The sequence below is a fragment of the Pagrus pagrus genome, assembly GCF_965226575.1.
Source record: "Pagrus pagrus genome assembly, chromosome: 19".
Classification (NCBI taxonomy): domain Eukaryota; kingdom Metazoa; phylum Chordata; class Actinopteri; order Spariformes; family Sparidae; genus Pagrus; species Pagrus pagrus.
In genome coordinates, this window is record NC_140203.1 from 15093420 (window position 1) to 15197268 (window position 103849).

The 103849-nt window shown below is 41.5% G+C and overlaps 3 protein-coding genes across 3 annotated transcripts; 2 read left to right on the forward strand and 1 right to left on the reverse strand.

Annotated features, from left to right (window-relative positions):
- The first annotated feature begins 15559 nt into the window (after positions 1-15559).
- cercam (cerebral endothelial cell adhesion molecule) lies at positions 15560-28051 on the forward strand. The gene is made up of 12 exons (XM_084383496.1): positions 15560-15877; positions 17638-17748; positions 18523-18640; positions 18857-18991; positions 19634-19838; positions 19954-20073; positions 20197-20273; positions 20501-20607; positions 21230-21362; positions 21726-21853; positions 23129-23332; positions 25636-28051. The coding sequence occupies exons 1-12, from the start codon at positions 15675-15677 to the stop codon at positions 25868-25870; spliced, it is 1776 nt and encodes a 591-aa protein (XP_084239622.1). The 5' UTR covers positions 15560-15674; the 3' UTR covers positions 25871-28051.
- Positions 28052-30490: 2439 nt separating this feature from the next.
- sardh (sarcosine dehydrogenase) lies at positions 30491-79205 on the forward strand. The gene is made up of 22 exons (XM_084383320.1): positions 30491-30674; positions 31755-31944; positions 33045-33181; positions 34253-34431; positions 35205-35384; positions 37070-37193; positions 37829-37929; positions 40244-40348; positions 45247-45376; positions 46979-47065; positions 51564-51654; positions 51845-51986; positions 57759-57842; positions 58020-58133; positions 58598-58736; positions 60765-60878; positions 62431-62578; positions 66914-67007; positions 70049-70211; positions 70338-70506; positions 71784-71919; positions 75226-79205. Exons 2-22 carry the CDS (start codon positions 31760-31762, stop codon positions 75352-75354), a joined length of 2751 nt encoding a protein of 916 aa, XP_084239446.1. The 5' UTR covers positions 30491-30674; positions 31755-31759; the 3' UTR covers positions 75355-79205.
- On the reverse strand, positions 79202-99895 carry dbh (dopamine beta-hydroxylase (dopamine beta-monooxygenase); the record flags this gene model as incomplete). The annotated part of the gene is made up of 12 exons (XM_084383321.1): positions 79202-80758; positions 82129-82288; positions 82667-82794; positions 82949-83008; positions 84215-84253; positions 86481-86624; positions 86770-86936; positions 88206-88308; positions 92535-92711; positions 93158-93415; positions 95067-95213; positions 99530-99895. The coding sequence occupies 12 exons, from the start codon at positions 99893-99895 to the stop codon at positions 80645-80647; spliced, it is 1863 nt and encodes a 620-aa protein (XP_084239447.1). The 3' UTR covers positions 79202-80644.
- Positions 99896-103849: the final 3954 nt, after the last annotated feature.

Consider the following 103849-nt stretch of genomic DNA (forward strand, 5'->3'; position numbering starts at 1 on the left):
TCCCCCCCTAACAATCAGGTTTGTAGGGAGATACTGGATAGTACTGGAGATCCTGCAGGGCTAGGACTATTTCCTGGGCCTGTACACTGACTGACTGACTGACTGCTGCAACAGGAGTGATGCTGATGGTGGTGAAGGAGTGGACCTGGCCTCACCATCACATCACACACACACGTGTCATAAAGACTCTGAACCGTCCAGCGTCATAAAGTGAACACCAGCCAATAAAAGATAAACTGCTAGGCGATGATTTTCACATAATAACACTCATTTAGTGCTTTTTATTTGTATCTGTCAGGCTGACAGAATTATTTTGTTACATAGCGAAAAGGAGCTAAACTAACGTGCACCCATTAAAGTGAATAAAGGCTGTATTTACTCCTGATATTTCGATTATGTAGACTAAATTTAAACAGTTGCTTAGTTAATTAGACCTTTTTGTGCACGTTCTCGTGCAATCTAAGTGTGTTTCCTGCTAAATAAATTCCACCTGCGTGTTTTTCTTTTGTGTTACAATGCTAGAAAGCAACTACTGCACCCACAGTTCCCTGCAGTGACTCCAGTGCTCGGTCCCACTGCATGTTTAGCTGCACGTGAACGCATCACTGTAGTTAGAAGCCTAATTTTGCATTAAAAAAAAACTTCTTCACGTTCAAATAACTCTAAACGCGCGGTATTTTCAGCCCCTAGCTAATTCTTTTAGCCACAATCAAAAGGTTTGAACACTCAGCTCCACAGCCTGCTGGTTGTTTATAAAAATGAGCTGCTCGTGGGGACACACGTCCCTGTTGTGAAGCTGTTTTTGTTGGCAAAACATGCACGTGTGCAGGAAATATTAGATTATTTCGTATGCGAGTTGTAATTTACTGGCTACCAATGTTCTGTAAAATAATAGAGAGGGACAGAAGGCCAGCAGAGTCCATTTGTGCAAAGAGGAAGCATTAAGAAAGGTTAGGCTTTAATGTCCAACAACAACACACACGTTGGCTTTGTGTGTGTGTGTGTGTGTGTAGTGTTGTTTTGAATTAAACGTTGAGTCGACAACTGACATTTAAAAAAAAGCTATTAGAAATTTTAGAATCAATGAATTGTGTATTTTTTGCATTTAACCGATTAAAACTTCAATCGTTTTGATTGTTTTTAATCAAAACAAATGATCGTAAACGGTAAATAACTTATTTATTTTTTTAAAAGAAACATCGTTTCATAATTGTTTAGAAGTAAAATCGTTGATTTTAAAAGAAGAGAAAGAATTAAAAATAACAATAATGGGATTAAAACACGTAATGGAGCAGAGAGTGTCCCACGTGATTTATCAGTGACGCTGTTTGGCTCCAGAGACCTGGCAGCGTCAGGCCTCCTCTGCTCTCTGCTCTCTGCTCTCACACCTTGACATTTAACACGCCGCCTTTGATTTTGCCTCAAAAGCACTAAACGCCTTTTTTTTTTTTTAAAACGCGTTTTAAGTAAGGAACATCCTGCAGGACGCTCTTTAGGCTCTGCCTTTACAGCCTCTAATTACGCTCTTCATACATGAATAAATTATCAGGAATAATTGAACTGTTTTGCAGCCAAATGCAGCTTTTAACGAAATCTTCCTTTTATTCATCTAATCCAACTCGTCCATTCTCCTCCTCCATGTGTCCGAGACAGGTCCAGTCCCCCCCCCCCATCTCATCTCATCCACAACGTGCCTGTGTGCTGCATGCAGGCCTCCCTCTGTCAGCACTCAACTTACTGCTTTCTACTATTTGCCAAACACAGTCGATACATCGATGCCTCCGCTCGATATTTGCCATTTAAAACAAACAGCCTTGATTAGATCTTCGACAAAGTGTAAATACCAATCGGGCCAACCGCGACGCACGACCCGAAAAACACGTCAACGCGAGGCAGGAGACGGTGTCCTTCCACTCTGATTGGCCCGGGGCCGCGTCCTTTTCCCTCCACAACATGCAGAGCGTGGCTCGAGTCTTACCTGAACTGAGACAGTTACACAAACAAAAACCGGTCTAAAGGCCTTTCTGTCGCCTCCTTTGTGGCTTTGGAGGCCTACACTCTCGGTGTGGCGCCGGGCCAAGCACAGCGGTGATGAATGTGAGTCCGCAGCAACAGATGTCCATACACAATTCTTGGGGTTGAATTTGTGTTTACTCAAGAATTGCGTTTGGACAATCAGTCGCTAAAGACTCTGTGTATCCTCTGCCAGGGTTTTTTCAAAAAAAAAAGAAGAAGAAGAAGGAGAAATTAAGCATTTGATTATTTCATTCACAAGTGAGCACGAGCAGTTTTTGTATAGGCCCCATGGCTGCACCTGCTACGGCTGCCTAAATGCCCTTTGACAGCGTGAGCTGCGTCTCACACCCAAAACTCTTCTCTTTACCCCCTGTTCCCCCCTACAAGACTGGGAGTTGCAGCACTGTGCGTTATTTTTGACATTCTCATTGCTCAGCAGAGCCTCTGATTCGCCTTTTCCTTTGAAAGAAAAAAAAAAAGCATCTTTCCCACTGTGCAATTCCAACTGAGCTGTTGCAGCAGAAACTAGACCTCGAGGTATTTATTTACGATGAAAAATATTATATCTCGTTGTAGCCTGTGGTGCAACTTTCCTCTGAACTAGAACATCCCAAAATGCTTGAGCACACTCCCTTGAGTCTGGACTGATCACCATCTCACAGCCCAATCCTTTTCTTTCTTTCTTTTTTTTTTTTTTTTTTTGGATAATGCTAAGGAGGCATTGTTGCAGCCACTTTGTGACTTTTTCTACTGTTGCTCGCCTATTTCCCACTTCCTCCCCCGTGCCTTTACGCTGGTTGCTAGTTGTAAAGTTAACCCCCAAGTCTGTCCACGTCTCTGGGCCCTTAAGATGGCTGATGGCCGTTGCATCTTTAAGTAAAATGTCATCTCCTTTGGTTCACCGGAGAGTCTCACTTTCAAGAAAGTGTCTCAAAAATTAAAAGCAAAATATTTTTTTAAAAAGGAAAGAAAAGAAAAGAAAAGAAAAGAGAAGCTCAGCTAGACTTTCTTCTTTTCATTTTAAGGTCCGAGGTGAGAGCGCCAGCAAAACGTTTCGCCATTTCTGCACCTGTGTACTGTCATCGATTTAGGGAAAGACTGTTCAGTTCTGGTGCCTCAGGATGCACAAAGGCTTTCCACGGATGTTAAAGCTAAAAAAAAAAAAAAAAAAAGGAGAGAGAGAGGAAAAAAGAAAAAAAAAGATCCTATTTGAGGAGAGAGGCTCGGAGCGTTTAGTTTAATAGCTGGCGATGAAGCCGGAATATTAAAAAAATAAGGAAACCCCTTTAGTTCCCGTTGGTGCGTCCTTGGTTCAGTTCCCACGACGTGCGTTCTCTCGGATCTCTGTCCAAAAATGCCCCCCAGCGAGCAGCGGTGGATGGTGACAAAAAAAAAAAAAAAAAAAAGGAGGCTGAGGAGCAGAAGAGGAGAGGAGGCTTCGGTACACTCCGGGCAGACGCTCCTGCCTGCTTTGCCTGCCTGCCTCCCTTCCGTCCATCCTTCCTTCACGGGTCTCTCGGACTGACTGACTGGCTGACTGGATGCATGTCTCTCTGCCCTCCTGGCTTTTTCTTTACGCCGCTCCTCCAACAATAAGCGCTGCGGCCGCGACGCGAGGCGGAGAGAGGAGTGGAGAAGGTCCTCGCTTGGTACTGAATTTGAATAACACCACGGGGTGATAAATGTCCATTGTACTGCTTAAGTAATGAATCTCCGCTGTCCTCTATCACACACACACACACATGCACACACACACACACACAATCACACACACACTCACACACACGCCAGCAGCTGCGATGAGGGACCAGCAGCCCCTCTTAAAGACACAACAGCCCTATTTTCTCCCCAAAAAGAGATTACAATCCCGACACTGTTTACTCTCTGACCGCACTGCATGACGTTTAGTGTTTGTCTTGTGCCCCCTCTCTTGTGTGAGCAAACTAGTGCAACGCTGTAACCAGGCACTTGGGCATAAAGCGGTGCCTTCAGCGCCATGTGCGGCCATTCTGCTGCAGAAAAAGAGGGCAGCCTACTGTAGGCCTGTGTGGCAAGTGTTGTCCGGTGGGACGGAAAATGAGTGGATTATATGACGCTCGTGTGACGGAGCACAGAGGCCGCTTGTGTTACATCTTAAATGAGACACGTCTTTATTTATGCTGCACATTTGATTAAAAGAAAATGCGATTAAAGCATTCAAATAGCGCAAAAACGGCGTGCGCATGCCTATTACGCTTTAAACTCCAAATGTCTTTCACTTGTGCGGCTGCTCTTTTATTTATTACACATAGCTGAGGTGAAATCATGAAACCATGAACACTGTGACTGGGTTTATGTATTTTTCCAAGCATTAAAACAACAGAAACTAGAGCGTTTTTGGAGCGTTTTCTCTGTGCACGCCCAAATAATTGCGCTCCAGGCGCACCGGGAATGCGTAAAAGCTGGTTTGTGTCCATGTCATATTATGTGGGTGTCATTCAAGAGGTAAGGGTCTCTCTCTCTCTCTCTCTCTCTCTCTCTCTGTGGTAACTGGAATCTGAATCCCATCCTCATGCCGTGCATATCAGCACTTTTGGATGCTGCGTTTGCGCTGCAGCTTTTTGATGCTTACAAACGCCACCTCCTCTCTCTCTCTCTCTCTCTCTCTCACACTAATAAATCATCCTGTCTGATCCCGCCCCGGGCGCAGGGGGTCCTCCTCTTTAAAGCTCAATCCGTTTTTTCCCTTTTCATCCTCCTGAAGAAGCCGAGTTAACCTCTGCTGATCCACAGGGCCAGAGCCCCTCTCAGCCCCGGCCCGCCTCTCATTCATTCAGCCAGTCACTCATTCATTGCTCTTTTTTCTCTCTCTTTTTTTTGGAGCGGTGAAAAGCAAACCCCTCCATCTCCACTCCTCTCTCTCTCTCTCTCACACACACACACCCTCTCTCTTTCTCTTGTTGCCTTTTCACGCACTGGCTCTCCCAGAGGCGGGAAACCCGGTAAGAAGTCAAGAGGGTCCACTTTCACTCTCACCTTGACTCATCAGGGTTCACTCTGTACCACAGGGCACAGACCAGTCGAGCATTTACTGTTGGGATTCTGCAACAGAGGTTGGTTGCTTTGATCAAAAATTGCTGCCCAAGTGTGGCAAAAACTTTCAGACAGCTGGACACAGAGGTCTTGATACAAGAAATAGAAGTTTGCAAAAGCTAACATTAATTTTAGATGTACTTTAAAGCCATATGTTTGCGTTTATGTCTACAGTTCAATAATATCAGACCAAAAACAATTTGAAAAAAGTTACACGGTGTGTCTTTAAATGTGCAGATTAATTGTCTGACAGCAAGATTTCAAAAATATTACCTAGATTATCTTTTTGAGGTCATACGCACTGAAACAAGTTTGATCCCTTAGAGTGTTCTCACGGTTTTTCTCTTGAAGAATCAGTCCACACAAAAATCAAAAATGCATCTACTCACCTCCCCATGCCGATGGGAGGTTTCGTATCCCACAAAACTGTTCTGGAGCTTGCTGGAAAATGTCCTGACCTCACATAAAAAAAAATATCCAGTGATATTCACCCTTACAAATGTTGAAACACCATCATAAACAGTGGTCTCTCTCTCGGTAGCTGTCTCACCTAGCTGTTGCGCATTCTTGTCATGAAAAAGTCAGCTCACGTACATGTAATCCAAATGTAATGTCGATATGATACATACAAAATGTACAAATTTAACATTTGCAGAAATGTACGATGCCAACATTTTTTTCTGGCAACTGGGCTGGAGAAAACACAAAGCTGAATGTAGAAAATTGTCCAATTATGCAGTTTAAAGACTCTAACAAGGCCAAAAAGCAACACAAAAACATTTTTAAACACTATCAACGATCATCATTTGTTGAATTAAGGCCTTTTAGCTCACAAGCTTTCATCTCGGCTGTTAGTCTTGGTGGTGTATAGTAGGGGTGTGTGTGTGTGTACACAGAAACAGTAGGGGACCGCTGCACTCTACGCAGGGGCCACTGTGCTTCCCTCCATTCACAAATCAATGTTTAACCCGCTGGCTAAAAGGCCTGGCAGGGGAGAGGGAGGCCCAGTCGATGGGGTGGGCTATGAAACCATCCCGTCGAGAGATGGAGAGGAGAGAGAGGACAAAGGGAACAGGGGAATCCTTAAAATAAACCTCCTCTGGTGAAGGCATCTCCTCCCTGCTGCTGGGGGCACGGCTATAGAGAGCGGAGAGTAGAGCAGGGAGGTTAGAGAGAGAGGCAAAGCTGTTGGCAGGAAATGTCAGTGAAATTTATAGTGGGAGGCATATTTAGGCAAAGACAGGACACAGAGTCAAATGGACAAAGAGGTGGATTTGGGAGGAGAGTTTTTGAACAGGCTCAGTGGACAAACACAAGTCCTCCATCCATATATCCACGTACATGTACCTGCGGGAGCACTATTGTATTTTGTTAAAAGGTCATTATGGGAGCAGCATTACACTAATTTCATCCAGTAATCATGATAAAAGAGGGACTGTGCCGGCAGATAGTAATATTTAGAAGAATGCATTTAAGAGATAGGCAAGAAATATGATGCACTAAAGGAGACAGGTAGCAAAGCCAAGAAGCCCATTACAGATAAGCACTGATGTCTTAAAGGGGGATTCTGGTACTTTTAAACCTGGACTCTGTGTTTACATCGTTTGGTTTTGGAATCGGTTCAGCAGATCGCCTCAGCTGACAGTTGTGACACGGCTGCAGTGTAATCCTTTGGGGCAAGTGCGACTGTCAAAGCTACGTCCACTGAAAGCGCTCCTTGTTGCCACTCACTGGCTGAGGTTGCTGTTCCAAGTGCTCGACAGTATTATAGGATTCCAGCAGAGATAGAGCTTTTTGTCAAAGAGCAGCACAATTCTCGGTGAAGGAGAAGTCTCATTCTGAGAAGTGAGAGTTGGAGAGAGGGGTTTGGAGCTGACCTGGACTAGAGGAGCTGCCAGCAAGAAATTCGAAAGACATCGCAGAATATTGAGGCGATTTTGAGAAACTAGATGAGACAACAACTGAAACAACTTAACTCACAAGATTTCAGAGCGAGACTTTTTCGATTAGTATTGCTCTTATTAGTTGGTAGCTGTTAGTAAGTGTTTAATAAATGATTTAATAACCCCAGTAGCTGCCAAAAACATAGTTAACTGTTAATACATTCATTTAAAAAAAGTTAGCTTTGTAAAGGTGTAACAATGATATAATGGGTAAGTCAGTTAAACTCAATAAATATGTTTGTAATGCTGTTGCAAACAATTATTAGAAACTTGTTGATGCAATCTAACAATACAATTTACTGTTATTATTGATGCTTATATAGTCTTAGTAATGATAATAAGTATATTATAAGGAGCTATAAGGGCCTTATTACCTATTAACTAAAGCTTAAGCTACATTGCAGTCACTGCAGGGGTGTCACAGCTGCCAGCTGAAGCGATCTGACCACTTCCAAAACTATTAGTAAGTATTTATTATTTATAGGTAAGGTGACCAGATCCCACAAAACAAATGCGGGACAAATAGTAAGTAGTGTGGGACAATGTGGGGCATGTCACCAATGCTGAGAGGTGGTTAATAATGTAGATTTCTATTCTGTCCCTTTGCCTTTTGGCTCATAAATGACAAGTGCTATCTTGCTACCTGTATCATCGGGAGGGATGCACTGCTGTTACCAGTCCTACTTTACATCATAGCATTACAGCTAGATTTTAGGAAAACATGTGAAAGCATCTGTCCTGCAATGGTTTGACTTTTGAAAACTACAGCCAGTCGAAATGTGGGGCATTGTTTCAATATGTGGGCCACAGGAGAGGGGATACAAATGCTGTTCAGCATGACATATGTGGGACACATGGTCACCCTAGTTACAAAATATTATTTAAAAAAAACCCACACACACCAGAAAACCCTGCCATGACACATCAGAGAGACAGTTTTAGCTTATACTATAATGTCAGTCTCATATGAACGTAATTGTGCTTATGTGTGAGTTGGACCAAACCTCACATCAGGAGACTGCTCCACGTTGTGGGTCAAGAATTTGACCTCTTGGCACAATGGAAACACACTGCAAACATCAAAAACATACATTTGTGTGAATGCAGAGAGCAAGTGTTGAGAAAAGTTGACTCATCACAGATCAGCGGTGTACTTTGTGACACTGATTAGAAGGCTGGATTGTAAAATAGGTCTTGAAAAACGTCCGAGGTTAAAAGATTAAAAGAAAATACTAAATGCACAACAGAGAGAGTCCTGCTACTCTCTCCACTCAGTCCAACACACACTCCTGGCTTCTCCTCTGCCGCCACACACACACACACACACACACACACTCCTTCCCCCCAAGCATGCCGCTGCCTAAACATCCCCCAGAATTCTTTGACAGTGGCTGCGCTGTTGCTTGGCAACGAGGCGACGGACAGCGTCATCCAGGGAGCAACAGCGAAGATGAGAAGCAGAGAAGTCTACACTAATCTCGCCATTACTTTGTAGAGATCACAGGGGCTGGAGGGTTTCACAAATATCCTGTCATTTGCTATTGTGTGCAAGTGTTTGCAAGATTTAAAGATGCAAAAGTAAACCCACCAACATTTGAAGCACAAAGTTGGAGATTTCTGTGAGCGTTTTAAAAGTTAAAGTAGCTGAACTGAGATCTCTAAAATGACTCTTAACTGTAGCAGCTTAAAGATACATGATGAGCTAAAGACAACATCTCTTTATTCATAACCTCTTCACTTTAAGGCATCATCTACTGTAAAATCAATTCCCTGGGCAGGTATTCTATTTGACAATATTAAAATTGAATACATTTTTATAAAAAAAAATGTTTTGTTGATGATCCGTTTCATATTCATGAGAGCAGATAATGCAATCACACCTGTATCACTAACCTCATAATCACATTATTTCAGGCACTGCTCGAGCATTTAGTCTGAGCGTCAGCTTCTTTGTGCTGACTAAGTGGTGTTGTGTAAAGACTGGACCTGACGGTCATTTTTTTTACTGAAGCAATTCTGTCTAAGTGCTTGAGTCAAACAGCAGTATTGGCCACCTGGGGTAAAAAAAAAAAAAAAATGCCCAGCCCACTGGTCCGGCAGTCAATTTATCTGTACTGCTGCCGGCTCCTCTTCACACTGACCAGTAACATGCGTCTTTAATGTCGAGGATTTGTGAATTAAACATTGTTTATTACAAAAATACACATGCACACTGACTTGTCGCTGACTTAAGTGTGCAAAAACATTGTCACAGGAACAGCTCTTGTAATGTTAAATTACTTGAGGATACATCACTGAGATAGAAAAAGAAGATTCAGTTAAAAAAACAATTCAAGGCTATTTTTCCCTTCCTTTTAATTAAAGGTGCACTATGTAGTTTTGGGGGATAAATTTTAATCAGAAGAGAAAAATCTTTCGCGGACCTTATTACACTCTTACACTTAGTACACACAGTTATGGAAATACAAATAATTACTTCTGAGCTTGTATTATTACCTTATTAATATTGTAAAAGCTACCCTTCTCAGTTTGAATTTCTTCTCCAATCATGAATATTAATAATGCTTTAAAACAATAATAATAACTCATTGTTACACTGATGTTTATATTGCATTATAAACATTAGTATAATGGATCGCTTGTTAATACCTGTTTAAAAAATGTATTTAACAGTGTTTTGAGTGCGGTTCTTGCATTTACTTAATCTTTTCTTTCCACTTTTCCCAAACAAAAAATGACCACTGATAATGATTTATAACCAGATTGAAATGCACTAATCTTCCAATACCACAGGAATATTGTTACTGTATTAAAAGCACCCAATGGCTCCTTACATTGCATAATAGTACACATTATAATGCATTATAATAGTGATTATAATGGGTTTATAGTGTATTACAACAGTAAGTATTTGAAGATAATTTACTTGTATCAGATATTCTGTCAATTAAATTTGTAAACAGTGATTTTGTTGTTCTGTTCCGTACATGCGACATCTATTGCATGTCTGTCCGTCCTGGGAGAGGGCTCCTTCCTCTGTGGCACTTCCTGAGGTTTCATCCATCTTTTTTTTCCCCTGTTAAAAGGTTTTGTTTTTCAATATGGCAAGCTTTTCCTCATTCGAATTGAGGGTCTGTGGACAGAGGATGTAGTTCACTGATTGTAAAGCCCACTGAGGCAATGTGATTGTGATTTTTGGACATATGAATACAATTGATTTGATTTGATTTGAATACACTGTGATCCTGGCAGTGACTGACCAGCAGGTATGAAGTATTTATACTCCACCTTATAAGTTGTTACAAAATGCTTTATAATGTTGAATAATTACGATTGCTTATCTTGCAAATTATGATGTGTTATAAGTATGTTTATAATGCGGTATAGACAGGTGTCATAAGGAGCTATAATTAATGTTACAAAGCATTATTAATATTCATGAATGCTCATATCTATGTTTAAACAGTGCTATAGGCTCATTACAGTTCATTATAAAATATGCTGTTAAGGCATTATAATGCATCTTAGACATGGGCTTCATTCACAGTGTTGCCACTTTTTTGATTCATAAAAAACTTCAGAAGAATGTACAGAACGTACAAATGATTGTGTAATCATTCGATTTAATAAAACAACTGACCACAACTGGAGTTTAGTGCTGAAAAGATTAACCGACAGAAAAATGAATTGATAATAATGCTGATACTCGATTTACCCAGAAAGAAAATGCGAATCGTTCTCTGGCTCCAGAGTCTCAAATGTGAAGACCTGCTGCTTTTCTCTGTTTTATATCATTGCAAATTGAATACTCTAAGTTTTGGATAAGTTCATTGTTCAAAAACAATAAATTGTCCCATCAGAGTCACCATAGATTTTCACATTTGGGTCAAAAAAACACACGACTCTGTAGATTGTGAAAACATCCACACTCCTGAGATACACTGGATGACATGGGAGAAGGCGAGCAGTCAGAGCAGGGCTGCTGTGGCTGCTGAGTAAGAGGGTATGTGCCACGGCTCAGACCCTGAGTGACAGGTATTGACCCGCCCAGCCAAAAGACGTCTCTGTGGGAACGCTATTGATTATTGCCACAGCAATAAAGGTCCCGGAAGCTTGTGAGAATGTCACGACTCTGTGCTGCCGGTCCCAACACACAAACACACAAAGACAGAAACACTTTGAGTCTGACACATCCTAACCTGCAGCTACTCCTTCTCTTCTGAATAGGTGAAGAAAAGATGAAAGAGAGATTGGCTGAGGTGTGCATTTGTGTGAGTGTGGCTGTGAGTGAGTAGCCCATAGTAGCTCTGCTGCCACTCCAGTATACTGGCAACACAACTGCCAGAATAAATATTGGCAATGAACATTTTTGCAAACCACAGATATGTTAAACTTCACATTTCTTTATGTTTCGACTGTACGTTCCTTTTGGTTACATTTTCGATTTCATGCTGTGACAACACTGTGCTTATGGTCTGGTTAGGTTTAGGCACAAAACTCACTTGGTTAGGGTTAGGAAAATATAAGTTTAGCCTTCCCAGGTTGTCCCCACAAACACCACAAACAAAATATCTCAGGTTTTGACATTTCAAAGCCTGCACAAATAAAACTAACACTATCTGCAGGAGTACAAGCCTACAGGCTCTACATGTTTGTCCACTTTTTCTTTTTTTTAGCTCCTGCAATCTGCTCAAAACAATGAAGATTTTCTTTTTGTCTTTCCTTCCTTCACACACCCCCACACGCACAAACGCCATCTCCACCCTTGACCTCGCAGTGAAAAGTTAGCGCACCCAAGGTTGAACTCTCCCAGATCTGCCTCAGCCACAAACGCTGGGAAAGTGCCCCTGACATACGAATATGTGTGCATGAAAGTGTGTGTTTATGTGTGTGAGTGTGGCAACACTTGGGGTGTCATGAATAGGAGAGATCTGACCCTCGACCCCCTGACCTGTCCACACAAACGGCCCCTTTAACCCAACTCGGCTATTGTCAGCCATGACTGCCTTCGTTTATTCAGAGAGCCCACCGAAAGAGTCAAAATTCATTATATACCACTTTGCTTATTATTTTCCACCCACATTTACGCCTCGTTCTCCTTCTCCTGCTCCCATCGCTCCTCTTTTTGCTGTTCTCACAGTCGCTGTCCTTGATTTTTCACTTGAGCACTGAGCAGATTGAGCATGAGCACTAACATATTTGCATCTTCAAATTCACGATGGGTTTAGCCTTACTCAGTTCTCAGCTAATAACGCAAAAAATGAGTCAATGCCTCATCGTAAGTGCCACAACATCTGTCAGAAAAATATTTTTCCCAAGCTGCTCTAATATTTATTATACATCTATTCTCAGAAAAGCATGTCACTTCTGCGATGTGTAAGATTTCCTTGAAGATTTAAAGTAGCAATATGTAAGAATTTTAGTTTAAAACATTCAAAAATGTACCAACATTATCAACATAATGCGAAGAAATAAGAGTTTCGACATTACAGTATATCAAAGACATCTATGTACTGTATTTTGTTGCAGGGATATCTATTACAGTTAGCATGCTAACCATGTGGATGTGCATATTTATGTACGTTATGAGGTTATGATGACTGCTGCACGTGATTGAACATGATAGCTCTGACATTGTTCCTATAATCTAGAATGTGATATTGTGTCTATTCAATTCAATTTAGATCATTGGTTCAGGTTATGTCATTTATTACGTGGAGGAAAGTTGCATGTTATAAAATTCATTTTGACAGTCTTTCCCTATAAACTAAGACGCTGATGAAAACATGCTGAACTCAACCATTAGCTGGATCTTCTTTTGAAAACAGTCTTGACAACAGCCGTCAAAGGACTCTCTCAAACTGGGCCCCAGGGACCCCAAATGGGTCACTGACGAGGTTCAAGGTGGTCCCTGGCAGCAAAACCTGGTCTGACCACTTGTGTTGAGCCGACGTTTTGAGGAACACAATGGGAAGTGGAGACTGGAGATGCCAGTAAATACCAGTTATGACCTCATTAGGAGGAGAGCTTTAAATAAAGGGAACCTAGGACTGAGAGTAATGGCAGCTGCTATCGCTGGTTGGCACAATCCTTTGCTTTGTAACTGCTGGATTTGTTCCATCAGTGAGAGAGCGAACACACATTTAATCCTCTGGCCTCATCTATTCACAGCTTTGAAACTCACCCCACTTCTAAACTCTGACCCCAGTGTGCCTGTCTGCTCCTATATCCTCTACTCAGGTATGGATTGTCTCTAGCAACCAGCACATTAAAGAAGCATCTTTGACTCTTTTATGTACTGGGGACGTAATGTTTGTTTTCTTTCTTAATAATGGACTCTGTGAGAAAAGTTTTGCAGCCAAGACCACTTAAACAGAGTACAAGACAATAGCAAGATTTTGAGGGGATTAAACCAACTCAAGACCAGGACCAGACCAGTATGTATAATGTATGCATTAGATGTCTTGATAAAATGATCAAAAGGCACTACAGAGGTTATTTGTATGTGTGGGGATGTTCATTTTTTTTTCTAGCAGCAAACAAATACAAACACTAAGGAGCTGAAATCAACTTGACCATCTCTACTAAGCACTCTTTTCCCATGTTTTACCATCCAACTAACAGAGTACAATATTCATGCAAGCATCAGGTTTTCTTGTCAGACCTGAATTTGTATTTATATATACACATCGAGCCTCTTTTCCTCTTGAACTGCACAGAATTGGAGCTTTTAAATGCTTGTCTGAGAGGGTTTGGAGTCCCCCACCAGTTTCTCAAAACAAGGGCCTCTTGGCATAGGGCCCTCCTAACAGCTAGAAACAGCCCTGCAACGAGTACATAACAGTACATGCATTAAACCATTATTCAATACAGTGTTGTCCACACAGTTATAGTCTTGACTGGTTGTGGGGTCCTCTTTTCCTGAGACCGAGACAGAGTAAAGAGATCGAGACCATTCTCGTGCATTACAACACGACCGTGAAAGTATCAAAACCCATCACTTCCAAACAGACCACTCAAGTGCTGTTATAAATAAATAAATGAATAAAGCCAGGGTGCAAATGGAAATTGACAAATTACAAGTTGCATTTCAAATTATAAAAAGTCCTTTTGGCCAAATACCAGAAACATTCGGATTCCAGTGAATATTAGACTGGACATCAGTCCCATTGATCACTCCTCCACTGATCGAGCCTCCTGTGTTTACTACTCTAAACTCATTACTTAACCCTCTTTATGGGAGTCTATTGTAGCCATGAGGCCCTCCTGCCACAGTGGCACTGCATTCCACCAGACTCTCTGTGTTTCAAATGTGCAAACACCCACCACCACCTTCACAAACGCAGTTAGATTACCATAAGCTTAAATAAGTTCATATCCGTTTTCAAATGGCCTCTTGTCTCTCACTCACTTGAACCGTTTATTATAACCTCTTTGGATCAAATTTCAAGAGCTCCTCTTAGCAGCATATTCACAAAGACTAACAAAAACTCTGAGCTGCGTCTTTGAGAGCTTTCGACACAGCAGGTCATACACAGTGAAAGCAACAATACCATAGTGTAACAATACTTGAAGCGTTACCAGCAAAATGTACTTAAAGCATCTCATGTCGTAATAATGAGAATGTCCTCTTTCATTGTGTTATATTCGAACACTTTTGCAGCCAATTTTTTACCTGTATGCACTGTTGTGTACTTAATCTACGATAACGCATCATATTTTCTAAGCTGATCATATTTTTTCTACATTGTCGCAAAGACACTCGTGACTATTGTTGCATAATGAATGCAGCTGAGTACAAAAGCACATTAAATTCCTCTAAATGCGGCAGATTAGAAGTCTAGAGTTGCATTGAAATTGTACTTGAGTACTTGTAATTAGTTGGGCAAAGCACCCACAGAACAAAGGCCTCAGACAGACACTTGAGTGATGATGAGCTCTCTCTTGGATCAAAACCTCCCTCTGCTGGTGAATCTGTGGAACTGCTGCCAGAATAAACACCAGAAACCACCTGGGCTGATGGTACATGTGTTCACTTCATGGACTGACATCAGCTTTAACCACTATCTCATTTCCAGATGTTGTTTCCCAACATGAATGTGGATGAAACCAACTACAGTACTTCCATCTGTTGACTCGCAACTGATGGAAGTGGGCACACAGTTACAACAAACAAAAGTTGTGACTGTGATGAACACATTTCTTGATGTTTCACACGTTTAGCCTGCAGTAACTTGTGATAATCTGATGTTTGGAGGTTTTTTTCCGTCTGGATGTTAAATGATAAACGTCATAGTTTCCAGTCTGTGTCACTGCTGAGGAACTACTTCTGGCCAAATCACGCCTCCTTCATCTTTCTGGATAACGTTGTCAGATTTTTTCCCCCCTCTTCTCTCTCTCTCATGCCACAGAGCCTAAAGCGGAAGTTGTAATTGAACCTTCTCCCGTGACTCGGTTTGGACTTGTTGGCACAGCCAGCTTGTACAAAATGTAAGAAAAAAAAGAAAAAAAAAGAGGTGGGAGGCTGAAACATTTGGGAAAGCCCTTTTTTCTTCCTGGACTGCTGACGCGTCCGGCTGCTTCGCCTACGTGCCGCTGCGCCGAAGCACCGCGGACCGACCCCAGACCCTCACTGCCTCCACCATGTTGCTCCACTTTCTACTTTTAGGGGCCTTTCTTTCTCAAGTTGAGTGTTACTTTTCCGAGGAGAAGTACCCGGAGGAGTCGAAAATGCAGCCTCCGACGGTGGTTATCGCCATCATAGCCAGGAACACCGCTCACTCCCTGCCCTACTACCTCGGAGCTCTGGAGAGACTCGACTACCCCAAAGATCGCATCTCTGTGTGGTGGGTTTGCCTGCATGGACACTGTGGACTGCATGCACTGCCGGCCTCGGCTTTTTTATCCGACTATAGCAGCCGTTCAAAAGGTCAATGGCATTTAAATGAGTCTGTGAAAGCAGCAGCGTCCTACCCCCCCTCCCCTATCCCCTCTGTGCCTTTCACAGCACAGGCTGCCTTTCACTCAGGCACATTCAGCTCCTGCTGAGGGCTGCATGGCATTTTACCTGCTGTAGACTCAAAACTAACTCATGTGCTTCATTAGTGACGATTCTGATAAAAAGTATGTCTGATACTCGTGATTAAAACCCACAAACTCATCTGTCCTCTAGGGGTTTTCTCAGTATCTGTCTGTGTGTCAGTAAGTAACTCTGATCTCATCTATCTGCTCAGTTCAGAGTTTGGTTTGATGGAGCTGCACCTCAGCAAAGTACTCAGATCTTGTACTTCAGTAAAAGTGCAAAAGTAAAAGTAGTCATCATGCAGAATGGTGTATTTCAGAATAAAGAATATTAATGTAATTGGATTACAATTATTGATGCATTAAAGTGCTCATCACTTTATTGTTGAAGCTGGCAAAGGTGGGACGAAGTTGTTCAATGAAGTTATATCTTTGTCTTTAACATGACATCATCATTTATTTGTTGATTACATTTTGTATTGTTAAACTTAATCTGCAGTGTAACAGGTAACTAAAGCCGTCAAGTAAATGAAGCGGAGTAAAAGTACTACATTTACATCTGAATTGCTGTGGAGTACAAGTATAAGTTTGGAGAAAATTAACTACTCAAGTAGAGTACTAGTATCTCAAAACTGTATATATGTACAGTACTTGAGTCGATGTACGTACTTACTTTCCATCTCTGGACCTGAGTGATGATATTAATATAAAGTATGTGTGATTGAAACCCACAAACTGATCTGTCCTCTAGGGGTTTTCTCAGTATCTGCTTTATGTGTCAGTAAGTAACTCCGATCTCATCTATGTGCTCAGTTCAGAGTTTGATTTGATGGACCTGTACCTCAGCAAAGGTGGAAGAAGTACTCAGATCTTGTACTTAAAAGAGTGCAAAAGTATCAGCATCAAAATCCTCTTAAAGTACCAGAAGTAAAGGTAGTCATCATGCAGAATGGTGTATTTCAGAATAAAGAATATTATGTCATTATCGATGCATTAATTTGTTCATCACTTTAGTGTTGAAGCTGGCAAAGGTGGGGAGGATTAATGAAGTTTTATCTTTATCTATAACATTACACCATCATTTATTTGTTGATTATATTTTAAACTCAATCTGCAACGTATCAGGTAACTGAAGTCTATTTATTGTTATGTTATAAATGATATTGAAAAAATCTTTGACAACTCTGTAATGAATCAGTGTATATGTTACTTGCTTTCACTAAAAGTAAGAAATAAGTATTATGAAAGAGCCGCTGTGACATCCTCATTGAAAAAGTTCCACTCTGAAATGGTCCCACTGACTAGTTCCCTCTTGGTGATGCTCTTCAAAGTGCTCGTCCCTTTTTTAGAAAGCTTTTCAGAAATCATCCCATGAGGGAAAAGACATCCAAAGCATGTTTCAGAGGAATGCCATACGCAATTATAGCATAAAAGTGGCACTTAATCACAGAGTGAAGCTAGTAATTATTTTATACGTCTTAAAGATATGTTGGAATTCATTTTCGTTCCGTTGAAGCAGCATTCGAAACATGTCAGATCTTCTCTTTGCATTCATTTTACTCTCTGATTCCTCTGTGCTCCTCAGGGCGGCCACGGATCACAACTCGGACAACACCACAGCCGTACTGAAAGAGTGGCTCACTTACATGCAGAAATATTACCATTATGTGGAGTGGAGACCGATGGAGCAGCCCACGTAAGTCGAGATCATTTTTAAACATACTGAATTTTATTTACAGTCGTGTTCTGTTCCTGTAGGTCTAAGCAGATCAGGACATGTCAGTAGGTGCATTAGTATGAAGAAAAAGAAAGAAGTAAGCCGACTTTCTCTCTTTTATTTTATCAGGATCAGAGATTCCTTCCGAGTGTCATTCTGTTGGTGATAAGTTGAATTTATCAACTGGGGGTAACCAAATAAATCAGCAAACGGTCCGAAACTGCACCTTAAGCAACTGATCTTGCTCGCTCGCTCTCACCCTTTTCATCCGACGCACCGTGAAACTTTATTAGCACACCTTTACAGCACACCTATTAGTCACAGCGAAGCCACTGTATGGCTTCAGATAACACTCACTTTCACTTTGCATAATGAGGAATGATGCAGCACGCCTCTGCTTGTCGGTACGCGTCCGTAAATCTGTGTGGACATCTGAAGAGGCCGTTAGTGGAAATTACTTGGCGCATGTTAATTATACAGTCTGACTGAACTCTGCTAATCTGCTTACCGTCACTGAACTTTATAGGCTGTATTTCAAGCTGTCATATATAGACCATATATAGAATTTATTTGGGAGATACGTCCAAATAGATTTACTCCACTTCCTCAAATTTTCATTGTGTTTTGGTGTTTTTTCTTTGTTCTTTTGACAGCTCATAAAACTTTTTTATTGCCTCATTTATTTAAGAAAGGCTCAGTACAATTCAGCACAACAATAAACTGTAATGTGTCCATTGTTGCTCTCTGTTTTAGGTCCTATGTGGGAGAGTTGGGACCCAAGCACTGGCCCAACAGCCGATACGAGTATGTCATGAAGCTGAAGCAGGCAGCGCTCAACTTCGCCAGGAAACGCTGGGCCGATTACATCCTGGTACATAATAAAAGAATCTGTCTAGTGACAGCCGTGTAAGATTCATATCAGGCCCCCTTCTGTTGATTTATCTGATGAGATTTGTTCCCTCTATGCTGCTGTTGTCCCATCCAAGAAAAAGTTCTGGCACTCATTGTTCCAGAGAATTGACACCACACTCGCTCTCCTTTTTTCCCCCTCTCTCTTTCCTTTGTTCACTCTGTGCGTCTGTTTCAGTTCGCCGACACAGACAATATCCTCACCAACCCAGACACCCTCAACCTGCTGATAGCGGAGAACAAGTCGGTCATCGCTCCCATGCTAGACTCTCAGGGAGCGTACTCCAACTACTGGTGTGGGATCACTCCGCAGGTGAGTGTGAACTTTATGGTGATCAAGCATCTACTTGGAGGGAAGCACATGAGAGAAGCTGCAGATACCCTCCACACACGTATTACAGCGTACAAAAACATCCTCTAATGTGTGTCTGACATTGTTTTTGCAAGTCTCCATATTGTAGAAAGTGAGATCTCCTGTCTTTTTTTTAAATTATAAAGCAGGTCTATATAAATACTCTGAATGTGCCTTTAAATCGGCTGTCAGGACTTCTGTACAACTATACAGTCACCGCCCTCAGCATGGCCGTGGTTGTATAAACACCAGCATGGCCGATGTGGAAACAAGTTGGGCAGTGCCTGCTCAGACCTGTGAGAGCTGACCAATCAGAGCACAGGTCTTAAAGAGACGGGCACGAAAAAGGAGCATTCAGACCGAGGGTGAATAGAGGTGCTGCTGCAAAGGACAGGAAGAGAAAAATTATGTTTTTTTAACTTTATAGCATGTGAATACTTTTTAGAGGACACCCCAAGTTTGAGCCTGACAATGAGCATCATATGGGGCCTTGAACATGTCACCACGTCTTTAACCCTTATTAAAAATTCCAGAATATATGAATATGCAAAGTTTTTTTTGTTCACCTCACACTTGTGTACGCTCAATCCATCTGTCTCTCAGGGATATTACCGTCGAACAGCAGAGTACTTTCCCACGCGTCACCGTCACAGAACGGGCTGCTACCCTGTGCCCATGGTCCACTCCACCATGCTGCTGGATTTACGGAAGGCAGGCATGAAGAAACTGGCCTTCTTCCCGCCTCACGAGGACTACTCGTGGCCCTACGACGACATCATCGTGTTCGCCTTCTCCTGTCGGGCTGCGGGTCAGTTAGCGCTTGTTTGTGGTTATATTTTTGTAATCGGGAGAAAAGACAAATCAACTCAAATGTTTCGACCATTCATTTATTTATTGACTGATTCTTCTTTGATGCTGATCAGAGATACAGATGTACCTGTGCAACAAGGAGCGCTACGGCTACCTGAACGTCCCGGCCAAACCTCACCACACCTTGGAAGATGATCGCCTAAACTTTGTCCATGTCCTTCTCGAGTCCATGAGTAAGAACGTACTCTTTTCTTTATTTCTTTATATTTGAGTGAGAATGACAAACAAAGTGATACAAAGGTAGACAAATAAGAATGTTTGTCTCCTCTAACTTGTGTTTCCTCTTTGTCAAACAGTTGACGGACCTCCAATGAGCCCCTCACGCTACGTCCATATGTTCCAAAAACAGAGAGACCTCATGGGCTTTGATGAGGTAGACCTCGTTGTTTATCTGGAAGAGATTCATCCAGCTATCATTTATTCTTTATTTACCCTGATTCTTGAATGGTATTAATCAAAATCCTGGTGTTGTGCCTGTCTGTGTCTAGCCTGTGTTGACGTGTGTTATTAATTACACAATAAATAAAACAATAAAACCATGTCTATATACAACTCAGGAATGGCATGCAGTTAGGTAACCATTTGCCTCCTTCTCTTCAGATCTATCTGATCAATCTGCGGCGCCGTCCTGACCGCAGAGACCGGATGCTGTTCTCTCTCAATGAGCTGGAGATTGATGTCAAGGTGGTGGACGCTGTGGATGGAAAGTGAGTACATTCTCAGGGAAGGACTCAGTTTAGCGAGAGCACTCAGGTAGTTTTGATGGAAAGTGTGTTTTGAGTGAGAAAAATCAATACCGAAGTAGCAGAAACAAAAATGTAGATTGGAGATTGGTTGTTGTGAAAGAAAAGACATTTCTCTGCAGATATATACTAAACCTTCAGCAGGTACTGGGTCCCAATAGTATCCTGATATTTTCAGCAAGTTCTGAATGATGTTTTTTGTTCACACTCGCTCTCTCTACCTCTTTCCCGTCTCCTGTTTCTGCCTCTGTTTACCTTTATTGTGATCTGTCTCGAGAGACGCCACGAGTTGTTAATTCATGTCATGGTTCATTTCTAATCACGTTTTGAGAAACATATAAATGAAGGCTTGAGACTAAATAGATCTACTTTAGTATTTGTATGCTCTGCAACCTGGGAGTAGTAGTGTTGATGGAGGTAGTGTACATAATGGAGCATGTTTCTGTCTGGTGTAATCTCAGAGACAAAGATCTGTGTGATGATATCACAGAGAATCTTTTATGAAACAGTGTGCGTTGAGGATGACTGTGGAAATATGAAAATATAATAATATGATGCATGTCTGTGTGTGTTTGTATGTCTGCAGTGCACTGAACAGCAGTGACATTAAGGTCCTGGGTGTCGACCTGCTTCCAGGCTACTATGACCCCTTCTCTGGACGCACCCTGACCAAAGGAGAGGTGGGCTGCTTCCTCAGCCACTTCTTCGTCTGGAAGGAGGTGAGAAGACACACACACACACACACACACACACACACACTATACATGAAAGTCTTTACTGGCTTGACGAAAACCAAACCGTATTGCCCTCTTGGATGCCCGCTTTGGTTTTCCACCTCTGCCCCTCAAACATCCTGAGTCTGCCGCTGGGTTTTTAGCAGTTTGGTCCCAAAAAGGAAACAGCTATTAAAACACAAGCCTACAAGGGATAACATGTACTTAAAACACTCTCGGTTGATTTTATGACTTTTTAAGCTTCTCATCTTCTTCCTCCATCAGTTTTTCAAAACAAAAACTTAAGTGTTTCTTTTTCTGTATGCCTCAACCATCTCTGAACTAAATGTTTGTCCCTCTTGCCCTCAGATTGTGGACCTGCAGATGGACATGGCTCTGGTCTTTGAGGACGACGTTCGTTTCCAGGCCAACTTCAAACGACGCGTCCTCAGACTGATGGAGGAGGTGAAGCAGGCGGAGCTGGACTGGGACCTCATGTAAGATGGCCACTATTTAATCACATGGATCTTGTTTTAACAGGAGTTAGGTTGAAGGCTTGTAGAAAGTGAGACTGCCATGCCTTTTTTGATTTATGGATTGAGGAAGAGGAGCAAGATGATGGAAGATCAGTGGAGGTGACCGCGAGCCTTGAACAAGACAATGGCGGAGAAGCGCCTTCCGACCTGACACGTGCCTTTAATCACAGTGTGGTGTTGGACGGAGCTGAATCCTGCTGTTCCAAACTCCACATTTAGTGTGTGTGTGTTACCGCGCGCGTGTCTGAGTAAACAATGGCTTGGAGGCCAAGTTAACACCGCTACCAAACGATCTGTTTCCCAGAGTGTGTGTGTGTGTGTGTGGTTGCGTGTAGGTGTGTGTACGTGTGGGTTAGTAAAGGAAATAGAGGGAAAGAGAGGAGGAAAGAGAGCTCAAGCTAAGAGCGTAGCAAGAAGGTGTCCTGTCGACACTAGAAAGACACAGTGATCGCTTTTCCATCACTCAGAGGCCGGTGTACCAATCCACCCCTCTCTGATCTTTGTTCCTGATAGAAATACGTCTTGTTGTACGCTCACATGGTGACAAAACTAACACTATCGATACACAAAGTTGGAAATCAGCATCAATCTGTTGATGCAAAAACATGAGCAGAGCTGATGTGGAAACATGGTGGGTGATGCCAAGGGCTGGGGCTAGCTGGTTAGCATGCTAACTTCAGTAGATATCTTTGCAACACAATACACAGATGTCATATCATCAAAACAGTTATTTCTTCACATTTTGGTGATGAATTTAGGCAATTTTTGAATGTTTGATCTAAAATTCTCGCACTTTGCACCTTTGAACCATGGAACCTTTAAGGGTGAGTGTTAGGCAGGGAGTGTAAGTCAGGTTGAGCCAATACAGGATGCTCACAAGTATGTTGTGTGTTTGTTTATTAGGAAATGTGATCACTCATTTGCTTGTGAGCATTTCTGTGGTTTTCACAACACACAGACACATCTTCAGACACATGATGAAAGCTTTTTGAAGTAAGGAAGACTTGAACAGGCTTTTTTTGCGTGCATTGTGGTTCCCATAACTCTTTGAGAATGTTTAAACACACATGCAGGACAAATGGTGCAAAAAGACCAGAACAAAGACAATGCTTCAACAATGATTTCCAACCCATTTGGCAACAGGATCAGCCACACTGCAACAGATTTCAGCATCCAGATGTTCTGGATATATTGCCTCTTTTCTTCCTCACTGCTGTTTTCGTTCTGTTGCTGCAGATACCTCGGCAGAAAGCAGGTAAATCCAGGAAACGAGGAGCCGGTGGAGAACGTTCGCAACTTGGTAAAGGCCGACTACTCGTATTGGACGCTGTCGTACGCCATCTCGCAGCAGGGAGCCCAGAAACTGCTCAACGCCGAGCCACTGTCAAAGATGCTGCCAGTCGATGAATTCCTCCCCATCATGTATGACAAACATCCCAAGTACGTATGACACCAGCTCCGCATCCACCAGCAGAACAACTCATAATTCGCTTGTGCTCAAGAAGATGAATATTACGATGAAATCATGTTTGTATCAGTCATATTCACATAGTGAGAACTTTCAAAACTCTACAACCTCCATCTGCCAGACCTATAAAGCTAAAGCGGACCTCATAATTGCTAAAAACATTCTTCCCTATAGACGCCTGAACTTGTATACTTGCTATATATTTAGCTACGTTTTTTTTGGCGTTGGTAGATTAAAGAACTATAGTGAGGTCTGTGGTTTACTTCTACATGTTTCTTTTAATTAAGTCAGCTTTTGGACATAACTTCTATTCTTGTCACTTCAGTATATATCGCTTGTTGGGTTAAATTTGAACACCACATTTCAAAGTAGGGCTCTAATCTCTCTGAACATTTTTTCATTTTATGATGTACAGATTTTACGACACCATCTCTTCTGGGATTGATCGTCCGGAATTTGGGCAATGTGAATTTCCACTTTTTTTTTAGGTGCAGCGTGGTTGCCAGATAGACTCGAGCAGCCAGAGGGGTTTCAGATGTGTGTCTGGTCTACTTGTGCTGAACTTTTCTGAATGTAACAGCCCTTTTAAAGTTTTTAGTCACGCTATTGGTATGGCTAAAGGGATGGGACAGTCGGCTGCTGTCACAGTCCGTCCACAACTTTTGTTGAGAATGACATATCTTAGCAACTATTGGATGAAATATTTTACTGGCATTAATTTTGTCCAGAAGATGACTCCCAATGACTTTGTTTACCCCTTGCTTTTCGTCATGTGCTACCATAAAGTTTCTGTTCTTTTTGGTGAAATGTCTCTGCAACCACATGGCAGCCGTTTCCTCTGACATCACACTCAAGGTGGGATGCTCAAACATTGTACTGTTGTGTTCAAGGTTGCAACTCCTGTGAACACAGGAAATCTGACAAATTGTTGTAATTTCACCGCTTCCTGATTGATCATCAACTGACAAAACCATGCGTAGAAATCAGCAGTGTAACATTATCACAGCCTTTGAGCTTCCCACCCTGTCTGTGTGATGTCAGAGGAAAATGGCTGCCGTGTGAATGTGGTCTTTTGGATGGATTGCCATGAAGTTTGGTACCGACATTCATGTTCCCCTCAGGTTGAATTTGAGTTTTGTGATCCCTTAACTTTTCATTTGGTGCCATCATCAGGTCAACATTTTGACTTGTCCAACTTTTCCATCATAATATCCCCTTTTGAGAAAACTAATGACCCATCAGCCTCGGTTGTACTTCATATTAAGTGCCAATTAGCAAATGTTAGCATGCTAACATGCTAAACTCAAACAGTAAACATTGTAAAAATTATACCTGCAAAACTTCGGCATGCTGGCATTGTCACTGTTGCATGCTAGCATGCCAACTTTAGCATTTCTCTCAATGGACCGCTGTGCCTGAGTACAGCCTGACATAAGCGCTAGCATGGACTGCTAGCAGACTGTTGGGTTAGGGTTGGGTTTTCTTTTATTCATGTTGGCTTCACAGGTGGTCCAGCCACGGTTGTCTCAAAACACCAACAACATCGAGGTCCTCCCACCAGTCCAAAAATACTCTTCCTGCTCTTCCCACACTCACTCCTCCTCCATCCCATAACTGCCTTAACTCAGTCAAGATGGTTGTTAAGTCATTTGTGGTTGTTGTTTGTGGTTTATTATAGAAACGGTGTGACACGCATCAGTTGTGTGCCATCTTAAGTTTTGTAAGATATGAACATCACCTTAACCCTACCATCCTGACTACTACTGATTAGCCCCAACCAAACCAATCCCACTGTTATTATCTAGACGAGTAACTGAGACACATATGAGGCTCTGACTGTGAGAGATGAAATGCACCTTGGGCTAAAGGGCCTGCAAACCAGAAGGCTTGGCAGTGTCTGTGTGCTCCGTCATGTGTGGAAAACTGGCTCATGGCCAGCCCACTTTCTCTGTTCTCTCTCTTTCTCTCTCACCTCTGTGATTCTAATTCGATATGCTTGACTAGTCCGCGAAGAATGCACAATGACCGCACACCACACATTGGTCCTGCTGTCGCTCTTCATGCTAAGAGTAGCTGATCTGTGTTTGAAAATCAGCCTCTGTCTCCATCTCTTGTCAAATCAGTGAATTCCAAGTAAAGGAAAAATTGCTCAAAGTGCACTAAATCTCTTCTGCTATGAACAGTTGTATTTTTTTTATTGTGACATACTCAATATTTGATTGAGTCCTAAATCAATCAAATCTATATAATCTCTATCACTCTTCTCTCTCTGCAGCGAGGACTACAAGTCCCATTTCCCCAACAGGAACTTACAAGCCTTCAGTACACGCCCCCTCCTGGTCCAGCCGTGTCACTACGCCGGTGATGCCCAGTGGGTGAGCGACACTGAGACGTCGACTCTGTGGGACGATGACTCCGTACGCACGGATTGGAGGGGTTCCCACAAGACCCTTAAAGGCGCAGCGCCGCCGCCCGACATGCTGTCAGGCTCCTACAAGGATGAACTTTAGTGCGGAGCTGACGTAGCTGTGAGGGAACCTGCGGGTCAAAAGGCCACGAGGTCAGAAACAGACGCCGAGAAGAGAACTTGTTCTCAGACTTTATTTCAGTCCACTCTGTGTCAGCGCTGCGTCGTTTAAACCGGACTTTGGTTTCTTCAAAGCATGTTAGCAAGTGTACGGCACAAGAGGACTTTTTTTGGGGGGGGGTTAATTAACTGTAAAGACTTGTAAAACAAAGGATGTTATAATACTTGTACAGATGTCTTAAGCAATTCAAATGCTTGAATTTGCACAACAGATTATTCTTGAGTACAATCCATACCTATTTTCTTTTTCCATTTTTAGAGTGTAATCTGTTTGTATGGCTGCTGTCAAGAGCATTTTTGTTTGAATGTATGCTTGCGATGCGGTGTGTGCTCGTGCTAACAGGAAACCAGAGAGGTGGTTTTATTCCTTCACCTGTTGAGTTCTGACTCCAGTACCTGCACTGTTCACAACCCCAGGCAAGTCTGGACAAAGGCCTTATTGTTATTAATACTATTATTTCTTTTTTTCCTGTGTTGTTATATCTGTCCATCCATTTCTCGGGTATTTCACACAAACTTAGAGTGACCCTTATTAATGTTTCCCTTGGCTTCAAAGCTGATGTACCTCATGGTTTCTACTGACGGATGGTTTCATGGGTACCAAATTGTATCAAGAAGTATTTTGTCAGTGGAACAAACACATTGAATGTTTGCATTTGAATAATTTAAGCTTCTTGAAAATGTTTCTTTTTAAATATTAGGTCATTAAGAGATTAGCGGAAATAACATTGACGCATTGGACTACCTTTTACTCTTTGGCTGTGGAATTTAAGGTCCAATTTGTATAATATTTGTTAAGCGCTCCCAATTCTCATATCACCAGGTCATGTTCCCACTCTGGCGCGTTTGTTTTATGTTTTCAGACGTACTGAACTTTGTTCGTATCCACTTAGAAATTACAGACACAGACACATTCCTCTTATGCTTCTTAAAGAGCAGTGAATATTATCAAAACTCACCAGGGTTCCAAAAACAGTGCCTTGAAAGTTTTGGAAATTAGACAGGGGCAATTGAAAAGGCTTGAATTTATGTATTTTGATCAAAAATAGAAATTAAAGTAGTTTTGATATTTTCTATTGGCTAAACACAAGTAAATAGGCAAAGTACACTGTCTGCATGTGTGTCTCCCTGCAGTTTCGCTGCAAGGGTCCCTGACACAGCAGGCTAATGGAACAAACAATGTCGGGCTGTCGGTGAGCGTCTGATTGGCTGTTGAGCTAAGCAAATCAGTGCATGAGAAGTCGAAAAAGAAAGGGAATCGGGCCTGGAAAGTTTTTGAAATTGATGTTTAAGAATGTGTGGGAATCCTGCCTTAAAAGAAGTTTCATATCATTTCAATTTCATCATCAGTACTTGAAAACAAAATATGTACATGTTGTTTCAGACTGTTTGAACTGACAGTAAATATGCTTTTATGTGTTATTGTATACAGTGACAACTTCAGACATGAAAGTTTTCAGTGTGCTCAAATATTTGTATAAAATCAGTGCGGCATGTCAAGATGTGAGCTTGAATTATTAGTCAAGATCATTCGTCAGTGCTGCTACTTTTTTTGGAGGGGGACCAGTGACTTCCCTGTGCCACATCTTATGCTAGAGATGACCCCACTCGTGTAGCAGAAGTCTGTAAAAGCCATATGAAAACACAGCCTTGAACAGCCTTTTTGTAGCATCACTGGGATCCTTAAGTCCTTAACCTTGTCTGCGCGGCGTTGCAATGCAAGTGACTGATGTAATTCTGACGTGGATTTAAATTACGATGATCAAGTTACACTAAACCTGTCTTACAGTCGTCTGTCTTCATAAACATTCATGATAGCCGCTCATTTTCTATCTGCTATCGCGGGTGTTGCTTCTCCTTCATATGTCTTAATTTATTTGTGGAGTCTTTTTGATGTGGTTGATGGATGAGAATCACAAGCAGCAATCAAAGTGCAATGGTGGCTTTTTTGCCCAAATCCCCTCTCTCTCTCTCTCTCTCTCTCTCTCTGCGTGCCTTCGAGCAATACATTTGTATTCAGATGTTATCAAACAGGATGTCAGGACAACTGTATAGCAATCTTTTCAAATGTTAATAAAAAAAGTTTTTCCTTTTTTTTCAGTGACTGAATGTGGTGCATTTTTTTATTAGTTATGAACCTAAATGTATGTGGACAGAGAAGTAACTCAGTATATCATGGTTTGAAACATGTACTACCAGATGTTGTACTAAAATCCAACACAAGAGGGTACAATACAGTTTTATATGAAAGAGCTGGGTGAACCAGATACACGACAGTGTCTGTATTTGTGACCATAGAATTCAATATATTTTGCTTTCTCTAAGAATGGATGCTTTTGCATTTTATGAATTAATCAACTTCCACAATAATGATAATCAGTATAATCCTCATTTTTTGTTTTAAACGCAACATAGTAGTCAATAAGGTGATATTCTTAAAAATAAGGGGTCTAAAAACGTTTAAATGTTATTGTTATATGTCGTAAAAGATAACTGTGTTACTACTTAACAGATTTTAAATACATTAAATAATTGTGCCTGGCTGTTCTACAGTATTATCATCACCACGGTGTAACGAGCCAAACCGGATCCTGTGTATACTCTCTGATGATGGTGTAAGAACAGACTTCTAATGCATCAATGATACCTTTGTTACAACATAACTTAAAAACTTTCAAGTAATTTGATAACTATTTCCTTTTCTCTTTCTACACGCATACACACACACACACACCTTGGCACACGTGGCACAGACACAAGGCTGCATGTACTGTAAACACACGTTTACCCTATAGCATACCTCAGCTGTCTGCACCTGTACTGACCTGTCCAGTTTACATGACCTTATTTCTCTCTGGAACAGCACGTCACAGATAATTAATGAAAAGTGAAGTTAAGTCACAACATACAACTCGTGTGCATATAGATTTACTGTTTGCACACACACTTGCACATGCATGTAAATGTGTGTGTGTACATGTATATGCCACGCTGCGCTTAATTACCATTCAAAAACTGTTATACAACCCTATGGAAAGGGTTATAAGACGACGACACAGTCCAAAGTATGGTGCCGGCCATTTCCTCGGTTTCAGACACACACACACACACATACACACACCGGCAGTACATAAGATAGAGACTTTCTGCAACCCTCTGGATCTCGCTGAAGGCTGTATGAGCTGGAGAGAACCTCCTATAACAGGAGGGAACCCAAACTCAGTGCCTGATTGGCTGCTAGCTTGGAGGTGGGGATTCCTGAGGTCAACTTGGCAGGCAGAGAAGCTGCATTAGGCCCAGTGCTACACAGCATAAGGTTTCATAATGTCAAGTTACTTAGACAGCAGTGTTCTGGGATCTCAACCTTCATTCCTCTACTGCAAGATCACCAGAACTATGTATCCAAAGCCTCGCACATACATGAGCACCCCTCATACATGATGTCATATGTTAATAATCTGACGTGTTACTTCTGCTTGGTTTGGTCTCTGGACCTTGAGGACTCGCAACAACAGCTGCTACCCTGACAACCCCCAAACACTTACCCACACACACACACACACACACACACACACACACACACGCACACATCAAACGCAATCTAAATAGAACAAACAACACATCAACTGATTCAATGTTTCTTCTTTGACGATGTGCTGCAATGTGTGTGTTTTCATAAAGGACTGACATCTTCGCTCTCATGTAACGTTAATTTTCCTCAAATGTGGAAAAAAGACAGATGAAAGAAACCCAGAGAGAGCCAAGAAGCTACAGTTTCTCGATAGATACACATACATTTCTGTGCACTGTTTGGTTGGTAAATCCATGCAAGCAAATCACATTTTCAATTAAATTATCCGAGGCATAAAAAGAAAAATATTAACCAGCACCACATCCTGCACCCTGCTGAGTCTTGGACTTTTGTTAACACCTTAAAGGACGATACTTCTGCAAGTTTTAACTCAATGTATTTTACCTCACGAGAAAGAAAAGTAACTTTAATCAGAAGAGAAAGATCTTCATCAACTGAAAGAACAAACTGACCTGCTGAAAGGACGACACAACGTCACACTGTTGTACTTTGTTTACATTCGACGGACTTACCTTAAAGGGGCACTATGGAGTTTTGGAGAAGAAATTCAAACTCATCATTGAAATATTTACGATATTAATGAGGTAATAACACAAACAATGCAAATATTTTTTCCATAACTGAATAAACAAGCTGTTCTCAGAGGAAAATAAGGTCCCAGAACACTATTTGAAGCTATAAAGGCGGCAGGGTCCGCCACATATAAACAAAGTAAAACTACATAGTGCACCTTTAATGCCTGACATGTTTGAGTTATTTTCTCGTCATTGGGTCACTAGTCTCTATTCATTCATGTACAGTTTGACTAATCAGATTCGAGATCAGTTATGAATTTGCCTAGTCCTTATGTGACTGGCCTAAATTTCTGTGTTCAGCAGCCTACTAATGTGCAGCATGCTGCTGGGCCGGATAAGGAGGGGAGGGGTCAAGACAGGAACTACGACTGCAGTCCCGGCTGCCTCTCACATTACCTGACAGCTACTGAGCTGCAGCAGCGGGGGCTACACTTTTGAAATCGCTGTCACACGCTTGAATTCACATCTGTTCGGCCATTTTTCGCGACTCCAGTGCAAGAAGTCTGATCTGTTTCGGATTTCTTTACTACCGGGACAGGCTGTACCAGGCGGAACCGAGTGTAAGTGTGCATGTGGGAAGTTGAGAGTGTGATGGAAGTTGCAGGGTTGGTGTTTTCGCTGCTTGCTGGCTGTGGGGTCACATGCAGCGGTAATGCCACGTTCACTGCCTGCAGCTACGCGGGCTGTTTTGTTGTTTTGCCTGTTCAGACTAGGCTGTACTTAGTGCAGGCTCTTCAATGTGCATGTTAGTGTTTATCTCTCGAAGCCCCTTCTACCAGTCAGGCTATTCTCACGCATAAGATGACCTGAAGTCAATGCAAACTGAGGAAGAGATGAGCTCTAAACCTGTTTCTTTGCATTCTTTATTTGCACATGAGCAAACAGGTTTGTAGGTAATTGCTGTCTGCCTCATGTCTTCTGCTAGTGCACACTTCACACACCACTGTAGTTGTGTAGTTGTGTCTGAATGTGATGGCCATCTGTCTGGGAAAGCCAGCAGTGATCGATCTTACAGTATGCCAAGAAACAATCCTGTCATTCATTGACCATATTAAAGTCACAGCTGGATCTTGTGTGGGTGATCATGCAGCACTGTGAACCTTGATCTCCACAGAGGAATTTTGTTTTCAGTTTTGTTCAGGTCGCAGCCAGCTGCAGATTTGCAAACCTTTGGTTAGAGGATAGAAAGCAGGTGTGTGCTGACTTGAACTGGGGTTTAATAACATCTCGAGCCACCTGACCTACCTGACTTGACTTTTTGTGAACCTTGTTGTTTGGTTTAATGGTACACAAACAAATTGCATTCACAATATTATCATGAAAATCTTACAAAAGCTCTAAAATGAAAACTAAAGTTGCATTTAAACCTACTGGAATCACTTTAACCTTACACTTGTTAGGCAACAAATATTATATTGCATCACGGATAGGATACATCTCTTTAGTTCTATGAATCATTAGGTTCTCCTACACAAACAAAGGATAAATAAATGGTGGTGACCTTATCTCCCTGTAGTTCTTTAGTTCTGAATCTGTAGTTATTAATACAATTTAACTTGTTTTTGTGCCCAGTCCTACACTGGATTTGACTGTTTCATCACTATTAATAAGCATGAAATACCTTCTCTGACTGTACACAGGGGCCATGGCCTTCCTAGGGTGCGCAGTTCGGCGGGTGGTGTCGGCGGTGCGGCCTCCTCTCTCTCCCCTATGCCGGACGACTGCTCGGTCCTACAGCTCGGAGCATACCAGCGAGAAAAGTGTTCCCTACGAGAAGACACTCAAACAGCAAGATGGAGCCTCCTCTGGACCCACGAAACCTTTACCCAGGTTAGCTTGTATCATAAAGATGATTTAGGCTAAAGGATACGTGCATAGCTGGGTAAGCTGAGGGTTTGTTTGCTTTTCTTTTTTAATTTTAGACAGGAAAAATGCTTTAAAGCAGCAGGTCGACATTTTGGGAAAGTAGTTGATGTATTTTCCAGCTAAGAATTTGATTAGAAGGTCGATACCACTCTCATATCTGTCCGTTAAATACGAAGCTGAATCCTTTAGCCAGTTAGCTCAGCTTAGTATAGAGACTTGAGGAGCAGAGAAATGGCTACCCTGTGTGCATCTCTCCATGGATTGAGCACTGTGATACTTAACAGTATTTACACCATTGTAGCATTATTATACGTCTTATACATCATTTGTGTTAATGCAAGTCACTCACGCTATTTTGACCACATGCTAAATCGCCCAATTAGCGGTAAAATAGCGAGCAACAGCAGGCACCCAAGGTGTTCTTGTACAGCTGTTAAGCTTCTGACCAGAGTCAGCACTCACCGGAGACTCCAGTTCTTTCTGTTATCCTCCACTATCTGTTCTTTTTCCCATCTCTTCTCTGCAAGGTCATGATGTGAAGTACATTTCGCCTCCATTCGGCAGTCAAATAAGGGAATTATAATACATTACAGTTGATTTCGGCAGCTCCACGCTTGCTGCTGCAGTGGCTCAGAAGCAAATGTGAAGATAAATCAACTTTAGATCCTAAAAGTAGAGCAATAAACTGCACAGCAAGCCATATTCTTTGTCCAATATTTGCAGAAAAAATGTACCAAAAGCCCCGAGCAGACAGCTGTCACTCAACACGTCCACACCCTTAATTATGCATAGCTTCTAGCCTTAATATAAGTTAACAGTTGAGTTTATAGAAATGAATCCTCCCTACAGTTGTATATAGAGACTAGGCTGTAAACATGTTTAATTCAGCTGTAAAGTTGAGCAATTTAACACAGGGTCTTATAGGGATTGACTTGTTTTCAAACAAATCTAATCATCGCAAGAAAAGTAAGTATCAGTAAACATGCTTCAGATAAGGCATCGTCTTATCCCTCTTTGAAAGTCATGTCCTGAGCTCACCTGTCGTTCTCTGCCACCTGCCTCAGGTCAGCGGATGCCGTGGTGATCGGAGGAGGCAGTCTGGGCTGTCAGACCATCTACCACTTGGCTAAAATGGGGATGACCAACGTGGTTCTGCTGGAGAGAGACAGACTAACTGCTGGCACCACCTGGCACACTGCAGGTAACAAACAGTAAGAAGATGACGTGTAGGAAATTAGGAGACTCCAAATATTCTCTATCTGTTTTTAGATGATTGTTTTTATTCAATATAATAATCACATAACTCAGGGTTAGTTGGTTAGTTGACAAAAAAGCCAAATCCGTGTTATAACATACAGTACTTCTACCAACTGCACTAATACCACACCTACTCCTATGGCGTTCACAGTCTGATGACTAAACAGATCCTTCATTCATCAAATAAATGAGAAATGTCCCACACTTCAATGCACATAGCAGAGTTACAAGCACAACAGTAATGTGGTAACAGGTATTGTCTTTGGCAACTTAGCCAGGTGGCTCCCGCTGTGATTATGTGATGTGATTTCGAGCCAAAATTTTAACTCGCAATGAATTTGTCGCCTTCCATTATTTTGTTGTTGTGGTTACTGTCTTTTGCAACTTATATGGCAAAAAATTTATGAGGAAAGGTCACTGCGACGGTCAGCACTGTCGGGTGAACTCCTTGAGAACAGCATCCCTCTTAGCAAGTGAGAGCCAGACAGGGTTCGCTATTCACTGATGGTGATTATGTGATGTAACACATTGCTCTTTTTCACCTTCCATGATGCATGGATGCAGGATCTCAATCACGACACATTATAACAGCATACCTATGATTATAAACAGTTGGCAGATACATGTTTAGATTTACAGGTGGAAGCACGATAAAAAAACCACAAAGATCTCAACGTTATGATGTGTACCGTCACGCCTCTTTTGGCTCCGCAATCATGCTGTATGAAATGACCCACTGGACCGGCTTTATGCCGGTGCTGCTTGGTTCAGTGTGAAAATACAAAGGCGGTGTAGAGGCGAGTCTTTGTTGTGGCGTTACTGCGGAATCTCTGTCTGAAAAGGACTTCAGTCATTTCTTATCTGCCTATAGTGTGTTCTTGCAAACATGTTCATTAAGTCTTGATAAGGTCGCCATACATTTCTCACACTTCCTTGCTTGTTGCTCACACACTCTACGTGCATTCAAGTCTAAGTCTGTTTAGTACATCCGTCATTGTGTGTGTCTGTTCACTAGGCCTGCTGTGGCAGCTCCGTCCCAGTGATGTTGAGGTGGAGCTCTTGGCCCACACCAGGAATGTGATCAGCAAAGACCTGGAGGAGGAGACGGGTCTCCACACAGGCTGGATCCAAAATGGAGGTCTCTTCATTGCCTCCAACAAGCAGAGGCTGGACGAGTACAAGCGCCTCATGTCGGTAAGAATGGAGATTGTTACGAGAATATTGTTGCTTTGATAGATAAAGAATTAAAGGCCTATCATGGGACACCATACACCTCTAGTGCAGGGATGGATTTTGGTGCAACTTAAGTACTTTTGAAGGTGTTTTTTTTTGTTGTTGTTTTTCATGTGATGAAATACCAACATTTGAAACACTTCTCCACCCTCCATGAAGTGTCACTCTTGGAGCAGATAATTAAATTCTCATAGAAATAATTTTTTTTATTATTTCATTTATTTTCTTTACTTTTTTTCGTGTGTTGTTGATGAAATCAGACAGATTCAGCGCCTTAATGCTTGATGCAGAAGGAGATATGGAACATTTGCTAATGCTAGGCTACATGCAACTAAATCAGCAAAGAAGAAAATAACTTTTTGCAAAATTCATACACGTCTGTGCTTCAAGGGGAAGTTGATATTTGGGTTTGTATTTGGGTGCTGTTTGCTCAACAAGACGGTGGCACGTGACCGAGGAAAAGGTTTGAAGTTTATCTCCATTATTTGTGTTGGAAGTTCAAGGTTCACTTGGAACTTGACTAAACCAATACATGGTGTAAAACTGGTCGAGCCCCTAAAAGAAGTAAACATTTTTAGATAAGCAATCCTCAGTTAAAACCCAATCATGCACATGCAGGGAGTCTTGTTTAAAGATGTCTCATTTAATGCAGAATAAATGTGATTCAACTGATCATGTTTAAATGAAATGCAGGACCATAACCAATAAAACATGCCATCTCTCCTTATATCCAGCTGGGTAAAGTTTATGGAATCGAGTCCCATGTACTGTCACCTGCGGAAACCAAGGACCTGTATCCTCTGATGAACGTTGATGACCTGTATGGAACCCTGTACGTGCCAAAAGATGGCACCATGGACCCAGCAGGCACCTGCACCACCCTGACCAGAGCTGCATCCGCCAGGGGCGCCACGGTAACGTGAGCTGGTGTGCTGACTGATGGTTTTCCTGCTTGACCCGCAGTATAAACAATGTTTTTACACTATTTGTGGATATATATTGCATATAAAAGTGTATGTAGATATTTATAGGTGCAGTCTGTAGCTTATTTTGAGTTATCGTTTGTATTTTTAGAACAGCAGATGGGTTATGTGTGCTGTAAGGGAAATTCTCCTTGTTGAGGTCGAGAGCTGCTAATTCTCCGAAGAATTTTAGGCTCAGTGTGATGAATCAGATCTCTTTAATACATGCAGCATGGAGAGAAGACCCGCAGCGTTCTCTGCAGTCTTCCAAATGTTTCTGACTTAAATACAACAGAATAGGGGTTACATACTTTTACGACGTCATTAATCACGTCTTTCCAACACAATGACCCCCTGATGTTTGTTTTGATCATGCCTTTCCCAGGGCAGTGACCATTTGATGTCTTATTGGACAGTAAATGTGATCCTATCTACCCTCCTGTAAACACCTCAGGCGAAGAGAATTGCCCCTCATTTGACTTTCTGACCTGTTCTTATACTGACAAACCCCCACATGTGCCAAAAGCTACAATACAACACATTCTAACTAGAAGCTTTTACAATCATTTGCATGGGATTCAAGATTCAGTTTGGTTTTGCATACTTTTCTGTGTGCATTACATCATGAACATTATCCAGATATATTAAATCCCACTCACCTGAATGTTGCAAATATCTTTAAAAGAAATACTTTAGGGTGTAAAGGTGCACTATGTAGTTTTGAGGAAAAAAAATTGAATCAGAACAAACTGTCTTTAAAGGACAACACACATTTAAACAGTTTTACATTTTTAAAACAGTTACTGCTATTATTACCTACTTATTTTATCTATATCTATATATATATATATATATATATACATATATAAACAATTTGGAGCTTGAATTTCTTTACAAAAACTACATAGTGCCACTCAAGCTATTTACTCAAGCTATTTAGTGATTCTGGCGAGCTGCAGCTTTTTGGTGTGACACGACACTGTACTGTGTAAAAATAGCACCCTTATCTGAGCTAGAGAGAGTGTAGATAGCCACGTCATTACCTGTTGTACAGCTGGAAATGAATTGCTGCTTCAAAAGAATGAAGTCCTGAGTGGCAGTGAGTAAATGTAACACACAACACCATACTTTTTTAAACTGTCTGATCTCTAGCCTGTATAAGACCTGCATATTAATGATGGTCAGTGCATTTTAACAAAAGCAGTGTCAAAAACTGAGAAATCCACGAAAACTGTTGTAAAAATAAGAACAAATTACAAATAGTTTATCTGCAACAAATGACGATGATGTCACAACTCCTACATTACCTTACTTAGCCTTACAATGCTTAAGCAACTTGTAACCATGTGATCATTGTGTGGCAGACTGTTTGCATTGTGCTGTTTGTTTTTCTTTGATTGATGTTACATGTAGAGATGTGAAGAACCTCAGCTAAGCTTAGCACCTCCTGAAAACAGGCCACAGCAGGCCATGCTTGTGAAAATAATATTTTCTCACAGCTCCACATTGGTCAAATATTATTCCATTGGTTTACAGTACAACTCCTCTATTCATCACATACAGGGGTGTAATGGAGCAGAGCATGTATCGTCTCTGTGTTGCATGTGAGTAACCCCATACTGTCCTCTTTAAATCAGGTGATTGAGAACTGCCCTGTCACTGGTATCCAAGTGCGGGCAGATGATTTTGGCATAAAGAGGGTGAAGGCGGTGGAGACCCCTCATGGGACTATCGAGACGCCTTGTGTGGTGAACTGTGCAGGTGAGATTCAGAAAACTTATCATCCTAAAGTCCTAAAAAGTACAGGTTAAACACATCTCTGTTTCACTTGACATGTAACGTGTTCTGACACGTTGTTTTAGTGTAATTGTAAGATATTAGCAGCATCTCCCTGCTTAGGCAAATATGCAGTGTAATGCTCAGTGGTAATGACTCAGAGACTAACAGGACAAAAGAAAAAGTTAATGTTTACTTTTAGTCATGGCTAGGGAGAAGTCAAAACCTTGCAGGCAGAGAAGAACAGGCTTATTTAGAGAGGGTTAGGCTGGTTGGCAGAGGTCCAGAGGTAGCAAAAAACTGCAACACCTAAGCTGATGTACAGTAAACATTCTGGCAGAGAATGAATGAAAGTGGGCCGGTGTGTGTATACTACAGACCTAAGGAAGTGGGAACAGTCGTGCAGGTAGACGGGGAAGATCAGGTAATGGGGGAATGGCGGGAAGTAGAGATACTGCAGGTTAGGAGGGATTGGCAAGATGTGAAATGACAGACATGTAAGTACAGTACATGGGGAAAGTAGGACTGTCACCAAACTTGCATAGAGGTTTGATACCCTATGTGAAATTTGGTACAATTTTCAGGTGTTTCTGCATTTTCTCTCTATGTGTTACATGCAGGCGTGTGGGCCACCAAGCTGGGGGAAATGGCTGGAGTCAAGGTTCCTCTTATCGCGATGCATCACGCCTATGTGGTGACAGAGAGGATTGAAGGCATACAGGTAGGGCCTCCATCTGTCATATCTGACCTCCATCTGTCATATCTCTGTTCATAAGCGCATAGAAAAAAAACAACTAAATAAACAAACTCTCTTTGTTTTCATGACTGAATAAACCAAAAAAACAAACTGACCTTAAAGGACAACAAAGTTTCATACTGTTTTACTTTGTTTATATGTGGCGGACCCTGCCACCTTTCTAGCTTCAAACCGTGTTCTGGGACCTTATTTTTTTCTCTGATGACAGCTTGTTTATTCAGTTATGGAAAAAAATAAAAATATTTGTGTTATTATCTCATTAATATTATAAATACCAAAACTACATAGTGCCCCTTTAAAGTATGTAACTTGGATTATACTGCTCATTTTTACTTTATTTTTAATTCACCATGGAGACAGAACATTTCTTCATCTGTCTGTATTCAGTCTGTATGACCAACAGGGGGCACTGTGACATTATAGATTTCCACCTGTGATGGCCGAGGCTGTTGTCAGTGAGTGTTAGAGAGAAATGTGTGTGTGCTTGTTTGTGTAGGAGAGAAAAGGAGATTGTTTTGTTTGCAGGCCTTAATGCTCATAATGTGTGTGTTTGGGGGGCATTATGGGCAGGCCTCTGTATACAGATGTAACACATGTGCTTGTGTACATGTTCCACTGTAGCGCCGTGGTTGTGGACATTGTGTGTGTGTGTGTGTGTGTGTGTGTGTGTGTTGGATTTAGTTAGTGTACACATGCCTAAATGCGCTCATCCTCCAGAGGCCGGTGGTTTTGGGCGGACTGTCAGAGCTTCCCCGTGCTATGTAGTTTAAGAGCAGCTTAACCAACATTACTGCGACATCACGTCCAAAGACATCAGCCCACACACAAAATGACACACTCGGATGCCGTCAGGAAATCTGTTCCCATGGGGCGTGCGACTTGTCAGATCAAACATCTCATGCTGACCACATGCCTGTGTGTGAATAGATGTGATTTTCTCCTCAGAGGCTGTGGTGGGTTTAAATGTATCTGTGCATGGAGGTACAGAGTGTGTTGAAATCCAGTGCCGCGTATTGATCACATGGAGTGTACTGTACTCAGCACAGGAGGGAGAGAGGGAGAGAGCGCTTTGGTTTTTGTTAAATGTAGTGCGCCGGTTTCCAAATGTCAGCTTGTTCACTGGTATTTTGGGTTTTGTACCCAGAGAGCCAATTGACTTTCGAATGCAAAAGCGCTCGCGATAGAATGAATTCAAATGACACAACATACTTCAAGTGTAGCTATTCGTTAGACACTTCTACAAGAATGTTTACTTGGACTCGAGGGGATGAATGCTTCTCTCTGCTGTGTCTTGAATGGAGATTTCATGGTATGGTATGGTATTCACCAGCTGCCATATCATACATAAAGAACTGCTATGGTTTGTTAAGGTATGTCATGGTATCTGCCATTGATGCTGGAAAGACATTTATGGTTGTTATGTACTGTATTGTATATCCTGTACTGTACATGTGCCACTGTGTAAAGGGCTGAAAAGCTTTGAATACCATGTGAGATTCAGGGTGGATTAAAGGGAAAATCAGCTTTTTTAATACGAGGTAAATCCCTGTTTTTCAGCAAACTTCCCACATCCTTATAATGGTCTTCTTATGCATAAATTAAAGGGGCACTATGTAGTTTTGGAGAAGAAATTCAAACTCACAAGAAACATTTTTTTTTCTCCATAACTGAATAAACAAGCTGTTCTCAGAGGAAAATAAGGTCCCCAGAATACTGTTTGAAGCTAGAAAGGTGTCAGGGTCTGCCAAATATAAACAATGTAAAACAGAATGAAATTGCGTTGTCATTAAAGGTCAGTTTGTTTATTCAGTCATGAAAACGAAGAGAGTTGGTTTAGTTTGTTTAGGCTTTAAAAAAACAGTCAATGAGGATCTTTCTCTTCTGATCAAAAATGTCTTTCCAAAAACTACAAAGTGCACCTTTAATAGTAAAATTAGTTAATTGATAGACATAAAATCAACAAAGAATTGTAATAACTTTTGCTTTAAAAACATTAATTTCTTAATTTTACATTATCATGTAAAAAATACCAAACATTTGCTTCAAATCTTAAGTCTTCAAATGTATTAACATTTGATACTTGCCCTTCTTTGTGTCTTGTCTTTGCGAGTCTATTAATGTATATTGTGCATTTGCTGGTGTGACGCTTGAAAAACTCAATTCAATTAAAATAAAGAAAACAGTTAATCCTCCTCTTGTATGAAGATCACTCTACCCATCATGTCGTTGCTGAAGCACAATGTGCTTGGACTAATTCATGTTTTTTCACTCTTTGCAGAACATGCCAAACGTCAGGGACCACGATGCATCAGTGTACCTGCGCCTCCAAGGTGACGCCCTGTCCGTCGGTGGTTATGAGCACAACCCCATCTTCTGGGATGAGGTAAGCTTGAATACGATGTCAATCGTTAATCGTCTCATTCTCTGTCGATAGCTTTTGAGACTTTGAAACCTAAAGTATTGACTGTCTGTGTGCCTAAGTGAGGGGCACGGTGCACCGTCTGTCTTGTCTGACATAAAATCAAATACTTCACTTAGGAAGTCGAATAAAGTTTAATTCTGTTTATATACTTCTCATTCCCTCCGTCAGTTTGACCTCATCTCTTATTGAGTCTGTTTTACTCTCCCTAGTCATTCATTACTTGATGCTGTATTAGCTTGGAGGTCAAACTGTTTTCATAACAGGACTCATAAAAGTGTGTGTGTGTGTGTGTGTGTGTGCATTCCCCCTCTGTCTTATAGAAGGAGGATAGCATAATGTTAGCTTAGCATGAAGACTGGAGGCAGGAGAAACACTTTCCTTGGCTCTGTCCAAAGGTTAGGGATATCACGTGGAATAAAGCTGACTGTATATATCTTTTTATCTCTGAAACTTGTACATAAAGAGAAATTTAAAATTCAAGATGAATTTAATTGTCATTATACAACACAAGATCATATAATAGACCTCCAGTTGTTCTTCCCTAAGGTACACACAAAAAACAAAACAAAACCTGTACAAACTAATGAATAAATAATAAAGTCACAAATATAAATTATTAATGGTGGAGTGTTGAGGACAAGTTAAGAAGCCTCACAGCCTGAGAGAAGACGTTGCTTCGTAGGCTGGTGGTAAAATGACAAGTTGTGGTTTTAGGGGAAGTTGTGTGCTTGACGTGAGAGTGGTATCAGTCCTCTCATCCAGCTCCCGGCAAGAAGGCACGAGTGTGTAAGTGTACTCCCCAAAATGTCAAACTTTACTTTAAATATCAGAATTAAAATTATGCAGAAAAAGTACAAGTTTGTAATGTGTAGGGCTTTACTTTCTACATTCGAAGCTTCTGTTGATGGTTTTCGAATGTCTTTCGTCGCCATCACCCTGAAAACAAGCAGTCCTTGAACAAACTCCTCAGTGTTATTCATTGGATAAAACAATTTAACCTTTTTTTTTTTATTATATTAACTTGATGAATCTAACTGAACCAGACTGCAGATTTCCTCAACACTTCCTCTTTAACTGCTGATGAAGTTAACCTTGATAGTGTTTGAACCAGAATATATTTTTTTGTTATTGTGGCTGTATACATGTAATTTATTGTGCTGCTAGATGGCTGCAAGGCCACCCAACTAATACAGGTGCGTGTCTCCCTTTGTGTTCGGCACATGGGAGAGCAAACAGTTATTGACTGTGGTGAGAATGTTGTTTTTGAAAGGCTAAACACCAACGAATGTGGCTTGAAGCAGAATATTTCAACAGCTGAAAGCATGTTGTGAATTTCGGAAACAATTAAATGTAGACATATCTTTATTTCAATAGGTTTCGACACTTGGGCTTAAGCATTCAAATGTTGATTTAGAATTTCAGTGTCAACGTTATGAATAAAGCTTTGGAGCGTTGAACTATTCAGTATAGCCCTGGCAAAAGTGCAAATAACATTTCAAGTCACGCATACTTGTAAAAGGTGGTGTATTGAGGTGAAGTTTATTGAATAGGAACATGTTTCTCTGTACTGTAGGTACAGTAGAGATTGCTATTAAATTCAGTACCTTTTCAGCTCTGACTGAATTGTATCCGCTTGCACTAAAGGCAGTATTTATTAGTATTGAAAACTTATATCGAACAACTCAAGTAATGGAAATTCTTTCATTGTTTCGCCCAAGGATGAGATTAAATTCTGGCACATTTGAAAGAGTTTGTCGTATCTATAAAAAGATTTTTTCGAAAACCTTACCTAGCCTAGTATGTTTCTAAAAAAAAGTATTGTGCCGTCATCCCTGGTGAAACTCAAGTGTTTTATTGCCTGCACACCAGATATTTCATTTCTAATAGGCAGGTTGATGAGAATAATACAGGCACCGAGGGAGATAAACCCATAGATTTTAACGACTCCGTACCTTTTTTCTTTTAGCGCCACCCACAAACCTTTTATTTGCATTGCCACGACTGGTGAAATCTCTCTTTATTGGAACATTAAAACCCGAGCATTTCTGCAAAAGTCTGAAATTACAAAAGGCTGTGAAGTCAAGTTGTTCAAACGGCTCTTTGGCAACTCTAAAAGTGATCGTACAGGCAGTTCTTTCATGCACACGCTGACTCCAAAGGGGTGCTTGACTTTGGAGATTGATCTTTGTAAAAGCCTGGGAATCGACAGGTGGTCTTGGTCTTAATTGATGTGCACTTTTCTCTCAAAGATGGGTTTTTGTTGCAGTTTGTTAACCGGGCTCAAAGGGTGTGCTCTTCCACAAGTAACGTCACTATCTGTTCAGACTGTTCATGTTAAAGGATGAGCCTCGTCAAAAATACCTCTGAGTCGTAAAACTTAAATGAAATTACCAAGCGGAAGATGGGTCCCAGTTTTTAATCAAAGGCATCGACCCAAGATGTAAATTATAGATCTATATTTAGTAAGTTTTTATTAACAGGTTTCTGCAGGACACTGATAGTATCTTCTTGCCTGTCAGACTTCTTGACTTCCTGTCTTTCCATCTGGCGACAGACTCCTCGCTGGTTTTACATTTTAGAGGATTTCTTTGTGCAGAAGCGGCTCCTTTTGTTCCCGCTCTGCAGCCGAGCGTTGCTTTGATGTCTTGAGGCGGATGGAGGAAGAAAGAGGAGATACAGAAAGGAGAATTAGCGGGTAGACGGAGAGAATAGTGGATGCCTACTGAGTGAAGATGAGCAGGATCGATGGCTTGCAAGGGATTGGGAGAGTGTGGAGTGTAGGACAAAGAACGCCGCTCCTTAGATACTCCAGTTTGAGTGTCAGTGCGCCGTAATAATGCGGAAACTCTTTGTTCACATGAAAGCAGCTACCGTCAGCTCGCACATCCCCATAACGTTTAAGTCTTAATCTAAACTGAAAGTGTCAACGCTGACGCTAATTGTAAAGCGGCAGGAAGTCCTTTCTCCTCTCAGTACTTCTGTTTAACTTCCAACTCAAAGAATCACTTACAGTATATTGAATCTATGTGACGTTCTAGGCGGTCAGTCGATGCTGTTATCCAACGTGATATGTCTGCGATGACTCACAATGACTGCTTTTCTGAGAAGCGGCAATTGCATTTCACCATTCTACAAACATGACGGATGAAAACGCTGCGCTGAGCATAAGCTAGTGTGCAGGACTTTTTCATTCGAGCACCCTGAGTCAGACTGATTAGTGTAGGGGGGGAGATTTTTAAGGCGAGGCGGTCCTCGCTGCTTGGCATGAGTTGTAGGAGCTAAAGGCTGCATTTTTTGGCCCGACTGACGAGGAGGGAGTTACAGAAGTCCAGATGGGAGCAAATTAAAGCTTGGACAAGGAACTGAGAGGGAAGGGTCTGATTCAACAGATGTTGATTGGTGAGAAAGAGTCGATTCAACAGATGCTACAGGATGGTGTCTTCCTCACATGTGGTGACTTGGACTGAAGTCTCAAGTGCTTGTTAACAGTGATGAGGAAGGAAAAGGAAAAGGAACACATCCGTCTAGATGTCGTTTGCTTTGAGGTTGAACAATCCGCTGCAGTCGTGGAGGTTTGTTTGGTGGGAAATGCAAAGAAAACAGCCAGAGATGAGTATGTCACATGACCATGTGGCAGTGTGAAAGGGCTCGCTTAGTGATGAACTGACATGGGACTGTTTGCTGAAAAGTTGCCATATTATCTTTGGGGAAAAATTTAGGATGGTGCATTCTCCAACCTAAGTAAAAGATCTTGAAAGTTTGAAAGGTCAAAGATCGCACCAACAGAAGCCCCTCTCTCCCACGAAAAAGCCTAGCAGCTAGTTTGGCACTGATTTAGCACAGCTGCTCTGTTGTTGTTGGTGGTGCTGGATCAGGCGTGTGTGAGCTGACCAATCAGAGCAGATATTCGGGAGGGCCGGGCCTCTAAGAGACGGGAGCTAAAACAGGATGTTTCAGACAGAGGGGGAATACAGTGCTGCTCCACTGGACAGTATGAGAAACTGATGTGTTTTTTGAGCATTAAGCATGTAAAACTATTATAGTAGTAACCCAAAATAAAATTTGGATCCTGAAACTGAGTATTTCTACATTAAAGGTGATGATGTGTCAATGTTATGTTGATAACTTGTTTCCCCTGCCCCCAATACTGGCAACCCAATACTATAAGACACAATCTTCCAGACAAGCACTGTATAATCTTAATTTAGTAGGGATCTTTAGTCCATAATATGTCACTATTTAGCATTTTCTCTTTTTTTCTTTTCAGTCTTCCTCTGTGGAAGATGTTCCCCTTGTAACAGCACCTGTTTAAGAAGATCAGTGCGTCCTTGCAGCATGATAAATAATTTACTTTAAACATAAAATCTGTGTGAAAACGTGTTTAGGAATCATCGTTTTAAAGGTTTACACATCTTTAGAAAAGAATGCTCAGATTTTTAAAGGGGTAATATGTAAGAATTTAGTTGAACAGTGTTAAAAAATTTACTAAAATAATCAACAGAATGCAAAGAAATAATAGTTTTGACAAATAAAGTCTATTTATGTGTTACAGAGAGGTTAGCTTGCTAACCAGCTAGCTCCAGCCCATCCCGGTCCCAAGCTACTGTGCTAGTGTGTAAACACCAACGCACATTTGGTCCCCAAGCTCCCAGTCTGGACTGCTAGCTGCACGGCTAATTGAGCTAACTAGCTAACGGCAGCTATAATTAGAGACATTTAGCGGGAACTCTGGTGATACAGTATGCTGCTCCTTATTTGTTTTGAGTATGAATTCGACAGGTGGGCAACTCTTACATATTGCCCCAACATGGCAAGCTATTTTTTGTTTTTCATGTGTTTGTGTTTGTTTTATTTCTCAGGTGTCTGATAAGTTTGCCTTCAGCCTGTTTGACCTGGACTGGGATATATTCATGCAACATATCGAGGGTGCAATCAACAGAGTTCCTGGTCTGGAGCAGACTGGCATCAAGTCCACTGTCTGTGGACCAGGTACTTACACACACACACACACACACACACACACATACAAAAACAGCATTTCCACTGAAGCATCAATTTTTTGCGAAAATCCTTCAAATCCTTCTTGCAAATCTCTTTATGCATTACAGCAGGGAACAAGCAACTTTCATGACACTTGTTAAATTGGACACATTCTAATTTAAAAGTGAAATGTATCCGTCTGTGAAATATCTCATGCTCCGCTCCCATGCTGCATTCGCTCATGAATATCTAAACTAGCTAGCGGTATGTCATGTTTGTAGAGGAGATAGTTTGATTAGCTCAAGCCTGGCTTCCTGTCCAGGCAATATCACGTCGAGGTGGTTGAGTGAGCCGGTCTGTAACTGTGCAGCCTGAACAGATACAGAGTCGAATTGAATTTTTCATCATCATAGTGCGATGCAGCTGTTTGCAGGGTCGTAATATATATATATGAAAGGAATGACAGCTGAATGCATGCATTTACACAAATAAACATGCAAATGGATGAATGACCAAAGGGAGACACAAAACAGCAATTAAGAAGAACGTTTCAGAGAAAGTCTAATTGGACACATTGATGGAGATGTAAAGATAGAAAAAATGATGAATGGCAGCATAAGTGAAGATGTAAAGGAGAGAGAGAACAAAATGGAAGAAATGGAAAACATCTTCTCATGATAGGAGGGAAAAATAAGTGAAGGCCAGAGGGCAAGAAAAGACGGAGCTCAGAAGGGCGATAAAGCTCAGATAAAACGAAGGAGATAAAAAATGGGGATTTTATCAGAGTCCTGTTGTTGCTGCAGTTCATCTCCTTGCCCATGACCTTTACTTTAATGCTAGCTTTTGTTTCGTTTCAAGTGTTGTGTTTACATGAGAAGCACAGCACGTTGAGCACTTCTCACAGCGAGTCCTCAACCGTTTCCTTGGGGGGAGAGCAGAAATCGCACACTGTGATCTGAGTGTTTGCATGAGTACTTACGCCCTTGAGAGGATAGAAAACATACAGTAGAATAGTTTTTTTAATAATGCACTTCATCAAACGGTTGGTTTATGATTAAGGTTGCATTTAAGTAGATAAGATTAAAGGTTAAACTTGTTTTCTTGTTTCAAAATTCAGCATGTGGAAGGGAACGAGGCTGAACATCTTCATGTGCGTCGTGATACGTGAGCGTGTATGTGTGTAAGAGTGAATTCATATGTTTGTATTTTTAAATTACTCTGAGACAAAATCTATATCAGATGTGGCCAGACCAGGTCCCAGACCAGTTTCTGTTTCTGTATACTCAGAAACAACACTGATATCAACCCTACAGTTTAAGACATTGAATAATCCTTTTGATTTATTTGTTGCATTAATTATCCAGGTCTCCTTATGAGAGATCCCAAAGGGAGAACGAGCCAAAATGACAGCAGATATCCACAAATAGCCAAGCTCACAATCATCAATAGCACAGTAAGATGAGACTTAAGACATGGATGAACCACTGTTGATGTCATTAGATGGAGTATTATTGGGGGAAACATGTCCTTACCTTACCTCTTTGGTAAGTCGGTGTATCTTACATTTGTTGCCACTTATATTTACACAGTCGTCTCTCTGTCTGCTCTCAGAGTCCTTCACAGCAGACCATAAGCCGCTGATGGGAGAAGCCCCAGAGGTCAGAGGTTTCTTCCTGGGCTGTGGCTTCAACAGCGCTGGTAAGTGAAGCAGGGACGGAAAAGAAAATCAAAGACAGGATTGTAGAAGACTGTCAAAAGAAACCAAAGAAAAGGAAGTGAGAGGACTGAGGGGTGCACAAGGTTGAGAGAGAGTAAGACTGTGAACATCATAATCCTTAACTAAAACAAACGATACGCATCGCTCACGGTGGTTTGCTTTCAAATACTTCATGGTGTAGAGCTTTCCCTTGGGAGAGCCATGAAGTGATGGAGCGGGAAAGGTCAAAGAAATCTTCAAAGAGAGCGTATGGCACAATAAACAGGGAGAAAACAAGCGAGGGGGGGGCGGTTGGTAATGGCCAAAGAGTGTTTTTGACCCAGTCATCGCCGATCTCTGTGGACCCTCTCAAGGCACAAATGAATAATGGAGTGCTATTCATATCAAGTCTGTGCTGGAGAACACATGTGCGCACAGACCCACGAACAAACAACAACCCAAGTCACTCCATTACTTTCTTACTAACTCCATTAGCTTACCTTTGACATTAGACAGGGGAGAATGTGAGTATCTCAGCAATCTAAGAAGCAGAGAGAGAGGGGGCGTAAAGGGTAAAGTAATCAGCATCAGACCGACAGTTAAGAGAGAAGCCTTTTTTTTCTGCATAAGAGCAGAAGACTGCAGGGCGGAGCTTAAAAGTTGCTCTGATAAGAGCTGAGGAGGTGCGGAGAGGTGGAGCACTAATGAGCAAGAACAGTGTTATCACCGCTCACGTAACGCACTTTCCCTCCGCCGTCTTCTGCTTCTCAGCCGTAGTTTTTGTAAGTTGGATGACAGTTTCTTGCTAATAACTGATTAGTCGTCACTGTTCTTGCTCTCTTACTACCCAACGACTTATCCATGAGTCATTCTGTCCATCGGTCTGATTGTAGGTCAGTTAGTATCTTCTTATCCATTGTCAGGTTAACAAGGGCTCATACACTTCTGTTCCTGAGCGCTGGATTTCCTTTATATCTCATGCATAGACATGGTGCCTCATATCTAATCTATTAGACCTGGATTGCTTATGGTTGTATTATGTGCTGGAAATATTAGGTGATTAAGCATTCAGTCTTTTAAGAGAAAAATAATCTGATAAACAGATTATTAAAGGCAATTTGTTTTCAGAACACAAACATTTTCTTTTTGTTCTTTTATGCAAATAAAAATGCAGCAGCTATCTGAACAGAGCTGGATAAAATATTACAGTCCTGTCGTCCTCTAGTCTAGTTCCAAAGTGTCATGCTGGGTCCAAGCTCATTGAAATGGGCCTAGCATCACCGATGTATCGCACCTGGTTACCATGGCTTGATAATCAGGGATTTTCACACAGTCATGCACAGTAAGTATTCTCCAAATGCCTTCCACTAGTCCGACACACACACACAAACACACTTGCACTCAGCATTCACACGCACTAACAAAACATCCTAGCTGTCATCAAAGGAGGAGCTTGGTGATTGTCTTTCCCTCTTGCATCTTCATCCCTTTGGCATGGGGAAGGTTTTCTGTCCATTTCACTCCATCGCACACAAACTCGCAGCTTTTTTTTTTTTGGCTCAAGGCAGGGCAAGACAGGGGGGCTAATTCAGACACCATGGGGTCAAAGTTGACAGATTCAGAAATCATTGCGAGCTCAGTAACTTTTAAGCCTCCAGTTCTTTTGTCATAGTTGTTGGATTTCATTTCAGTTTCAAAGCCATCAGGAGAGTCTGCTGACTCTTACTCAGTTGTATTAGTTGCTTAGCAACTTTAGGTTACTTATTCTTTCTTATCCCAGTGTCAAAACCATCATGCTGAACTCTTAAGTGCATTTATTTAATAATGCACTCGAACATTTATTTATCGTGATAATGGCTCTTTCATTGCGTTTAACTGCTGCACCTCTTACCCATCTTGCTCATAATCATCATAATGAGGACCTTCTCAGGTATTATGGCAAGCTGAGGCTTTTTATCACATTAGCAGGCACAGAAAATTGCCTGTGTTTAAGCCAGAGCACAATGAACGCATCAGAAACCACTGGGTTCACTGACTTAATAGAGTTACTGACGCACGCAGCAAAGAGCGTGCCACCCTGAAGCTGAGCTTTGGTGAGATAAATGGAAGGGTTGATGGTGATGGAGGCCCTAAAGAGGAGCTAGTTTGACAAAGGCCTGGCACAAATCTCAAAACTCGAAACACGCTTTTGTCAAATTCGCAGGTAAAAAGTAAGATATAAATGTTGTTGAAACAGTATTTCAGTGAGCAAATTTTCATGTGAGGTTGAATACTGGTGAAACAGTTTTGGTTTGACATTTTGGGAAACGGTTTGCTTTCCTTCAAAGAGTTAGAAAAAGCAGGATTGATAAAAATCTATTCTGTCCATGGATTGAATAGTTCAACATTTCAGAAAGAAAATGTTATTTGCAAATTAGATGAGAAGGTCAGTAGCACTGTCATATGTGGATACTAAATATGAATCTACACCAACCAGTAGGTTAGCTAGTGTTAATTAGTGAGCTGTAGAGATGCTGCTAGGTTGACTTTTTACTTCTGGATGAGGACAGACGGGCTGTTTCTGCCAGTTTAAGTCATACATGAGAAAAAAATGTAAACATTTCAATATATAGTTTTAAGGGCAGTTGTGTGCCTGAACTACGTTTTGGCAAACAACAGCTGGGTGTCATAAATGCGCGCACTTCTGTGTGTCGTGAAGTGAAGTTGTTGGGTTTGGAAGCATTCTGGTACAAACCAAAACCTTTGTTCACAAAAAACATCTGACAACTTTAAGATTTTACACGCAAGTGCTAGGCAGACAGAAAATACTGTTGTATGTCAAGAAATAACTGCAACAAGTGAGCAAATTAAAGGTGCAATATGAAAGAAGTGGCCGCCCGTTGAAGCAAGGTCACTCCTAACAAATTGGGGGTTGCATATCACCAGATATGACCTGTAACTACAGCTAACTGCTAGCTGCTGTTAGCTAACTATCTCACTTAGCTGTGCGGCTAGCGGTCCAGGCTGGGAGCTCGGAGTGGGTTTTAAGAGACAGGATGTACTTGGCCTAGTTGGTTAACATGCTAACTTTCAGTAGATAATGTATCTGCAACACAATACACAGACGTCTTTGACATATTCTGTTGATAACTTTAGTTACTTTTTTAAATTCTCAAATATTGTGCCCTTTTAAATACATGGAATTCCAATAAGAAATGTACAAAAAAGGTATTTTTAGCTAAATTTAGCACTGATTTGCCAAAGAAGTCCCCTGTAATCAACATGCCTCCTGGGCTGATATAATAGAGAAAGATAGATACAATTATGTATGTTTGTATGAAGCATTTTTTTGCATTGCAAGCAGCATCACTGTCACAAGATTGGGAGAGAGCAAGTATCTTAAAATAATCCGGGAGTAATGAAGAAGAGAGGAGCGAGGAAGGAGTGGTAGATACCGTCAGAGAAAGGAACAAATGTTTGCCAAGCTTAACCGAACAATAACAGAGCGAGACACAGATAGTGGGGAGGGAAAAGGGGGAAGTACAGCAACAGAGAGGAGGTGACGACTAGACGAGTGGAAGCACAGGCGCGAGGGTCCACACGCAGACACACGCTCAGACATGGTGGTTATCTCGGGTGACATTCATCAGTGCCACCTCGCCGTGCTGGTTGTCTCCACGTTGTCTCGGAAGAACTCCATCATTCCCCAGCCACCCTCCTCCCTCTATCTCTCTACCCCTGCTCCAATCCATCCACCCATCCCGCCATTCAAACGTCCACCCAGGGGTTGGCCCGGAGTGACAGTGCCCACAGATGAGTGAGGCGATGAGAGATGGGGGGAGAGGGGATGCTGTGAGAGATGGAGATGGAGGGATGAAGGAGGGTTGCAAGGACATCCTGGTCGTGCTGCTGCATAGCGATGTTGTGGAGTGTGTACATCCACGCGCACATCCGCGCGAGGTATGCAAATTAATAGCAACACAACACAGGAAAGGGGTTGCTGAAAGGGAGCAGCTCATTAACCCAGCAGTTTTGGGACGGGATGCATAAAATATTGAATTGCCGGCGCTCGTTTGTCGGTGGAGTTGAAATAAACAGAGCGCAGCAGCCGATGAGGTCAGATTGCTCAGGGGCAGCTGTGAGCAAGGGTCAAATGATGGAACGAGGGTCACAACAATCCTCTGTAGGTCGTATGACATATAGAGGCTGCAGCAGAGGACGGAAAGTGCTCTGCTCCTCTCCAGATTAATGAAACGTTCTCGCAGCCCCCCAGACAGGCTATCAGTGGGAGAGGAGAGGAGAGAGAAGGAGAGAGAGGGTCCTGTTTTTTGTTCAGGTTTTCCTTTTATTTCCCAACTAGAGTTTGTGTAACTGTATACCTGGATATCTCTAACCCTCAAATACGTATTTTTGATTTTTAGGCTGAACTGTCCTTTTAATGTTGTTTCTGTAAGGGGTTGAATGTGATGATGAGATGCTGTTTGTGACAATGTCTGTATCCTGGTTGTGTGTTTCTGTCAGGTATGATGTTGGGAGGTGGTTGTGGCAGAGAGCTGGCTCACTGGATCATACATGGCCGCCCTGAAAAGGACATGTACGGTTACGACATCAGGTACGTCAGTGCACACAAAGCATCTGAGTGGCGACGGGTATCACAGCAAGCGTCGAGCAGAACATGGTTTTGAGCTTCCGATTGGCATTTTATCAAAAGGGAATAATGATGACGCTTTAATGAAGTCTGAGTGATTGTGACTTTTAATGAGCGCTAATCTTTTTGAATCCCCCTCTCCCTCCTGTCTCAGGCGTTTCCACAACTCGCTGACAGACAACCAGCGCTGGATCAGAGAGAGGAGCCACGAGTCTTATGCTAAAAACTACTCTGTGGTGTTCCCCTTTGATGAGCCGCTGGCCAGCCGAAACATGAGGAAGGACCCCTTCCATCAGGTAGACGAGCGGTTTGATCTCCCGTGCAGACGCTTAAATAGTGTCTTTTTGAAAGTGTTCAAGGCAACAGCCCTAATGCGCGTCTTTCCGGTGTGAGTTAGTCAGACTCTTTTCAACTGGGATGAGTCACAAACGTGGAGGCACCACAGCTTTAATTGGCAAAGAAATTATTTTTTTGTTTTCTTTTACTTGCTTCTGTAAAATTGCTTTTATGGATGATTGAAAAGAAGTGTGGAGAGAACTCTGAACAGATTATATAATCATTTCATAACATTTTATACTAACACATTTTCAAGGTTTCCCACAGGCCCTTAAAATGTGATTAAAATGTATGAATTTGGGGGGGAATCAAGGCCTTGAAAGTTTTTGAAACAGACACAGGTCACACAAGTGCGTTTATGTCTGTTAGGTACTGCTGCTCTCTGTTAGCGGTGCAGAGAGAGGCTCTGAGATGAGGCCATTGAGAACTTCACATCCTTCAGACTGTCGTTGAAAATGCAACCTGAGCACTTCACCAAGAAATCCACAGTCCAGCAGCATTAAACAACTGATCTCTGATCTCAGCGGTAATCATAGCAAACAGGAGAGTCCTGCTCTCTGTGCATTCATGAGCAGACCAAACCGCTTCTTTATTGAGTTCTCTGTCCTGATTGGATAACGTGGGCAAGCACACCAGAAAATGTCTTTTCTCCTTTACTGCATGAGCAGGGGGAGGAGAGACATGGGTTTACTGACACAGTACTCTATAACACTGATTACTGTTGGAATATAAAGCTGTTTAACACTCATTTTAAAAAAGATAAATCACTTATGGCAGCTTTAATACAGGAGCTCCAGTAATGTTAGTACGTTCTGGCACAGCGCTATTCATTCAAGCCTCTGTGCCTTTGTTTAATTGTTGTCTTTGAGCTTCTGTAAAGCCTGCTAGTTCTCAAATCTCAGTGTTGTATCAGTTATTAACCTTGATCCGTGTCTCAAACAATGCCGTGTTGGGTCCTTGAATTTGGGGAATTAGGCCTGGAAAGTCTGGAAAAAAGGTGTGGGTGTTATTTTCTCCATCCTGAATATATTCATATCCTGTATCCTGTTCTGTCTCCTCTCCCTGGCATTATGTTACAGGGACCATATTCATATCTACTTTTCCTAGATCTGATACATTTAGTATGGCCTCGGCTCTGTTCAAACAGTGTCAGTTAGGTAAGCAGTGCTTTTATTATCTGTGAAAAGGTGTAGGCAGCGTTGTGTGTACCCCTCAGGACTCAGACTGGCAGACACCTTGTGGCTTGTGTATAGCTGAGGGGAAACTTTTTAGACTCATATTGACGAGGTTTCCAAGCGTAGGTGAAACCAGTTCACCTCTCTAAGTCACAGGACTGCCTCTTGTCTGACCGACCGTCGTTAATAACTTCCCATATTTTTAGAGGTTGTGTGACTCACTCCTTTTTCGCTTTTACCTTTTGTAATTTCTCTCCTTCAGCCATTCATTCCTTTTCCAGCGTTTGTCCACGTTCTGTATCTACCCACGGCCTTCACTCATCTGTCTCTTCACACGGCTTTCTCTGTTTTTGACGTCCTCCCCAACACAATTTCCTCTTCTATTCATATTCCTTCCCCTCTTCCCGCGGTTGCTGCCGCCTTTGTTCCTTTTATTACAATCTGTTTTGTTTGAGAGAGAAAGCGCTGCAGCTGTTTCTTTCCTTCTATTAACCTCTGTAACCTCAGCATCTGATTGGATAATTGGGACATTGATGTGGCGATGGAGCAAATCAACAATCATCATCCATAAACAGTGCTGCTCAAACCCCAGGTTGTGCAGGCTTGAACACTGACTAGAGAGCTCTTCAGTTGCTCAGATTTAAGCCGCAATAAGGAATGCAGAGCCGACCGCGCGTGCTTTCATGTCTGTCGTTGAATATTCGCCGAGCTAGTCTTGAAGTACTGTTGATACAAGTGTTTGCAAAGATATCATCTGCCAAACTCTGACCCCATCTCTCTCAGTGTGTTTATCTCTCTGTCTGTCTCCCCCTCGCTCGCTCTCCTCCTGTCTTCTCCGCTCAGATTTAGAGGCAAATAGCTGATTCATGCAGACAGCAGTTAGCAGTGTAACTTATCCCCAGCAGCTACATTTATTTATGTGATCTGTGCCAACGCGACTATAAATGATACACTAAGCTTCGGTCTCCGACGTCTTTCAGCTTCGTTTCCCCGCTAAGCCCGACACAGACTCTTAATGGGCATCGCCACCATATTTTATGCATTAACGACCCACTTAGTCTTGCTTTCCCGTTCCAGGCTTCATTTACCTTTAACCGTTGCAATTTCTACCGCCGCTCACGCATGCAGGCATTCTTTCAGAACGGATTACTGTCACCCAAGTGGCATCAGCGATGTTGTTGATGTGTTTTGTAGACCACGTCCGCTGCTGTCTTAGAGCTTGTTGTATTTAACTTCCCTCACACCTTTCATGCTTAATCAACAGGATTTTTCTGAAGGACTTTGAACATAATAAACACATTTTGGATTAATTTTCTAATTCATTTCTTTTTGGATTGAGCCTTGGTTGCTGTGAACTTTGGTGAAGAGTTTTTTGATGCAACAGGATTTAAAACAACTTTTAGATGTGCTTTGGATGGGATGGAAATAACTGTTCAGTTTATGTAATCTTCTCCTTTTTTAAAATAATCCAGATTTTTAAAGGGTAACTCCACCAATTTTACACATTAAAGTGCATTTACAGGTCTTTGGGAGCACTATTGCATATTTGAAAAAAGTAATATAAAGTCTTTTGTGGCTCCGGAGGAAGCTGCATGTAATCTGATAAATTGCCAGTGATGTCAATCAGTAGCCAAGTTGCATTATGGGTACTGTAGGCACCAGGTTTATAAAAAGACAGACTGGTCTAACGTTGCACTCATATAACCCTGATGGACTCATAATGGACAGGTTAAAAGCAAATGAACAAAAGAATCTGGTGCCTACATTACCCACAATGCAATTTATCTACTGAGTAGGGCTGGGTAATGTATATGATATATATCATCATCTTGAGCTGAGACTATATACTGTCTGAGATTGTGGATACTGTTATATCATGATATGGCAAAGGTGTTGTCTTTTTCCTGGTTTTAAAGGCTGCATCGCAGTCAGGTGATGTCATTTTCATTAACGATTACATTACTGATAAGTATTTATCACAAATCTAATTGTGCTGTGATGCATTGCATCGTGATGTGAAAGTATATATAGTCACCCCTACAATATTATCACAGCTTTTGACACGATTTGATTTATGAAGTGCTTTGGAGGACTTTTTTAATATATCGAGATATAAACTTTGGATCACGATACCGGCTAAAAACACCATGATATCATTTTAAGGCAATACCGGGCAGCCATAATTGAAATTGGTGAAGTTACCCTTTAATTTCAGCATGATGCAAATAATTTAATAAGTAATAAATAAGGCCAATTTATTACTACTAGGTTTTCTTTCAGAGCTCTGCCTGTCTGAGGAGCGTCACACAAGTGATGCATGATGCACGTCAGAACACACACACCTCTTTTTCTAACAGACCTAACACCCTGGCAGCAAATGTCAGTTTTCTCATCAGAAAAAGAAAAGAAGCACAGATCAGCACACCCTGGTACTGTGCTACAGGAATCCATTGACGCACGTAGTCTGACACAACATGATTGGCCCTGGCCACATTTTTCTGCTTTTTGTGTTCCAGCGTGATGCAGAACTTTTCCCTCACTTCTTGTAATGAGTGGCTCCAGCTTTAAATGTTCAAATCGCCTTTCAGTGACTATTTGTCATTTGTAAAACATACACACTGATGTAAACCCTCTTATGTCAGCACGCAGGGTTATTTTCAGGCATCTGTGGCAGATCCAGTGTCCTTTTGTACATCACAGTACCATTAAGACTTAATTCTTTACCATTACAGCTTTCTCCAGGCAGGACAAAAGACCTCAATTTGCACGATAACAAGTGCAGGGTCAGGTGTTATCATGTTGAGTATAATAATGACACCAGATTTTATGCTAGCGCTGAAAAGACACAAATAGCTGCTCTCAGGTAGACAGAGTTGTAGCTCAAAGGAGAGCACAGTCCCTATGAGACTGGGTTGGTCCAGCCCTCGGCTGCAAGCCCATTAGACCCCTGCTAATCACTCATCGAGGGCCATCACCTAGCAACTAGCCCTTCTGCTGTTGGAGAGCCTGAGATGAATGTAGGGGTGGCAGAGAGAAGAAGAAAAACCACAGAAAAAGTCTAATTATTATTTCTTTTTTAAATGAGCCTCTGTTCAAGATAGGAGCTCTTGTTCCTAATCACGACTGCATGTATTATGGCTGAGAGCTACTTAAAGAATGAATTAGAAGCTGTCCCTGTGCAAATAATGAGACCGTCTACTTTTAGGAGGCAGGAGAAGATTATTTCAGAGCACAAACAGGCCATCTCTGACACTGCAGCTCACACGTTTTCTCCACCCCGGTAGCGCGGATGGTAAATATAGCTCGGTGTGGGAAGTTTTGGCAAGAGACATCTAGTTGCCTGCTATGAGCAGAGCATAGCAGAACATACCTACCAACTGTGGGCGACTGTCAATTTTAACAAGGAGGGTGGTGAGGGTGAAATATCTTATTTCAAGGCTGGTCAGGAAGTCAGGAATTAACGAGTGCTCCAAAGACGCAACAGTTTGTGCTAAAAGAGGGTTTTTAACCATCACTTCTCATCTGTTCCCTCCATGTTAGATTGATTTCTTGTATGATATTTAATGTTTGCCAGCAAGTTTCCCATAACAACTTTATAAGGTGATGACATGCCGATGTTGTTGGAGTTTGCTCCGCCGCCCCCAAGTGTCCTCAAAAATCAATTGGTGCGGCTTAGATACTAAAAAAACAACCGTCGAAGCTCCCTTGAGTAATGATGCAATCAATTGCAAGTCAGAAGTTGATATCTGGGAAGTCGTCCTTGGAAACTATTTGGAAAATATACTTAGCAGGTGATTGGACGAAGCATCTGTCTATCACAGGCTAACTTCAACCAATCAGATCAACAGGAGGAAAGCTCTAGGGAGAAGAAGATAACCATGTTTTCCATTGAGAAAAGCCTTCAGTGCCTTTCTTTGCTCTTCCTTCAATGAAGAAACAGATTCCAATTGTGATATAACCGATGATGTGGCAGCATCTAGTCCAACCTCTTGACGAGCGGCCATTGTTGATTTCAAACAAACAGTCGCTTCTCTCGCTAGGCGTCACCTAAACCACGTCTGTAGCTGCCAGTAGCTCCTCAGAAGATCCCGATTGGTCTGAACCACTGTGGTTTGGCCACAAGCGCATATCTCAAAGCCTGGCAAGATGGATTGGTGATGTCACACGATCCCCAACTTAAGTGGTCCCTGAAAGCACCACTGTGCCCGAGTACAGCCGCACAGAAGTGCTAGCACGGCTGTAAACTCTTGTTTGCTCTCTTTTATCTGTGTCGGCTTTGATGCAGCGTGATTGCAGATTGCAGCATTAGGCTCAGCAGTCGTAGTTGCTCGAACTATTAATGTGCTCAATCCTGTGGGATACGAAGAGTGAAGGTGCTGAATATGAGAACAAATGCACGGCTTCACATTTATATGAAAATAGGCTTTTAATTGAAAAAGAAAAAATCTAATTAATCGTCTTAACTTTGGTGCAATGATTCCACAGTACACCGCCTCAGCTGTTTGTTCTCTGTACTGATTTTATCTCTTTGTTTGTGTGTGCGGTTGTTTGTCTTAGGTGCTGACGGAGCAGGGCTGTGTGTTCCAGGAGAGACATGGCTGGGAGAGACCTGGCTGGTTCAACAAAGACGGGCCTGCTCCTGTGAGGCACTGCACACATATACGCTGCACACGGGCACATGCACGCCACTGATTTATTTACATCCACATATTCAAAAATGGACAATACTGACAGAATCTGGCCCAGTCCTTCTCTTTCCTTGAAAATGCTGATAATTAATCAGCCTCTCATTGTTTGTTTGTCTCTTGGATTGCAAAGGTTATAGACTATGATTACTACGGTGCTTATGACATTAAGAGGAACGTGAACTACAAATACAACGAGTTGCTGGGCAGAGAGTACACCTTTGACTTCCCCCCACATCATGACGTGGTAAGTCTGTGTTTTTCAGCAGAGCAATTATTATTGAATTACGTGCAACTTCCTGTTTTGACTAACAAAAATATGCCAAAAAAGGGTCACCAGATGAGTTTAAACACTCTGACGGCTCCCTAGAGGAGAGAGAACATGTGTCCTCTTGGGAAATAACAATCATGGACAAATGACAATGATGCGAGTTCAGCCGGTGAGGTTTATGATGCATAAAGCGCGTATAAACTACCTCACCAGCTCAGAGGACGCACCGCAAGGGGAGAGTCATCAACCTTGACGTCAAAACCTCTCCATTAGTTCTCCCCTTGCTTTCACAGCCCCGATGAATGTTTTCCTTCAAGGATCTGACTCCAGATACACACATACTCATCTTGTCATGTTTGGCAAAGAGAGGAAGACACTTTTACTTAATGTCAGAGTCTGCGTTAATTGGATGTGTGTGTTGTGTTTTTCTCAAAATGCAGATTAAGAGCGAGTGCCTCTCATGTAGACACGGTGTGGCCGTGTTTGACATGTCCTACTTTGGAAAGTTCTATCTCACCGGACCAGATGCCAAGAAGGCGGCTGATTGGCTGTTCACCGCTGATGTTAACAAGAAGCCGGGTCGGTCTGCTGTAGCAGGCGCACACACATACATACACGCACGAATGCAGAAACAGATGGGAGAGAAGATTGACAGAATGAAGAGGGCAGATAGATGGATAGAGGGACCGAGCAAGATGCCAGCACATGAGCAAGATGCTCCGCTTATCCACAAAATCTCAAAATATCACAAATACAAAATGCCAGTATGAAGTCTCTCAGAGGTTATAAGTTATAAGTGATGAAAAAGGAGTATGCATTGCCAGAATTTTGTTGTAACTTATCAGAAAATCAAAAGCTCTGCCTGCACTCCCTGACAGGTGTTCACAGATGTGAAAATGGACAGGGCTCCAACTGCGCTGATATTCATTTCTCAACTTTCCTCACATTCATACTTCATTCACTGTCAGTTTACACAGCTGAACAAGATATTTGGCCTCTGTGTTGACAGCGACATCCTTTCAGATCTGTCCTCCGACCTTTGAGGCTCGTGTGGGATATGAAAATCTCTGATTTTGAAGACTCCACCTAACAGATCTGACCCACAGACACTGAATGAATTAACTGAAAGCTTTAACACGCAGTTTGAACTGATTTAACCATCAGGACGGAAGGTAATACTAAATGTGAACAGCCAGTAACCGAATGCTTTTCATACTTCGGTCAGATACCCAATGATGCACCGGATACTCATTTTATGCGAGTACACGCTCAGCCCTAGAAGCTATCAAAAACTATTTGTAAAAATACACGTAGGAGGGAAAAGGGAAAAATATTCATGCTGAGAAAATAAGTGTCAGAGGCAGATAGATAAAAACAAATATAGATGAGATAATAAGATCCAGTAGTTTTAAAGCCACGAAAGGTCAGGTTGACTCTCACTTTTGACAGCTTTTTGCAGTCTTTCTCCTGTTAGACAGCTTAGAAACCTACCTGTAATTAAAGTGCAATATTAAATCGCTGGAATAACCTCTGCTTTCACTTTATTATGCACCACTCATTCTGACAACCAGGTCTCACCCCACTTAGGAAGTTAGTTACTTGAAAAAACAAACCCTTTTTCTCTGACAGTGCGCTCTCAGCCTCTTTGTCAGTCACTCGCCTTTTCGTGCTCGCAGTTCTTATTATACAGCTATTACAGTGGTCACACTGTGGTCACACGCTCTAAGAATATTTAACATCTCAGCAGGCCAGTTTGTGTTTCGCTCACACGTTACACCCCCCCCTTTTCTGTAATGATAGAATGAAGCTCTAACATCAATCACTCATTCAAATGAGAGTTGACCGAAGGGACAGCTCACATATTAGCATGTCACGGCGGCCGTCAGCTCCTCTGGCCAGTGGGTGACGGAAATGTTGTTATTTTGTCCCTTGTGATTAGATAGAAAGTTTATTCATTAGAAAATCATTTTTATGATGTTGTCATTATGAATATCTCGAAGTGATGTTCTCAGAAGTCACATTCAATGAGGGTAACATTTCAGTTGTTTCCTTGGCAACACTTTTACAAAAAGGTAAGGAATTTCATATTTATTTTTTATATTTTTTCAAAAAACAGTACATACAGTACATAAAACAGAAAAGCAATGAGAGAAATGGCGAAAAGAGGCAAAGCGTTAGTTAGCAAAGCAGGTCTGTGAGTGGCAGTTACACATATTAATGTAAAATGAATAAAACAAACAAACAAAAAGTAAATAAAAAAACAAAATAAAACAAAGGTAAAAGCAGCTTTATACAAGCTTGCCGTCACTGGTAATGAGAGTAATAATGATTGCCCCTTTAAAACAACAAAGATGTGGAAGAAGTGTAAGTACACTTGAGTGTATTAAAAATTCATTCTCATTAACACTCGCACAGTCACACAAAGGCTTACAAACTGGATTACTCACAAAGACTCAGTTACACTCAGAAGCCCGACCTCAGATCTGGGCTCATTTTTCACTCGGAGACTTCCATCGGCTCGGTTCCAACAGACTGCACACTTTAAATTGGCCTACAAAGCCCGCCACGAGAATTAATTGTTAATGTTGGTGTTTGTGTGCGTTTCAGGCTCCACTGTGTATACCTGCATGCTGAATAAGAGAGGAGGGGCGGAGGCTGACCTAACAGTGAGCAGACTGGAGCCTGGTGCTGCCAACCTGCCCCTGGCACCACAGTCCAATGGTGAGAAACAGAGAAAACGTGTGTGTGTGTGTGTGTGTGTGTTGTTTTCATAATTATCTGCTCGCATGTTTATATCGCCTGCCCTCTCACTGTTATTCCTCTGTTTATTCCTCCGTCACTGTTGTGTTTTAACAGTTGTCGGATTTATCTTTCATTCTGTTGTATCTTATTTTGGATTTATTGTTTTGCTCTGTTCTCTTTATTGTTTTGTCTCCCAGTCTGTCTACCTGTGCTGTATATCTGTTGTGTATTCATTCTTCTTTCTTCTATTATTCTTTCTCTTCGCTTTGTTGTTGCCCTCTGTCATTTCAATTCAACATATCCTTGTAATTTTGTCTATTTGAAGACAATCTTTTTCCTCTGCTTTATCGGACTGCATCTGTTGTTGTGTTTGCCTTTCAGTCATTATATTCACTTTTCTCTGTCTGTCTTCATCCACCAGTTTTTTCCATCATTTTCAATATGCCAGAAAAAACGAAACTGCAGGAAATCTGCACTAAAACTTTATGCATTTTAACTCTGATGGAGAAAAAAAAAGGCACTTATCATCGGCTGGACCACTTCTATAATCAGATCCGAGTCCAGCAACTGCTTGGTCCCCCACGTATTAAGGTCACTGTGAATTACCTGGGTGTCATCATCAACAGTGAGCTGAGCTTTAGACAGAACACAACAAAACTATTCAATCATGTTACTACAGACTCTGGAATATTTCCAAAATCAGAGCAATGTTATCTTTTTTTTCCGAGTTGCAGCTCAACTTCAGACTGTGCAGAGCCCCGCAGCTGGACTCTCACATCACCCTGCTTTTACTGCTTTACCATGTCTCTGAGAATATGTTTTAAAATCCTCCTCATTACTTACAAGGCTTTATGTGGCCAGAGGCCAGAGCACACCAGTGAACTCTTAACTCCTAATGCCTGACTTTAGGCCTCTTAGATTTGGATCTGCTGGGTATGTCTACGAGCTGTTCTACAGTCAAGGTTAAGGCCAAAGGGTGATCGAGCTTTTGCTGTATTGGCACCTCATCTCTGAAACGGTCTTCCAGTTAATATTTGATCTGCCGACACTATTTCTTAATTCCCATCTTAAGACACAGTTTTACAGATTTCCATTTTTTCCGGACAGCTAGTCTTATTTGTTTATTTCATTCAGCTCAACTGCCTTTTCCTGTCTTTTAATTGTGGGATTTCCTTTCAAGTTTCTTTTTGTTTTTTAAGCTGAAAAAAGTTATAGAAATCAAATTATTATTCTAAGTCAGCTGAAATTTAGCAAAAACAAACTTTTTCTTGTACTTGGCTGTGGTGGGAAAGTGTTTATTTTAAATTCAGATGCCATCGAGAAAAGCCTCCCCTTCAGCAGAGCTAACCTAAAGTGCTGGATGGTTGGTTACTTAATTAAAGGGGCAATATGTAAGAATTTAGTTAAAAGCATTGTTGTTTTGCATTTCATTTGAAAGTTTTCCGTCAGTTCTTGTATTTCTCTGATATTCCATCCGTCATACTTCCTTTAATCACTCCTTATTCCTTTCCTTTCCCTCCGTTTGCTCCAGGTGATGCATACTACCTTGCCATCGGAGGCGGCGTAGCAGAACACAACTGGAACCACATTAGAACGGTTCTTCAGGACCAAGGCTTCCACTGCCAGCTGACGGACCACTCTGAGGACATGGGGATGATCAGCATCCAGGGACCCAAGAGGTGGGGAAAGAAAAGGAGGTGGAATGGAGGGGGGGGGCCGGGAGAGACATTGTCATGATTTATACATCCAGGTGAGAAAAGGACAACAGCAGTGAGTGAGGGAAAAGAGCGGGGGAGAGGAGAGAGGGGAAAAGAAGAAGGTAACTGATTGGTCTAAAGACGGGTTATGATTCACATCGTGGACACAAGAGGGGGGGAAACTGAAAGACGAGCTGCTGGATCGATGAGAGCAGAGAAGGTTAAGAGCCCATTCTCAAGACTTGGCCATAGGCATTAGAGGTGAGTGAGTGCAGGGACGGAGTTGGATTGAAAACAGCCGACAGAGGCAGAGAGGCTCAAGGGTAATTGTGCAGCTTAACGTAGCCGGCGACTTTTTCATGATGCCACAGAGTAAATTCAAATCTATTTTTCATCTGAGTGAGCGATAATGATGAAGATTACTCAGAGCAGTTGCACTCTCTGTCTCAACAACAGTTTACACCTGGGGTTAGAGGTCCATGTGTTTAAACGCCTGAATCATAGATGGACTTTAAAAAGAAATGAAGCCTCGTAGAGGCAAGAGCCACTGGCTTCAGACTTATATGGACCTGAATGTGACATTATTCCATATGAACCTCTGCTTGAGTGGATTCAACCATCAAATGGTCATTTTTAGCTTTGCTAGCAGCGTAGCTAGGTATGTCGGTCTGTCCGAAACTCAGGCCAGGACTGAAAGATCTCAACATTAGGGATTGCCATGACATTTTCTACAGACATTCGTGGTCTCCAGAGGATGAACCCTACTGACTTAAGTGCTCCTTTGATTTTTATGCCTCTGCACCAGCAACAGCCGTGGCCATAGGCATTATATTTTCAAGTTGTCCGTCCGTCCATATGTACGCCCACACGTCTGTCCGTCCCATTCTTGTGAACGCGATCTCTCAAGAATACCTCGAGGGAATCTCATTAAATTTGGTACTATGACTGAAAGATGAACTGATCAGATGGACTAACGAGCTCATTCTAGGTCCTCTAGTGCCACCAACAGGAAGGTTTTACTTCTGATTTACTTCTGAGCCACTTAGCCTTGCTTCCAGTTTTGCCCATTGTTCATTTACAGTATTGCATAAAAAAATTCCTCGGCGGGCCAAAAGCATTTCCCCATAAAACATAATCCATGGAGGTTTTCTGTCTGGAAAGTTTTCGAGCCAAGAAAAGTGATTTACATCACAATGTTAAGTATTTGGGCTGAGCCAGAGAAACGCTACTACACATACTCAGTGGGCCGTATAACCAGGAAGTAAACCCAGACGCCAATAAGCCTTTCTGGTGTATGGACCAAGTGAGCGATTCTGGACTGAACAAGTGCCATCTTTGGGTCACGTATCTAGCTCTATTTTACATCTATATCCGATCCCAATCCAACTCCGTATATTATTTGGTAACTTCTGATACAGATGAAAACATATATTCATCAAAACAGTGATAAAATATGTATCCGACTGAAATGACAGTTGTAGCCTTTATAACTTGACACTTAACAGACACCGGCTACAGAAATCACTAATACCAACAGACATCAAACTTTGGCCTTTTATCCTCTTACACTCTGATTCAACGCTGATTTAGTGACGGCTGATGTGATCTGCTGCCAGCAACATTTGTCCTTTTTAACCAGTGAAAGCGACAGTCAGCACCGGTTAAAAATGAGCGGGTGCTACCTGAATGTTTTGCACGCTTCTATTTGCTGAGTAAATCAGGCACGGAGAGGAGAGATTTGTTCGTGTCAGAGTTTAGTGAATCAGTGTATTTTGCCAACGTCTGTGTCTGAACTCACGCCAGTGTGACCAAATCATTTTTCAACTTCAGACACTAATAGTCACTCACATATGCAGTGAAGTGCTGCACTGTAGGCTGTCATAAAGGAGAGGAACACTGCAATCCAATTGGATTAATGCAGAAATTTACTCTCCAGGACTAAATGTCAAAAACTCTCTTCAGCAGATATACTGTCTTTATATTAAATCTCGTGAAGTTGTGCAGTTTATTATAATTGTGCAGGGATCTTAAGTTCCCTGTACAATTATAATAAACAGATTTCAGTATTCTTGTTTACCCTCCCCTGTCAGACCCATCATCCATTGATTTCTTTATCTGCGCCTGAGAAATCCTGTAGTACACGGGGGAAAGTGTTGCTGCACATTCGGACATGGGAAGTAGTCCAAGCTTGTCACTTTCTTCTGGCTTCCTACAGCTCTCCTTTTCTTCTCCTCAAAGGGCAAGCCGGGCCACCTTTACCTGAACTCCTCATCTATCTTTTCTCTCCCTCTCACCTCCTCTCCTCCCCACCTCCCCGTCCTCCGTCTTTGTTCTTCCTCCTCACCAGCAGCAGGGTTAGGCCACTGTGTGGGCTGTGTCGATTTCTTTCTCCTTGAGGCTTTTCTCATCTTCTGTCCTCCTAAGTTTCTTTTCTCTCTCCGTCTCTGTTAGATCTTATCCGGCCTCTTTCATCTCTCCTCCCCAGTCCTCCCTACTCTCCGCAGTCTCCTCTTCCCCTTTTCCAGATTTTTTCATCCCTCTCCTCTCGTTTATGTTGCTTACGTCAAACCTGAGATGAGTGCGTCACTGGCAGCAGTAGGCAGATATATGTATGTGTTTCATTATAGATAGACACGCACAATAGGATGCTGATTATGGAACTCATTGACTTTTCTTGAGCATCCGAAGCGCACTCAGCTCCTGAGTGTTTGCGTCCGTGGATGTGTGTTGGTAATACAAACAAGATTGGCATTGCCTGTGTCGGCACAGCGGCGTAATAATCCTCAGCTCCTCCTCATTGTCGCTGCCACGTATGAGAAATTGCAGAAAATTGACCCTCCAATGTTTGGGTTTTGTTGTCTGATGAAGCAAATTGATCTCTTTAAAGCTTGAGGAGAGAGAAAATTAGCAGCGTTTATGGAAATGTCTCTGTTTTCTCTCCCAGAGTGAAAGTCTCGTTCCAGTTCTCCAGAGAGAGGGGGAGTGTGTAAACTTGCAGTTTTTTTTTTCTCTCTCTCTCGCGCAGTTTGGCAGCGAGCTCCAAAGGGTGAAACTGGTGCTCTGTCGCTTGCTTTGTAATTATGAACCTTATTTATAATATATGGAATTATGTGATATTCTGTAAGAGAGCTCTGTTTGTATGTGTGTGTGTATGCATCCTGTGATCCACAGCTGAGAGCCTCAGTTAAGTGGCAAGTCAGAGAAACAAATTGGTGGTTGCAAGACTCCCCCCCCCACCACCACCACACACACACAAACACATACAGACACACACATACAGACACACAAAGCCTTTCACTGATTATATATAGCTAATTGGCCTCGCTCTTAGGCTCTTGAGTCCAGTGTACAAACGCTTAAGGGAGGACAGAAAATTGGAGGACAGCCCGGAGGAAACATCAGCCCTTGCATCACACGCGCAAGTACGCAAGAAATGTTGTTTTCGCATAAGTCCGTTCCCGCGTGCACGCGTCTCTACATCCAGCTACGACAGCATCGATTGCTTGACGCCAACACAGATGTACAAGCATGTAAGGTGCACACAAACGGTAACCTGAACCCTGGCTTCCTGCCACGCTGTTACAAAAATATCTTGCAGAAACGGCCTCTACCTGCCCACTCACAGACATACAAGAAGCAAAGTAAGCTAAACTTAGTCCCTTTTTTCTGTTGACTCATCTTTATGTAATATTGATTTTAGCGTGTGTGAGCGTGTGTTTGTGGGAGAAGGAGAGATGATACAATTCAACAGCAAATATAACAGAACAGGCTGCTGTTGTTTTGTTATGTTTTGCTGAAATACTTAATTTAAATTTAAATGTAAAGCGAGGTTATGAAACGGTCTCGGTTAAATACTGAGGCCATTACATGACGTACATAAGCCAAAGAGACCATTGGTGAGAAAGTTAGTTATTATATATCATCATGGTGATATGTTACAGCACTAAAACAAAGTGTATTTTGTTTCACCATCATCATAATACAGTTATCAATCTTACATAGCTGAAAATAGATATAGTACCTCATTGTCATGCATCCGTTATGCAAACAGCTGTGTTTAAACCTTTGAACGCTTCACTATATTAATAGTTCAACAATACCTACTTTGGTATTTTTGTGCTCGTTGTGATGCAATTTCTTCAAATGCTCGTATCCCTAAAATCTGTACAACCCAAGCTTAAAGGTTACGTAAGTCAATAAACCATAATAAAAGATCAAAGTTCTAAGTGTATCATTTTGCAAAGTTGCAGATCTGTGTTGCAAAATATACTGATCTGATCCCCGTTCATGATGTGTATGGGTTTCTTCCATGTGCAGCCGAGAGGTGCTTCAGGAGGTGCTGGACACAGACCTGAGCAACGAGGCTTTCCCATTCTCTACCCACAAAGTTGTCAACGCAGCGGGACATCAGGTGAGAACGCACACTCACACACACGCACACTTACTTTCCACTGTAATTGGATGTGGTACATTTGTCAGTTTCAAAATAACCCTGCCAGTGCTAATATGTGCTAAATGTATGCAAATCACTGCTGCTGATGAGTGAAACCCGTTTATAATTTTTAAAGGTTCTGTCAACAGAGATTGTAGAGTGTGTGTGTGTGTGTGTCTGTGTGTGTTTCTGTGTGTGAGGGACAGATGGGATGTCTCAAGGCATCCTTTTGACTTATTTAGATGTCAAGTCTGTCCACATGTTTTGTTTTTCTCTACCTTCTCTCCGTCTTCTGTCTCTTTCTTCGTCTTCCCCTGAGGTCGACAACAACTCGAAACAAAGTTTTAAACGCTGTTGTTTCTGAGCACGGGGGAAATCATGTATTTATACTGAGCCATATGCATTCATTTCTCTCACAATAATGCTGCGAGGTCGCCTCAACCTCTCAGGTTGACCTCTACACTGTTCCTGGCCTCGGATCAAAAAGAGCATGTTGTACCGGCACACGCGGCGACACATATGTCCACAAACACACACACTCCCTCTGTCTTAGCCGCTCTTGCATGAATTATGCAACGCTCCGGTGATTGCAGTCCGCGTCTTCTCACAGCTCTGCAGTTGTGTTTGTGCACGTGTGTGTGCGTGCGTTGTGCTCGCGCCGTGTTCCAGCTGGTTGCCGGCCTTGTCTGGGTGACATTTTAATGGCTGCACTGCTGCGAGAACAGAGCTCTCTCTCTGCCCTCTGCTCCCCTCATAGCTCATTAGACTTCCTCCGGTTCGCTCTCTTCCTCACCAGTTGGTTGAAGCGATGGTGCTGGCATGCGTGTTAAGTCACATGAAGTCATGTTTATATGCATGTTTGTACTCATGCCTGTGTTGTGTGTGTGCGTCTGTGTTTGATGTTTGCCTGGGAAATGTATGAGTGACAGCCTGCATGAGGCACGCATGTGTTTCTGTGTGTTTGAGTTTGTCGCCTGTGTATCTGCTCGAGTGTGTGTGTGTTGTGCGTAAGCTCGGGCTTACATGTACTGTCCTCCCCAGAGTTTCATGGTGTACATATGGGGCCCAGGGTGATCCCTGGCTGGCCAGATGGCCTGGCTGTCACAGCACCCACTGGGGAAACTGTTGGAGAGAGTTTTTCTCTCCTCCTTTTTTACTCCCTTACATATTTTCTCACTCGCTTTCTTTTCTTTTCTCCTTACAGTAGCTTTGCCTCTTTTTGCACAATTAATCACAATATGACTGAAATCGCAATATGGCTAAGTAGCATGTCCAAATCGCAGAAGGTGCAATTTTTTGATAAAATGTGAGACAAATGAAGTACTGTAGTGCTGCAGAGATGACCTGACCAGGTGTAAGAAAACATGTTTGTTTCATCATCAGCTGAAAAGTTTCATATCAGTTGATATCGATAACTATTAATCAAAGACTTGGCAAAAAAAGGTGCAACTTAACCTGTTTAATTTAATTTCACCTCTTTAACAAGGCAGCATTTTTACATGTTAGTACGACAACAGTGCTGCAGCTGAGTACCTCTCCCTTGTGGACTGCATGTAGTTTGTTTGCAGCAGATGTAGATGGTTGTGATTGACAGCATGTCGTGTACTCCAATTGGTGGAAGCAGCTCAGGTTGTAAGATAAGTTTGTTGTTTTACCTGCTTCCTTCACAGTTTACATGCAACAGTGTCCTGATATGGCGATCATGCAACTGAACTACTCGCCTGTTAAATGATTTGCTGTTTGCGTGTCACTCATAGCTCGCTGTACGTCAATATCATGACGTGATATTTGTCGTGTGCTGTCAAGTTGTTTCGCGATTAATGCATACACGTGAAGCTATCAAACATTTTATTGAACTGTTTTCTTAATGCTGTCGATGACGTGTATCGCTGATGCACTTTGCTATCGTTTTTCCCCCAGGCCTAATCCCACTAATCATGTATCATGTTTTTTTGTTTTTTTTAATTATATCATGCAGCCCTACTATATATTATTTGCACCCTAACCATTCTACTATTTGTCAACCTGGGTGTTATTCCCACATTGTTTTTTTTGTGGATGTTGCTAACTAATCATCTCAAATCCTTTGACTTTGATGAAATTAAAAATAAAGTAGTCCTTTGCAAATCCCTGTAGCTGTTGTTGCAAACTGCGTAGCATGTTGGATCCGCTTCTTGTCTGCCGTATCAGTGTGCACACACCAGCTTCCTTGCATGGGAGCGAGGCTGCAGCATGTATCCTTGAGATGTAGAAGAAAACGCAGGATGTCAGCTTGTGTCTGCGAGTCTTCTGAGTCGCAAAAATAAAATGACAAGTTGCAGTGTGCAGTTTTTGTGGATTGCCAAAATATGATAAACAGATTCTAGTTGTGTGTAATTGTTCCCCAGCTGCTGAGCAGTGCACTGCAGCAGCTATGGGGATTTCTAAGGCGCTATTTTCTGTGTTTACTTGCAGTTGCAAGGACACATTTTTGAGATGATATCTGTTAAATTGAGCTTATTTTGGAAAGCTGTGGGAGGTTCGTTCTCTTTGCCCCGTTTGACGCCGCTCTGGCTTCATTGTGTTTGTCATGTTTTCATGACCTATATTAATAATGGACACAATAGTGAGAATAACACCTGGGTTTATTAACATTTCCCCTTTTTCTTTTGCCTTCATTTTCTTGTCCGTCAAATTTTCTCCTCTGTGATTCTTCCACGTTTCACCTCGTCTCAGTCTGCTTCTCGACACCATTTCTCTATTCTTATTTCTCTCCCCCTCCTTAAGCTTCTTTTTGTAATTTTCACCTCTAACCCCCAGGGGTGTCTTTCAATATCTTTCAGCATTTTGGCGCAACATCCATTTCAAAAGGGAGATTACAGCTTCCCTGTTCCCCTCTCTGTGCGCCCCTTATCTTATCCTTGCATCTATTCTATTCTAAATCTGTTTTCTTTGTGTGTGAGTGAGAACGAGCAGACGCGTGGCAGCTCGGCCTCTCTCCAGATCACTAAGCCCTCCTCTCTAACCCCTCTCTCGTCCAGGTGCGAGCTATGCGTCTTTCGTTCGTCGGAGAGCTCGGCTGGGAGCTGCACATTCCCAAAGACTCCTGCCTTCCCGTCTACAACGCTGTCATGGCTGCCGGCGCAAAGCACAGCATCATCAACTCAGGCTACAGGGCCATCGACTCGCTCAGCATAGAGAAAGGTACCTTTAGAGGTCATAAATAAGTAAACCTCAGCTTGAAGCACCTGTTGATCAGAATGAACAGTCCTCCACCTTTCTTCTAGTGCTTTTTATAGCCAATGTATTTTGTCTTCCTCTCTTTGTCAGGGTACAGACATTGGCACGCTGACCTTCGCCCAGATGACACACCCTTGGAGGCGGGGCTAGCCTTCACCTGCAAACTGAAGAGTTCGATCCCGTTCCAGGGCCGTGATAGGCTGGAGAAACAAAAGGAGGAGGGACTGAGGAGGCGCATCGTCTGCTTCACCATTGATGAGTCAGTAAAAAGCCTCAGATTATGTGCTAGTTCAAAAGAAATGAATCAACAGGGCAAGTTGTCTGTAGGATAACAGAAAATGTGAGCATCGTAGGCGTAGTAGCCACTCCTTTCATTCTTTTCAATGGATTCTGATCCAATGACCTTCAATAATTTAGCAAATTTTATTCAGATAACAGAAGCCCTAAAGGTCCAGTGGGCAGGATTTAGGATCTGAAATGGAATATAATATTCATAATTATGTTTTCATTAGCATAGAATGAGTTTTTCATTTCTACAGATGGAGTGGAGCCTCTTCCACAGAGTCTGCCATGTTTCTGCGGTAGCCCAGAAGGGACAAACCACACATTGGCTCTAGCATTTTAGCAGCCATCGTAAGGAAGGGTTAGACGAGGGGTCTTCAGTTAGTTCAAAATCGAAAATATACATCGCACTTTTATTTGATAAACCAGGTGTGTAGGAGAGGGACAAGTAAACCCATAGTCTGACTTGCAAAAACACACTTATTGCACGAGACCTTCATCAGGCAGAATAGTTCATTACCTTGGATGGCTTCTGCAAGATGGCTAAGAAGGTCTAGTACCAAAACGTTGCAAATGCGTAAATGTATTTTTGCAGGTGAGACAGTGTGCGCAAGTTTGCTTGCATCTTTCCGTTAGCTTAATACCAATCTGTAACCTCTCCGCTAGATACACGCTGGACCTTCTAAGATTAATGCATTTACCAAATGTGCAGTGACTAAATGTAATGCTGATTAGTAAAAGGCCATGTTCATGGTGGGATGGATGTCTGAGCCCCAGATGTAACAGATGTAACAGCATGGAGAAGCAGTTAATTACCCTGCTGTGGATTTTTACACATTTTACAGACTAGACCCAAACTGAAATTTCGTTCCTTTTCTGTTAGAATCTAAATCAAGTCAAATATTTTGAATGTTTTCATGTGTTTTCAGACAAAAATCAACTGGTAGTTTAGTTATTATTAATTTTTAATCTTCAGCTGGAGAGTTACATCCACAAATGAGTTTTACAAACTCATTAAATGAATCAAACCAGGCTCAAACATTATTCTGTGGAGGAAGTCTGCTGTGTTGGAGTGTACGTTACACACTTCTCTACATGTTACTGCGCACATTGAATTAAATATGCTCTGGATTAAACTTCATTGTTGAAGTTGATTTTGTGAAAAGGCATGCATGGTGTTTGTTTGCATGTAATTAAACACTCCCTTCTCTCTCTCTCTCTCTCTCTCTCTCTCTCTCTCTCTCTCTCTCTCAGGAAAGTACCGATGTTCGGTCTGGAGGCCATTTTCCGTAACGGCGTCCCCATTGGTCACCTGCGGCGTTCTGACTATGGCTTCTTTGTCGACAAAACCATCGGTTATGGATATATCCGCCACCCCGATGGAGGAGTGGTAAAGACCTTAATAACACAACATTTACACACATACACACACACTGTATCCCTATCAGTTCCCTCCTTAAGTGTTCTGTGTTTAACGTGTTTATTTTCTTCATCGCTTTGTCTCATTTCCTGCCTCATTTTTCTTAAATCAAGAAAATGTTTTTGCCAGCCTGGTGATATTAATGGATTTAACTATGGTAGAATATTTGGGTACACCATATCTTATTTTAATAATTCTTTGAATGAGTACATAAACCAGTAAAACAAAGTACTATATATGTGGTTGTGTTTTTGCATAAAAGCGTGTGAGCTGGTAGGTTTATTAGTCTCCTCTTCATAGGCACTTCAGGTATTATCAGCTCTCTGTCACGTCCCACCACTCACTTCACGCTGAATAATAAGTTTTATTGGCCAGTGTACAGTTTTCTTGTGTGTGTGTGTGTATGTGTGTGTGATGATAACACAGACACACAGAATAACAGATGGAACATCAAACAGGAGGGCGGAAGCAGCAAGAGAGACACAAAAAGTTATTGAAGCGGTGTGCTCAAAGGCAAAGGCAGTTTTTTTAGACTGAAAAATAGAACAATCCTTCTGTGATTTGTCAGAGGACTTAGATCCGTATCTTGTGTGAGTTTGTGTGTGGTAGCACGTCGGCCTTTGTGTTTGCGTGTTCATTGGTTTAATATCATTTCCCCGAGTCGTGACCGGTAAAACAAAGAGGATTGACCCTCTGCTTTGTCGAGCACTTCAGTTTGGAATTGCGCTCGCACAAATGAGGACATGTGCACAGAGACACACACATGCATACACCATACACCGGATCCACTCTCCTGTCACTCAGTATTACAGAGCACATCCCCTACAATCACATCACTGGCTTCAGCAGGAAGAAGTGTGCGTCAGTGTGTGTGAGTGAGAGGTGTCGTCTCTGCTTTCTCTTCCTTCCTTCCTTCCTTCCTTCCTTCCTTTCACCCTCCCATGTCCTGATTACATCTTCTCTTCAGCTCAGCTTCCTAAATGTCTGTCTTTATTTCAATATTGTACTTCTCAGTGACACAGTGGTAACTAAGGAAGTGAACACCATTAAAATGTACCCCCAATTTCATTGGCTGTTATAGCGAGTACTGTACATGCACTGTACCTGGTTCCTCACGTGTGATTGGATTGCTCGTAAGTGGCTGTCCATTGGCCTCCAACTACACCTCCCTCACCTGTGTCGTTAGATCAGCAGGTGGAGGTGAATTGTTTATATTAGCCCTCAACCACAAATCTCTGCTATCTGACACCCAAACACACACCTACTATTATGATATTGCTCTGCTAGCTACAGCTGCTATGAGCTAATGATCGAGTGCAGCTTGTAGATGATGGGAGGGTTAGCTAGTTGTCCCAAATCGTATTTGATAAGATACATTTATCTGAATGTCTGTAAGTGCAAGAAGAGTCTTCAAAGATGTGTTTCACAGGAGGAGGAAAGACAGACGGACATTTGGATGTGAAAAAAAAAAAAAGCACAAATGATTATTTTTCAACTCAACTGTCAGAATACAATACTGACAATGTACAGTATGTTTCTGCAAACAGTGGGTATGTGAAACTTTACATTTCTTTATTTTGCAACCTTTTTAGGTTCAGTTTTATGTTGTGACAACGCTGTGCTAATGTTCTGCTTAGGTTTAAGCACAAAAACCACTTGGTTAGGATTCTGAAAAGATCATGTTTTGGCCTTGGTCAAAGATATCCACTGGTTTCACACTAAGAAATGTCAAAACACAGTCTCACACTGTGGTGTCTGGCTTGTTAGCCTTTTCAACTGTAACTCCACCACCATCCCCTCTTCCCCCCGATATGAAAGTCACTATAAAATGTCAATATGGTGCGTTTATCACATACAAATGTGAATGTATCAGTAGATTGCAGGAAGGCTAACTTACAACATTTTATCTTAAACTGGCAATAGACAACTTCTATTGCTTTAAGTCAGTGTTCTCTGGGACTCCTGCCCTGCATGTTTTTGATGTTTCCCTGCTCAACACATTTGATTCAAATCAATTAGTCGTTATCAGGCTTCAGCAGAGCTCGATGACGAGCTGATCATTTGAATCAGGTGTCTCGGGGCAGGGAAACGTTTAAAACATGCAGGACCAGGATCGAAGAACACTGAACTTGTTATAAAGTAAATGTTGATTGCCAATGTAAGGGTAATGACACCACCATTATTTAGATTGGCCTCACTTTCACTGTGCAATTCTGTCTGCCACCGGGTATGAAATCTCCCAGGGAAATGAAGGCCCCATTCACAGCACAACCCTATCTTGCTTTCATGTCTTTAATATAGACTAAATGAAAGGATAAACATCAACCCCTGCTGTGGTTACTTGTTTGCGCAAAGCAAACTCCTTTGTTACTCCAGATGAAATTATGACAATTATGAGCTCCTCAGAGAACGAGCTTCTTTCTTCTCTCTTATTTCTGAAGTTGTGTTGATCATTTTTGTCGCAGAAATTTGGACACAAATGCAGTGTCTGTCGGTAGTTTCTCAGCTCTGAGGTTTATCAGGTTGTCTTTGTGACAGCGGCGCCAACAATAATACCGCTTGGAAACGCTGGAATATCAGAGGATTGTGAAGGAACACTGAAAACAGCCAAATACAAGTCAGTTATGGATGTTTTGGTCAATTGACCTTCAGGCTCAGATCATTGCAGCATGTGTACAGTAATGCCCTTGTCTCATTTACACTGAGGACTTCAACGTCGTACGTACCTTTTGCTGTAATGTCTCCAAGCTGCAGTAAAGGCAGCTCTGTCCCTGAATAAGGTTGTTAAATGGATAGTCACATCGCTGTTCCCTCTAAAAGCTGCAGCATGGAAGCAGTCAAAACTAAGTGGTGATGAGAGAGCTCTGCGTGTGTGTGTGTGTGAATGACAGAGGGAAAGAGAGACAGATTGACAGATCAGTGGGAGAGCTGCAGGGAGGCAAAAGAGAGTCAGTCAGAGAAAATTAGCTCTCTGGGTTACGAGGGAGCTGACATTGACTCATGAGCAAGTGAATTGCTTTCAGTGTTTTATAACTCCTGCGCCGTCCTCTTCTGTCAGACACGAACGCTGTGAAATCGTCCGCTCTGGAGTGCCGTGCCAGTCGGGGACACTGTTTTTACAAAGAGTGTGGATTAATGGCTCATCTCATTTTCACTCTGTTTTAATCTCCAGCGTCTCCCCCCCCAAATTTTAATTCTCCTTGCCTCTCTCTTTTCTCTGGTCACCCTCTTCTGCTTCTTCTTTTCACTAAATCTCTCTCTTCCTGTCTCCATCAGGTGAGCGCCGATTTCATCAAGACGGGCGAGTTCACCCTGGAGAGGATGGGCGTGACGTACAAGGCCAAGGCCCACCTCAAATCTCCATTTGACCCTGAGAATAAACGCGTCAAGGGTATCTATGCTTGAGGAGGACCACACATGTGAAAGCGACATCCAGACGCAGCTGTTTTAGTCCAAACCTCTCTGTGAAATACTATGTAGGTGTCTCAAATGTAGATATTTTTATTGATATTATATCTGTGATTTAATGGAAATGGAGGAGACATGATTTGAAATGTAGATGATCACAAATCTGTATCAACATGTCAGAGAGGAGCTGATAAAAATCTGACATGAATGTTTTGTTGTTCAGCGCTACGTTTTTCTACCAATCTCGAGTTTTGAGAGTAACGGTGTTCTTTTGGGAATGCTACCATGCCAGTAGTATTGCTGTTAAAACAAATTGAATCTTCCTAAGTGCTGTATCGTAGGCAACTGTGTCCTCACAGTCGTTTGGGCCACTTGTGGGTCTTTGACTGAGAGGTGAAACGTCTCCATGAAACTGAAAAGTCTAGTTGCCTATGATACAGCACTTACATCATCATCATCATCATTACCATGACCTGGATGACTGAGAACCTCCATCAGCAAATTGAATCTTCTCTCCAGTAATGAAAGACTTCATACCAGTACACCAGGCTGGACTGAAAAAGACCCATTCAAGCTCAAGATCAGGCTAACTTTAAATAAGCTTTTACCCTTCCCTAGATTGACCTCAAGGAGTCAGATAACAGCACATGATCTCTTTTTTTTCATCTCGATAAATAGAAACATAACCGTACAACCCCTGTTCATGTCAAACTATCAAAAGTCAAATCACACCTATTCCGAATGGGGCCTTATTCTGTCCATGTCATTGGAGATTTCAAGAGGTGACGATGCCTCCAATGCAAATGGTGCTAAGACTTAAAGGAGACATATTAAGCTCATTTCCAGGTTCAGAATTTTATTTTGGGTTACTACTAGAATAGGTCTACATGCATTGGTGTCCTCGTACTGTCCAGTGCTGCAGCTCTGTATTCCCCCTCTGTTTTAGCTCCTGTCTCTTTAAGGCCCCCTGTCCTGAATACCTAGTCTCCTCTGATTGGTCAGCTCACACACGCCTGACCCAGCACCGCTAACAACAACAGAGCAGCTGTGCTAAATCATTTTTTATGCGCCAAACTAGGCACTCTGCATAATTTATACAAATGTATGACAGACTGTACTAAATGGTGACCTGTCACACAAAGTCACTTAAACGCCTCGCTACTGACGAGGTGTTTAAGGACCCGTGTTTTCTATGGGATAGAGGAGCTTGTGTTGGTACGGACCTTGACCTTTTTAACTTTCAAGGTCTTTTACATGCACAACAGCCTATTTAAACACTACAGGAAAAATGAAAAAAGCAAAATAGGTCTCCTTTAACACTAAATAACTCAGGAAGTCTTAATCTAACGCTATGAAGGACTAGCAGCAGCACAGAAGTGGTCCTGAGGACAGTATTATAGGTGTGATGATAATTTTTTTCTATGAAACATATACAGCTGTTTCCCTTGTAACCCAAGTGCTGATAATGGTGCTAAAAGAAACGCATGCATTTATGCGTGTAAAGTAAGCCATGAATTCACAATGAGGCCTCTGTGTAGTTGAGCCGAACAGAAGACTACAGCTACTACCTGTTGTAGTAACTAATATTTGTACTGACAGTGCACAATATTATATTACATTTTAGTGCTGTATTGTTTCATTTCTAATTCATCCCATGGGACCACAGAGTCTCGTATGAGGGAATCAAAGTATTGCCGAACTGTACACGAGGCCTTCAGGCAGTTTGAGTCAGATTACACAGACTGATGTTTGTGCTGATAACATTGACTAAAAGCAGAGTTTTACTTGTTCGTATGGTATCTAAATCACAGGCAGTCAGCCCGAGTGTTTATCAGAGTTGGATGTAAAAGGAAGGAAAAAAACACCCGGAGGCACTTTGTTCCAGCCGGGGACAAAACACTGCCGGAGAAAAATGACAGAAAAAGAGGAGTTATCAGAAAGCAGCTGTTAGAAACCCCTCTTCTTTTCTGATCTGTCCCCCTGCTGCTGTGCTCCACGGTGATAAACTGCAATCAGTGCTGTCTGCAAACTTAATTCTTTTAGTTTTTTTTTTTAGAGATACATTGTTGTGTAACAAGGCTATCTACCAATTCAGACATAATTAAGAGCTCATGCTTTGTCTTGTTTTGCTGTTTAATCAAACGCAACATTTCAAGGGGCAGAGTTGCTTCTGCTTCTACTGTGAAGCATCAGCACACTGAAAAATGCTGTCGCCTCATTAATTACTGTGACACTGTCAGTTCAAAATGTGAACTTAGCATAGCAGAGAATGGCAGGACTGTATTGGAGGACTTGTGTAATTAAAATGATAAAACATATGCCGAATCGACCATCGGAGTTCTTTGGGACAGGCCTTAATTTGACAATTAAAGGATAAGTTCGTTCAAAAGTTTAAATTCAGTCTTTAACTTCTCACCCTCAAGATGATGGAAAGTTGGGTGAAGTTTCGTAGTCCACAAAACATTTCTGGAGCTTCACAGCAAAACAGTGTTCCAGCATTTTCCTAAACAATTGAAGTAGATGGAGACTTGTTTTAAAACATAAAAACAAAAGAAAAAAGACATGAAATGGCTCCATACAGCTTGTCCGGTGTAATCCAGTCTCTGGATGCTCTGAGATCCCAAATTGGTTTGTAAAGACATTATTTACACCCTTATTTAAAGGGAGTGCACAAACTCGACCACGCATCGAGAGTGCAATTAGGGCTCTTGGGGCTTCCTTGGTTTATGCCAAATGAGCTGGATGGAGCCATTTTATGTTTTATTTTCATTTTTTTTATTTTATTTATGTTATTTGTTTTACGTTTTTGACATTTTAAAACAAGTCCCCATCGACTTCAGTTGTTAAGGAGAATGCTGCAACGCTGTTTTGCTGTGAAGCTCCAGAAATGTTTTGTGGACTATGAAACTGACGGCAGAATTTTCATTTTTGGGTGTTTATCCTTTAATTTAGTCAACACATTGAGAACTTATGGTGCCTCTACATACACTGTGTGTGTATGCATAAAAACTAAATCTGCTAACAAGTGTGCTAGCTAGATTAGATAGACAAACTATGTATGTTTTCAGTTTTAACAGGAGAAAAGATGCAACTAGTTTAGCACTTGTTGTTAATGTAGGTGCAGGCATGCACAGTAATGAAATATGTTTACTTAATTCTTTGTGTTATCATGAGTGTCTACAATCTAACTACAAAAAGTAGTTACATAGTGTGTTTGTGTTTAATCGTATTTCCATCTGTGTGTGAATCCAGTCACACTACCAGTAACCAAAGTTCATCACACACACACACACACACAAACACACACACACTGTGTAAACAGCAGCCAAAAAACGTGTGTACTAGTAGTAGAAGGAGGCATTTGTATGTACAGCGACTACTTGCCTCTCAGATGTGTGTTGCTGCACGTTCAGCAGAAAATGTTTACTAATGTGGAGTGATTCATTGATTCTGCCCAGAAGGCCATTAATCATTGAAATGGTTGTTCTCTGTAGTGGCTTAGGTTAATAACAAGATTTATGTGGGAAATTTGAAACAGACTGATAAAACACTATCACTGCTGGTCCTCTACCACAACATGTCCGGAGGTTTTTTTTTGTTGTTTTTTTCCTAATTCATTTTGTGGAATTTCTCTTCCTTCTCTTCCTTACTCTGTTGCAAAAGATAGAAAGCAGATGAAGTTTATTCTCTAATGAAAAAAAGTATAAATTAATACTTCTGAATATGCTTCTGGCGAATGTTATTGTTGTTGTAATTGTCTTTGACTCTCAGAAAATGAGCTGGGGAAGGATATGTATCGATGATTCTGTCCAAAGCTGTTTGTGTATTAATAAATTCATTTATAACTGCCAAAATTTTTGTGACATTTATTATTTAAATACACAAAAATAATGCAGACACACAGGGGTGTGGCAAAAGAGTGGAAATTACAGTGGTAAATTATACAAGTGATCAAAGACAAATCATTTATTAGCTTTATGTATATATATGTTTTTCTTTTTAAAGAGGTCAAAGCTCTAGCAACACTTGTCTTGGATTTTCTATTTTAAAAGTTTAATTCCAGGGGGCATGAATGAGGACTTTATAATGAATTAGTTTTTCGAGTTAATCTTCTCTCATTAATGTTTTTGTATTTTTTTATGATGTATTTTTATGTATTTTATGATATATCTTGTTGCTCTTTCTACTCTACATAGCACTTTATAATTTTTTTTTTATTAATGTGTAATGCGTGTATAAATCAAATAGGCACATTTTGGTAAAGGCCTCTTCTGTACAAACTTAAGGACCACCTCTCTAATTTATGGACCAAATATGGCGTAACCCTTGTCCCTCATCTGACACTCCCCTTACCTCTCTGCCGCCCCATCCCTGTCTAAAGCTCTTGTGCTGGCGGTGGAAGCCCCTAACTGAGCTAACTAGCTAAAAGCAGCTCTAGTTAGCAGCAGGTAGTGGTTACTCTGCTGATATGTTCCCCCCTGTTTCTTATGAGTATTAATTCGGTGGCCAAGTATTACATATTGCACCTTTATTTACCCAAGCCACATATGAAGGTACTTCTTTGAAGGATATGTGTATTTACTCTATATGATTGGTTGTCTTTTGTATGTATTTTTTTCTTCCTCATATCTACCCTAATATAACATGTTTAATGATGATCCTGACGGCCACAAGCCTCAACACATTGGTCTAACAATCAAGTTCTTCTATATTCTACAAGTGCTGCTAAAGTTTAGACCTCTTGAAACTTTTTCCACCTTGGAAATTGGTGAAGTTGTGCCAGAAACCCAAACTCTGCCATAACAATATTTTCTCTTTTCCACTGTGATTATCACTCAGAAATGTCTATTACATACTGAAATGATTCACCAAATAACATATTTCTGAAGGCATGAATGATGCTTGTTAGAGATTATCAGAATAATGGGGAACAAAATAAATAAGAAGGAATGGACAAATCAGCAGCAGCATTTTGGTCCCCAGCACCAATTAGTAAGTCACACTTGTTTTTGTTTGGTGCGTCCTGATTAGTGGTGTCAGAATTAACACCCTTGTCAAATGCTTTAAAAAGTGACATATGTGTGCACTCATAACAACACAGACAGTGGATGTTTATGTAAGCATATAATTACAGCAGGTGTCAGAAAACCAAATGGAGAATGTCATCTGTCCCCCGAACACAGAGACAAAATCAGCTCAAATTCTGCAGAGCCAGAAGCTTCTTTAACTTTCCCCAGATTCGGTGCCCTCTCCCTGGGCTGAAGCGAGCCGTGATGCCCCCCTTCACTCAGACTGTGGGTGTGAGAGGTTGGCTGGTGGGAGGCGCTCCTCCCTCACAGGGGTAGCGAGGTTTTTCAAGGATGGAGGTAACCACCGGTACAGGCTGTTTGTCCCAGTCTCCCTGAACAGAAACAGATAAATGATGTTGGTGATGGGTTGTTTGGAAAAAAGCAGACAGTGTCCTTGATATTTAGACAGCAGGCTTTATTAGATAACTGCACAGTTGTCACAGTACTATGTATCAAACACAGAAAAATACACTGAATGGCATTTTTTTTGTGGTCTCGAGTGTATTTTAGTGGGACAGCTTTAGGACTTTGAAAAGGCTGCTGCCTTCCTTTTTAACAAGATCCCAAACAGAACAGTGGCAGGTTTTTTTTTGTAAGATGATTCATTTCTGTTCGGGTTATCATCCATGATTATCTGATTAACCTCCTCATTCATATAAAATAAATACTGTTTGGTGTAGTTGTGTGTGCTACAGCATTTTTTTGTAATTGTCCATCACTGCAGCACCTCTATTCATCCTCTGCCTAAACGCTCTGCTTTAGAGCCTGTCTCTTTAAGGCTCCCCTCCCGAAAAGGCCAGTCTGCTCTGATTGGTCAGCTCTCATAGGCCTGAGCAGACCCCACCCACTGTGGGGCTCTGCCAGTGTTTTTGTGACCTTGGCTATAATGGGGGTGGTGACTGTATAGGTGTAACTTCGTGATTATAACCTATATATAGCAGCTAGACCTGCTTTATAATGAACAAACACATGGAAATGTCATTTCTATAATCCAACTCCACTCTTTTGAATGAGCTCCTGCCTGTACTGTACCTGGTGCATTGCTCATCATACCTTGCAGTATCGACACTACAAAGACTTACAGTGTGAGTGAGAGCCTCTCTGCTGAATTACTTTGAGTTTATTTCACGCTTGATGGCTTCACCCAAAATATCTTGAACGCAGTAGTAGCCAACGTCTCTTCGGCTGCCTTCCAGCGGCGGCACCGTTAATGGAATGCACATGAACAGGACCACCCATTGTGGCTGAAGTTAACGAAATAAGCGAATTAAAAATGAATGCTCTTGACAGCGTCTTTATATATGTATGCATGAAGAGATCAGGCAGTGTGCTTCCTATCACGACCCTCATCCTTTCCTGGTCTGGATTTCCAAACCTAGATCAGCTTGCCTCACGTTATCTTTCTGTTTTATGTAGGTGACTTTGCACTTGCACAGCTGAAGTTACACATCAAGGAGAAAGCTTTTCATTCAGACAGAACAACTTGATCAAGGCCTCCACACAGTTTTGAACCGTAATTGATTTATTCGCTCCAATTCAAACATCTTGTGCGCGTGTGTCTGTGTGTATATTAAAAGTTAACAAGCTGTCTGTTCAGCTGTTCTGACTATGTCCAACTGATGTCCGCCTTTGAACTGCTTTAATTGGTGGCTTGGCAGTCGACTGAAGCGTGTGTGTGTGTGTGCGTGTGTGTGTGACTTACAGGAAAGAGGCGTGCAGTTGACTGGTTGCAGTGCATGGACACAGGGGCTGTGTTGTAAAGGGAGTCCAGCACTTCTCCAGCGAATGCGTCCCACTGTAGTTGAGAATACTGCTCCGTCACACTAACATCACCACACACACACTGGTCGTTTCCGTGGAACCTGGAGGGAGGAGAGAGAGAGAGAGAGAGAGAGAGAAAGAGAGAGAGAGGTTGAAGGAAAGTCGATAAAAGAGGGAGGCAGAGTGTGATTGAGAAAGGAGGACGTGGATTGAAAAAAAAAAAAAGAGCAGTTCGAATTGCCGCTTGGAGAACACAGTTTCACTTTAAAGGACAAAGCATCTGGCTTTCGAGATTAAAAGAAGTAATCAGTCTGGTTCCTGGGAGCGAAGGATGGAGGGGGGAGGGACGGATGCTGAAACCAAAAATTGCTTAGTCACAGAAGATGGAGAGGAAGATCCAAAATGAAAAAGAGAGAATGAAGGACAAGGGCGACAAGCAAATGATTTGAGGAGGGAGAGATGGTTTGCGCGTGTGCTACCTGTTAATGAAGTTGAAGTATTTCTGCAGGTATCCTGTGTCAACGTGGGTCTTGCAGAGCTCCAGCTTAGTTCGAGGGTAGTAGTGAATGTAGTTAACACACATTTCATCCATGATGCCAAAACCTCCCTGAGGAGACAAAGAGTGGATGTAGGTAGATGAAAGGATTAAGAGAATATAGGAAAGATGGAGGGAGATTAGAGAAGGCAATACTCATGGCTCTGCTGTTGCAGACGAGGTGAATTTTAACGATATAAATAAATCCTGATAGTGTGCTGCTCACCACTGTAGGCTTGCTCCTATCTTCTGTGTTATAAGTACACTTTGTTATGAGGACGTCACCCTGCAGAATCCAGCACAAACACACCAGCAGTTCATTTCAAGTTTAGCAAAGAGAGCGCAGAAGATAATTCAAGGTTACAGACAGAAAATGAGTTATTTAAGAGAGCCTGTTGTTTGTTGAGCTCAGCTGCTACGGTTTTATCTCGTCTGTCTCCTGAGAACTCATTTTTACAATCTCTCCCATTGCCCATTAAGTTATTTTAAATCAATAATTTAAAGGGACAGTTCACCCCAAACTCTTACCCATATAGCTATTTATCCATCTAGAGCGTTGCCCAGTTTTGGAGATATTGGCCGTAGAGATGTCTGCCTTCTCTCAAATATAATAGAACTAGATGGCACTGTGCTCGTGGTGCTCAAAGAGAAAAAATAATACATTTGAAAAACTCAACAGCAATTTCTCTGTCCTGAAAACATGACCCGATTACTCAAGAAAACCACAGACCTTGTTGTGAGCAGTCAGATATAGAAACTATTTTCTACCTAACTACACTTTTTAACTGCGCAGAAGGAAGAAGTGTGCATCTACTCATGGAAGAGAGGCTTGTGCTCGTGACAGCGCAGGTTGTAAACATTAATGGCTTCCTCCTCAGCTGAGCTGTGACATTAGCTAGTGTAGTTTGCCAGCCTCTTGTCCATGAGTAGATGTACGCTTCCTCCCGCATGGTGTAACGGAAAAAATGGTTCCTACATGGACCTGCTAGTATCAAGGTCTGTAGATTATCTCGAGTAACCGGGTCATGATTTCAGTGAAAGCTGCTGCAAGTGTTATTTTCTTATTAAAATAAGTGTCAACTGTCCCTCCTCCTTTTTTTCTGGTATCCCTGCCCACTTTATCCAATCAGGACAGTGCTGGTTCTGGTACCTACACTGCCAACGGTGGAGCAGGGAGAGCTACCAATTCCAGTGCTCCTGGTGTCGGCTTGTACAGGCCAAGTGATCAAAAACACTTGAAGAGAAGAAAGAGTGTGTATCTCTATGACTGATATCTCCAAAAACTCTGCAACTCACACCAAAACAATCTAGAGCAATAAATAGCCCTACAGGTAAGAGGAAATATATGAATTTACAGTTTGGGGGTGAGTTGTCCCTTTAAATGCAAAGGGGGAGGGGAGGGATAACAGTCTGAATGTAAAATCTGCACAGTGGACAACTAAACCAGTGGCTTTGGTTATTACAAATGCAAAGTGATCAGTTTTATACTCACGGGTAAAACATTCACCATTTTCCTCAGAACCCGGATTGTCTGTGAGCAAGAGGAGAAAAATAAAATCAGTAGATTAGACGAGATTCCTGTTCTTCCATCTGTATGTTCGGATTTGTAGTCATCAAAGCTGGAAATAAGGCGGTGATATGATAATGTGATTACGATGATGATTTCAACACTGATAATGATCTTAGTGGATTTAATTCCTTGTCACCACTGGTTATATTTCTACAATGCACTTCCCTCTCTAGCATCTCAATTTTTGGCATAATTATACACTTTTTGTACTGTAGATTTATTTCAAACGTAGAAAGATGAAATACTGGCTTCCTCTTGATGCTTTCCTTGAAGGCAGCTTTCATACTTATTAGCTGTGCATGTGTGAAAATGTCTTATTAGCTTTGCTGAGAATGGTTTGATAAAGACCTCATATGCCTAATGAGGCTGCAGGGTTTGAAACAACAATGTCACACAGGTACACTCCCATTATTCTGACATCAACAGCAGCTGGAGATTTTATCAGGCATGTAGCAGATGTCCTTCTCTGCTCTGTGGTGTGTGTGTGTGTGTGTGTGTGTGTGTGTGTGTGTGTGTGTGTGTGTGTGTGTGTGTGTGTGTATGTGTGTACCTGCCTCAGGATGCGGTGCATAAATAAAGAACACAACAGATGTTGTCTGCAGTCTCTCAATAATGCTAATGTTGTTGTTTGTCAGTTTTGATGCTGAATTGATGTTAAATTCATGTCATGATTGATGTAACTGGGACTTCTTATCACAGCAAGGTTATAACTTTTATGTAGAATCTTACTGGCAGGTCACTGAATTGTACAAGAGCTCAGATAAAAGGACAGGTAATCAGTGATTGGCCAGTTATGGAGGTATTCAGTCAAAAGTAGTACACACATGTGCAGGATATGCTGTGTACTTTTATTACCGACACTTGTGAAAGGGTGTTAATGGGTTTTTTGTCAAAGAATAAATGAATGGTAAAGCCTGAGATGCTCACTCCTCTCTGCCATATTGTTTCAATAAACATGGGCCCTGTCATTTGTTTGAGATACTCACCAGAGCACCAAATGTGTATTAATCCGCCACTGAAAATAGTCCCCAACAAATGCACACTTTACTCCTGTTTGAGTAACTAGAAACTACAGTGCCCAGCTGTTTTGGGAAGTAAAAGTACATCTACTCAAGTGCTGCACTTAAAGGGTAACTCCACCATTTTTTACAGGTCTTGGGGAGAACTACTGCATATGTGATAAAAGTAGTATCAAGCCTTTTGTGGCTCCAGAGGAAGCTGCATGTAATCTGACAAATTGCCTCCAGTGATGTCCCTCAATGGCTAAGTTGCATTGTGGGTAATGTAGGCTCCAGGTTTCCTGCTACTTTACATATACTTCCACTGCGCTACATTTTGGAGATAAGTATTGTTTGTTTACTTTTTAAATACATTTCTTTTATCTGCGATCAGATTAGAAAATAAATACAAATCTGATAAACAGAAAAACGCTGAAAATCTCATCAGATAAGTGACCAGGCCACATTGTGTACAGAATGTAATGTCAGATACTTAAAGATACTTTACTCAAGTGATATTTGTATGAGTCACTTTTACTAAAGTCAATATCCTTACTTTTACTCTAGTGAGACTTTGGGGTACTTTTTACAACACTGGTTTTACTGAATTAATTAGCCATTGCTTTAAATAATGCATTTAAAGATTTGCGTCTATAGTATCGACCACTGGGCATCGTAGAAATCTAAAAAAACGTTATATTCAGGATGTTCAGGCCTTCAACTACTCAAACTAACAATATGTGCAAATTAGTTTTTAAGCAATGGACCAAACTGTATAATTCCTCTACATTTGTCCAATTCTTTAAATATCACATAGCCACTATTTTCACTTAAACACAGACAATTCTGCAGCGTACACAGCGGACCATCAAGATTTTGCCTGTTCTAAATCCTATGAATATGAGGTTCACCCACTGTAAAATATAAGATGTATTCTGAGAACCTATTCTAATGAAATGGCAGGTTTTTATTTCAAGGATGCAGTAAAAGAAGTCGGTAGAAACAGATGCCTTCAGACTTCATCTCGCAGTTATTTGTTGAGGATGATCTTTGTCCCAGTGGCACACAGCTCGGAGTGATGTGAAGTGAATCTCACTGTTTTCTAATCTAATACAGTACTACATGAAATGCACCGAGGTGGATCTCAGCACCGAGTTCCTCTGAGTCGACTGAATCCTGCTGTTACTCACCTGGTAGTGTGTGCTGAAGTGCTGGTCCTCCTGGACCACCTCCAGCTCCTTGCCTCCCCTCACCAAAACTGTCCTCACCCCACGGCCTGCCAGGTGGGTGTGCAGCTGGGACGCAAATATATAGATTCCTCCTGGAGGCAAAGCCTAGATAGACCAACAGACAGAAAGGTCAAACTCCAGCCAAGATACCTGTGCTACAGAGACTGAAACTTAAAAATATGTGGCAGCCCAGCCGAAATGTTTGAATCATAAATAATGCAGTAAATGATGGAGTTGTTTGTATACACACAGTCTGGGTACACTTGGAGGTGCAATATCCACTGAGGTAGAAGGTGTGTTGTTTAGGTGGGATGGCCATGACAGGAGTATAAACAAGGCCCAGCTCCATAATCCCTGCATCATACCGCCTGAGACTGGGGGTATAATGCAACCGTATCCCTGATGAGTCATGGCGGCCTGCAAGAGGGATGTCATGGAATATTAAAATATGTCACAAGCAGGAAGTTTACCAGCAGAAGACATTAAAACACCAGCCATAATAAATTTGCACTAAACCAGGTGATACAGTACATGTGAATGAATGAATGAAAAATCAATTTACTGCAGGTGCTGCTCATCTTTAGAGCACCAAAAGATTTTAGTGGTAACTATAATGCAATACAAAGTTAGAACGTCACATAAGAATTTGTGACGTACTGTACGTCTCCTTGTGGTCCTGAACCAACATGCTGCTACATTTTGAATCACATGGGGTTTATCTTACACAAGCCAGAAAAGACAGCGTTACAATTGCTAAGCCTGCAAAGAAAAGAAAAAAGACTGCAACTTGATAACATTCATCCACTTGTTGGCTGTTGCAGGCTCCAGGGTGGGCATAGAAGGTCCGAACTGGTCAAATGAGGTGTCAATAAATATTTCAGAGGTCGGCAGCCATTTTAGGTAGTTTTGTCTTGCAGTATAATGGCATTTTGCTTTCAAATATAGGAGTTATTTGATGAATAAAAGCATGAAAAAGCATTTGCGATCACAATTTGTCGCTATTTCGTCGCCATTTAGTTCTGTGTTTTGGACTAAATATTTTACTGAAATTGATCATTTGGGAATAAGAGTTTGTTGGAGTTTGATACACTCAGACTTGTTTGTTGGCTAGGTGGTTGGCAACAGGATGTTCCCTGAGGGACCGGGGGTTTAAAACACATCTCCACTTCAACTCCAGTTCGGGACTTTTCTGTCTTTATCATCCCCAATCTCTCTCTCTCCCCTTAATTCCCCTTATCTCTCTACTCTCAATCTTCTAACAAAGGCTTAAAATGCTCCGTGCCTGAAAACAAATCAAGATCACTGAGGACACCAGTGTTGTTATTATTCTGACTTGAGTATTCCGGTCAGGGATCTTAAGGTGATGCAACGTGTTTTTCTCTGTCTCTGTTTAACTGCAGGGAAGTTTGAAGGAAGATGTGATGATCGCAACAGAACACAACTCAAGCGAAAAGATGTGTAGAAAATTAGAAGAAATGTGCGTATTGTGAGGTCGGGTCAGGATAAGGAAGGAAAAGTCTTTAGCGACTCGTACAGGCGAGATCAAAAGGTACATCTGGAAAATTTGAAATGAATCACTCCGCTGCAGATAAGCCCGGCGCTCATCGGAATGGGTGCGGAAAATCCAGCTGCGTGTGTGTGTGTGCAAAAGACAAAGAACAAGACGTGTGACAATACTGTACACACCAGATATAAGGAGAGGGTTATGGTAATGGACCTCCAGACGAAGGAACCTTGAGGAACCTGGTCCACCCATAGGCAGCCCTGCATCGGGAGGATAGTAAAAGGCCTGTAAACAAACACAAAACACACACATTATTAATTATTATTATTATTGTTCCTTGCAATTGTGCACAGCTGAGTAGAATTTGTTTTGTAACTTCTGTACATTAGGGCAAAACTCAAGCGATTTTTGAGATAATAGTAATGGGAGTGAGGAAGACAAAGCCACTTGTAGAGGTTGACGAGCGCTTTCGTGAAAGATGTAATCACACACTGTGACCTTTTTGAAAAACAACTGTTTTAGCATCTTTTTCTGCTCATTAAGGCAGACATCGTGAGAGGAAGACAAAAAGAAGTCACCCACATGTAAAGTCCTGTGCAAAAGTGTACCAATTAAGTGTTGAAAGACAGCCTCTCTGGAGTCTTGACAAGTGTTTCTCACCTGCAATCCTATGTATCCATCTGGGTTGTTTTGGTGTTTGGAGATGTCTGCTTTCTCTCAAACATTATGGAACTAGATGGCATTCTAGTATACTCAACAGCAACATCTCTTTCCAGAAATCATAACCCAGTTACTCATGCTAACCCGCAGACCTTGTTGTGAGCAGTTTCATGTAGAAAACTTTCTTTTCATATCACTGCACACTAGTACAAGCAAACAAGCTAGCCAGCGTTACGGCTCAACCGAGGAGGACGCCATTGGTGTCCCGCACTGTCTGAAAGAGCCTTTCCCCCATGAGTAAATACATGCTTCCTTCAATAGTGTAGTTCTGCAGTTCCTGAAACCGCTCGCAACAAGGTCTGTGGGTTATCTCAAGTCAACAGGTGCTTTGAGCACCACAAGCCGAGGGCCATCTAGTTCCATTATATTTGAGAGAAGGCGGACATCTCTATGGCCGATATCTCCAAAACTCAGCGACTCACGCCAAAACAATCTAGATGAATACACAGCACTGCAGGCAGGGGGGAAAAAAATCTATTTGATTTTGGGTCGAGCTGTCCCTTTAAGACATGATGCCCTGTCAGTGTCATTTATAAGCAACAATGATATCATCTTCTGGCCCAACCCTCAGAGGTAATAACCTCTCTAACTTTATAAATAAACACATGCCTACTCAAAAAACTCCCAACCACCCACAGGATTTAAAATTCTAACAGCAACAGATTGTAAGACTGACATAAACAGTTTAAACTGAGAATGATACAGGAAATTGAATAGATTTCAATCTTGGCTTTAAATGTCTTTGAGGCCTGTGGGGATCTATGAGCTGCCTCAAGAAACGTTTATTGATTATTTCTACGCTGAGTAAGATTGGTGAGTTATGTTTCCTTTTTCCGTCCTCTTTCACTCTTCTGATCCTGAACTGTTCTGCTTTAGCAAAAGTGATTCTCCGGACCACTGCTGGCCTCACGGGCGTCAAATCTCTGCGCTATTATTGAGGAATCTTGATTCAATCTTGAATCATCATCTGTGTTTTCTCCATTTTTCACACCAGTCCACCGTAAGCCACTTCTGCTGATGCGTTCAGTTTGTAACGGAAGAAAGAATTGTTTTATTTAATCATGTCGTAACAGTAAAATCCTCAGAGACTTGCACGTACACACAAGCACTTCTTTTTTTTTTCTGGTGCTGTCCTCGCTCTCCACATTCTGACAGTGTCGTACGTTATTGTTTCCCTCCTCTTTCAAACTTCCTCCACTCTTTTCCTCTTTCTCTCTCGTTTCGTGTGTGTTTTTGTTTTATTTTTTTTGCAAGGCCACGTTTCCCTTCTGATGCGGTGCCGGGGAGAATGAAACAACACTATTAAGAGGTGATGAAAGAGGCCTGAATATTTCCCACCTAATCTTGTCTTCACAGCTCACAGCTCACAGAAGGCATCCTGCTTGTTTTTGTTTGGCTGGCAGATAATCCAATCAGAGAGGGGCCAGGCTGGCTGTGATACAGCGGGGAGCAGAGCAGAGAAATATGGTGACAGGCTCGCCGCTCCCTGTCCTCCCTGCTTTATGTGACTAGCGAGCTGCGAGCTTGCTTGCTTGGTCAGCCGGCTGGTTGGTAGCCGTAGCACATAAGTGGGGTGATTTAAGGCCTGATACATGAATGACTGACTCTCTCGCTGTAGAAGCAGGTGCGTTTCTCCTGCACTTACTGTTTCAGTTGGGAGCTCTGCCTCAAAGCAGAGCTGAGATTCAAAAAGTTGAATGCACGAAAAGAAAGGTTCAAATATAACCATTGGAGTGCCACCTTTTAGCTGACGGGCCTGAACTATTTTTGCAATCAACAAATCCTCCAGAAAGCGACAAGTATTGTAGCTTCATCTGGAAAGTTAATTTTCTATGTTATTTTTATAACACTGAGCTCCCTGGCATATTACTACATTTACTCATTTACGTATTTGTCTACATGTTACAGTGTGTTTTTTCTTGTGTGTACAAGCTGCTCAAACAAATTTCCCCTCGTTGGATTAATAAAGTTGGAATCTGGCTCAGTGGCGGACTCAGGATGTTTGAGGGCTATGGGCAAGAAAATAAAAAGGGCACTAGCTGCACCAGCAGACAAAAAGTTGTGATATATTTATAGGGAAGAAGGGGCTCTTCACTTTGTCCACTGGAAGGACACCCAAGTGGGCACTCATTTTATTTACCATAAGGGCATCCAAGAGGAAACTTTTGCTGTGTTTGTCCAGACATAGGGGCACCAGGAGGGGCAATTGTCCCCCCTGCTCCCTCACTCGATCTGGCTAGCTGACTGTCGGGCCATAGCCAGGATAGAAAGAGTCGTTTGAGTGAGATTATTAGCCATGGTGAAAACTATGGATGCACCTCTAAGCTCCTAATTTAAAGTAGAGCTGCATCGATTCACCGATTAGTTGATCAAAAGAAAATTAGTTGTCCAAAATGGACTAGTCATTTCAGTCATTTTTCAAGAAATAATGTCAAACTTCTGCTGGAAGGATTTTTGTTTTTTTGTTATTAATGGGTAAATGGGCAGCAAATGGGTTTTGGACTGTTGATTCGACAGAAGAAACAATTTGAAGACGTCACTTTGGGCTCCAGGAAATCATGATGAGCACTTTTCGCAATTTTATACTCACTGATTAATCAATTAATCATGAAAACAATCTGCAGATAAATTAATAATGAAAATAATTGTTAGCCGCAGCCCTAATGAACATAAATATGTGGTTTTCAGTCGTGTTTGTGTTGAGCAGGTTTGTGAATATTTGCATTTAGGGGTGCTTCCCACACACAGACTGTCTCCGAGCTCTTAATAGACTTGTGCCGTGTGTGGGATCATCTTTACAAGGTTCTCTGCTCGCAGTTATAGGCCCGTATATTACTCGCATGGGAGTTTTTGTTTATCTCTTATAATAGGCACGAGGATTGGACCAAAATCAGGCTTTATTCCAACTGTTTTTCAATTAGACACCTGTTATGTGTATTAAAAACTTGTCATTGCATGTGCTTTTGGCTCCATATGATGGTGTTTGAATGGATGCTCTGTTATTTCTGTGATAGTTTATTCGTACGGTGGCCTGAACCTGCCAAAATCATAAATAAAGAAATAAAGAAATGTACAAATAGCTCAATGAATGAAGTAATGTGCCATTAAATACACCAAAAGTAAAGTTGAAGAAGACAATGTAGTCATTAATTAATTTTTAAAAATGACATTAATAGATATTTCTGCTTTAATTTGCTGCTGTAGTTCTTTACCTTGTATAAATTAAAGGGTCACTATGGAGAAGAAATTCAAACTGAGAATTTTAACATTTACAATATTAACAAGGTAATAATACAAACTCAGAAATATTTATCTTTTACACAACTGAATAAACAAGTTCTCTGTTCTCTGGAAAATAAGGTCCACAGAGCACCATGTGGAGCTGGGTGGCAGGGTCCGCCAAATATAAACAAAGTATAACATATGAAATTGTGTTGTCCTTTAAGGTCAGTCTGTTTATTAGCTACTCAGTCATGAAAACTAAGAAAGATTGTTTATTTAGTTTGTTTAGGTAAAACAAACAGTTAATGAAGAATCTTTCTCTTCTGATTAAAAATGATTCAATGATCAATTCAGTCCTCCATAGATTTGAGTCCCAAGTAGTTTGCAAAGTTAAGGCAATCTGGTTGATTGTTCCATCTTCAAGGGGCAACTTTTATTTGAGTCATTAAAGTTATATTCAGTTAAGTGTTGAGGATAGGACTATTTTTTCTTTCATGCTTTGGTCAGTGGAAAGCCCTCATAAGGATAGAAGTAAGTGGATGTGCGTGGGCGCCTGTTTCCCACCATACCTCAGCACCCATGGCCCATGCAGCCAGCACGTGGCGGCAGAAGTTGAGCGTGCCCGGCTTCATCTTGTCATCGCAGGAGCCGCTGTAGTCAGGTACATCGCGGACATCCGGTGAACATTCAAACACTTCCATGTGATGCACGATGGCCTCGTTACCTGTAGTTATCACTGACTCATACTGACAGAGACACACAGAGAGAGGGAGAGGTGGAAAAAGAAAGAAGTGAAAAGGAGTGTTGTTTTGTATGTGTGTTTCTGTTTCTCTGGCTTAAAGTTGCTACCTAAGGCAGGTATGCCAATAAAATTATCTCTAAAATTAGTCAAATCCAATAAACTGTACATGAGCTCCCACATCTTATTCTACTGTGCATTTTTGTTCACATTTCATCACATCATATATAACAAATCTATTTCTGAGGGGACAAAAATAAGGATGCGAGGTGTTGGTTGTGTTTTCTTCTTGTTTCTTCTCTCTAATAATGACAATGCGGCTCTTGTTTTGTTCGACCCAGCTGGTAAACAAGAAACAATAATATCTGCCTGTGCACGATCTCCATCTGCAACAACCCACTCTCTACTGTGTGTAAATAGACTAAGTGTTTCCATTTTTAGAGGCCTTTATACCATAACAATGTGGTTCTTGGGCATGTTTTCAGGCAGCTTCTGTATGAAGCACCAGTAGGTGGTCTCTTGATTCGGTATGATGACGTTTGGCGCCAAGACCTCCAGCGTCCGCACATCTGGAGGCAGCGTGAGCGAGGGCGCGTCGGGGCGCAGCATCAGCACTCTCTGGAGTCCTGTGCGGATTCGGGACAGGTTCAGCTGCTCCAGCGAGGCAAGTGGTTGGTCCAGGAAGCCATAGATGATGTGCACAGTTCCTTCCTGTGAAATAAAGAAAGTGTGTTTGAAGGCTACAAAGCAGAACTGAAGCAGCGGGGACGTGTATTTCAGATTAATAGTCTCTCATGATCATCATTATTTGGCTGAAATGCCTGCTCAGGCAAACACAGAAAGCTTTTCATTATGTTGTCATAGTGATGAGCATCGGCTTTGTGTCTCCAACTTTAGAGGTCTGATGTGGTACCATGGAAACCATAATCATTATAATGAATGTTTCTTGGATGGTTTTATGTCCACACCTGAAACCATGAACTCCGCATGATCAGTTTTATTCCTTTTTTTTTCACAGAGCAATAAAAATACCACAAAAACGCAGACACACACCCTCCCACACACACATAGGCACAGTGCAAACACACTGTTCTTTAGGTTACACACATGCGCGCACCCAAACACCATCTTTCCCGCCTTCCTCCAGTGTTATCTGCTTCCTCTCGCCACCTGTTACCTGTCAGTTCAGGATTGACAGACGTGATTCTGGCTTGAGGCAGTGTGTGACATATAAAGCAACATGTGTGCTCGCCCTTTACATTCCTACATGGGTGAGAATGGAGGGATAACATCAATATAGAGGAGAAAATCCTGGTGTAAATCAGTCAAACGTGGTTTGTATAGCGCTTTTCATACATGTTGATACAGTTTAAAGTCCTTTACAGGTGACAAATGAATAAGAAAGATAGATAAACAGGATGGGAGACAATTATTAATAATATTCTACTATTTCCCAGTTAGCAGTTAATAAATAGCTGCTCATTTTTTAATGCATTCCCTGGTTTCTAGGTCTTCTTTGTTGACCATGCAAGCTAACCCTCCAACTTGTTTCAGTCTATATCACCCTTGGTAATAGCCACCTACTTATCATGAAATTTGCAGAACCTGTAAAATGTGTGTGTTTTTTAAGGTTTCTGCAAAGAGAAGATACATCAAAAAGATTTTTAAAGCAACATTATGTCAAAATTGGCATTTTGTGCTTTTTGGCACCCCCCGGAGTTTCTGAGAACAACACCGTCGTAAATACAAATCCCAGGTCTGTAACAATTTGTCAGAAGTAATGTAGGTGCTATCTACAAACAAAACTCATTACATCATAACAATGTTATGTGTTGAAAACTTGTATGTTGAAGTAAACATATGTAACGCTGTGATCCTACCCTCTCACTGAAGTTACATAGTGCAGAAACAAGTGATAGGGGGGCGGAGTGGCTGAGACAGAGACACCATTCACCCTGTTACAAGACACTGTACCATCAACATGATTTTGAAGCTGTTAAAAAAGTGATGCTTAAGGATAAAAAAAACACAATTTAAACACTGAATATCACATCTGATAATTGGCCTGCCCACAATATATAGTATATGACACTGTAAATTGTAAAAGTTGACTTTACTTTCAAGAATTAAGGAAACAGATTACCTCAGAATAACAGAGTAAAGTAGACTATTAAATTCAAGTTGGATGAGCTGAAAAGCTCTCACAACTTAAAAATGATAAGTCTACTTTACTTGGTAATACTTACTTTAACTATGTAGTATGACTTGGGTATTTTTTTTACAATACTGCTTAAATGCATACCAGTCTACCACCTTCTGCTCCTCTGACATGAGCACACTGTGGAAGAAAGACTTTACACACCTCTATGAGATAGTCTCTGGGATCACAGGTACTGAATGGTCTTTTAAAGAGCAGGTAGTATCCGTCAGGTTTCTGTACGGCTTCGATCAACTCGTAGTCTTGTTGGCTGTCCAATGAAACGTGGCCCTGGCTGTCGCTCCACGCATCCTGACAGAGAAGACACACACAATAACCTTGACAGATCTATAGCAAACAGCAATAATCAACGAAAGGTTAAGAGCACTTGATTTCAATAGGCGCGAGATAAGACTATGGAGAACCTTTTCTTAACTCCAGATTTTGTGCGACAGTTTAGGAAAATAACTAATTTCCATTTTAAAACTTGTTTTTCAACTGTTGATGAACACATTTCAGAGGAGCTGTGTGTCCAGGTTGCCAGGTTGGAGAGTTATAGTAAATATGAAGTGCAGATACACATTTTTTCAAACCATTTTCTGTAGAAAAGAGTAACAAGTAGTTACATTTTGCAGAAACATGTTCATAAAAAGGAAGCTTTGAGCTAAAATGTCACAATGAATTTAATAAACTAGATGGAAAAAATAAAGCTTATCTTGTTTATTTGAAGACAAACCAACACAGTTTAAGTGGATTAATTAACAGTGATTTTGATAGAATTAAAAGGAATAAATCAATGAAACTGTAGCCGTTCGCGATGTGAAACCTTCCCAACCCGTTGTACAAGATTCCACTTCTCTGCCAGGAGGCTTTGCAACAGCTCAGTCTATCTGCTTCTGTTATGTTTCTCACATTCATATCTGTCCAGAATAGCACCTAACATCTCTCCCTTTATTTCTGTCTCCCTCTCGGTCCTTCTTATATAACTGTTCCACACAAGATCCTGGAACCGACGGTTTTGAAAATACATACAGTATATATGAATCTTAAAAAAACAAACATGTGGGCAGTATGTGTTATGTGTGTTACATGTCTGTGCACAGCTATGACCTCTGCAGATGGCTGACAGACAGAGTCATGTCTTGATTCTTTACGGTTATGTATAAAGTTTTGGTTCTAGTTTTGTCGGCCTTAATAAAGTTGGACTCCTTAAGAATAACCTGTTAAAGGAGAGGTTATTTTTACAGGTCTGTGTTACAACACCACTCACATACCCATATGTACACTGAAATAGTTACTGGCTACTCTTATAAATCGTTCAGGTCTTACTAGATCTTTTTACAAATACGATTCAAGTGCTTGGCCTCAATTACACCAGGCATTAACATGTGATCTGGATCCATTAGCTGGGTAATGACATCCAATCCCTTGTATTTAGGAGCAACGGAAGACCTGCTAGCTTTTACTACATGCAGCTTTTGCCATACAGAGTGACATTTTTTCTTAAGATTGTGGTCACGCTGTATGGATTTAATCTACACCTGGCTGACACCTGATCACACTGGACGCCAGACCATTTTGCTAAAGATGCATGATAAATATCAGACCGATATTGGGAAATTTATACTGATGGCTATCTATTAATATCAGTGAAATTCCAGCCAATAAATATCGACAATACTGTGAAGCCAAATCGCTTTCATGGACTGCATCACACGCTGATACAGTAGGTGGGGAATTGCACCTTCACAGTTGGTGTGCTATCCATCGATAAACAAGTGAAGAAAAAGAAGAAGAAGAAGAAGAAGAAGAAGAAGAAGAAGGGTTCACCACTCTGTTGTATAAAGTATATATTCTTCTACATTTACGTGTTACACAGTGTCCTAACTTTTTTTGTAACTGGGGTTGAGTATGACTTACTGTCTACCAAATTTGTACCACTAAAAATACTGTATGTGCTCATAAATTTGCTTCAAGCCATCTAACTGAAGAAAAGAAAGAGAGAAAAGAAAATTATTCATCTTGGGAATGTTATGTTTGGACAAAGTGTCCGTGGCCTGATTTGAATAGATTGATTTAAAAAAGGGATTTTGAGAGTCCATGAAGTAGAGCATATCTAAAATGTGCCTGGCTTTGTGAGAAGAAACGTTTGTGTGCGTGTGTGTGTGTGTGTGTGTGTGAGTGTATGAGAGAGAGAGAGAAAGAGAGAGAGAGAGAGAGAGAGACTGTAGCAGTGACATTTCTTCTGCTGGTAGTTTTAACCTCGAGGAAATAGAGAGAGACGGGGACATGGAGAGGAAGACAGTTGGAAAGTAGGGAGAAGATCAATTTAACAAGAAAATACTTCACAGTGATGTGAGAGTTACGTCATAAAGGTAAGGTTTGATTTGGAGGGATGTGGTGTACTGGGATTTGGGTAACATAACTGGAAACACGGCTGAGTTTGCAAATTAAATGAATCTAGGGCTCAAAGCAACTCTAATTAACTAATTGATTTAATTAAATTACATTTAATTACATACAAGTTAATTCTACAGCGCCAAGATGCACAAAAATAAAACCTTGATTATTATAATATATGGGTTCTACCTCACCGGTCTAATTTAACAGTTTTTTTGTGGATAGTTATTCGAGCAACAGCATCATGTATATGCAGAAATAAATGTGCTGGTGTGACGGGACGGACCTGCCTGACTTGAGAATGTGTGTTACTTTCATCCATCCATGATATCAACTATCCGACAGCCCTCATGTTTGTGGCTTCTGGGATCCCGCAGGCTCCCTGCTGCCTCAGATGAACTCACAGCAGCAGATATTACTGGCAGAGATTTCTTTTTCGCGTTTTATCTCTGCTGAATCAGTCAATAAAATGTTACAAATGGAGGTGAGTGCCCGTGCTCTGCTTTTTAAAAAACTGCGCAGCATCACTGTGCATTACTTCATAAACCATTACCACGGTGATGAAAAGCAAAGACGTCATTTTCGAAAACAAGAGTTGGAAAGAGCAAATTTAAGCTTTGGATGCTTAAAAAAGTGGGTAACACTTAAAAATCATTAATCATTAATATGGTTAATTAAACATCAGTCAATAGCTGTTTACATGTTTATAAAGCATTTCATTGTTTAACAGTGAAATAACAATGACTAAAGTTTAATTAACATTAACTTACCATTTATTAATAATGGTTATTATAATTTGGGGTAATATTGCTCAAAAAAAAGTATATAAGTGGAAGTTAGTCATAAATGTGCAACAGTAGGACCGAACACAGGAAGAACTTATTGTCACCCCTTAATAAGTTTTCAACTTATTAACTTCTTACTCAGTTCATATTGCCGTTAATGTAAAATGAGATTTATTCTGTAGATTTACGTCCTTTACTGATGTTAACCGTAATCAAGGAAATAATTGAACAGCCTTCTGGCAACCTTGTCCCGACTGAGGACAGCTTGGTTTATTCAGTTATGGAAATACTGTATATCAAATGAACATTTCAGTTTGTATGAGTTGAGTTTGTATAATTAACTTATCAATATTGTACATGTTACCTTTCTGAATTCGCATTTCTAATCCAAAATCTTTAATGTTAATGTTAATATAACTATTTAATAATGAATATTTTACTTTTTTTTATTTAAAGGCACTGATGAGAGTAACTACTAACACTGTGCATAATGCCTGTAGCCATGAGTGGTTGTCCTGCATTGTGCAGTGATATAATAGTCTGGCAGTCACTGGGGAAGGACAGTTTGGACTTAAGAAGCTGTCCCTGTTTTCTACTGAACATATGACCTGTATTGAAACCACAAAAAACTCTTATTTGCTCATGTTTCTTCTTAGTAAGTTTAGTAAATTGTAAATATTTCGACAAACAGAAAGCGGCTCTTCAAGGTCGCACACATGTCATCCATTTATCAACCAGGCAGATGTTTGCAGATACTGTCCTTTGTTAATAATGCAGCAGCGATAAGGTAGAAAGAAAAGGTTTTTCCCAATGAAGAAGAATCTTAATTGATCATGTTCTGCTGCATCTGCCCTGGACCTGTTTCTCATTTGAAATGAAATGCACATGAAAGAAAACATAAATGGGATTTTTATAGAAAGATTAATTGTTTTTCAGAAACATGTATCAGAGGATTTCAGGAAAAAGGCTTGTGTGTGAAAATGAAAATGAGGCATTTTACACATCTTAATCAGCACAGGATTCAATTTTGATATGCTAATATCGGCTAATGATTCCCAGATGAACTTCAGCTATTAGTGCAGTTTGACTGATTTCCAATTAGCAGGGGCCGATAACATCCTTTGCGACTGTGAGATCGTGAAGCGAGCCGTCCGCCGGGCTCCCTCGCGCAAAAACACCAATCTCACGCCCTGGGGACCACACGCAGATGAGGAGGGAAGCCTCGGCTCCTTGAGGACGTTCAGGTAATCCCTGTGCATTTATGAATCTGACAAGTGAACGTGGAGAGAAAAACTGGCAGAGAGAGAGTGAGAAAGTGATTTTACACCTCCTGTTTGGAAAGCTGCTTGATATCCTCATCCTTTTAGAGGCAAGCCTTGTGCTAGTTTTATAAATTATTTTAGATTCAAACATTTAAAGGATTAAACAGAGAAAACACATTACCCCAAAGTAGCTTTTAGTTCCTGTGTTCCACAGCACCACCAGGTCAGCATTGGTCAGCTCCCCGCGGTCAGACATCCCCAGCACCACGCCGTTTTTGAGCTCTGCGACCCTCAGCTCCATGTAAACCTCCTGGTTGGCGTAGCTGATGTTCCAGGCCAGCCGGAGCTTCCCGCGTGGGTCGAGGGGCACACGGAAGGGCATGGGGAGAGGAGGGAGAGGGCTGGAGGGGGTCTGTAGGTCGGTCACTTCGACAGCATTGCCGGGCGCCTGATATGAAGCCACCAAGATGACCATGAGAGCGGCCAGGGCGGTGAGGTACATGATGGTGACGTCCTGAAGGCGGAAGTTCTTGTTGAAGATCCTCATGGCAGACTCAGTGAGGCCGATTACTGTCTCGTCTTTCAGTCTTCCTCAGCCTCGTCAGTCAAAGTTGATTCAGAGTTCAATCCGGAAAGTTGAGAGGAAAGTTTGTTCTTCTTGTTCTCTTCTTGTCAGAGCTTCAAGTCTCCAAACCCCAACACACTCTGGTTTCTTTTGCCTTGTCAGCTCTGCTCTGCTTTCTGGCCTCAGCAGACTCTCTCCACAGTGGTCAGGTGAGCTTGTTTATTCTTTTCTTCCCATGTTCTTCTATCCTCTCAGGCCCTCATTTCCTGAAAAGTTCGACTAACTTCTCAGTCTTTAGGTTTCTCCGTTTCCAAGCCCTTGTGGGTATTGTCTCTTTCCTCTGAACAACTGCTCCGTCTCGTCCCCCTCCCTGGTTTTTAAGAGACTCCTCCCTTGTGAGTTGTCTGTTTTTATCCGGCCTAATGGTATTACATTTGTTGGGGAAAATTGGATTGTGTCCTTTAAGCCCTGGGGTCAACCATGATTCTGCACATCTGCCAGCCCCTAATTGATCCAAATTCAACCATGGACATTATCAAAGACAATCAGCTTAGACTGACTAAACTTTATTGCTCGCTCCATCTATGTCTTTTTTTGGTGATTTTCTTGTACGTTTCCTGAAAGAAAGTATTTCACACACACTATATGCCTCACCTGGCTTGTTGGCTATTTGATTGAAAGCAGATTCAGGAGATGGCGAGCACTTGTGGAGGCGTAAACAAGCATTAACGCATTAGCCCTTTTCCTTAAGCCACTGCCAGAGGCTGCAGAAGACCTAATCAAAGTGTCAATTACGGGTTTCAAAAGCGTGAGGGACACATTCAGGTTGGTTTGAAAGGTTAGTATAGCCCCTGTGGAGATGTGTGTGCGCTCCTGTCTGTGTGCTTGGTGAGGAGTTACAATGGACAAATGGATGTTAATGGATTTGAAGAGTAATGAAACGCTGCTGTTCTGCCCTGCCCCTGCCTTTAGCACACATTTGAAAGAATCAATACATTGCTAAAAGATTACAAACAGGAAGCTTGACATGACACAAAATCAGGAATTACAGCAAAAAAACACAAACAGAACACAGTCGTAGAAAATGAAAAGTTAAGTTTAATAGCCTTGGTGCCTCTGTGTGCCCCGTTGGCTGCCCCTATCGGTGATAAAACTTGATATAGTGTCTTGTCTTCACTATAAATACATCACGACTCTCTGCGTGCTGGTGCCCTTTTTATATTTTTCGCCCCTGCCCCTCAAACATCCTGAGTCCGCCACTGAGTACAAGGTTACATAAAATCACACACAAAAAGAGCTTTGCAAACACTATGGAGCGTGACACAGAGAGTCAAATCTGCCTTCCACCCATTGGTATTGGTTTATGATAATGAAGCTGATCTGTATACTGAAGCCCTTCAAAACCAGCATCACAGACAATAAAAAGCAAAACACAGAAATGGCAGAATAAAACCATCATGACATAATAAATCTGTATTTTGTATATTTGTGTATTTGTGTCACGCATTTAAAAAAATTGTCTAATATAAGGGGCCAACAATTTGCCATGGATATTTTTGGGGATGTTTTATTAGGTAAAATAAGGAAAGCAAAGGGGTGAAAAATGAATTTATGAACGGCAGCTGAGTTCTTTTTATCTGCTTCAGTTTCAGGATCCTGGCACAGTGAATGCCGGCTCGTTGTCCCACTGTCACGACTCGGAACAGAGCCATCATTTATGTTATTAGTAACACCCGTGCTTTTCCTGCTATATGACATGTCAAAACGCCTGCTGGGAAAGAAGCCTTTTCAAAGCAATTTCACTGTATGTTCTTTCCCTACTCCATTATGGTGGAGTTGAGTCTTTGGTTGGAGTAAAACACATGTAAGAATATATCAATCAGTCAAGAAGAAATTTAAAGGAGGATAGTGATTTGAGACATAGAAACACTCAAGTTACATCACTGTGTGTGGTTGTAGGTGCAAGAAGAGCATACCGCTGACCACACCAAAGAAAAACAGCCTCGAAACTTTCAAACAGAGAGGGCACTGAACACAGTGTTGTTACTCCTTAATTAAAAATGGCTTCGTATGCATTTTTCTTTCTAATCTGATGATGTTTCAGATCTCAGGCCTTCTTCAAGATCAACAACCCTTCACTCTTTAAAGTAATATGTATAGAGATGAGTACATGATGATGGATTTATCAGCCCTGTCTTCCAGAAGTGATGTTTTGATACAACAAAATAATAATGTAATAGCAAGTATGTTTGAGGGGGGACAGAATGACGTTTTCTAATAACATAATGAGGAAATGTTGACATGTCTGGCAAGTCGCAAAAATTATGATGCTGAACGTAACACTGACAACTTATTTTATTTGATTTTTTTTTATTATGTTAAGGCACTGGCAGATTTGGTTAATGTTAGGAAAAGACTGTGCTTTTTGTGAAACGTTAATAAAAAATATTTCATCTGTATTAAAACGAGCAATAATGTTTCCCTCACCTCAACCAAAGTGCTTCAGTTACCCAAACTTCTCCTCCTAGACCTGCACTTTGTATGCCCGCCATCCTCCCCTGCGACCTCCTTGCTTGGCCTCCTTGCAATGTGCATTTCATTCACACAAAGAAACGTGGCAAAGCTCATCATCCAATGTGCTGAGGGGTGAATGCAAATATTGCGTGTGTTGGATTAAATTTTGTACATGACGTCAAACCATTGAATCCTTTTTCTGGAAGAGGCTCATAAATGGAAAGGTTTGGATCAGAGCAGAAGACAGAGAGGGAGAGGGAGCGGAACAAGAGAGAACAGGCTGGTATCATGTTGGTTAATGTAATAAAGACCGTTAGTCCCTAAGGCACAAACAGAGACGTGTTTGTCCTCCTAATGTCTCTGGCCTTCACGTGATGCTTAATAATCCTCTCTTTCTCTATCCGTCTTTTTTTTTTCATCCTTTACACCGTCTCACCTCTGCCTCTTTACCAGTCGGTCTGTCACTGCTCTCCATTACTGCTGATCACCCTCTCCCACTCTCTTCCTGCCTTCTCATCCCTCGCACATGCACACTTATCTTTCTGCTACTGATGTGTCAGCAAACATAAACGCGACAAGACGCTGTAAAGTCGGATACGATCCGGAGGGAATGACATATTGAAATTGTGGGATAGAGTGGGGGATGTGTGGGGGAGAGGAGATTTTGGGAGAGAACGATGGTCCTTTGTGAAATGGTGTCTGTGTGTGTTTATGCAAAAAAAGCCTGGGGGTCCATCTGACATTATCCTGCCGAGAACAATCCAGATATCGCCACCAAAACTTTCCCATGATGCTTTGCTTTTAGTTTGGGAGAAGCTCATGCATGGAGACACAGAAACACACACAAGCAAACACAATCAGGAATTTATGCAACAAATGATCCATAGCTTCTGAACATATTGTATGTTTTTTGGTGAGTGTTACTGTTTTCTCATGTTGTGCTATGATTTGCAGCTACATGTAGGGTCTGATTGCCTTATATTATACAGTATGTATAGTAACACAGTGACACATCGCGATATAATGAAACCTCACAAAAATCACCAGAAACTAACACCGACAGGTGCATTTACTTTGATACAAATGAGCATAACTCTTCCATACGTCTATATAAGTAAGGTTTTGAATACAGGTTTACATGCTTTAATGCTCTAGAAACACATCATTTTTCTCATAATCTGATTGAACAAAACGTTTATTGTAAAAGGTCTCCAAACTGAACTTTCACACAGGACCCATTTACAGTACAATGCTACATTGATCTGTATCTGTCCATTTTCTGTTCTCTGTAATAGTATCTTGAAATGGGCGGGATTAACCAGAAATTGTAAATCGAAGCCTAATATTGATCAGAAGTTATTTTATTTATTGAACAGCCTCAGATCAATGTTTTTGATCACACAATTTGGAGAACTACTTACA

What these genes read in the sequence shown, in the direction of transcription:
- sardh (XM_084383320.1), top strand. Translation starts at nt 31,760, where the DNA reads ATGGCCTTCCTAGGGTGCGCAGTTCGGCGGGTGGTGTCGGCGGTGCGG. An exon ending in ACCCCATCTTCTGGGATGAG is followed by an intron (nt 40,349 to 45,246) that starts GTAAGCTTGAAT and finishes TTTATTTCTCAG; the next exon opens with GTGTCTGATAAGTTTGCCTT. An exon ending in CTCGCTCAGCATAGAGAAAG is followed by an intron (nt 70,212 to 70,337) that starts GTACCTTTAGAG and finishes TCTCTTTGTCAG; the next exon opens with GGTACAGACATTGGCACGCT.
- cercam (XM_084383496.1), top strand. Translation starts at nt 15,675, where the DNA reads ATGTTGCTCCACTTTCTACTTTTAGGGGCCTTTCTTTCTCAAGTTGAG. An exon ending in AGACCGATGGAGCAGCCCAC is followed by an intron (nt 17,749 to 18,522) that starts GTAAGTCGAGAT and finishes TCTCTGTTTTAG; the next exon opens with GTCCTATGTGGGAGAGTTGG. An exon ending in GGTGTGGGATCACTCCGCAG is followed by an intron (nt 18,992 to 19,633) that starts GTGAGTGTGAAC and finishes TCTGTCTCTCAG; the next exon opens with GGATATTACCGTCGAACAGC.